This window comes from Mytilus edulis, chromosome 5, assembly GCF_963676685.1.
Source record: "Mytilus edulis chromosome 5, xbMytEdul2.2, whole genome shotgun sequence".
In the NCBI taxonomy this organism is placed as follows: domain Eukaryota; kingdom Metazoa; phylum Mollusca; class Bivalvia; order Mytilida; family Mytilidae; genus Mytilus; species Mytilus edulis.
In genome coordinates this window covers 94,950,261-95,082,928 of record NC_092348.1, presented here as the reverse complement: position 1 = coordinate 95,082,928, position 132,668 = coordinate 94,950,261, and the positions used below count along the sequence as shown (strand labels likewise).

The following is a 132,668-nucleotide window of genomic DNA, read 5'->3' as shown; positions in this document are numbered from 1 at the left end:
ATCTTTGGACTCTTTTTTTAATTCAGTAATGAAGATAGTTGATATACGTATTCAACATTTTACTATTAACAATAACAATAACCACAAAAAACCTATTTCTCGTATCAAACATAAACTAAAAGAACTAGCCAAGAAATTTGTTTTTGTCCCAGCCGATAAAGCTGCTAATAATATTATTATTGTTTGACGTACATTTTACATTGAGGTTCTGAAAAAAAGAAATCACCAATTCACCAACATTCCAACTGACTCCATTTTCAGAAAACGACATCTGTAACAAACATAAACTTTTAGCTACCGCTTTACAAGCAGAGCCAAATACAATGAAAGTCCCAACTATGTACTGGCTTCCGAAGCTACACAAAACACCTTACAAATATAGATTTATTTCGTCTTCAAGCCATTGTTCCACTACTAAATTGTCTATTTTTCTTACCAGCACACTTGGTACAATTAAAAACCTGATAATAAATTGTTCAAATAAGGCCTTCGAAAATAGTGGAATTAATTACTTTTGGAGTGTCAAGAACTCGTTGGAAGTACTTGATAAATTGCATGCTTATATTGGTGATTTTAAATCTGTTCAAAGTTTTGATTTTTCTACCCTGTATACCACATTGCCTCACATTCTCATTAAGAAAAAATTCACACACCTAATTAAATGGGCATTTAAAAAGTCAGAATGTGAATATATATGTTCAAACTCTTTTAGGTCATTTTTTAGTAGCAATAAACAAAAAAACTATGTCAATTGGACATGCTTTGATACTATATATGCCCTTGAATTTTTACTAGATAACATTTTTGTTCGCTTTGGGGATTCCGTATATCGTCAGATTATCGGAATTCCAATGGGGACTAACTGTGCACCACTCATTGCGGACCTGTTTTTGTATTGCTATGAGTTACAATTTATGACAAAAATAAGCAAAGACCCATCGAAACAACGTTTGATAAACAAATTTAATAATACTTTTAGATATTTGGATGATATTTTGGCTCTCAATTATGACGACTTCAGTATGTATATTAAAGAAATTTATCCTGTTGAACTTACTTTAAATAAAGCTAATACTAACAATGACCACTGCCCTTTCCTCGATCTTGATATCTATATCACTAACGGAAAGCTGAATACTAAAATTTATGATAAAAGAGATGATTTTTCATTTCCTATCGTTAATTATCCATTTTTAGATGGTGACGTTCCCTTGTCACCATCTTACGGTGTTTATATATCTCAACTTGTACGATTCGCTCGTGTATGTAACAATGTTTTAGATTTTAACGAGAGAACTTTATGTATTACTGAAAAATTATTACACCAGGGTTTTCGATATCACAAACTAGTCAAAACATTTACTAAATTTTATCATCGGTATAAGGACATCATTCGTAAATATAGCTCAACATGCAGACTTCTTATACGTTCAGGTATTTCACATCCAATTTTTTATCGAAATATTCTTTATAAAGCACACAGGTGTCAGTATTCACCTCAAAAACTATCAAAACCTTTGAATATACTAATTAAGAAGGGATATAGTTACGAGATTATTGTCAGGTCATTAAAGCATATTTTGGCGTTAATATTGATTCACTTATAGGGTCTTTGCATCGGAACTAAACACATTTATTCAAAAACCAGTTGTTGGCATGACACGGGTTATGTTCTTCTCATATATGTTATGATGGTATGATACTAAACCCCTAACGGGAAGGATTGTGCCTGATGTTCATATGATGAAATCATAATCTTTCAGTCAGTTTAATTGAAGTCTGGAGCTGGCATGTCAGTTAACTGCTAGTAGTCTGTTGTTATTTATGTATTATTGTCATTTTGTTTATTTTCTTTGGTTACATCTTCTGACATCAGACTCTGACTTCTCTTGAACTGAATTTTAATATGCGTATTGTTATGCGTTTACTTTTCTACATTGGCTAGAGGTATAGGGGGAGGGTTGAGATCTCAAAAACATGTTTAACCCCGCCGCATTTTTGCGCCTGTCCCAAGTCAGGAGCCTCTGGACTTTGTTAGTCTTGTATTATTTTAATTTTAGTTTCTTGTGTACAATTTGGAAATTAGTATGGCGTTCATTATCACTGAACTAGTATATATTTGTTTAGGGGCCAGTTGAAGGACACCTCCGGGTGCGGGAATTTCTCGCTACATTGAAGACCTGTTGGTGACCTTCTGCTGTTGTTTTTTTCTATGGTAGGGTTGTTCTCTCTTTGGCACAATCCCCATTTCCATTCTCAATTTTAGGTTCTATATGTGTATTACTATTACTAAGTCGATAAATTTGAAAAGTAAACACTACACCGTTGCTGTCTACTACAGTTTCCCCACTTACACCAAACCAGCATGATGGCCCATTCATGAATACAACAGTATGGTACTTTTCATTAGGTAAAAATGTAATTGGTTTTGGAAACAGAATTTTAACAACGTTATACTCGACAGTTTTGCTGTCTGTAGTTTCCGACACTTCAACCAGATATGTTGTGTCATGTTTAACTTATATATTTTGATAAAACATCGCTAAATACATAAGATAAAAATTCGCATAGTTGTATTTCCTTGGATATAGAAAAAGTTATAGCTTCTTTTCTTCAAGAACCGATTAGCCAAACGTTGTATTATGTTTTAAAACGACAGCAACTAAATACGTCTGAGGAGAAAACACTGCCATTCCAATATATGAATTAGTTTTATTCCTTCTCTAATTGCTCTTGTGATTTAGTTATCCTTTCTGAATTTGGAAACAATAATGATCCTCAGCTTTCCTTTGGATCAATTGTTTTTGTTCTACTTCATTTATGTGCTTGTTTTCTTAGTCTTTCAACCTCTATCTTAATCTGAACACTGGATTTTAACGGCTGCATCTATAATCTGCTTTTCATTTCCAATTTCGCTTGGTCTATTATCTTAGCCGTATTTGGCACACCCTTTTGGAATTTTGGATCCTCAATGCTCCTCAACTTTGTACTTGTTTGGCTTTATAAATATTTTGATATGAGCGTCACTGATGAATCTTATGTAGACGAAACGCGCGTCTGGTGTACTAAATTATAATCCTGTACCTTTGATAACTATTGAAAGACTATTTGAGTAATATCTATCGTTTCTTTTGTCTGGTTGTAAATTTTGAAAAGTTCCTCATATCGTCTGATTTTGATATCATTTACATTGGCAACAAGGTCACTTAATATAATATCAAGGTCCTTTTTTTTTATTATTATATTCCGTATGTTTTCCTTTGTAGAAATTCGATCTTTTATCATTGTTTTTACATCCAATCCACATTTTCGAGTTATTTTCTCTTATATTTTATTTTGTCAGATTTCGCATATCATGTAGCAGCATCGTATATGGAAAAAAACTAGTTGACGTTGCCGATGACTGATTTATACACACATCGAACAAGACGGAGTCTGATGATCGACACAAAAAATTGAGTGTTACTACTTTAAGGACCACATTGAATCTACCAGAAAATATACTGAAGATGATATTATCAAAATGCTGGACTTTTTGATCGACAATGTATTTGTTGAGTTTGGAGGATTTATATTTTAAGAGATAGTCGGTATTCAAATGGGTACTCATTGTGTACCCCTACTGGCCGATTTGTTTTTGAACTCGTATGAAGCAGAATTCATTCAGAACCTTCTAAAACACAAAACGAAAAAGCATCTTACGAAATGCTTTAATTTTACCTTCCGATATATTGATGATGTTCTATCATTGAATAATCCACATTTCAACCAATACTTACATCTCATAATTATATCCCAGTGAACTTTAAGGATACTACTGATACTAGAAGGACTGCTTCATACCTTGATCTTTTTCTCAATATTGACACAAATAGACGACTTCACACAAAGATCTATGATAAACAGAACGATTCGTATGGTGTTTACATATCTCAGTTAATAAGTTATGCTCGTGCATGTTCACACTATACGGACTTCAAATACAGAAGTGTGCTCCTAACGCAGAAACTGCTCCAACAAGTTATGAGAAGGACAGATTAAAAATGAAACTCCGCAAATTTTACGGACACCATTACAAATTGGTTGATCCATACGATGTGTCTTTGTCCAAAATAACAAAGGACATTTTTACCACGTGTTAAATTGTGATTTGTCATTACGTAGTCTGATCTCAAATGTGACGTCACTTTGTGCGTTGATCTCTTCGGCTAACTCGACTGTCATTTTTTATCTGCTTGTTTAGATTGTTTTATGTGTACGTTTTTATTCTGTAGTGTGTTATAATGTATATCTATCATATTGTCATTTTATTAAAATAACTGTTTGCAAACGTATGAATTATTCTAAATACTAAGGATGTTCTTTGGCAGATAACCTTAGCCGTATTGGGCACAACTTTTTGAAACTTTTGGTCCTGAATTCTTTTCAACTTTGTTCTTGTTTTGTAATCACTGATTAGTTTTGTGTGGACGAGGCGCACGTCTGGCGTATTTGATTATAAACCTGATACCTTTTGATAGCTATTATGTGTGTGTTTTTCTGTCCTATATGTTCTCCCATTTATTTGTATTGTGGTCCTGTCATGTAATGTTGTCATTTTATTTATATTTAACATTGCTATCAAAGCGGAAGGTTTGGCTAGCCACAAAACCAGGTTCAACCCACCATATTTTTTTTTTAAATGGCTTTTATTTTATTATAGTTCGTTTCTGTGTGTGTTACGTTTTAGAGTTTTGTTTCTGTTGTGTCGTAGTTCTCCTCTTATATTTGATGTGTATCCCTCAATTTTAGTTTGTAACCCGGATTTATTTTTTTCTCAATCGATTGATGAATTTCGAACAGCGGTATACTATTGTATACTTTATTTATTTAGCAAATGCATATATAAAGGTCTTAAAGCAATCAGCGACCGATGAAAGTTCATTTGTTTATCTTATTTCGTGGTCGCATTAGGTTTTGCACGCTTTGTAGTGTTGTTTATTTTCGAAATAATAATCTTAACAATCAACACTAATAAGAAAAAGTCACCGATCTACTGATCACTATAGTGAATGAAAGGGCCAAAGTGTTTTTATTGAATTTAAGAAGTATGTAATTATCAATTGACGGTGCGTAACTTTTTTATGAATTGAATTAGGAATGGGGAAGGGTCACCATACCCAAACTTTGAACCACAGTTGTATACGTTCTATAAGTTTACCAAACTGGATATTTGGGTCTTGACAAACTACTGTTTTGATTCATCCTTTTTCTTGTTAAATCAAACCAGTGCAAGGAAATTGTCTTTTTGAAAAGCTGAAATAATCTTAAATTTTAAAATATTAACGGTTCAATTTGCTAAAATCTTCATATCAGTTAATATAAATAAAACACAATTACATTTGGAATTTGATACATAAATTGAAAGTCTGCGATCAGACCAAAACTGAAGCTGTAGATATGTTTTAGTTTTAACTTCAACTTAAATTTTAATTTACACTTTCGAAAAACGCCTGTTTTCTCTTTTCAACAACACATCAGTACGTGTACTTAATTTTTATCTTTACACTAGTGAAATATGTTTTTTTTTTATATTTGCTTCATTTTAAATTGTATAAAGACAGTCCGTTTGTAATCAAATGTAATCAAAAGGGAGAGAAGTTAAATGAATTTTGAAGAAAAAAAAATAGATGCCCGGCTGTCAAAAATATTTTTTAACTGTATACAAAACTTAGATTTTTTTTAAAACTCAGGCTTTTCTACATCAGGAATAGACTACCTTAGCTGTATTTGGCTTAAACTTTTAGGAATTCTTGGTCCCTTTGCTCTTAACTTCGAACTTTAGTTGGTCTTTTAAACCTTTTTGATTTGACCGTCAGACGAGTCTTATGTACATATAACGCGCGTCTGCCGAAAATACAAAATTTCAATCCAGGTATCTATGAGGAATTATGATAGTTAAAATATACATATAAATGAATAATCAATTTTTGCTTTTGTTAAAATGTAAAGCATTTCGTCTTCCTACATTAGATTTCAAAGGAAGTGGAAGTCTTCGGTTTTTAGGCGTGATCAGTTTGGCACGGATTTATTATTGTTCGCTAGCTCGATACACCTTATTATCGCTGGCATTTTGTTCTCTAGCTGGAGTCTGTTTTTTCACAGTTATTAAGGTTGTATGTGAAAGATTGTTATGTGTGTGTTAGTGATTTTTTACCTTATCGGTGTTGGTGCGTCTTGATATTAATCTTTGGGTTGGTTTTTACAGATCAGTTATAGAAAAAAAATCTAGAATATAAAACAGATAAAAAGTACAATGTCAAAAATACTGAACTCAGTAGAAAATCCAATCGGAAAGTCCATAATCACATGGCAAAATCAAATGACATAACACATCAAAAACGAATGGACAAGAACTGTCATATTCCTGAAATGTAGAAAATTGTGGATTAAACCTGGTTTTATAGCGCTAAACCTCTCACTTTGTTGACAGTCTCATCAAATTCCGTTATTTTTACAATGATGTGTGAACTAAACAGACATAATATATAGATATAGATTATTTAAATTGTGTCCTTTTGACCCGACGACTTGTTGACCTGTTGGGGTTCGTTTTGCCTTGTCTGTAGTTTTCTATGTTCTGTGTACTATTTTTTTTTATTTTTTTTTAGTTTAAACAATATTTTATTCAAACAGTGCATGAAATATAATTATACAATATAAATACAGGGATTCGGAAACAAGAAAAACTTATATAAATCCGTCTCCCTTTAAAACAAAAATGACAAAATTAGGAACATAGTATATAAGAAACTCGTATAATCTAATTTTCAATTTTTTTTTCTATTTCTTTTTTTGCAATGGTGTTGTTAGTTTATTTTTCAATTATGACATTAATTGTCCTTTTGGTATCTTTTGCCTCTCTTGACTCTCCAAACAAATATATATTTATATATATTTTCTCTGATGACCTGATTTAGTGAGTTGGTTTTTTTAACAGCTTTCTGTCTTCGACTTGTTCCTTTTATAACAAATTAGTATATGTTTCCCTTTTAGACAACACCTGAAACATTTTGCTATTAAAACCCTGAAATAACAATAAGATATGTTAACATTGGAATAAAATCAAAGAGTTTCGAGGTATGTTTTTTTATTTGCTTTCATCAATAATTTCTGTTCCCATTAGAGTTCACTCTCAGTATGTTGTAAATAAAAATCCAGGAATTTGGCCACTTCCCGTCTTTGTGCTATTTTTACTTACATTGACTACACAGGAAAAAAATTCCTTTATACCTAAATATAACACAAAGTAATTAACTTGCATTTCCGTAAGGATTGCTACGGATGATTCCGACAACAAATGTAGGCATGTTAAACACCATTGTAAAGATAAATAAATTTAGATTTACGATAAAACAAGTTTTAGTGGGGTTGACAGCCTATAAAGCGGCATATAACGGAATTTCGACACCGACTGACATTTTTTTCTAAAATGCAAGTTAAGTACCTTGTGTTATTTTAATGTATATAGGAAAAAAAATTCTGAAACAAGTGCCTGTGATTGACTACAATGATATCTGCCGTATCGTCTCTTACTGAAACGGTCACTTCACATGTCGATAATCAATCACGACATACATACGATAAAAGTCCGCTTAATATTATTTCCTTTGATACCGAAAAATAAATAGAATCTTTTTTAATACCACTGACTACCCAACCTAAACTACTTACTGATTTAAGAGCATATCCAACAGTTTCAGGCGAGGTTATAACAAACGAAACCGTCGTCTCATGTTTCCCGTAATTAAACGTTGTTTCAAGGACGTCATAACGGGGCCGTCTGGAAAAGAATGTTCTTCCCTCAAAGGAAGGGCACTGCGGGAATCGGCAAAAAACTCGTACAGAATATTAATTCTTAACCAAACTTTCCAAGATTTTGTCATTCAGGATAGAAAACTCAAAGTATGGTTTTACTTGAGGATGAAAAAAAATGGTTTCTTAAGAAAAATAAAATACGGCGTAAAGTAACATTTATCATGCATCTAGCTTCTAGCTTTTCTTTGAAGTGCTATAAATATACAGTAGCTCTTTAAATGAATACGACCTTTAACTGGTAAACAATCATGGTAAAACAAAAGATGACACCGTAATAAAAAAAACCAATTGAAATAGGAAAACATTGTCATATATACACTGACATACAAGTAGAAAATATCTGACGATTTTGTTTGGTGTTTACTTATGTATGAGGAAACAAATATAATTTAACAAAAAAACAATGTAGGTCTTGAAGTAGGTCTTGACTAATAAGAAACACCCTCTTAAAATCAGCGGGTCCATAATAGGATAGGGAAAAAACAGCCATCGATATACCATAATTCTAAAGGGGGGCTAATAGCTTTACTCAAGATTTTTATCGTTATTCAACTTTATTCTAGTACGGCATACTAGGCCGGTGACCAGAGTGATTTTTTTGAAAATTTAATCGTCAAAAATGGTACACGGCTGTATCATATATCATTCGATTCGAAAATATGTGTACTTAATAATAAATTTGGTCGTCAAAACTAAATATGGTGCAGTTTTTCAAAAATCAAGATCAAAGGTCAACCACCATTTTCCATACACAATTGCAATGGATATAAGATAACAACTGAAATACATAATCAAATTTTTTTTTGGCAAAACGGCATCGATTCTGTTTTCTTATTCAATTGTTCATCCAAAAAATAAAAAAAAATCCTATAACAAATTGTATCGATAAAGTGAAGCATTTTTTAAAAAAAGGGGTGATTTTAATCTTTAAATGATGTACTTTTTCGTAATAATTTTTATTTCGAGCATCAAAACCATAAAAAAATGAAACAAAAATACGATAAAAAATGCTTGATATAAGAAAAATATCTTCAATTGCCAAATATAAGTTTTACAACTAAGTTTTGTACACTTAAGGTAGGGTTGGTACACGCCGAAATGACAATAAACTCTATAAACACAGACTGATATTTGGCTTTAAACAAAAAAATAATGTTATAACCTGCATTACAAGGAACATTAGTCAGCATAGAACATACGAACAACTGTAAAAAGTATTTTGGCTTACTAGAACCGGATTTAACTGTGTGAAACTTTTAAATTTTTTATAAGGGTCTTAGTGATACAATATCAGAAATGCACATTCAATTTGCAAATCGCACCAAAAGTCTTACTGACAAATAAGATTTAGTTCTCAAACCTCTTCTGTAAGGGCGTGCGTATGTACGTTCTTGCAGGATTCTGATCCTTGACAGGAACATAAGTCGGTACATGCAAGGTTTTGGGTGACACAAACACACGACCTTTTACATTGTGATTTTCCCTTACACGAACACACGAGATCATGTAGAAAATCTGCTGACATGTTTCCTTCAAAAAAGACAGGATGCAAGGAATCTTTGAATGATTTCCATCCGTATTCCAATGGTGAAGGTAGGGGTGGTTTTGCAAGAAAGGAAGCATGCCAAATTTTGGTCTGAAATGAGGCACGAAGGATATGCTGTCGAAGCGCCGCTTCAGAATGAGGCAATCTGACAAGACTTGAATCCTTGCTCGTAGCAAGCTTAACGCGCAGTTTGTTAATGTCCTGATGGCAGGATGCATAGTTTTTCTTTTGGTCGTAAAGCCTTGCCACAAACCGTCTAGAGCATGATATGGCAGTCTCTGTGTCGGAATCTCCTAAATTGTATAGATCACTGAAATCAAATGCTGCCTCTTTCAACACTTTAAACACTGACTTTTTACCAATTCCAAATAGGGAAGATGTAGTGTCACACCCAGAGAGAGCATGTACGGAAGGAAGAACTCTACAAATGATTTCAGGTAGAGAAGAACACAGTTGGTGAATTGGCAAAAACCTTCGATTATCTTTTATAGTACCAATATTTCCCATTTGGACCCAAAATTCACTCGTGTTGGTCATCTGTTTGAAAAAATGAATACAGAGAACAATGACGTCTGTATCAGATGATTTTATAATGATCCTGCCTTTTTTTCCCTAATTCCTTCAGTCTTTTGTCTGGATGTAAAGCCTGGAGGATCATGCGGGTGTCTGCCTCTTCCTGAGTACTGAACAATTCAGGACATTCAACGACTTCCTGGTCAGAAATGACTTTTGCAATTTCAGGATCTTCAAAGGAACCTGCCATATAATAAGTATGTCCAGGGAGTACTAATAGAGGATTGCTTTTAATGAACTTGACCAGGAAGTCACCAAAAAATCTAATGAGAGCCTGCTTGTTTTCTTTAACAGAAAGAAATTTCTTCCAGTCGGGGACATTTTTTCCTTCAATTACTTGAAACACCTTTGCATGAGCAGTGACTTTGGTACGACGTTCTCTTTCAGCTGACTTAGTGGAGTGTTTTACATCATATCGATCAAAAACATCGGCAACTGTGTGTGCTTTTGTAAAACAACTTGCTAAATAATTGCAATAGGTAAGTGCAAGATCTCCGAAGGTTTTATGTTTCTTTGCATCCATGGACTGAACTATAGCCATACCATCTCTAATGTAAGTTGTCAATGAAGAATCAAATTCTGGCAAAGAAAGAACTGGCGAGACTTCATTTTCAAACTGTTTCACTAAATCTGATTTACAAGATTTTCTCATTGTTCCATCTTCATGGAACAGAGAAACTGGGATAGGCCCAAGTGGAAGTGAGAGAATACTGTCAATAGTAACATCCTCTCTGCTGTTAGCCAAAACAAGAGCACGCCTGAAAACAATTTCTGGATTGATATGGCCGGATATAATTTCGCCAGATTTACACTTGAGGGTTGTCTTAGCGTTCATATGTTCAAATGTTTTCAATTTGGACTTGGTAATAGGGCTATAGAAGCTTCCGATTTGGTCTACAGAAAGCGCACTGTTAACAAATGTTCTGTACATATTTTCTCCTTCATTGACAGCAGAAAGCAAAGAATCTTGAACTTCTCTAGTAGCATGCATGCCTGTAGAGATATTGATGAGACAAGGAGGGTGGGCATCTATATCAAAGGGATCAGTCATAGTTTGGTTCAAATGGGTAACTATTGCTTGTACTTGTTCTTCGTCTCGCTTCAAAGCTGTTTGTTTGATTTCCTCATGCGAATTGTCACTTTTGCATGTAATACCTGCTCTGTCATTCATTGCATGACTAAATGACGCTAATAAATGACGAGTCAGAGTCCATCTTATCAGAGCAGATTTCTGATTTGTAATTCCAACGATACCACCTGAACCCTTTGAATCTTTAATGATCGTTTTTTCAGTGCCCATATCACTCCAAATACCATTGAATGTGCCTATTTTTTGTTTGATAGAAAATTCTCCTAGTTTAAAAGCCGATTCGATCTCTGCTGGTAGTTCGAGCATATCGAGAATATATATAGGCATCCATCTAGAGTAATTTGTACGGTTGGTAATGAAAAAATAGGGCAGCATTTTAGATGAGGACATCAAATGTGACGACCAATTACCTTCTCGTTCTGCTCGTACATTTGACAACATAATTTGGACGGCAACCAGGAACATGTCCCAATATTTGAAAGTAGGTGATGTATCGTGTCCCCATTCTTTGAACATACAGATAAGAGGTTGTACATGGTCTTCAAACAACGTTTCCAGTCTAGTTTTAATTTCTGGGGCTTGGTCCGTTTGATCACATATACTTGTATGGAACTCTAACAACACATTCCAGAACGCAGATGGTATCTGATCGAAGTAATCAAAGGTCCTACACCAGTGTATAAATGCTGAGATAAAAAGAACGTGTAGGGCTTCAAACACAAGCGTGAACCCTCTGACAGCCCTGTTAAACTCTTTGCCATTCAACATAAGTTCAGCTGTATTTCCAGCATACACACCAGAATCCACCAACAAATCGCGAAGACCGCCATCAGCCCAAAGTTTCCCGATAGAGGCTAAGAAACACGACAAGCTGTGGAAACCACCAAGTCTGAGAATATGGCGATTAAAAATGTCCGGTTTGGACCATTTGACTTGTTGAGCAATTGCATAGAGTTGCTGGTCAAATGTTTGAATAGCGAAATCCTGTCCAGCTTCATTAGACATGTCTAGACATTTCTTCATGGCAGTATACACTGTGGACATGTCATTCGGTTTAGAATCTATAATTGGAGGATATGCTACAACTGTAACATCGGCGCCCTTTGTAGACAAAAGACAATTGTACCCTGTCCAAAAAGGAATCTTTTGTTCATTCGTTTTTATTTCGATTGGGAACTCTATGACATCCCTCGACAAAAGTCTGGAGAACACCCATATCTGGTCAACATCATAACTTTTAATATGATCACATAATTGAAGTTTTTCAAAAGCATCCGATCGTCGTGGAGGTTCTGATCTACATTTTGGTTTAAGGTAAAGGAATAGCATCGGTCAATGATGCTGTTGTATCATCTATAGTCAACGATCTCTCAATTCCTCACTTGATTCGTTCTAAACCATAGTCATGAACGCCAGCTGATTTAGTTTGAAATACAGCCCTAGCAAGAGAATGGAAGGTGTTTTTTCCATCTATTGTCTCGGCGTTAATGTCAACATTATCGGAACCCTCTTGAATCAATCGACCTCCTTCTGAAATGGGGCGAATACCTCCTGGGATGTATCGATCGCCACTGATACGACTGATCTCATGGTTTGCAACACTGGTAAGGTATCTCCGCAATTCAGTATATGTAACGCAAAACCCATGCGCGTTCAGAATTTCAATAAGACGCTTCGACCCAAACTCGTGGTAAACTTGAATAGCAAGACCAAGATGAAAAGGTGTCAGGATACTACGACTAGTTGCAACAATACATTCCGTTAAAGCCAAACTTTTCCTCACGCTTTCTGTTTTGATATCAGAAGGAACAGTACACGTGCTAAACGCCTTTTCGTCTGTAATCCAACTTAGTAGTTTGACCAAAGAATCGGGCATTGACTGTAAAGAATTGTCGAATGATACCTCCGTTGAAGTTGGATAGTGCTCTTTACAAAATCTTACTTTGTTAATGTCTCTCCGTATTATACTTGCTACTGAATAAAGGAGTTGTTCATCCGTTTGTTCGTTATTCATACGACTCTTTCGTTTTTCATTTGACCATTTTAACTCTGCTTTCAAATTACTGGCTGCCTTGATTGCATTCCCTAGTGTTATATTGATACTCATAATAATGTTGGACTTACCCTGACCTTGTTGTGATTGAATGACAACAGAATCACCATAATGGTTTTCCAAATATCGCTGCAGTTTCCTTGTTGTAAAGCTTGTACGCATATTTTCGGGTAGGTATAAAACAAACTTCTCAATTAAAGAGGATAATAGAAATGCTTTTTTATTTTTTAATAAATCATCATTTATGCTGGAGATTAATTTGGAAAAAGCAGTTGTATTTATTGATTCATATTCTGAAGTTGAGTTACCAATGACCTCAATATCTTTATTTGAAGACTTTGGATATTTTACAATGCACTGGTTATGGTAAAAAGCTTGTTGTTTAAAATTGTCTTGATTAATTTTATGTAGCAAATTTAAATCACCGTTATGGTTTGCAGCGATGGTAATGCGAGTAACCCTGTCATCTGATTCTATTTTAAAAAGTTTTTTGTCTTGCTTGTAGCTTTTCTTATTGCAAAATATACAAGCACTCCAGTTGGTAGGAGAAGACATAGAACGAGTTAAAATACTCGTGACTGAACTGTCCTGTATTGAACCGCCAGCTAATGCATCATTTTGTCTCTTAGTAAACACTGCAATATTATGTTCACTTGTATACGATCTGTAGCAACTTTTATGATAAACCATTTCAAGACTTTCATTCAGTATATCACTAAATGAATCATACTCACTTATCAAATTCGTGTAAATATCATCTTTACGCTTACCAACTGCAGCAAAAACCCTCGATTTACTGTTATTAGTAAATAAAACAACTGTTTCATTACTGCTTTTCTGGCAAATAATACATTTTTCTAAGACTAAACTTGGTTTCATTCGCTTTGCACAACTAGGGCCAAGTTTCAACGGACTTCCTTGTTGTGCCATCTTTTGGGGTTTTGCCAGATCTCAATTTCTAAAAATAACTTCCAACTAAAAAACAAATATTCCTCTTAAATGAATTAAACCTTATTAACAACCTCAAAATCGAAAACAACAAACAAAACAAACTAAGAAACCAAGAACCTTGAACAAATACAAGTAATATCAAGTGATAATTGCTATTTAGTAATCGAACATATGGTGCGCTTGAAGTTCAAAATCAATAAGGATAACAATAATAGATCTGAGCCGTACCTGACACGACTTTCCGGAAAATTAAGTAAGATTGTAATTCGATAGTGAATATTTTGGATGCTATTTCAAGTCTTTTTGAGAAATTTTATTTGATAAAAAATTATGTCACTGAAAAGAGTATTTTCTGAATTTTCACGTTGTATAAGTTAGTTCATAATTTAAAGATTAATGCGTTCTTGCAAAGTATTGAAATCCGGTGAAGCGACGAAATGTCCAAAGTTTTAGAGCTTTGTATCTTCATATTTTTTTTTACAAAAGACTTATGATGTTAGCTTTACTGCTTAATAAATAACATATTATATGTAATATTTAAATCCTATAAGAAATACATATATTTTGCAACGATTTAAAAAAAAACGGCCAAAATGGCATGCCTCGTAGAGTTCATATTTTATGTCATTTTTGCTAACAAAACGACAAATTAAAAAAAAATGCACCATACGACTTTTTGACGACCAGTCTAAAATTAAATTAAAATCATTTTTCTAGATATATACCAATTTTTAGCCGTGTACCATAAAGTGAAATTAAACTCTGTTAATAATCGACTTTTAACTGTTCCGTCACCGCACTATACGTTTTACCGCTAGCAAACACTTTACTTTAACAATGTATCAATCATATACTTCAGGTCGATCCATTTCCGCCTCGTCGTAAATATTCGTGATATATTTACCACTGGAGTAGTTTCATATAGTGATGCATAATCATTAGTTCTCAACGAATTATTGTCTCACACAGTTTTCCAGTTTTGGTATTTTAGTTTTATTTTATTTTTAAACGAAAATTTTAAAATTTCTTTCCACATCTTTCTCTTTGAATTCATACAAGATATACATGTACTGTCAGACGGGAGAAGTCCAGAGATGTGAATATTTCTATATCCAGTCAATCCTTTTGTTTTGAAAAAGATTATAAAGGTATACATTAATACGACAGCAACCCAACGACACATATAATTCAAAACACTAAGAGTCAATATACAGATTTTTGTTATAGCTAGACGCCTATAAAGAATAAAAAGCCCAAAAGTGAACCATGAATAAATCGTTGCAAAATTTCGCGTGCTCTTTATTAGATATGTGAAATTATAGACGGTGTAATATAAACCAGCATAAGAAAAAACACTTCGTTGTAAAGTAGCGGTAAAATAAATAATGATTATGGAAGACGGAAGTCAAGTGGCATATTAAATGAAATTCGATATTCAGAACAAAAACATCGAATGGAAATACAATATGAAAATTAACCCTGCTTTGTATTTTAGACCGACGCACAGAAACGAATTTCTAACGTGTAATACTGTTGTTTTAAAAGAGGGATGAAAGATACCGGAGGGACTATTTTAATAGTGTTTGTAATTCCACGGTTTGCATCACAGGCACTTGTTTTCTATCCATGGGAAGATCTACTATCCCTATATATTAGTATTTTCTATCCATGGAAGATCTACTATCCCTATATATTTTATTTTTATTTTTATTTTTATTTTAATATATAGGGATAGAAGATCTTCCCATGGATAAAAAACAAGTGCCTGTCACTGGTTTGCATGTTTCACACCCGGGTTTTACAATTTTGACGATCACAATAGTAAAACTAACTGAATTGTTATCTCGTCCTGATACTGGTTCATTATAAATAAGAAGATGCGATATGAGTGCTATCGAGACAACTATCCAACAAAGTCACAGTGCATCAATGCATTTGTCTGCCACACCGTCGCACTACCTTTGAAAAAATAGCGGGGAAATATAACGTTATTTCCCGAAACGTCTTAATTATTGGCGCAATTTGTGAGGCTTACGGGAAGGGATTGAGTAAACAATATTATATTTCTCGATTTTTCTTTAAAAAAAACGAGTACGGTGACAAATATTTTTTAAAACGTTATAACGTTCAATTTTTTTCAAAGAATAACATATCTTACTTATATCCGTTAGAAATATTTTAAAAAGTCAAAATTGTGCATTTTAAATGTTCATTTCTTGCCGTTGTTTGGATCCACCATAACGTTTTTTGCTTTATTTGAGTAAGAATTAATGCTTTAAATGGTAAAGTTAGATTTTTCAAACCATCGTGAATTTTTTTGCTTCAATTTGAGCCCCATTATACAAGTATATGTTGATTAAAAAATCATATTTATTTTTTTTAAATAAAAAAACGTTTTTTACTCCAAAATTGCAAAAATGTTCAATTTTCAGCAGTATTTTTGGCAAAAACGAAATCGAAAATATTTTGATTCTCTGTAAATCGAAGAATGAAATATTTAAAGGGAAAAAATTCTCACCGTCTGTTGGATATGCCCATAAAACGTCAGAAGCTAAATATGTATGAGACATAAGGTGTTATAGTAACGCTGCTCAATTCAATACATATGTTTGTCTTTTTGCATGCAATCTGATACTCATTCTCCATTTGGTCATCTAATTTTGAAATATTTTCTACATTCTTCAGTGAAAGTTCATAATTAACATTTTCTTTAGCCTTTGTTTGAATTATTTGTGTATGTCCTTCCAAGTGTTTCTTCAAATTTTCAACTTCTATCATAACTTGAACATTGATACCCTGTTCACGGCTGCATCAAGAATTGTTTTTCATTTTCTATATTTTTTGTTTATTTTGAAAGATGATTATAGAAGTGTTTATTGGTTTTTTTTTTTGTCTCGTTGTAAATTTTCAAAGTTCTGATTTTCGTCTGATTTTGATATCATTTCCTTGCATGAAAATACGGATTTTTTGTTATTAAAATTTTCTTTTAAAAATGTCAGAAATTATTATAAATTCAGGAATGTATCCCCCGCATGCAAAGCTCTGATTCCTTTCACTGATTTGGCTATACTTTTTGGACCTTTTAGATTATAGCTCTTCGTCTTTTATATGAGCTTTGGATTTCAAATATCTTGGCCACGAGCATCACTGAACAGACATGTATTGTCGAAATGCGCATCTGGTGCAGGATAATTGGTACCGTTAATGTTACTATCTTGGCCACAAGGTCACAGAAAATAATCTCAAGGTCCTTTTTCTTTTGTTTATATTCCGTCTGTATATTTTCCTTAGCAGAAATTCGATCTTTTATGATTGCTTTTACATCATGATCAACTTGGCTAAGTTAGGATCTCAAATCTTTAACTTAGTCAGTTGTCGCATAATCATTTGCAGCATCTTCTATGGAAAGAACATTTTCACATTTCCTATGACTGATTGATACACACATCGAACAACATGGAGTCTGATAGTCGACACAAATCAAACTGATATCGTCCCCTTTGTGTTTAGAACATTTACTTTTAAAAGTTTTTAAACACCCATCTACCGATGAAAACTCATTGGTTTGCCTTCCGTCGTGGTCACATAAGGTTTTGCTTGCTTTATGGTGTTTTTTTACAGTTTGAAAATAATAAATCAGAACAATCAACACACATAAAACTTGCCTCCGATTTTGTTTCCATTCTTTCATATACCATACATTGTTTTTGTGGTCTTTCAACTTTTTCCTTTTCTGAAAGTCCAACGCTGAGGAAATTCAATGGTAACACTTTGGTCCGTTCGTCTGATGTTTTGACCTCCTTTGGTTTAATCACACTGGTCCTACATACCAGACATTCGATATTTTGCGTGTGTTTCTTCTCTAATAAAGCAGTAATATAAGTCTGTAAGCAATTTTCACAAAATGTATGTAAACACGGTAAATACTTTCGTACGTTCAGTTTCTGCAAACAAATCGCACACGTGGTGTTATTTTAACGCCTACTGCACAGGGAAGACATGCTTATCTATTTATACCAATCTGTTGGTAGTGCTTTACAATATTTTAATTTTTAATAAAGATTAAAAGAGGGACGAAAGATATTAGAGGGACAGTCAACCTCATAGATCGAAAATTCACTTACAACACCATAGCTAAACATGAATAAGATGAACAGACAAATAAAAGTACACATGACACAAAATAGAAAACGCGAGACTGAGCAACACGAACCCCACCAAAAACTGGGGTGATCTCATGTGGAAGGGTAGGCAAATCCTGCTACACATATAGCACCCGTCGTGGTGTTCATGTTATTACAAACCTGTAAAAAAGTCAAATCGATATCTATGCGTGTCAATATTTCATACACAAGCTTTGGAATAATCGAAAGAATCTATCATTGTCCTTTAACTTCATGTAATTCGATGATTAACCACATCTATATCGCCGAAATTAAATGAGAGAATACAACAGATATAGGTAAGTCTGTCTCATATCTTGACTTATATCTAAAAGTTGTCAATAAGGGGCAGTTGAAAACAAAGCTTTACGACCTTACGAGATTAATTCAGCTTCCAAGTCGTGAACTTCTCATGTATGTAGAAATATTCCAGAAGCATCTGCATAAGGAATAAATATCTCTCAGTTGTATGATACTGATACTTAAGAGCTTCCATTTTCTATACTGATATTCTTGCTTAGGGGTTGCTGCTTACAAAGAAAGTTGTAAAGTTGAATTCATCCCTTCGAAAATTTGTCGCAGCACGCCGTCACGAGTTGGTTGATTGACCAATATTGAATATCTGTTTCACGGATGACGACATTTATGTTCTGATTGTCGGAACCCAAAACCCATAACTTTTCCTCGAATGTGACACACCGAATTATTCTTATCACCGCGTTTTAATTTACACGAATTAATTTTTTGCCAAGATAGGAGCACTCGAAATCATTCAGGATTTCGTTTGGGGTCGTGTTATATTTTCTATGTTGTGTTTCAAGGACTGAATGTCACATGTCATTGTAAGTTTGTTTTTGTGCTTCGTGTTTGTTTGTTTGTTTTTATAGTGATTGCTGACTGCTGAACCCCCATTTTTTTAATTTTTACCTATTATGACTGTTTGAATGTTCACACATCGTTTTCAATATAATGGAATTTGATGCGACGGAAAATGTACCAAGTCAGGAATTTTTCAGTTGGTATCCATTCATTTGATGTGTTTGGGCTTTTGATTTTGCAATTTGATTAGGGACTTTCCGTTATGAGTTTTCCTCGGAGTTCAGTATTTTTGTGATTCTACTTTTTTCGACTCTGATCAATGACAAAAAACATTGTAATATTTTAATATCCTGTATCCCATACTCCAAATAATATTTAAATTCAAATCTCCTTAAGGATGTACTTAGGTGAGGTAAGGTGAAAATTAAGAAATTAAGAAATTAAAATTGATACTATAAGCTGGTAGAGCATCAATTAAGGATAAAGATAAGCTAAAAATATTGATAGGTCATGGACCTCCTTTTCGAGATATTTGAGATTTAAAATATGGCGGGAAAAGGCTGAATCGGACATTAACCTTATATTTACATTGGTATTATTTGGGTCTCAAAACAAAAGAAAGAAAATCAAGAATCTTCTTAAAATTTGGTAAATGACCTTCCTTTCATGAGCTATTAAGTCTTATATGAAAAAATAAATGGGTATTATGAGGCAAAATATTTTACATTATATTGTATGGAAAAACACCAAGGAGTCCGAACATTTGGCACAAATTCCAAACCCTCACCTAAGTACATCCTTAAAACATAATTCTAGTTACATTTGTAGACGGGTTTTGTTTCGCCTGGCGAAGCAACTGATGATTACTCACTGAAGATTGATTTGTTGTCTGAGATCTGTAATATTGTTAGACGACAATCACTAACGCTAGTTTTGATTTTCAGAATTTTGAAACAGTATTCTTATTCTCGTAACAGTGTTTACAACCGAAATACTTATGTTGGTAATAATACTGTATCATTTACCTTAAACTTGTTTGTCATTAACTATCGATAAAAATATTTTTTTCGAACAGCGGTATACTACTCTTGCCTTTATTTACGCTCACTCAGTCTGTCAGACGGTCTTCCAGTGGGATTTAAATATATGAAGATTTTTTTTTCAAACTTTCATGAAGAAATCATCAATGATTTTTTCTTTATTAGATAAATATACAATAAAAATGCCTTTTTCAAAATTCGTAAAATTCTTATGAAAATAAACTTTTTAACAAATTACACAAATTAACGAACTTCTATTATAAAGAACATATTTCAAATATTTTTACAAACATCAACAACTGTTTATCTTTTCAAGCAAAAAAGTCAGAAATGTTTGTCCACATGATAGTAATGTAAATGAATAGAATTCCGACCCCTTCTTCTCTAAATCTAACAAACAAGATTTTATAGTTTTATTTCATATTTGATTGATTTATAGGTAAAAAAAAATAGATGGTATGCAATTTTTTTGTATAAAACTCTATACTATGTTTCAATAACGCTTTAATAATTAATTATACATTTTGAATAACAATCCAGGAATCTGACCATCGCTGGTATTTGTTCCATTATTACATAATGGGGATTTGGCAAAAGTAAATACTACACCGTGGCTGTCTACTACAGTTTGCCCGTCTATACCAGCATAACAGTCTGGACCTTGCATCACTACACCAACATGGTACTTATTATTAGCTAAAAGTTTAATGGGTTTTTTAAATTCAATTTTAACCATTTTATTTTCAGCTACTTTACAGTCTATAGTGTCCGTCACTACAATAAGATCTGTTGTATTGTGTTTAACTGTAGCGGTCACTTCACATGTCGATAATCCATCAAGACATACATACGATAAAAGTCCGCAAAGTTCTATGCCTTTAGATAGCGAAAAATATATTGCATCAGTTGTCCCAGTGACTGTCCAAGGACCGTTAGAGTTTCCGAAACGACAGCAGCTTAATATTTCTAACACATTAGGCGTTACAGTCACACTGTTCAATTCAATACATTTGTTTGTTTTTTTGCATAAGATATGACACTCATTCTCCATTTGGTCAGGTAATTTAGTAATATTTTCTACATTTTTCAGTAACAGTTCATAATCAAGATGCTCTTTAGCCTTGGTTTGAATCAATTTTTTATGTTCTTCTAAGTGTTTCTTCAACTTTTCAACTTCTATCATAACTTGAACATTGGATGCCATGTTCACGGCTGCATCTAGAATTTGTTTTTCATTTTCTAAATTTTTCTGTTTATTTTGAAAGATAATTATAGAAGTGTCGATAGTTTCTTTTGCCTCATTGTAAGTTTTCAATAGTTCTGCTTCTCGTCTGATTTTGATATCATTTATCTTGGCCACGAGGTCACTGAATATAGTCTCAAGGTCCTTATGTTTTTGTTCATATTGCTTCTCTATATTTTCCTTTGCAGATGCTCGATCTTTTATGATTGCTTTTACATCATCATCAACTTGGCTGAGTTGGGTTCTCAAATCTTTAACTTTGTCAGTTGTCGAATATTCCTTCGCAGCATCTTCTATAGAAAGAACCTTTTCACATCGCCTATGACTGATTGAAACACACATCGAACAACATGGAGTCTGATGGTCGGCACAAAACAATCTGATATCGTCCCCTTTGTGTTCAGAACATTTATTTTTAAAAGTTTTCAAACAACCATCTTCAAATGAAAAGTCATTGATTTGCCTAATTTCGTGGTCACATAAGATTTTGTTGGCTTTGTGGTGTTTTTTGCAATTTGGACATAATAAATCAGAACAATCAACACAAATAAAACTTGCCTCTGATTTTGTTTCCATTCGTTCACATACCATACATTGTTTTTGTTGGCTCTCAACTTTTTCCTTCTCTAAAAGTCCAACGATAAGGAAATTCAATGGTAACACTTTGGCCCATGCATCAGGCGTATTGACCTCCTTTGGTATAGTAACAGTGGTCCTACATACGGGACATTCGATACTTTGTGTGTGGTCTTTCTCAAATATAGCAGTAATATAGGTCTGTACGCAATTTTCACAAAATGTATGCAAGCATGGTAAATACTTCGGAGTGTTAAGTTTCTCTAAACATATTGCACACGTAGTTATGTCAACGACATGACTTTCAATAGAAGTCGCCATTTTCCTTAACGCCCTCTGCACAAGGAAGTAATGCGAATCTATTTATACCAATCTGCTTATAGTGCTTTTATACAAATATCATAAATAACAGGCTGATGCAGTTATCTCAGGTGTGCTTATAGATTCAATAAAAAGAAATTATCATTTATAACATTTACCCAATCTTGAATGAGATACTATATCGAGTGACAAATTTTATAACTTAAAAATGTTAATTTCAGCTATGACTATAATTAAGGTTCACAATTTCATACAGGAGCTTCTCATGAAGAATGAACAGATGCTATCATCATCTTCTAACTTTATGTTCCACTATAGAAAAGATTTCCTCAAACTAAATGGTGGCCATGTTGAACACAACTATCCATAATCGGCATTGAACTTTTGATAAAAACATATCAGTCGTCATCTGTGAAACAAATATTCAATAACGGTCAACATAATAGTAATGACAAAAGTAAAGCTCTGAAATATCATATCAACTGAGAGATATTCACTCCATATGCAGATGCTTCTGGTCCAGGAATATTGTTACATAGAGATAGAAAGTTCATGATTGGGAAACTAATATCTTCTCATCTGTCGTAAAGTTTTGTTATAAACCGACCGGCATGGTTAATTTCTATATGTAAGTCCAGATTAGAGGCAGACTTAACTGTGTATGTTGAATCCTTTATCTCAAGTTCGTTGGGATAGATGCATTCAACTTAGTCACTACATTTTGAATAATTTAGTGATACAACATCTTCTTTGTCTGTCCTGTCCCTATTTGTGGCATTGTTACCTATTGTGTTTTATTTTTTCACATATCGTTGTCAATATATGGAAATTTGAAGCGACTGTCATACAAGTGTGAGGTTTAGCTAGCTATAAAACCAGGTTCAATTCACCATTTTCAACATAAGAAAATGCCTGCACTAAGTCAGAAATATGACAGTTGTTGTCCATTCGTTTGATGTGTTTTATCTTTAATTTGATTTTTTCCCATTTGCTGTTTGAAGTCAGTCTCATATGAATAAAAGAACACGGAGGCAAAAAGATGAGCACTGTTGGTTCCCGTGGGAATGACGATGTTTGTTAGTAATACGTCCTGCAAAAATAACAAATATGTTCTCAATCAATAATTCATGCATCTTAATAATGTAGACATAATAAGTTTCAGAGAATTGTTTTATTAACAAAGAGTGATTTTTATGATTTCTTCCTACCTGAGACAATAAACTTGTATTTACGTTGGTCTCGTTAAAATTAAAGGACTGTTATAGTCATAATGCTTTTTTGTAAACTATCAACTATTAAAAGCACTGGTTTTTTATTGGTTCAATTATTGCAACATTTTTTTTAGAATGAAATTCAAAACAGTGTGGCTGTGGCCATTGATTGACACATTAAATTCATCCATTGACTGGGACAATTTAGTGAACGTTTGTATGTAACAACTACTGCTCACTATGTACTTTTTAAAGACACCTAAACTATGTTGTCACCAAAGGTTCTCAACACCTTAATAAAGTAATTCGAAAAACTAATCAGAAATAACACGATGTTTTGATTTATATCAATTATATAAATCAAAGCATAAAGGTTATTCCTGATTAATTTTATGAATTATTTTATAATTAAAGGCGTTAAGAAACCTTTGGTGATCCCACAGTTTAAATGTCTATCGTAGGTACGTCGTGAACAGTGGTCGTTACAGACAAACGTTCACGTAAATTGTCCCAGTCAATGGATGAATTTAATGTGTCAATCAATGGCCACAGCCACACTGTTTTGAATTTCATTCTATATGTCTCTTGCTCTTTAGGATAAAACACAGTATAATTTATAAATATCAGTTGGTTTTTTAACAAACTTTCGGCTTTCTAATGTTCTTGGTAAATTCAGAGATTGCTTCGAGCAAATTAAGCTCATTATACGTATAACTGGTACATTTTGCTGATAGTTTTGTTTAAGAATGTATGTGTTTTGTTCAACAAACAAGACTGTATATTAACGGACATGTTTCTGAATCCTATACGAAATCAAAATTTTCTTTGTCTGAAGGCATGTTCTAGATGGATTGAACTTCTTCCGGATATTTACTTTTTATTTATTTTTACGGTGTGCATACGTTGCTAATGACCTTTGAGGAGAGACACCCGGATAAACGTTAATTTCCTCTGTTGTTTATTGTTTCCGGACATTTAATTTGTAGCAGATTGACATGATAAATTTCATCTTTGTACAATAAAAAAAAGTTGTGAAACTAATCTGAAAAATACAAACGCATCTGTATACATATGGCACGCCGTTATTATATTTATTCAATTTCGAGATATCTTATTTAGTTAAATAAGATATCTTATAAACTAATTGAGATATCTTAATAACAAAATGAGATATCTTATATATTAATTGAGATATCTGATTTATTAAATAAGATATCTTATATATTAAATAAGATATCTTATATATTAAATAAGATATCTTATTAAAATGTTTATAAAGATATCTTATTAAATATATAAGATATCTTATTTAAAATATAAGATATCTCTATTAATTTATAAGATATCTTATTTACTATATAAGATATCTTTTTTATAGTTTATAATAGAGAAATCTTATTTACTTAATAAGATATCTCCATAAGTTAATAAGATATCTCTATTAGTTTATAAGATATCTCTATTAATTAATAAGATATCTCTATTAGTTTATAAGATATCTCTATTAATTAATAAGATATCTTATAAAGTATGTATTTAAAAGATATCTTTATAAAGAAGTAAGATATCTTATATACTTTATAAGATATCTTATTAATTAATAGAGATATCTTATTAACTTATAGAGATATCTTATAAACTAATAGAGATATCTTATAAACTTTTAGAGATATCTTATTAACTTATAGAGATATCTACGGAAGCCTGGAGCTGCCTTGTGTAATTGTTTATAACTAAACCATATTTGATAATTATTGCGATAATGTTTTGTATATTGCAAGATGACGCCTTATTTATCGCAATAATTCGCTGTATCTAACAACAAGGCACTTTATTTAGCGCAATGATTTGTTAAATTTAACACTAAGAAGACTTAATTATCGCAATATTTGCTATATATATACCACAAGTCGCCTTATTTATGGCAATATTTCGTTATATCTAACAACAAGACGTCTTTGTTATTGCGATGATTTTATTCTGTAAAACAGTACCACTTAATTAACGCGATTTACGATTTTTTTCGCTTTAAATTTCGGAAGTTAAAGCTAAGTCATCATAATTATGGCGATAGCACATTTCAATTTACATATGTAGCGTGAGCAGCCATTAAACGGCCATTTTCGTTATGATCAACACCCGATCAACCAGACCATTTTCTCCCGTATGAATTCTTTTGACTAGAGAAGACTATATTCAAAGGAAGCTACCCCTCATTCTGAACAATGCTTTTGGTAAGTAAATATTTCATGGTATTAACATAATAGCTACTGTCTGTTCTTTTTATACCAGCCACTTGAAACGTGGGGGTCATGATATAGTAATCGTTGCCCCCGTCCGTCTTTCCGTCCGTTATGGTAGTCATGCAGGAGGTACCAATCTTTTATCTGCAACTCCGAGATCATCCTTGTCCATTGAACAAAACTTAATAAAACTTTCACAAATTCTTTATAATATAATGCCTCTGTGCACCTTTTATTTCATATATTGATTGAAATTTATATTTTTGGGGGTTTGCCATAGCAAAACATGGACTTTGCCATCCCTTATCAACGGGTATTCATTTCTTATTCGCAACTGCAAGATCAACCTAAACCACTGAACAAAACGGACGGACAGACGACAATTATATACCATAATAGTTCCGTCAAAATTTTGACAGGCGTATAAAAAACAGTTCAACTACTTTTACAAGGCGAAAAGGAAAATAGAATCGTGAAGCCAGTAAACAATTCTTATTTTAATCTGAACATGCAAATTGAATGTTATGTTATGTTTTTTACATTAGACATATTCACAGAACAACACCATCTATTCTGAGAGTCCGAGAAACTATAATAGTGGACAGTTTTCCTACTAATTCCACGTGTTTCCGAGTCATAGTAAACTCGAAGTAGCCTACAATGCATTGTAGTTTATTGAGTCGATTGGTCAGTATTTTAAGGCCATATCAGCCTTCTGTTTTTGGAAGTTACTACATTTTACTATGCAAAATATTCTCACGTCAGAAAATCTAGAGTTCCCGACCTGTTTATAACAGGCATATATGGTTAACCATATCAAATCATATACAATTTTACATGTGTCATCAAAAAATATTTTTAGTAGTGCTTTCTGATCCAAAGGGAAATAGATTAAATAAATTGTTTGGTTCCGATTCAGCCTGAAAGGAAGAAAGGACAATAATCAACTTTAGTTTTTACAACATGCATGCATATCAAAATGAGCAAAAATACAGTTTCTTTACATTTGAACTACTAAGAGCATGAATTATTTGAAATAGATTTGTATTGCTCATGACTTTCCGTTGTTTAATTTAAAATGTTTTTAATTATTACTTTTATGTCAAAAAACCTACCACAGAGGAAGTTCAAAATAATCAAAAATAAAAAGGGGCGGATGTTAGTCTGGTCAAGAAGGTAACTGTGATTAAGAAACGGTTGAAAGTACAATCCAAATTTTCCACACAAACCTTTCTTTAATCAACATTAACATCGTGATAGATTTTCAATATGATCTGTTCGGTAGAACAAAATTAACCTTAAGTCATTTGCATATTTCAACATTCATTTACATACTCCAACATTAACCTCAAAATAAGACCTATAAAATTGGCATTGAAGAAAAAACAGTTTTTAGAAAGCTCGTACGAGTTCGCTAGCAACCCTTTGCGGGTTTTTAATTTGATAGGTGACTTTTTGTTAAATATTTGTTTGTTTTGAGATTGTGACACAAGTATGACTGCTATACCAATATTGTGACTATTTGATCTATTATGTCTGTTTTGTTCATACATGTACATCGTTTTATATATAATGGAATTTGATACGACTGTCATACAAGTGAAAGGTTTAGCGCTATAAAACCAGGTTCAATCCTACATTTTCTTCATTTGAAAATGCCTGTACCAAGTCAGGAATATGACAGTCGTCCATCCGTTTGATGAGTTTTGTCATTTGATAAGGGACTTTCCGTCTTGAATTTTCATCGGAGTTCAGTATTTTAGTTCCATTTGATAGGATAACGTCATTAATTTTCATGGCATCAATTGACAATTGATGTTATGATAATGTACACACAAGCGCATACGATGCATGGCAGATTTAAAATTTATGATTTGAGTTTTCTCTCAGTTTCATAAGAATGAAGATAACAATATTTATTTTAAGCTTCACGGCATCAATTGGTGATTTGAAGATCGCAAATACCCATTTACTGGCTCTGCCAACGCGTTGCCAGTAAAGTTAATTTGCAATCATCCAATCGCGAATTGCTGCCGTCGCAGCTTAAAATATATTACAGTTATCTACTGATAAATATCTTTGCATACATTCATTTTGATCCAATCTTTTAGGCTATCTGAACATCTTCCCCAAGTTTACTATACATCGGATAAGACCATTTCAGTGGAACAAATGCAATAAAATAGCAGTCTAAAGTTCTAAGTTATACACCTTTATGTTTCAGATGGTACTTGCTCTTCTCCTGTTCTGCAAGGCCAGTGCTATTCCATATTCAGACATAGATGCATCATTAGACGAACTAGTTGTATACTATACAAGTTTTTCATTTACAACAAAAGAAGTAATCGGGTTTTTACTAAACATACATCATATAATGCTGAGCGAAAGATCATTTTATAGAATTAAAAAACGTTTGAGATTGCAAAAAGGAGGAATTGAAAGTGCTATTGCTGATATTGTTACAAAAATTTTACAGTTAAGAAATGCAGGATATACCAATATAGGTTATCGATCTTTATGGAATGTACTTCGCTGCCTAGGCGTAAGAGCTTCACAACACACGGTTAGGATAGTTTTGAAAGCTATTGACGGAGACGGCGTTTTAAGGAGACAAAGACATAGGCTTACAAGAAGACGATACACAAGTAACGGACCGAGCTTTTGCATCCACGTCGTTGGATATGATAAGTTAAAGCCGTTTGGAATATCTGTCCATGGTGGAATCGACGGTTTTTCAAGAAAGATACTTTGGCTGAAAGCTACAAGTTCAAATAAAAATCCCCGTATAGTTGCAGAACATTTTCTTGAGTATTTGAAGACAAGCAAAAGGGTTCCAAGGGTAGTACGCATGGATGCAGGAACTGAAAATGTAATAGTTGAACGTATTCAAATAGCTTTGAGATCATTTCATACTGATAGCATGGCAGGACATAGAAGTGTTTCAATAGGAAGATCAACGGCCAACCAAAAGATCGAAATGCTATGGAGTTTTCTGATGCGAAATTTCACAACATTTTGGAGGAATTTGTTTAAAGATATGGTAGATGAAGGTATACTTAACAATGCCGACCCTGTGCATCTTGAATGCATACGGTTTTGTTTCCTACCGCTTATTCAGAGACATTTAGAAATGTTTCTACAATCATGGAATTCACATAGAATAAGATCTCAAAGAAATGTTGAATGTCCACATGGTATACCTGACGTTATGTACTACCAACCTTTTATTTACGATAAATATGACTGCTCTTATGAATTGCCGTGCGACATAGTTGTATTGGATTACTTAACTGATATATACACGGATGCTGTTATACCTAGAGGCACTAAAGAAGAAGTTAGACAATTAATAAATACTCTCACGTTTTTAGATATCGGAGAATTCGATGTCATTGAAACTCCAACACAGGCCAAAGAATTGTTCAACTTATTATCAGGCGTAATATCACAACATTTGTTAAATCGATAGACATTTACAGATTTAACATTTATTATTCATGATAGTTATCTGTTATGTCACCATGTTGTCGAATATATGGACCCGAATATATACGCGCATAAGATGTTTGATCTGTTGATGCAAAGAACAACATTGGAGTGCATAATGTGTACATACTAATTTTCTTCTTTTTCGTTGATTATGCTTCTTTTTTGTCAGAATCGATGTAAATATTGAATAAAAATGTTCTGTTGTATTTAGTATTATATAAATAGTAAAGAATAAATGCTTACTGTTTCTTTTAACAAGTCTTTCCTATGCCCGAGTCATCATTAAATTGATAACAGTTCGACACATTTAAATATGCCATATTGGTCTATTCCTTCATGATGTAGCTGAGTATCTTTCAGTCATTTTTCATATCTGTTACACAAACCAAACACTTTTCCATAAAAATTACCATCGAGTTTAATGTGTCATACATTAACAAAATATTAAGTACAATCAAATCTTATTTGCTGTCAACTCAACCAATCCGTTTCATTCGTAATGAACTGGACAGAGTGTAGCTAAATTAAAGAGAAACACAATGTATGATATAGTATGTCTGTCGCTCACGTCACTGAGTATAAAAGGGGGCATGGTTTCACATAAACCACGATATTTGGAAGGTATATAACGTCACAGTACCCAAATTGCACCGAGTACCAAAATTGCACCTACTAGTATTCAACAAAAATACTGGGGAAATCTTACTTGTTTTCTTTGAGTCTAAACCCTTAGTATTTTTCGGGGTATTTATATGATTTGATACAATACACGTCATTTAACATTGCTGAACATATAAAAAACCAGTAAAAATCAACAGATTTGTTTTTAACCGACCCTCATTGTCAGTTAAAGATGTAAGTTATGATATAAGACAGACTTAATTGTATATATGTTTTATCCATTTATTTCCTGATCGATGGGATCAATGCGTTCAACGTAACATAGTCACCAAACTTTGACTTATTAAGTGAGATACAAATATCTGTATAGCTGCTTTTCATTCGTCTTTAGAAGCTAATGTAAACAGGTAAATGCATGAACAAGTCGAGAAGAAGAGAAACACGTTTGTTTCTCATTACAATGCCGATTGGTTACTGCAGTATTGAAAAACACATCTTTCGAACGTAACAAAAATTAAGAAACCTTCATAGCATCAATTTAAGATATATAATGTTCATTTGTGATTTGAGTGGGTTTTCATTTTTCTTAAGTACGATTTATCCCTCGTTAATTCAACGTCTTTGAATCTATGTTGTTTTATGTCTGTTGGTAGATCAGTGCAAGACCAATTATAGAAATATTTCCTTAACATTGGAATGGTGAATATTCGTGTCAATTCTTTTATGCTACTGCACAATAAAACATACTTTGGTTGTATGTAGTCTAACAAATCGTTAGATTTTGCCATTATCCACTTTCGATTCCAAGGTATCTAGGGCCTGTTATTGTAGTTTAATACACAGTATATAACAGCTGGTATAGAAATAACCTGGCAAATGAAATGCCTAGAGTCATATTACCTAATGTTGCTATAATGTTACATAGATTTGTCTGTTTAAGCCGTTTTAACTATTTATGTTTTTTCAACCTGCATATTACGTCTTCAAGCAGCCGTCTATAGACTTATTAAAGAAAACATGTCAAGTTTTACTAGGGAAACAAGTGTGGACATGCACAATTCAGAGTGGATAGATTGTTTGAATGTTTACCTATGTTTTCTGAGAAAAAGAGTTCTCTCCTTTATTCAGCATTAAACTGTTCTATGTTCAACTGTAGCAAAGCGACACTCTACCTTTGGCCTTTGTTAGTCGTGTATGATTTTAAATTTTAGTTTCTTGTGTATAATTTGGAGTTTAGTATGGCGTCCATTATCACTGTACTAGTATACATATTTTTAAGGGGCCAGCTGAAGGACGCCTACAGGTGTGGGAGTTTCTCGCTACATTGAAGACCAATTGATGGCCTTCGGCTGGTGTCTGCTCTATGGTCGGGTTGTTAACGCTTTGACACATTCCCCATTCCTTTCTCAATTTTACCTGTACCAAACCCTAAAATGTATTAGTGTGTTTTTGTTTCTAATAGTAAGTTATACTGTTAAAGACTGTCACGTAGGAGACGCTAATGGCATGCATTACCAAATGATTCTTATAAAATACCTGAAATTAAATGTCAGTTAAAACAAAAAAAAAGGAGGAGAGTAACACATTAGGTGCTTTTCAGAATGATATGGTTTAAATTTACGAGATGGTATCTGATAGTATCTCAGAACCTACATGCATGAACTATTTTTGGGAGAAATTTTATTTGCTTATACAGAAAATGAATGAATTATGACCGGAGCGGGCCCCCACTTAGGCATTCATTAGGCCCCCATTTATGAAAATTTCTGGATCTGCCACTGAGTTTGTCAAATTTTGTTTAGAAAAAAATACATTTGCATAATAATGGACTAATTATAAGCTTAAAGTAACGCACTTTACTAATACATTTACAGAAAGAACTCATGATCAATACAGTGATATACTAAGTACTGAAAATACACGACATTCATGTACATTAGTTCTTCCTATTTAAACCACAACTATGATTTAGGTAGCACTCCACAGTTCGGTGTGTAGATTCGCATTTTGGTCACTTTTCAAATATAAGAGGTAGTGTTCAATAAGATTCTTTTTTGGATAGCTGATGATTAAGATGATTAAAAAGGCCTTCATAGTGAGCATCAAGAGTATTTAATGTATGAAATATGGCTGTTTTCTGTATGAAAGTCTGTCTTTGCATATCCAAACCAGGCAATGGTTTGTCAATTATTGTAATATTTTTTACAACTTTTTGTTGCACGAACTTTGTGATTAATTTTGCGACAAAATTGGGGCGAGAGACACTCATTTTTTATTTGATCATTGGGTAGATTATTGTCAATAGTTTCTGAAAAGGTATCACTCAAAGGCATTAAACTTCTAGTTTGATTCAAATTTGGGGGGAATGTGTGACATTTTCAACCTTCTTTTTGCAATTTAATACGTAAATTAATGCAAAATGTTCCCATGGATACACAAAACAGGAATTATATTTCACTCTTTTAACTTTTGAAAATAAAAGCTATGAAAGATACATTTGAACGCGTATAACACAAACAGTTAGGTTGATGTATTTGAAAAATAGGAATAGAGGATGATGAAACATTTTGTGGTTCAATTTTAATTAATGTTTTTTTAACTGTACAGTGCTACCTTGACATAAATGTAAAACTACGTGCATCAGAAGTCCAGCAAAAGACATGCAATTGTCATATTATATGTTCGTACTATGGATAAACATTCGATTCACAGCAAGTAATTGTTCAAAAGGAAAAATACTGGTTAGCCCAATCGTACTAGTTAATGGGACTTGGTATGGTGACCTGTGTCCTTCTGCACGAAAACCTTTCGGAGTATCAAGTTACAATAAAGATCAGTGTTGCTTAGTTTCAGAGCGGGTTTAAATCACATCATGATCATGATTGTGTTCCCTGCCATATCGTATAGACTTGATTGTAAATAATAAACATATGAAAAGCAATAACTTTCCTTTGCATACCTTTAAAACTCAATCCTTGTCACTAAATAATTGAAAACATACATTTACTATTACGTTTACCCTCCTCTTTTCCCCTTATACGATTTCAAAGTTGTAACACTTCATTGTTTTGGTCCCCCTTGAGAGTTTGACTGTGTCATTGGCAATCATACCACATGTTCTACTTGTTTTTGTTATACGTAGACATTATCTAACAACCACATACATCATATACGGAATTCATCTTGCAACCCAAGAAACCAAATACAGAGTGAGACTGTGCCTAATAACCACATGCATCCTATACAGACCGTATCTAACACCACAGACACCATATACAGACTTCATCTAATAACCAAAAACACCATATACAGACTGTAACTAACAAACAGAGACACCTTATATATACAGACTTTATCTTACTACCACAGACACCTTATATATACAGACTTTATCTTACTACCACAGACACCATATAAAGACTACATCTACCTACCACAGACACCATATAAAGACTACATTTAACAACCACAGACACCATATATAAATTCTACATTTAACTTCCAGAGACACCATATAAAGACTACATCTACCTACCACAGACACCTTATAATGACTACATCTAACTACCACGGATACCATATAAAGACTACATTTAACAACCACAGACACCATATAAAGACTACATTTAACTACCACAGATACCATATAAAGACTACATCTACCTACCACAGATACCATATAAAGACTTCATTTAACAACCACAGACACCATATATACACAGACTTTTAACTACCACATATACCATATAAAGACTGTATCTAACTACCACATGCACCATATATATATATATATACAGACTACATCTGCCTACCACAGATACCATATAAAGACTACATTTAACAACCACATACACCATATATACACAGACTTCTAACTACCACAGACACCATATAAAAACTGTATCCAACTACCACAGACACCATATATAGACCACATCTAACAACAACAGATACCATAATTAGACTACATTTAACAACCACAGTTGGATGAAGAGTTGTCTCATTGGCACTCACACCAAATCTTCCTATATCTACATACACAATATATATATATATAGACTTTATCTACATACCACAGACACCATATCAATACAGACTTTATCTAACTACCACAGACACCATTTATAGGCAACAATAGATGTATACCATGTAAAAACTACATCTAACAACCACAGACATCATATAAAAACTAAATCTAACCGCAGACACCATATCTATACAGACTTTATCTAAATAGGACAGACACCATATAAAAACTAAATCTAACAATCACAGACACCATATACAAATGTAAAGACTACATCTAACAACAACAGATACCATGTAAAGACTAAATCTAACAACCGCAGACGTCATATATATATACAGACTTTAACTAACTGTCACAGACATCATTATATATATATATGAAGACTACATATTACAACCACAGACAACATGCATATATAGACTACATCTAACAACCACAGACAACATCTTATAACCACAGACACCATATATACAGACTGCATAAATGTGTTAGTAGAATAGCCTGGTGGTTTAGGCAAACATGTACTTCTAGCGCCCCCCATTGACTTTTATCTTGTTTTTGAGCGAAGGGTGTCACCTAAGGTCACCTCTCATAATCCCCTTAAAACCCGTGTGCATTCATGCGGAACCAATAATTTAATTCTTGAATTCTTGATATTTTTTTCCTTCTTTAGTTCTTTTCGCTGCAAGCAGTTCTTGGAAGACAAATGTCTTCCGCCTCTTCCTTTTTAGCTCACCTGGCCCACAGGGCCAAGTGAGCTTTTCTTATCAGTTGGCGTCGTCCGTCGTCCGAAAACTTTTACAAAAATCTTCTCCTCTGAAACTACTAGGCCAAATTTAACCAAACTAGGTCACAATCATCATAAGGGTATCTTGTTTAAAAAATGTGTCCAATGACCCAGCCAAACAACCAAGATGGCCGCCATGGATAAAAATAGAGCATAGGGGTAAAATGTATATTTTGGCTTATATCTCTGAAACCAGAGAGTTAAATTGTTTATCAGGTGAAGATCTTTCTGCTCTTTATAGTCAATTTTTATCAATTTTCATATTTTTTTGTAAATTTTTACAAAATATCTTCCAATGTTATTACTGGGCCAAGTTCATTATAGATAGAGATAATTGTAGCACACAAATGTTCAATAAAGTAAGATCTACAAAAACATCACCATCAACAAACCAACAATTTTGTCATGCATTTATCTGTGTCCATTGTTTAATATGCACATAGACCAAGGTGAGCGACACAGGCTCTTGAGAGCCTCTAGTTTATTATGTCTATTTTTCAGCTCTTACAAGGCAACCATATATGAAATCTCCTTTCTTCCAACCTAACAAATGAATAAATTTAAAATGGTTTTCCTCTTTATTAACAAAAGTGTAATTTGATTGACTGTTTGTTTCAAAATTTAACCCCCAGTCAAAAATATGTCATGCTTGTTCAGGAAAACAAGACTTTAAAAGTCAGATTTATAATTTAAAAACAAAGAGATGTGATACATGTATATGTTAATTTAAATATAGAGTGGATTCAAACAATAAAAGGAAACTTTCACAATCATTATGGCAAAACACGATACAGTAAAGAGACTAGTCGTCTATAAAAGGCTTGACATGAAAAGTGGGAAACAATTTACACACAAACAACTGGCCAAATTAAACATAAAAAAACATTTACAAAATATTAACTGTGGGTCGAGACATGAACCACCGACAACCACTACAGGTTCCTGGCTTGTGCCAATACATACAGATACATGATACAAGGGATTTATAAAAAAAAAAGAGAGAGAGAGGGAGAAAAAAAATCAATCTAAGGAATGTCTGGTATACGTTGTATACTTGCATATAGATCCATGATATACAATGACAGATTTTATTCAAAGTATTGAAGTACTGAACATCGCATGTCATAGAAGACAATATCTCTATATTTGAAATTGAGGTTAATGTACACAGGAGTTGATAGACAGTCTGAAGTGTGGGAATATATATTATAATCAAAATCTTGCGATAACTAAGTCGTCTTGTTAGATTGTCGATATATAAGGTGTCTAGATCAAATCATTGCGATAACTAAGTTGTCTTGTTGTTAGATATAGCGAAATATTGCGATAAATAAGGCGTCTTGTTATTTATAGCAAATAATAACGATAAGTAAGGCTTCTTCTTTTCAAATATAGCAATGCATTGCTCTAAATATGGTGCCTTGTTGTTAGATATAGCGAAACTATTGCGATAAATAAGTCGTCTTATTACATAAAGCAAATTCTTGCGATAATTAAGTCTTCTTACTGTTAAATATAAACAATCATTGCGCTAAATAAAGTGCCTTGTTGTTAAATATAGCGAAATATTGCGATAAATAAGGCGTCGTATTGCAATATTCAAAACATTATCGCGATGATTATCATATATGGTTTAGTTATAAACAATAATACAAGGCAGCTCCAGGCTTCCGTAGATATCTTATTAACTTATAGAGATATCTTATAAACTAATAGAGATATCTTATAAACTTTTAGAGATATCTTATTAACTTATAGAGATATCTAATTTAATTGGTTATAAAGATATCTTATTTAATATATAAGATATTTCCATAAGTTAATAAGATATCTCTATTAGTTTATAAGATATCTCTATTAATTAATAAGATATCTTATAAAGTATGTATTCAAAAGATATCTTTATAAAGAAGTAAGATATCTTATATACTTTATAAGATATCTTATTAATTAATAGAGATATCTTATTAACTTATAGAGATATCTTATAAACTAATAGAGATATCTTATAAACTAATAGAGATATCTTATTTACTTTCAAATTAAATAAGATATCTTATAAAAATTAAAGATATCTTAATACTTAATAAGATATCTTAATACTTAATAAGATATCTTGTTAAATAAATAAGATATCTTCAAATTTGAATAAATATAAAAACGGCGTGCCATATATACAGACGAAATATTTTGTATTATTCCATATTGATAAAACTTTAGTAGGTTTTTCTATATGAATGGGATTTTGAATAAATAAGCATATTCACCTGCGGAAAAAGGATATTCACCGCGCATAACGTCTCGTGCTTTTACCTGCACTATTTTGGTAAAAAAATGATTGGTTTTGGTTAATAATTGCCATTACATACATTTCTCTCGGAATATGGAATAAAACAATTACTGTCTTTTGTTTCGGTAAATATGTGGTTTAATTGACTTTTGAAAAACTGATATTCACTTCGGCCGTTGGCCTCAGTGAATATCAGTTTTTCAAAAGTCAATAAAGCTACACATTTACCTCATCAAAAGACAGTAATTGTATAATATTAAAATTAGAGCTATTCCTATGGTTGGAGACTACACTTTCTATGTACTTAAGGAATGACTGTAATATTTTTTCTGTCTATGAAAAAATAACATAAAAAATGTGGTGCACACTGAATAACGCACGTAGCGGGTTATTTGGCAGAACCATATATATTAAAACATATTGGCAAGTGAAATTAAATGATATAAGAGGCAGTATTTAATTTATATGACTCTGATGATATCACGCGGTCGTCGTGATTTTATTGATTTTGGAAAAGTATAAATTAAGATCATATTTCTCAAAAGTCACAAAATAATATCCCCAACACCCTATCAAGACAATTTATCATTAAGAATTGGTTTTAAATAAATCATATTAAAATTTCATGCTAACAAAACCAACTAATAAGAAGTATCAGCCTGACTAACAACAGCTTGCCTTCTTTGTCTTCGTTGAATTTCAATATCTTAATGTCTTTTTTACGTCATGAAACTTTTACTTTACAGGATATGTCTTTACAACCTTTTAAACAATTTCCAGGGGAAACTCTGAGTATGAGAATAAAAAAAGAAGAGGAAGTCACTACGCCAAAAGACAAATATTGAGAGAGTCGCATTATATTTCAATATATTAAATGAACATTATTAATGGAGTTATCAGTCTCTTGCATTATATGTCTACGGTGGTTTTTTATCGGTCGATTGCTCTATTGCTTAGTAGCACCCTTTCGTCTTTCTAGAGTAATTATAAGGAGCTGGGTCACTTAAAATTGAACAAACATCATTATGTGCCGACAGCTCGTTTAACACTCCAGCAATCCCCGAAGTACCAAAATCCATAATTATTTGTTTAATCCCCAAACAGTGGGATTTTAACACCAGAACATCAGATTTTAACCCACAGAACACCCTATGTTCGTGCTACAAGCAATTTCCAATAGTTCCTTTATCACGGTTGTTATTTCCAGCTTATTTCCCGGTCTGTGTTTAACGTGTTCGCTAGTAGTATACCCAGACTATTTGCTAGATATTAAAATGAAGAATCAAGTCGGTATAAAGTTTAACAATTTAATAAACGATCCATCAAGAATATAAACGATGTTACAATATTGAGTCCGGTGTTGACGGTTTAAGAACCTATCCAAAACTGAATATAAATTATTTTTAAGAAGTATATAAAACAGAATAATTTAGAAATACATGTAACAACGGATTAGGCAATTATTGTCCATTGTTCAGATAATCTGCTAAAAACTGTCTTTGACACGTAGATACGAAGTCCATTATCGGATTAGTAGAAACATACAGTTTAAACCAAAGATAATTGTGTGGGAATATTTGAGCTAAAAATTACAATTGAAAGATATAGTAATTAAAGTCAGAAAGATGATAGTCCAAATAATTAGCATGCTTTTCGTCCGGTCATAGTAGCAACACATATGTAGTACAAAATGTATGGGTTACGCCTCCGGGTGAGGGATTTTTTCTCGCTGTGTTGAAGACCCATTAGTATAGTGGCCTTCGGCAGTTTTCTACTCTTTGGTCGGGTATTTGTCTCTTTGGCCCATTCCAAATTTCCATTCGCAATTTAACATAGCTGTTTACTTTTTTTTTTAAATCAGTGGGGTTGGAAGTTTCATATTCGATACTGAAGAGACAGTCTGTCAGTATCAAACGCACTTTGCACAAACTTAGATACAAGTTGATACATGCAATGAAAATAAAACTACCAACTACTCTCTTTCCACTGTGTACTTTTAAGAAAGAAACGAAGTTTGAGAAATTAGAAAGATCAGTCTAGACCTGTGTTATATAGTAGTCTAAGTATGAAAAATAACCTTTGCAAAAAATCCGTATATCCAAATTCAGCTAAATATTTAACTAGTGAGTAAACAGTCAAGTTACTTGGAAGTGGTGCACACATATCATAGGTTTAAACGCAGTTTTCAATTTAAACTTGTATATAGATATAGGAAGATGTGGTATGAGTGCTAATGAGACAACTTTCCATCCAAATAACAATTTATAAAAGTAAACCATTATAGGTCAATGTACGGCCTTCAACACGGAGCCTTGGCTCACACCGAACAACAAGCTATAAAGGGCCCCAAAATTACTAGTGTAAAACCATTCAAACGGGAAAACCAACGGTCTAATCTATAAAAAAAAAAAAACGAGAAACGTAGGACTCTAAAGTGCGATGGTACTCTAAAGTGCGATGGGCACGCTAAAGTGCGATGGTCTACGCTAAAGTACGATGGTGTCTCACGCTATAATGCGATGGTTGTTTCTTTGCTAAAGTATGATGGTTGTTTTTGTTGCTAAAGTTCGATATTCTACCCCCTTTTTTTTTCTTACAGTCGTCATTGTAAATTTCAAATACAAAATGTCGGAATAAGTCATATTTATTTGTACAAGCTTTAATCTAAATGCAAGAAAAAATGCAATATTCGCCAAGCTTTCTCCCTCTTCGTAACGAGTACAAATACATATTATATTTTCTTACAGTTTCAAGTAACCGACAATTTATCATCTACGCTTAAATTTCAATAAAATCGACAATTATATTTTAACGGGGACCGTAAAATAAATTGCAACGAATACAATGATATAATTGGATTTGCCCGCTTCCAAAAGAAATAGGACACAGTAAACCTTATTGGTATTATACTAGTATTTTGTATCTATATAGTAAAATACCAGGTCGGGTGCAGGACAATGGATCCTTCTTTCAGAAACACTTGAAAAAAATACAAGAGAGAGCATTTAGATTCGTATATATATATATATATTACGACTATTTATCATCCTCTAAAACTCTTCTTGAGAACGCAAAGGTTCCAACCTTACAAGTGTGTCGCATCAGGACAAAAATTACTTTAAATTAAATTAAACACACTAAATATTCTTTTCAGATACAGTAACATTTTGGAAATACTGCAGGTAAGAACTCGTGACCTCGAATGGACTGAAGAGGCTTTGCTGCTCTTTCAATGAGGAATACTTTACTTCCTTTACCAGACCATTTCATGACTGTTAACAGCCTCACACATTTTGAGGTCTTCTTCAGTCCTGGAGTACTGGAACAGACTGCTTTTGCTCTGACTGCAGGTAATTTGTGTTATGATTATTTATGCTTTGTATGCTGCATTCAAGGATCTATAAACTATACAAATCCTTGGCTGCATTGCAACTGAAATTTTGTTTTTACGTTTTAATGATTACAAGAGTTGAAGTTTTTACTTGAAACCGTTTAATTAAAAAAAAAATAGCTGTAAATTTAAAAACAAATATTCCTGTATTAGTGCTTCACATATATGTTTTACTTATTAGCCTATATATATATTCTAGAGTTATTAAAATGTATGTGGTGCTGTTTTATTACTATTTATTTGTATAGTGCATGCCTTGTTTTGTTTTTTATTGCATACTTTTTTTTATATTCGATGAAAAGCTCATAAGAGCTTATGTTATAGTATCATGTTTGTCAATATGTCGAATCAAAATAATATTGTTACTTTCAGGTTTACATTAGTTCGGATCTTCATCTCCGTACCGACGTGAACAAGCGATTACTTTCTTAATTCCGGAAGTAAAAGGACAAGTGCGTTCACATTTTCAAAGTTAGCCAAAATATTGTCAATGTAACGGTTTGTCAATGGAATCAGAGATAGAAAAAGAATCACAGCAGTATGATAAATTTGGCATATGGCCTGCTATATACCAGGTTTGTGTGAAATACCAATTTAAGCATAAAAGGGCCGACGCGTTCCTCGTCTTGCGACGCTACGTGTTGACTGTTGACATCTGTTTTTGCCTTGAGTGCAGTAGGATGTAGGTCTGATCCAGACTGGGTCAAACCAAAGATAATGAAATTGGTAGTTGTTGCTTTTCTGCTTAGCAAACAGCAAAAATGAGTATGAAATTTAAAATCTGGTCAGCAACCAATGATGAAGTCAAAGAGAAATGTCTTACTGTCAATTGTTGTTGTATGCACACTTTAAAACAAGCTCAGAATGTTTGTCTTATAAAAAATATATAAATATGAAGATGTGGTATGATTGCCACTGGGACAATTATCCACCGATGTTCAAAAGACGTAATCAATTAAAGGCAACCATATACGTTATAGCTTTAAAAGTGAGAAGTAGAAAATACATATACATGTACAAAATGTATGTATCGATCATGTATATTCATTACAAAAGGCGCCAACATAAAAAATGTAAAAACAATCAAAAGAGAAACTAACAGCCAAATTTATAAAAAAAAAATTTTTTTTTTAAAGAAAACAAATATGACGGACATGAACAAATGAGAACCACTGAACTACTGGCTCCTGACTTGGGACAGTCACTTTAAGAATGCAGTAGGGTTAAACATGCAGGGTTCATATTCATATCAGATTAATTCATATCTTCTCTACCTGAAACTGCAGTAATTTGCCATTGGACTTTGAAATGCTGCTCATTTAATATCATTTAATATCATTATTTAGCCATGACAAGTCAATGCTAGTGTAGCCACTTGACATGTTTGAGGGAACAGTTAAAATTTCAAAAATTGTTATTGCACCAATCAAGCATTGTCTGCAGCAAACATTCTATTCTGTCATGTCTTTAAATTTTGTTCGCTATATTTAGATTGCATAAACATGACTTGTTCATCAGGTTTCCTCATTACATGTACATGGTCAATTCCTATCTGCATGTACTATAAAAGTTTCTAAATAAAAGATTTGGTACCTTTATTATTTACTTAAAAAATTGAAAACATACACGTTTAATAATTTTTGGCGTCCGAAGTACTTTACTGGATTAAATTTACCTTCATCAGGAACTCTCAAAATCAAACATTTGAAATTCGAAGATGTATAAGTACCAAAACCATTGAAGAGCTATATGTCAAAAATTCCTAAAATAAATAGCCGAATTCATCTAAAGCCAACTTTGCTTCAATTAAAAAAATGTATATACTCAAACTATTTTTATAGGAAATCAAGGTGGAAGCTGCTGAGATAGCCTTTGAAGAAGAACTGTCAACAAAGGAAGCAAAACAACCGACCAATAAAAACAGGAACCGTTACAGAGATGTTTACCCATGTAATAAGCCATAACATTTTCATGCCTGTGTTTAATATTGGATTCACCATGTTAAAAAATTGTTTAGACGCATAGACAACTCACCATAAAAACTTCCTAGTGATAACCCTGTTTCTGTATAAGCTTGGCAGACTGCATAAAGGATTTGTTACTATAAATATATTTACCTATATATAGATGCATCTGCCTTTCATGTGTAGTGAGTACTAGTGACTACTGCAAAGTATACCTTTATATATACATGATATAAAAAAGAAGATGTGGTATGATTGCCAATGAGACAACTCTCTACAAGAGACCAAATTGACACAGAAATCAACAACTATAGGTCACATTACAGCCTTCAACAATGAGCAAAGCCCATACTGCATAGTTCGATATAAAAGGCCCCAAAATGACAATGTAAAACAATTCAAACAAGAAAACTAACGACCTAATGTATGTACAAAAAATGAATACAAAAACAAATATGTAACACATAAACAAACAACAACTACTGAATTACAGGCTCCTGACTTTGGTGTCCATTGGATTTTTTACGATTAGAAAATACAAAATGTACAAGGTTTCTGAAATATTATAAAGATCCTAGGAAAATCAATTTAATGTTCTGAATGAACAACTTATTATACATGTCAGATGATAGATTTGATATCTTAACTTAAGTGGTTTTATGCATATCAGCCCTGATTCTACATGTATACTTCTGCTCCAACTAAGACTGGAACCTGTAAAAGTATTGGTCACAGCCCTGTTGTTTTTAAGATTTTAAAGTACTGGCACATTTAGTTTTATAGTTTAAAATTAGATATCTTGAAATGAATAATCTCCCTTTACCCATATAATTCGAAACACCTGTAAAATTTAAATAATGTTGTAAGTAATACATGTTAGAATAAGTAGTTGATAATATTTAAATAAGAAGTTATGTATGATTGTTAATGAGACAACTCTCTAAAGAGACCAAATTACACAGAAATTATGTCACCTTTCGGCCATCGGCAATTAGCAAAGCCCATACCTCATAGTCAGATATAAAAAGCCCTGAAATAACAAATGTAAAGCAATGCAAATGAGAAAACTTCAGGCCTAATTAATGTACAAAATATTGAAAGAGATATGAAGATGTTACATAGCAACAAACAACCACTGCTGACCAACAGGTTCCTGACTTTGCACATACAAAATATGGTGGGGTTAAACTCGTTTAAAAACTTACAAGTTTGTTTTAGAAATAATAAAAACTGAAAAAAAAACCTTATGGAACAAATTTAGTGAAAAAAACCCATGAAAAATGATGAACATGTTATCAGGCAGTCAGATTCAGATTTGATAGGCAATTTATTTACTCCTGCAGTCTCTAAACTAATGAAATTGTATGTTACACTATATCTTGTTGTTAGCTGAACTCAATAATATTGAATATTAAAGCTTTTTGTCAATTCTAACAGGATTTCTACAATATTTTGACTGTTGGGATGATATAAAGATGCCATAGTGTAGTTCAGTTATTAATTTAAATGTTTTATGCTTTAGTTTACATTGTACATGTCCATTGACAGTGTTTTGGTGTTAACTGGATGGCATATTTAAGGCCAAGGTTGTGATTAACTTAATAGATATAAGAAGATGTTGTATGCGACAACTCATTCATGGCACAATTTGTAAAAGTAACCCTGTTAAAAGAAAAAACAAAACAACAGAAAACATGTCACAGACACAAGAAAGAATATTTTGCAAACATCATTCAAAGGTCAACTATTGCTAAATAGGGGCCCTTTGTGGTAAATTTCCCAAACACAAAAGTCGTGTATTCTGCCTGTATTAAAATATCCTACAAGATAACTAAAAAAATTGTATAATTGTATATACATGTATTATACGATTTTGCTGTCAGCATGTTTATTTTGTATAATATACTGTATTCTATGTGATGATATAAATACATGTATTTTAGATGACCACAGCCGAGTCAAGTTACAGAAGGGGGAGGAGGATTATATCAATGCCTGTTACTTACCTGTTCCTGAAGCTAATAGAAATTATATACTTGCTCAGGTAATATATATGAATTCATCTATTTATCTGTCAATGGTTGATGAAAGCACAGAAAAACATTTTGCTGCCAACTATCAGGTGTAGCACTTAGGTTGAGAGTTCGAACCAAGCCTGTGAGGGTGCACTTGATTCCAATCTTAATTGACTAGGATTGTCAGTTTTCCTTTCAAGGTTGGTGGTTTTCTCTTGACACTCCAGCTTCCTCCACCAATAAAAACTGGTCGCCATTAGAAAGCCCAAAAGTGGTACCTAAAAGTGGCAATAAAACACCAACAATCAATTTATCTTATTGTATATTTTCAGGGTCCATTAGAACACACATCAGGACATTTCTGGCAGATGGTTTGGGAACAGAAAAGTAAAGCTGTAGTTATGCTCAACAAAGTCATAGAAAGTGGCTCTGTAAGTTTAAATCTCAAGGTCTAATTGACTTGGAGTCACAAAACTATTACTCAGTTATCCATGGGTCTTTGCTGGACTAAATGTCTTTTCAGAAAACATGGGATCCAGTATGTTCCTTTGCTAAAAATATTTATTTCAGCTATTGTCCACTTAAGTTCTGTATCAACCATTGTCCTTTTTCACTATAATAATTGCTGCTCAGTAGATATAAGAAGTTATGGTATGAGTGGCAATGAGACAACTCTCCATCCTAGTCACAATTTGTAAAAGAAAAACCATACTAGGTCAAAGTACAGTCTTCTACAGGGTGCCTTTGCTCACACCGAACAGTAAGCTATAAAGGACCCCCAAAAGGACTAGTGTAAAACTAATCAAACGAGAAGAACCTACATTGGTTCTAATATACTGTGATCATCAATAACTATGTTGCTAAACTAGTCAATGTATCTAATTATGAGAAAAAGGATTTATAAGATGAAAGTTATTTGCAGTGACATATTTTATCAGTTAGATTCAAAATTTTCAAAAGCTAATTACAGTAAATGTGGGGAGAAAGTATTTGCCCCTTTACTGGAGAGGTCAAAACCTCTATAGAGTTAAACTAAAGTAACCCTAAATCCTAAACCTCACCTTAACTTACCATAACTCTATGCCTAACCCTAAATCCTAATCTTAAAGTAAGAGAAACAAAATATTTGTAGCCAAAATATGATTTAACAGGCTACCAGCTAGATAACTAAATGTAGTTGTAATATTGATGGTCAGGTAAAATGTAGACAAGCAAAGTTTAACTTTGACAGGTATTTAGTCAGTAGTTGTATTCAAGATTGATATCTGACAGCTAATGACCTAGCTTTTAACCTTAATTTTACAGAGAAAATGTCATCAATATTGGCCATTAGGTGAGAATTATGGGGATGATGAAGAAATGGTTTACGAAGATGTACAGTTAAAGATAACATTATTAGAGGAACGATCATGTAACTACTATATAGTCAGGACGTTAGAGATTGAAGACATGCAGGTGAGGAGGACATAGGGTCTGACCTGAGCTTATTTCAAGAAATGAATAAAATTTACTGTTCTAATAGTTGACTTTTAACATTCTAAAAATTTGCTGTTTTGAAATTTGATATTAAAGATTTGAACTTGAATATTAACTAAATTTTATTTATAAATTTTAAAAAAATTAAGAAATCTGAATATGAGAAAAAAAAGGTAAAATAATTCTAGAACTTTTGTTCATCATCTGCAAACACTTATTTCTCTGCCTCACAAAAGGCTGTATAATTCATTCATGCTTTAAAAGGTATATGTTTTCTCATGTATTTTTTAGACAAATGAAACAAGAGAAATTTTACATTTTAATTATGTCACATGGCCAGATTTTGGCGTACCTACTTCACCGACAGCATTTCTGAACTTTCTGATGGCTGTACGAGAATCTGGTGGTTTAGAGCCTGATTCAGGACCATGTATCGTACACTGTAGCGCTGGAATTGGTCGATCTGGAACTTTCTGTTTAGTCGATTCTGTACTTGTTATAGTAAGTATAATTATGTCGTAGGCTTTAGCTGATACTAGTCTGTAAAGTTAGAGTCATTAAGTTTGATAAAATCTGTGCTTGTTGTATGCTATAGTACAATGTACATATATGTTGGTGTAAATTTGGTTTTGTAAGGTTGTAAGCTAAGTTTCTGGTTTACGTAAATTGTGAATATTTTTGTGGGCCATACAGCTTGTACAGCATCTCACATTTATAAACGGTCTGTCTGGTACTAAAATGCTTGAAAAGATAGAACAACAACTTTTTTATTTGTTGTTACATTTCATTAATGATAATTTAATAAAAATATGTTTAATTTGGTTGTGCCTTCAAATATTTTTTTTTAAAGTGAGTTAGATATTTGGTTCATTTATCTTGACACAAGATTCTTGATTAATTTGAATACATAAAATCATGTTTTTTCATGGAGTTAGACATGAAATCAACATTTTTGATTTTTTTTATGTTTTCAGATTGAAAATCAAGACCATATGAATGGTATAGATATACGTAAGATAGTTTTAGACATGAGATATTATAGAATGGGACTTATTCAGACGGCTGATCAGTTACGATTTTCTTATCTTGCCATAATAGAAGGAGGGAGGAGGTTATTGAATAAAGAACAGATATCAACAATGGACGTACTGTCAAGTTACTTAGAAGAAGAGGTGAGATTGGAAATAAACATTGTAATCATCACTTAATCTATTTTCTGTAAATTCAGAAATTATTGTGACTAATGGGATTGGGTGAGTATCACAATATTAAGAACCCACGTTCTGATATCTGATGCATATATCTGTATGCAGATTTTCCATAAATATCCATGCACTTTTTCTACATCAAAATTGAAAAAAATAAATGCATGAAATAATTCTGAATTTACAGTAATTAAATTTTAGAAGAACTGTCTATGTTCAGTCTCTGTGTTCAGATGTAAGGGAGATAAGTTTTTCATAAGCTTGTTGCTAACAGATGTTTTATGGTACTCCATGTCCATCTGTCCTTCTGTCTGAGTAAGTCTTGACATTACTTGAATATGCTTTAGCAACTCCTTACCAAATTTTGACACAATGTTAACCCTTGTTGTGCGGGGGCCGTAATATTACGGCCGTACCCAGAATACCGTTATTTTGGCATCAATGGCGCTCCATACATTTAGAGGTCATCGTAATACCATTTATTTCGTAGTGTATGAACGTTTCCTCAATCTGAAACTATTCATGTCATGTTTCTCACTTTAAATATTCATTTTGAGCTCAAATACGAACTTCAAAATTTGATATCGGACAAAATTGGGTTTTTTGGAGGGGTGGGCTTACCTTCAAGGTCTGAATCACGGAGTTCAGAGGATTGAAACCTTGAGAAATACCGTTAACCTAAAGGCACATAACGACTGGTCGTGTCTATTATCAAAATACGCCGAGGAAACGACTACTTCCGGTTGCAAGTCCAGTTAAAGTTCAAAATTGGAAAAATTCCGAAATTTGGTGAATTTTGGTGCAAATGACCTTCTTTACACTGATGAACCCAGATCAGTTTCACTCCGACCTAACAACTGTTGTGATAAAAGTGTTCACTGGTGTCCACGCTACATGTAAACTACAGATGGATGCATCTATTAGCATCTCTCGGACTTACAGGTCGAGAAAAAGAACGAAAAAAGGTCAAAATTGATGCTTTTTGTACCTGAGGACCAACTTTGGGGCAAATTCCCCACAAAAAAATTCTGGCTCCTCACCCCGACCACCCCACCCCGTGATCACCTATTTTAGATTTATTGTAATCAGTATGCATCAGCATCAGGGTACAGCTCATTTGCATATCATTTGCATATTTTTGCAAATACTCGAAATTTAGACAATTTCTGAAAACAACTCAGCATGGTAAGGGTTAATTATATTAAAGTTCCTTGAAGACTAGCTACCTTTCAATTTTGACAAATTTCTGAAAAGTCATTCCAGAATTCAGTCTTATTTTTTTTTGTGGTGCATTCATTTTTCCTTTGAAGCTTAGACTTGAATAGGGATATATAAATTGTTTATTACAAATATTGAATTTTATATCTAATATATATTTGTTAATTTTAATACAGGGACTGAATATCTCTTCAAGGAAGTTTACATGCTATTTTATCAGGTTTATGCTATTTATACAAACACTAATTGAATATAAATACTGCTTCACAAATTTTTAAAATCTTAACATTTTAGCCTAAGCAATACAAATGAAGGTTTTATTTAAAAAGAAATCAGTTCATTCCCTTTATGATTAGATGATGTCCTTATTTTAACTAACATTAAACTGTCCAAATTCCCAGAAAACACAATAGCTGACTTCACAGTATAGGTTTCCCTTATTTATCTGGGTGTGCTTACGATTAGTAATTGCTTATATGTTTGTTATTTGAACTCTTGACGTTGATTTGTTGTACATGTATTTGCAATTATACTCCATCTACTTATTTTAACAAAGAAATATTTGATTTTTAGCTCACCTGGCCCGAAGGGCCAAGTGAGCTTTTCTCATCACTTGGCGTCCGTCGTCCGTCGTCGTCCGTCGTCGTCGTCCGTCGTCGTTAACTTTTACCAAAATCTTCTCCTCTGAAACTACTGGGCCAAATCAAACCAAACTTGGCCACAATCATCATTGGGGTATCTAGTTTAAAAAATGTGTGGCGTGACCCGGTCAACCAACCAAGATGGCCGCCACGGCTAAAAATAGAACATAGGGGTAAAATGCAGTTTTTGGCTTATAACTCAAAAACCAAAGCATTTAGAGCAAATCTGACATGGGGTAAAAATGTTTATCAGGTCAAGATCTATCTGCCCTGAAATTTTCAGATGAATCGGTCAATCGGTTGTTGGGTTGCTGCCCCTGAATTGGTAATTTTGAAGAAATTTTGCTGTTTTTGGTTATTATCTTGAATATTATTATAGTTAGAGATAAACTGTAAACAGCAATAATGTTCAGCAAAGTAAGATCTACAAATAAGTCAACATGACCAAAATGGTCAGTTGACCCGTTTAGGAGTTATTGCCCTTTATAGTCTATTTTTAACCATTTTTCGATAATTAAAGTAATCTTTTACAAAAATCTTCTCCTCTGAAACTGCTTGGCCAAATTAATCCAAACTTGGCCACAATCATCTTTGGGGTATCTAGTTTAAAAAATGTGTGGCGTGACCTGGTCAACCAACCAAGATGGCCGCCACGGCTAAAAATAGAACAAAGGGGTAAAATGCAGTTTTTGGCTTATAACTCAAAAACCAAAGCATTTTGAGGAAATCTGACATGGGATAAAAATGTTTATCAGGTCAAGAACTATCTGCCCTGAAATTTTCAGATGAATCGGTCAATTGGTTGTTGGGTTGCTGCCCCTGAATTGGTAATTTTGAGGAAATTTTGCTGTTTTTGGTTATTATCTTGAATATTATTATAGATAGAGATAAATTGTAAACAGCAATAATGTTCAGCAAAGTAAGATCTACAAATAAGTCAACATGACCAAAATGGTCAGTTGACCCCTTTAGGAGTTATTGCCCTTTATAGTCAATCTTTAACCATTTTTCATAAATCTAAGTAATCTTTTACAAAATCTCCACTGAAACTACTAGGCCACAATCATCTTTGGGGTATCTAGTTTGAAAAATGTGTCCGATGACCTGGCAATTCAACCAAGATGGCCGCCACGGCTAAAAATAGAACATAGGGGTAAAATGCAGTTTTTTGCTTATAACTATGAAACCAAAGCATCTAGAGCAAATCTGACAAGAAGTTAAATTGTTAATCAAGTCAATATCTATCTGCCCTGAATTTTTCAGATGAATTGGACAACTGGTTGTTGGGTTGCTGCCCTCCAATTGGTAATTTTTAAAGAAATTTTGCCGTTTTTGGTTATCTTGAATACTATTATAGATAGCGATAAACTGTAAACAGCAATAATGTTCAGCAAAGTAAGATCTACAAATAAGTCAACATGACCTAAATGGTCAATTGACCCCTTAAGGAGTTATTGCCCTTTATAGTCAATTTTTAACAATTTTCATTAATTTGGTAAATTTATGTAAATTTTTACCAAATATAGTTCTCTGTTACTAATGGGCAAAATTCATGATAGATATAATTGTAAGAAGCAAAATCGTTCAGTAAAGTAATAACTTCAAACACATCACCATCACCAAAATACAATTTTGTCATGAATCCATTTGTGTCCTTTGTTTAATATGCACATAGACCAAGGTGAGCGACACAGGCTCTTTAGAGCCTCTAGTTGATTTTTATTGTTTTAATGCCACTTTTAAAGAGTTCGCTTGTCATTTTTTTTTTTATTTTTGTCAAATTTTCGGAATCCTCTTGTCTTATGCAATGATAAAATGATAATGGCATATGTTGCAGTTTGAATTCTTGTTTGAAAAACACATCTCTATATGGTCCAAGAACAGAATCCAACCCCCTCCCCTTTTTGTTTTAAAATTCTGAAAAATGAAAGGCATTTTGATAAATCTGTATTCAAATGTTGTTTTAACAATTATCATGCATGATACGTTATTAGATTTGTTTTTAAAAGTTTAGAAGATTAAGATGTATATTTGTCTATATTTATAATTTCAGAATAACTTTAACTTAAACAGGAACTTAAAAAAAAGAATTAAAAAAAAAACATACGTTACTAAAGGAAGTCAATTATACAACAGGAACTTGATGTTCACAAAAATAAGCTCAAAAGCATTGGTATGATCTGTGTTTAAAAAATATATGAAAAAATTGTCAATTAGAAAACAAATTGTAAAATTAATAACAAATATGAGAAAAATGTTATAAAAACAAATATGAAAAGTTATATTATCTATCTTCTAGAAATCATCAGATGATGAAGCTCCTCCTAAACCACCGACTAGAGTGGAAAGTTTGCCACATAGAAATGAACCCCCACCGCTTCCTCCAAGAACTGGTTTCCAGAATTCAGTGGATACTATGGAAGGTTTGAACTCAAAAGAATCAGTTAGTGGTACCAGGTATGTACATCAGTTATACAACAAAGCCTCACAAGCTTGCCTTATAAATGGGTTTATTTTTGTACCTTTAAACATTACTGTGAAATAAACTTTCCATTTGTGACACCAGTATTAGGGTTTTTAGTATGATGAAGTGGTTGGGATTGATTCTAGGAAAATTGTACATAAAAGTTCTAATATATAAAAAATGAATATGCCAACTTTTCCATTGAGTCATTCTTTATTCTTATTATCTAATATGTCAGTCACTTATATATATCATAACATGATTTTTGCACTGATCTTTAATGTTATATTACCATGTACTATGAATTACACTTGAAGTTAGACTTATTCTGTTTTAATGATCATAAGTTATGCCCCTTGCATTTTCTCAAAATTGTAAAATAGTATTTTCCAGATGAATTTGTAATGATCTCGGGTCCAATAGGTTGTAATTGTTTTGCTTTCTGGTCAGTGGCCATTAAGAGATCATGTGTTGTCTCGGGTCCAATAGGCTGTAATTGTTTTGCTTTCTGGTCAGTGGCCATTAAGAGATCATGTGTTGTCTCGGGTCCAATAGGCTGTAATTGTTTTGCTTTCTGGTCAGTGGCCATTAAGAGATCATGTGTTGTCTCGGGTCCAATAGGTTGTAATTGTTTTGCTTTCTGGTCAGTGTGCCATTAAGAGATCATGTGTTGTCTCGGGTCCAATAGGCTGTAATTGTTTTTCTTTCTGGTCAGTGTGCCATTAAGAGATCATGTGTTGTCTCGGGTCCAATAGGTTGTAATTGTTTTGCTTTCTGGTCAGTGTGCCATTAAGAGATCATGTGTTGTCTCGGGTCCAATAGGCTGTAATTGTTTTTCTTTCTGGTCAGTGTGCCATTAAGAGATCATGTGTTGTCTCGGGTCCAATAGGCTGTAATTGTTTTGCTTTCTGGTCAGTGTGCCATTAAGAGATCATGTGTTGTCTCGGGTCCAATAGGCTGTAATTGTTTTGCTTTCTTGTCAGTGTGCCATTAAGAGATCATGTGTTGTCTCGGGTCCAATAGGCTGTAATTGTTTTGCTTTCTTGTCAGTGTGCCATTAAGAGATCATGTGTTGTCTCGGGTCCAATAGGCTGTAATTGTTTTGCTTTCTTGTCAGTGTGCCATTAAGAGATCATGTGTTGTCTCGGGTCCAATAGGCTGTAATTGTTTTGCTTTCTGGTCAGTGTGCCATTAAGAGATCATGTGTTGTCTCGGGTCCAATAGGCTGTTATTGTTTTGCTTTCTTGTCAGTGTGCCATTAAGAGATCATGTGTTGTCTCGGGTCCAATAGGCTGTTATTGTTTTGCTTTCTTGTCAGTGTGCCATTAAGAGATCATGTGTTGTCTCGGGTCCAATAGGCTGTAATTGTTTTGCTTTCTTGTCAGTGTGCCATTAAGAGATCATGTGTTGTCTGTGTCATCTTTTTCATTTGTATTAGGACATAATTTAGTATGTGTTTGATGATCTAACAATATTCCATAAAATGTATTCAATGTGAATTTGTTCTTGTCCTGAACATGCATGTGATATTTGCTACAGGAGGCTATGGCCAAATAAAAATATATGTGTGGTTCCAGTAACCCTACCGTCCCTACTTTTGCGCCTTAAAAATACCCTTGACATGTATAAATACCCTAAAGATTTTATTGTCATTTTTCATTAAGCACTGTTAAAGTCTGAATGTTGCTCCCATAGACTCAATGTAAAAAAAAAACATAAAATAAAAAAAAACCCTACCTACCTACCCTAACTTTTTTTCAGATGTAACTGGAACCACACATACTTTTTTATTTGGCCTAAGCTGTTAACCTGTTAACAATCAATCAATAAGTTTCCTTGAAGCTCTTGTAAAGATGTTTTAGCCTGTGTAGTCTTGAAATCTTTAGAACTCTCAAAGTTCTCCAAGAAATCGAATGATTTTCTTAAAAAGCTATTAAGACCAACCATTCATCTTTGTATATTTTTTTTTACTCCATGTTACTCATCCCCTTCTCCCTGCCTTTGGCTTTTAATTAAAATAACTTGACCTTCTGTAAATAACTGTTATTTAAATTGTAGTGAACTCAGGAGAAGAAATCGAGAAGATAGAAAGAAGAAAACAGAAGAACAAGTCAGAAAAATGAAAGATAAATTACGGGACAGTGAACTTTCAAAAAAGCGAAAATCATATTTAAAACCTGTAGCTATAGGTCTGACTGGACTGACTCTTTTGATTGGTGGATTTCTTATTTACACATTTTATTTAGGTCATGATAAGGGATAATAGTATTGTATATCAGGGGTTAATATTTTGGTAATAAATAGTCTGACTAACCTCAAATGGTAGAACTTACAGTTTTATACTCTGACAAACGAGAGTTTTGTCTGCTTTGCGAGCATGTATTTTTTATTATAGATAATATCAAATATTTTTTCTTTTATTACAAGAAATCTCAAAAAGATGTTTTATATATAGATTCACTGGTGCTCATATTAAGATTGCTTTTGACAGTTTTAGTAGTAGATTTCTTAATTTTAATTTATAAGGCATAATGTACTTTGGAATGCACATGTTATTCTGAAATATGGTTTTGAAAGTCGGCAAGTTTCATCAATAGATTTTAAAAAGTAAAGTATTCTGATTTTATTTTTCACTGTTTTTATGATAGGTTCAATATTTACTTGATTATGAAACCAATTAATACATTCTGAAAATAAAGATGTGATAGTAAAAGTAAATAAAATCTTTTGTTTGACTGTTTGCAAACCTTACACTTGATCTGGCTACAACTTCATATTTTTTTTACATTTATATTATTTATGAAAGGTTTAATCTTTATAAGATTTGAAGTTTAAAAAGAAAATATATATATCATTTCAAAAATGTGTTCATACCTAAAGCCAGTAGTTTAATAATCTTCCCTTATTTCAATCTGTAGCAATCACTTTGTAAATCTACCTGTCTATCTACCTGTTAAGTGCTAACTACTTTACCTTTTGTTTTTATTTAATGGATTTTGTTTTAACTTTACAAAGGGAAAGGTACCATGAAAGATCTTATGCTGAAATGATAAGTTAAAGATCATTCAAATTATGAACTTATCAATTCTGTGATTTTAAAACGGAAGGGGTTTGGTATACATGTTCAAAGTGTTACATGTTTGTTAATTATAAAATAATATTATAGAACCACCTTTAAGGAAATAGGTCACTACCTTATTACAAGGACACCACCACAAGAAGAAAAAAAGTTTAATATACACCTTATCCCTATTTGGAAATCTGTACTGCTTGAACTTTTGACGTCATACAACAATCATTTTTCCATTGTGGCATCAGATATTTTTATTATGAAGTCAAAATTGTAGAGGAACTTTTGTGATGTCCAGTTATGGTGGACAAATAGCAATAAGGTGTATTGACAAGGGTTAATTTAATAATATATTTATTGATACTGATATAGAAAATTCAACCAAAATATGCTTGAAATATCTACCACTGGACATTAAACAAACAGCTACCTGTCCATTCTGTCTGAAATATACTCCTCACTTTAAATTTTGTTTTATGTAAACTTCACTATTTAAAGGTATCAATTGATCATCAGTCATTATTCATGTTATGTAAATGAGCTCTTTTTCAGTTATATATAACCTGCATGTTTTATTTATTATTTGTTTTCTTTCTGTCTTGGCTTGTAAATTTTATACCTTGCAGCAGTGACAATTTAAAATTCATATAGGAAAAAGTACTAAATATTTTTTTCTTTAAGTAGACCTTGATGTATTTGGTAGAGTCAAATTGTCTATGAAATGTGTTATTGACTTTAAGTCAGTAGTCAACATCATGAAAAATTAGTTAAAAAAGAAAATAATCTTCTGTACTAATAAGGTTATCTGGAAAATGTAAGAAAACATTTGTTGCATTGTATTATGTTCAATTCTTTAAAAAAAAAAAATAGTACACAAATTAGTTGATTTGATTTGATATTTTTTTTTGGATTGGAAAATAACTGATTCATCATGTTCATTGCTTTTTAAACACAGGGTTTTCATTTAAATTGATTCAATGGAAATTATGTATTTTGGTTGACATTATTTGTTGTTTTGACTAACCACAAAATCAAGGAACTTTATTCTTACAGTAGACAGTCAAGCAGTAAGATCAAGGCAGTTCTTTTCACAAATAATCTTAAAATTTAAAGTACTTTTCACTCATACACATTTTTGTAGAGTTTACGATAAATTTTAATTGTAAGATTTTTTGTGAAATGAGTCCCCGATACTGATATGGAGAAATAGGGCGTATATTACTCAAATGTGATGTTAACTTGTATGTTTACACTTAAAATTTATAAATAAGTATTAAGTTAAACTGTTTGTAGATGTTTCAGTTTCCTATGGAAAATGTCTCTATCAAATCAGTTACCTTTTTTTCCCTTTTTTCCAATTTGTTTTGCCGTTTTTTTAATTTTTTTACTGTTTATACTTCCATGGAGTTTTGAACATATTGTTATTGTCTTTTCCAAGAAGGAAATAAAAAAAACATATATAGATACGTTTTTATATATCATGCATATATAGTCATAATATGAAAGTCATAATTCATGATAAATAAAATTATTTATGGTCTCATGCTTAGTGCTCCTAGACAGGAGGCAACTACGAAAAAAGAAGATGCTATCTGTTCTTTATTATGGTTACTTCATAACAGAAAATATTTTATTTTGGCCATATTGATGGTCATGCTTCAGCTGTACTCTAAACATGTTCAGTATAATGGTCGTTTCAATGATAAAATATTCAGTACATTCAACAACTAAATCGTTTAATAATTATATATCAAAATTAATTTGAGTAAGTTTAATTAACTAAAGATAATAAGGTAAACATCTAATGTTAATTGCACATCAGTAAGGAAAGCTATAGGACATAAGTGGTCATCTTATCAAATTCCGTAAAGACCATGACACAGATTTTATTCTGTATAATTATTATTCTTAAGATCTTAATTGAAATAATTTTCAGATGGTTAAATAGTTATCTCCCTTGGCAGTGTTCACTCTTAGAAAATAAAGAGAAAAAGATATGTGTAGTGTTGATATATTTTTTTTATTGATGTCTTGAACAGGACGTATGGATCCTCAATATATTTTTCATGTAAGCTGCTGATTTATTTTAATGCTTCTTTAAAGCAAATAATGTGGGTCAAACGGAGGAGGTTAAAAATGTGCTATAAATGAAAGGGGTTAAACATGTAAGTTATGGAGATTTAGTGAGAAATATATGGCAGCTAGGAAACAAAAATCATCAAACATCTTTTGTTTTATATTTATTATTTTATTTTAATGCTATTTAAAAATTAGCTGTTAAACTTACAAGAGAATAATGACATGCCTACATCCAGGAAGTAATAAACTGTTCTATAGATAGTGTTCTATGAGTCTTCTGTGTAGTAGTAAAACAGGATGCACGAGTATAGATACAAAAAATAAACAAAATTAAACATACATTTTTCTGATGTATAAGGGTTCAATTGAATTATAATCTGTTATTTCTTTCTGTTGCTTTCACAATAACCTTTAAAGTAATACAGGTTGCATTTTTAGGGGTCGTAAATAAATTTTCTTGAAGGATTTTTCTCTGCCTGTTTGATCCTTCGTAACATATTGTTAATTGGTTACCAGCTGTAAGTTTTAATTGTAAATTTCATAGATATTAAAATATAGGGTCAATAAATTGGATGAGTATTGAGATAGTCTTCTTTTATATAATAGTATTTGATGCTATTTTGTGTTTATATTTTTAGTATACATGCTAGAAGTACTCTATATATTTTGTTTCTGATAATGATAGTTGCTTGATGTTAGTTGAATGAGCTATAAACCAACTATTATTGTAATTATCTTATTGTACTGTTATGCAAAACATATTCTACAGTATGTTGTAAAATAATAATGACAGGAATCACCACAGATTAATTTTCAAGGACACAAGGAGGTCATGAAAAAATCATTTTCAAACTTATAAATTTTGTACTTGTTTGCCATTCTATTAAATATATGCCAATGTATTTGAGACTATGTATCTTTGTTTCATAAACAAAATTTTAAATATAATTTAATCACTTATTAAAAGTTTTTTTTTAATTTTCTCATATTTTCCCAAAATTTAAGGTTGGTGTTGAGAAAGATCATAAGCATGTTTGAAATCCAAGGGTGGTGTTGAAAATAAAATGGTGGAGGACCGCAATCCTTAGATTGTCTGTGGTGATGTCTGTTTATATTTTATAGTTTAGCTTAGACCATAATGATTACCTGCTACACTAAGACTGTTTCCGGTTTAAGAATTTCTGAGTCATACAGTTCATGGTTTTTTTTTCATTTTAAGGCAGATATTGTTATTAAAATCAGGTTTACACTTTGACAAATAAAATCATAATAATATTGTTATAATCTGTATGAAGGAATATACTGTAGATATAATTGAATACCAATTTTCATGAGCTTCATGGTTCCGGGTGAACCTCAAATTTAACTGATCAGCCAACAACAAATTTTCAACGAATGTATCAGACAGTCAAGGTTTCAGTGATAATTTCAGAAAGAAAAAAAAATGGTAAAGAACACTCAAGAATTTCTGTAAATGTAGTCAATGGTGAGTGTCGCGTGAAAATGAGAAGATTTGGTATGATACATTGATTGCCAATGACACAACGTTCTACCAGAGTTGAAAGGAAGTGATAGAAAGCAATTATCAGAGGTTCAACACTGAGAAGAAATGTACTGTATAGGTGGCTATAAATGGCCCTGACATGAAAAAAGAGAAACAATTCAAATGAGAAAATAAGAAGCTTCATTTATAACAAAACCAAATATGACATACATGATTGAACCAATGAAGACCACTGTACTTCCAGCTCTTTCCTGACTTGGTACCGACACATAAAGTCTGCGATGGGGTTAAATATATTTGTGAATGCTTTTCCCTGACCTGTGACAGTGCTGTAACATCACTACATGTCTTTTGGTTTTTTTTCATATGACAATGAAAACTGTCATTGTATTGACCTGCTAAATGGCTGGTAAATAAAATCAAACTCTAGTTGAAAAACAAGTATCTCATTCTGAAAATAAATAAAATTAGTTGAAAAAAAAACAATCAATACAAAGTAGTATGTGTGTAAGGCATCAAAATTATTTCAAAATTTTATAACAAGAAATTTTGATCAAATATCCAGATTTTAATGCCATTACTAAAGGATAAATCAAAAAGAAAATAACAGATTCTCGCTAAAAGTTGGCTATGCTGATTTACTGTACTGCTATTATAAAAATAAGATGTGATTTGATTGCCAACGAGAGGAAATGACATAGAAGTTTACATCTATAGGTCAATGAACGACCTTCAACAATGAGCAAAATCCATACCAAGTCCATTACATTTACTTCCAAGTGCAGGTTTCAGTTACTTGTCGATCTACAATGTAACTTTTGACGGTCCAATCAAGAGGAGTGGAGCTCTCTATTTTCAAAGTGAATCTCTAGAACGTCAGGATATTTTGTGTATTGCTACAGTGGAGATCACTTCTAACCTATCATCAGAACTATCAGAATAATCTGTCATGGAACTGTTATAATCTGTCATAGAACTGTCAGAATCAGTTCTAGGTAGAACCGTCAAAATCAGTACTAGTCGTAGAACTGTCAGCAGAACTGAACAAATCAAAGACATCTCACCATCTTCATAAACTAATGGTTACGGTCCAGACACAGACTGGAGAGAAAGGGACTGGATCGTATTTCCCATGGCTAGGGCAGATGGCATCTCATCAAAATAGTTGACCACTATATATCTCAATCGGCTATGAAAAATTGTGTGCACAAGTTTGTTTCTGTATGTGTGCAGAGTATAACACCAACTTACCAATAGTAGGTCATTTTGATCTCAATTTCTCTTCTCAATCTGAGCACAGACAAGATATGTTAATAAATTTTTAACACAGAAAAAACATCTATTACGAACATAAAATTCATTAAAGGAACGAAATCACAATGATATAATGAAAGATAACTACGCTCTTAGATGCAGTCAAGTTTACATGTTACTGACATTCTTTGTGGGAGGCGTTTTTGATTGCTTTTCTTTTTTTTAAGAAATCAAAAATTAATTACAAACTGTTTATTCTATTAGTATATTTATTCAAGCATTCGAAAAAGGAATTATCGGTTGAACCGATGGTCTGTATTGGACAAATTCATCTTTTACATACATTCAGCGTTTTAACAATTTGAAACTGACCATGCTAGAAATTCAGTGCTTATATTTCTATATCCATATATGATTATACTACGCTTGATTCAAATACAGTTGTCAAGGTCTAGGTCGAATTCTAGAACTATGTCATATTGAAAGCAAATCTTAAGACACATTCAACTTGGAAAATTGAGCTCCATGCTGTGTAACCCAAATATAAGTGTTAAATTCAATTTGATACACCCGATTTTTACAAATATTGTTTCGCATGATTCTTATTGCATTATATATTTATTTAAAATAGAAGTCTGGATGTCAATTAGTTATAATAAGCTTTATGAATAATAAGGCATCATAAGTGTTAAGCACTGCGGGTTAATATACATTTTCTCCATAGAATTATTTGTAAATAGCTTTCACACTGGTTGAGACAAATATTGCTTTTTCACAGACCATTTAATCCATTGATATAATCAGTTTATTAAGACATAGATCATAAAATCAATTATTTTATTAATGTGATACAAAAAATTAGACAGTGTATACAAAAGCGTTGAAGAATAAATTAACTTCAAGAATAAATAGTAGCGTATTAACTCTATGACAATCCTACTTCTGAAAGCATGTCTATTACTCCTTGGTGTTTCTGAAATTTTCATAGGATATTGCAAGGTTGATATTTTTAACAATTTGTCGGGCATTAAAGACCTGAATGTTTCAACTTTGTGCAGAATGACTTTCATCATCTAGTGATCGACGCTTTTACGAGGGTGGTAATGGGAATACTTTCATGACGAATAACGGTAAAAATTCTGACCAAATTACGTTAACGGTAATTTTTGGTGCATGACGAGAAAGTGTACAATTTCTTTTAGACGATAAAAAAATCGACTGATTTTGACGAATCACGTGATTTTTTTTACGATAATTATTTGAGGCCTCTGACGAATCATGATAAGGATATTTTGACGATTCGCGGTAACAAATTTAACCAATTTGACGCTAACGGTATATATCTAAATCGGCTACGAAAAATTGTGTGCACAAGTTTGTTTCTGTTTGTGTGCAGAGTATAACACCAACTTACCAATAGTAAGTCAATTTCTCCTTCCCAATCTGAGCACAGGCAAGATATGTTAATAAATTTCTAACACAGAAAAAATATCTATTACGAACATAGAATTCATTGAAAACAACTGGTTGACTGACGCCTGACGGTAAAGGGCATTAAGTTAGTACTATCCTGACGCTATAATATCGAACTTATTGTAAAAAAAACTGCTGTCGATCTTTTAAAATTTTGAATTGAGCATATTTTTAATCAATGAAAATGTATATTTACTTTAACGTTTTATTTGAAACAAAAAAAATCTGAGACGAGTGCCTGTGGTTTAACCTTGTACTCCTAACCAGTCGATTTAGATTCAATATTGAAGTTCCGCCTCATTTAAAGCTTATTAAATTTTCGACACTTTTTGGACAAAAAGAAAGTAAACAAATATGTTGCAACCCTTTTTAAATGGAGGTTGGATTTCCCAGAAAAATCTTAGACAAAATCAAGCAACAAGACTCACAGTTTTCAAAGATCTACAGCTTTCCTCCAAGATTAATATTTTATTGTTCTGTGCAGTTGTCCAGGACCTGGTTCACTCTTATACCCACGAGTGCTCTCTATATATTCTATGTAACACATACTAAAAAGAGAGCAGTTTGTTAGTCTAAAAATGAAATAAATAGTTAGGGTATCAACAAGAATTTAGTGAACATCAACTAACAATTTGGCCAGAGAAAAGTGTTGTCTTTGATTTGAATTCATTTACTGCCAAGGTTACACCCGTGTTAAAATAATATGAGAAAATACAAAACACATTTAAATAAAGAACTTCATCTATTATAGTTATAAAGGTTTAAGGGATCTTTTAATGTATTAAGCTACATTAATACTTCTTATCATAAAATTGCAATGTTTATAAGCAAAATAGAATTAAATATAAAACCTCAAGTTAATTGCCTATAACAGATTCGTGTGGGTACACTTTGTAATTATATTTATTAAAGCATATTTTTTTGTTGTTGTCTGGTTTTTCAATCGAAAAGAACAATTAACATGATGCATTCTAATAATTTACAAGATAGACTTTGTTCCTACAAGCATAGATGATGGTTAATTAAACACGACCAAAATTACAAAATCAAAGACGCCAAGAGCACGTGTCAGATACCAAAGAACTTGACGCAAACTAACAGAAGTTATCCAAGCATTTAAAACTAATCTTTGTAAGACAGATCACCTTACATATTACCAGGGAATTACATGGATATTATACATGATTGCTGACAGCAGACAACAGTGTATTGGCTGTCGAATTCTTCTTGTTTATGTTTATTGGGTGCATCATATATAACTTATACAAAGTGCAATATAAGAACAAAGAGTAACCTCAATTAGATAGCAATCAAAAGCGCTAAACAAAAAATGCAACAATGTATAATTGTCCAGACAAACTGGCAAACTCTAAACCGTTCTTAAAAATGTATTGTCAGCTTTTTCGACATTTACTTGTATAGTTTTGAAATTGGTTCAAAAAGACATCATACCGCGGTTACAGATTTTCTAGCAGCAATTTTTGTCGAGCCTTCGACTTTAGTTGAAAAAGCGAGACTAAGCGATCCTACATTCCGTCGTCGTCGGCGTCGTCGTCGTCGGCGGCGTCCACAAATATTCACTCTGTGGTTAAAGTTTTTGAAATTTTAATAACTTTCTTAAACTATACTGAATTTCTACCAAACTTGGACAGAAACTTGTTTATGATCATAAGAAAGTATCCAGAAGTAAATTTTGCAAAAATAAAATTCCATTTTTTCAATATTTTACTTATAAATGGACTTAGTTTTTCTGCGAGGAAACATTACATTCACTCTGTGGTTAAAGTTTTTTAAATTTTAACAACTTTCATAAACTCTCCTTGATTTGTACCAAACTTGGACAGAAGCTTGTTTCTGATCATAAGATATTATTCAGAAGTAAATTTTGTAAAAAAAAATTCACTTTTTCCGTATTTTACTTATAAATAGACTTAGTTTTTCTTCCAGTTAACATTACATACAGTCTGCAGTTAAAGTTTATAAAACATTTATTAGATTCATAAACTATCCTGGATTTTTTACCAAACTTGGAAGCTTCTTTCAATCAAAAGACAGTTTTGAGAGGGAAATTTTTATTGATGTTTTTCCTCATTTTTGTTGAGTGCGATTAACAGCAAAAGTAGGCGAGACACTGGGTTCCGTGGAACCCTTACGAATTTTTTAAATACACTGTAAAAAATATAAGAAAAGAAATATTTATGGAAGAAGAAAGAGATTTTAGAGGGTATTATCACATGACATGTAATTGTCATTATTATAACTCATTATAAATAACGGGATACAGAATGTTTCGAAAGTCTTTCAAACACCTCCTTTCACGGTCAATTAATTTTAACGTGAGGATTGAAATAGTCTTATCTTGTCATGAAATACCAAAACATCTCTATCTGAGGCTAGAACATATCCAGTGTATACTATGTCAAGTCATTATCAATACCGTTTCTTGTAACGCTTGTATAATACTCTTTCTAATAGATGTTACACCACCAATCAAAAATCCTTGTAATCATCATCAACCATTCTTCCCCAAATTTTAATAGTTTTCTTAATATCTAATCTTTAGTTTAACATCATGAGAACTGCCATGTCTATCTTCAATTGTCTTGTATCAACATTATATATGTCAATCTTGTACCGATGTATGAAATCTTGTAATGAAACATGACGTTCCAGAAATCGCCAACTACTAAACTAAGCACTTTGGTTTTTCTGAAAAACCTTCAGTACGCATACTATTTCCTTTTGTGATTTCGTGTTAATTGTTGATACAATTTGTAATGCTTTAATGTTTACTTATTTAGTTTTATAGCTCGTCCCTCTCTCAGAGGTCCCTCTATTTTGATAAATACCAGCTTTGATAAGTGTTTGGTATGACTATACATTTTCACTTCTGTTCTCGTACTATAAACAATAAAATTATTTCTTTTGTAAAAAGTATTTACCTTACAAAAAAATTATGTTTATTATACCTAACTACATTATTCTATGTGGTGGCATTTTGTGCAAGGTTATGGTTTGTCTTTCTGAAATTGTTTAACATATCACCCTTATGATCGTCCTTCTAATGTTCAAAAAGTTAAAAATTACATTATTTTTTCTTGCTATATTAGATTTTTTGAAGGGTGTGTTAAAGTTATAAAAATATCTTGGAATGATTCTGTATTACAGAAGAGTACAAAATGTTAAATATTCCCATCTGTCCAATTTGTAAAATAATAAAGTTGAAAATAGTTAATTGCCAATTAGCGGCCGAAAGTAATATTTTGAAATAATTAAAATATGAAAGCATGTGTGAATGATTTAATGTGAAAGGGCTAATTGATGACACGCGAATCAGTTAAGATCATAGAGCGAAATATACTTCTCTCATCGTTCTATTAAAATCAATGTAAGAAGAACACGCTGAATGATTTAGTTTATTCAGTATTAAAAGTAATAACATAATAATAAAATCATGGATACATATCGTTGTTATAAATTTGACATGCAAGCATGCATAGCTTGCTTCCTGTAGACAATCAACGAAACAGTTTTATTTTAATAAACGTGACACAAAGTGCTAGTGAGAAATATAATCCATCAATTCCGTCTGTCGTTCGTTGTTTGTCTTTTGTTAAATTATTTTTTACATGTTCATTATTTCATATGAAGCTACAATCCTACATTATTCTAAACTTTTCAAAACTTTATGGGAGGTCTGTTTCAATGTTTAAAGAACATTTCTTATTTCACTTCTATTTTATAAAAGATAACATGTATCATGAATTAATAATTTGTCAATATTCAATTTTATCCTCAGCTGAAACTAACTGCAAATCATTAGTAAACTTCATTTAATAGTTTTATAGATGCATATTTTTTTATTAGCTGTTAGTGGCTTTGAACTAGCTGTCAGTAACTGCGAGTACTCTCCGATCTGTACTTAATGTATTTTTGTTGTTGGGATGTACAAGTACCCGGCCACGTCCACTCTGTGTTTTTGTTAGATGTATTTCTATTTGTATCCATCCGATGGGTTAATATAAAAAAGAAGATGTGGTATAATTGAAAATAAGACAACTCTCCACAAGAGACCAAAATGACACATAAATTAACAACCTCAGGTCACCGTACGGCCTTCAACAATGAGCAGAGCCAATAGCGCATTGTCAGCTATAAAAGGCCCCGAAATGACAAAGTAAAACAATTCAAACGAGAAAACTAACGGCCTAATTTAAGTACAAAAAAATGAACGAAAAACAAATATGTAACATATAAACAAACGACAACCACTCAATTACAGGCTCCTTGCCAGGGACAGGCACATACATAATAATTGTCTCTTTAGCAATAATACTAATATCCTTATTCTTATATTGGGAAGAACTATAGGATTTGCGTTAAAATACATACGACTGTAATCTGGTCTATATCAACTATGCTTGTTTTTTTTCTGTTTTGATTGCAGAAAAGTTGCACTTTCAGTAGTTTACAAAATGTTACATGTTTTCAACTGATTGTTGTACTGATATTTAAATATTGAATTCAAAATGTTAAAGACATAAAACACGCGATACGTTGCTCTATGTAAATGATCATTTATGTCATTCCATAGGACATAGATTTAGATGTATTTTAATAGGTACCAACCTTTTATGTCAGTATCTTATATCTGATCGCATTCTTTTAAGAAGTCAAAGTCTAAGAACAATATAAAATGATTGCTTGGATGTTTTGTATTTAATTCGGAATAGTACCACATTCACATTTTGGACAAATCTACAAAACAATCATTATATACTCAAACATGATGAACATATTATTGGATTTACTTAGAATGAAATTCAAAACAGTGTGGCTGTGGCCATTGATTGACACATTAAATTCATCCATTGACTGGGGCAATTTACGTGAACGTTTGTCTGTAACGACCACTGTTCACGACGTACCTACGATAGACATTTAAACTGTGGGGTTACAAAAGGTTTCTTAACGCCTTTAATTATAAAATAATTCAAAAAGTTAATCAGGAATAACCTTTATGCTTATATTTATATAATTGATATAAATCAAAACATCGTGTTATTTCTGATTAGTTTTTCGAATAACTTTATTAAGGTGTTGAGAACCTTTGGTGACCCCATAGTTTAGGTGTCTTTAAAAAGTACACAGTGAGCAGTAGTTGTTACATACAAACGTTCACTAAATTGTCCCAGTCAATGGATGAATTTAATGTGTCAATCAATGGCCACAGCCACACTGTTTTGAATTTCATTCTATGGCATACAAAATGAAAATTTTGGGATATTTCAATGACAACTAAATTTTAGAAACTATGGAGAAAAATGACTATAATTTCCACTTTTACGAAGAAAAACTAGACTGGTCCTCTCCCTTGCAACATACAGGTATATCGTATATCAGATTTAAATTGTATCTATCAGAGCCAAACAGATAAATGACAGGGAACCAGTTTATGCCACACCTCTTTCTCTCTTCAATACCTTCTTATATATAAGTGATGTTATATTTTTTGGCAAAAACATCGGTAAAACGTTCTCCAGTTTCAAATATCAATTAGTTAAGAGACAGGACATATTTTTACAGAAAAGTGTTGTTGTCAATAGGGTACTTCCTTTATTTATTCTAACAGTTAAAAGTAAACGTGGAAAAAAATATATCAATTAAAAAATGGTTTATTACTGAAGTTGTTACAGAACGTTAACTTGGTTAATTACTTCATTAATTCACTTATGTATAAAATGTCAAGAATTGCTAGAATCTTTTTGAAAAAGAAAAAGTATTATGTTCAAACACAATAATAAGTCATTTAACAAAAAATATACCTTAAAGCAGATCGAAAATTAATTGACATAGCTGAGTACTTTAAATTAATTCCTCCGTCATATGTTCTTTCTATCATAGACAAGTCTTTTCTTTGCTCATATATCATGGTTCGGTAGCAATGTGTTGCCTTATCACTCAGTAATTGTCCACATCAATTACACCTCACACGTACAGAACACGATAGCCTACCACTATAGACATAAAACCTTCAACTTAGAGAGCTATTAACCAACCATTACACTTAACACGAGAGTACCGTATCTCTATTAAAAGCATAATTTAAGGTGTATTACATTATATATTAATTTATGAATATTGCATCTAGAATTGAGTAATCCATATGCTGTCGATTTATTATTAGGAAAAAACACTTTCAAACCATTTGAAATACATAGCTATCCTGTAGTGACATTTAAAAATTTCTATTTTATAAAGTTATAAAGTTAATACAAAAGTTTATTATCTTAAATCCTTCCAGATTGATTTAGATTGAATCATCACTTTTTTCAGTTATAACTTTGTGCAAATTAAATCGGAGTGATGCATTTTGTATTTTACGTTTCTCTAATTCAAATTTTAATCTGATTCACTAAAATAAGCAAAATAAAGTTTTTAAAGATACTGAAACACAAAGTTATAAGTGACTGCAAATAACATGTTTAAAAGATTGATAAATTAATTTATTTTTTGTTGCTTGCTTAACGTCCAGTGGCAATTATTTGATGTATATTAAGGACGAGAACTAATAAATAAACATAGATTATCTAAGATCTATATATAATACACACCATATACCTCATATGAAAAAAGTAACCGATTAGTATCAAAGTAGCAGTTTCCGTCGCGTTGTCTATTTTCGCAGACTCGGATTTCGACAAAGGCGCCACCCCTCCTTCCTGAAAGAAAATGTTATCTATATTTTAAAGGTAAAACTACAGCCATTTTTTTGTCGAAAAATAGTCCTCTAACTCCTAACTCTCAGGTGCATCTCCCCCTCAACATCAAATCCTGCGCCTGCTTCGAAAACAGACATTATGACAGCTATCCAAATCAAACTTATCCAAGCGGAACAAGGCAAATCTAAAACGAATTTAAGTGTAAAAATCAGGCTGCTTCCTGTTAACAATTTTTATTTTCATTTGAACAAAAACAAAAGAAAACACACACAATGTTACAATCTAAAAAGCAGCAACTACTTGCAAGATGTAAATAGTCGCTACTTTAGATAATGAGCATACCAATATGTATGTTCTAGCTTACATGTTAAAAGTATAAGTCATACAACAATGTTTGTGACGAGAATATGAAGAAAGGGTTTGAAAACTCTGTAAAAGGTGGTATAAAACAGTAGCATTTTCATAAACATATTTTTTATATGGAAGGTTTTTTCCCAGTTTCATCGTCGTTCTTTTATCACTGAAAAAGCCAAGACAGTTGAATTATTATCTATATAAGTCGAAAACGCCGAATGTAACGGTACTTGTTTCTGAAATAACCTTCACTGGGTACGGTCAAGGTCAAAACATTTTGGAATTCAAATACTAGTACATAAAAAGCATGTAAACATCAAATTCAAATTGTTTACGTGGTACATCCTAACTGTTTAAGCTTTCTTTAACCGAAAGAGTGCATATGCTTAAATGTCAGTTTTTGTAGAACGGAACTCTTGGTGGAGTGCAAGTTTGGTTTATCATTTGCTAGCAATGTAAACTTTGAATTGACTTGCATTACTTTCTGGACAAATAGGGATTTCATTAAACATAGAATACTCCGCCGTATTTTTGCGCCTGTCCCAAGTCAGGAGCTTCTGACCTTTGTTAGTCTTGTATTATTTTGAACTTTAGTTTCTTGTGTATAATTTGGAGTTTAGTATGGCGTTCAATATCACTAAACTAGTATATACATTTATTTAGGGGTCAGCTGAAGGACGCCTCCGGTTGCGGGAATTTCTCGCTGCGTTGAAGACCTGTTGGTGACCTTCTGCTGTTGTCTGTTATATAGTCGGGTTGTTGTCTCTTTGACACATTCTCCATTTCCATTTTAATTTTATGTAGTTCAAGTACATGTATGTAGACAATTATCTTCCAATCAGTATTTGTATAATCTTGGGCTTAACCTCTTAATCCGTGTCCGAAGGACGCAATAAAATTAAATCACACACAATTGTACGTCCTTCGATGGCAGTGTTTTGAACCCAAAAAAAACCATATGTTACCTCTTATATATATGTGCGTTTCCCTCGGTTTTAGTTTGTGATCCGGATTTGTTTTCGCTTAATCGTTTTATGACTATTGGAAGGGGTAAACTACTGTTGCCTTCATTTACCCTTAAACAAATCTTTAGACTCCTGTTGCTTTTATGCATCCCATTCACATTTGCCCATTATGTCTGTTTGTATCACGCAACGTCGTCAATCTATTGGAATTTGATGCGACTGTCGTACAAGTGAGATGTTTAGCGCTATAAAACCAAGTTCAATCCACCATTTACTACATAACAAATTGCCTGTACCAAGTCAGGAATATGACAGTTGTTATCCATTCTTTTGATGTGTTTGAGCTTATGATTTTGCCATTTGATTAGGGACTTTCCGTTTTGAATTTTCCTCGGAGTTCAGTATTTTTGTGATTTTACTTTTCACAATATTTATTGGAGGTGAAGTTTCAACATCATATCTGCTAGCATGCATAAAGAAGCTTATTCAGGGATTTGCATCAAGAAACGAAATAGTTATTTGTCTTTGTCTAATCTTTCACACAGAAATAAAAACAAGGATGTGTTTTTTAATTAAACATTGTAAAAATTCTTAAATATAAGTATAAGACATTCTTGTGATTCATAATGACTTTTGATACAAATAATTACCATTGATTTTATGGAACTTTAGCTTGTTAAAATACCTGTAATTCACATTTTATTCCATACTTAAAATGAAGATGTTATGAAGAAGTGAACAGTTGTGTTGAAATGAGAAAAAAATGATATTTTCACTGAATGGCAGTTAAGTCATTAATCTTGGTGTTAATAGAACTAACGATATCAATTTGGCAAACAGTCGTTGAACGGGCACTTCACACATACAGATAACAGGGATCTATTATGATTATAAAGTGTTGAACATTGTATTATTGTATCACAGTAGTCTATATGATGAGGACCTGAACTTATACATAGGATACCAGTAGTCTATTTAAAGAGGACCTCTACTTATACATAGGATATTGTACCACATTAGTCTTTGACGGAGGCCTAAACTTATACATAGGATATCATACAACAGTAGTCTTTGACGGAGGCTTGTACTTATACATTGGATCTTTAGTACTTGCAAGGATTTTAATTATTATTGGATAAATAAAACATTGCAATGTTGTATTCAGGTAAGATGTTTTTATATTATCCAGCTTGTTTATTTTATACAGTATGTTACTACACAAAAACATTAATAATAAAACGTGCAGTTTTAGATTTTTAGTAGGTTAAACATGATAGGACATATTGTTATAAAAATTATTGTCATTATTACGTAATGGATGCAGTCAAATAAAAAAGAGCAGATTTATATCTTATTTATAGTCGAGAGTCAAATGACTTTTTGTTAACGATTATCATTAATGATTATAATATCTCTCTATTATTTGGACTTTGATTTTATGAGAATAGAATTATATACTACTTAGGCTAAAGCAAGTGTCGGTACCAATATGCGTTTTATATAAAAAAAAAAAAGGCCTTGGAAATGGTTGGACTGAATTTATAGGTAGGAGTTCTATAATATGGGTTTCAGTCAATAAATCACCTTTCTTTTAAAACGCGGGAAATATACACGAATGGCATCGATTACGATCACATATTAATGGTATATTTGATGCTGAAAGCTATTAAGTTTCTGTATAAAAGTTGGCTAACAGTAAAAGTTATAATGGAAATATGAACACAATTACATCAATAGTGAATGCTTTATTACGTGTGCTGACAATAAAGAAAGGTTTCTATGGTCGGGTTGTTGTCGCTTTGACACATTCTCCATTTCCTTTCTAAATTTTATTCTTCCTTATAAGTGTAGTTCATGATAAACTGATGAAACTTGAAACACTTTAATATTTGTCATATCATGTATAATGTACCTAACTTGAGTCGTAAGTGTAAAATTACTATTTGTATGCAGTTTTATTGAAATTTGTAGGACAACAATTAACTTTAAATAAGATTATAAATATAAATAAAACTGGAATGCTTCTTCTCCTGCATGTTCAAATTTGTTTTTTGTTTGCAATTTAGTTCAGCTTGGTTATCATTTGAAGACAGTTTTAGGAAATAAAATTTATGACATTGCAGTATTTTAATATACTTGAAAGGTATTTTCGATATTTGTTATCAGCAAAATTATAATGATAATTGTGATGTTCACTGTCAGGCAGACTGAATTCTAACATAAGTGTAAGAGAAAAGAAACTGTTGATCCATGTTTGTCTAACTATCGTTAATAGACCCCCTTAATAGTAGTCTTGGTCTAAACTGTTAAACATTAACAACGGTTTATGTCTAGAGCTATATAACTTTTTGTAATGGTGAAATATACTTATTGTTATCATATCTGCTTTCATCCTATGATTGTTAATGTGTGTATCGAAGGCACATAAAAGCCGTTAAAATGGGGGTGGTTGATTGCATGTAGTGTCTTTACCATTCAGTTGCAAATAGATTTTGAAGTATAAAGTAAAATCACAAAAATACTGAACTCCAACGAAAATTCAAAACGGAAAAAGTCCCCAATCAAATGGCAAAATCAAAACATGAAAGACATGAAACGTATGGACAAAAACTGTCATATTCCTGACTAATAATACATGCATTTATGTCTAGAATATAGCTTAAAACTATAATGTTTCTTTTTTTTTAAATCCATCTGATCGATATACAGACCATGTTCCCAGATTTCAATTACACGGATCTGACAACTAATTTAAAGATCATTGCTGATTATTTGAAAATATTTATTCATTTATTAAATGAACTTGAAATGAAACTGAACAATCAGTGCATCTGTACAATATACAAGTAGTCGTCTAGTTTGTTAAGCTTTCCTCGTGCACATAAATAAAAGTGACTGTTGGGTAAAAGTCAGAGAACAACCATATGACACAACAAACGAAAGGACATGTTAAGTAATTTTCGGGCTTTAATGCTCTTCATCTTCTGATTGCCTCATGTGCAAGTATTCACGAAGATTACTAAGTAAGTAAGTTATAAAATATAAGCCTGGATGGTATCCTTTATGAGTATATATAGTCTTCAATACAATACAAAGTGTCCACATAGTATGCTAAAGCTCTAGATAACCCCGGGCCTGGAAAAGTTGTGGATAAATTTAACAGAAAATTTAAAATTCATCAATATGCAAATTTCCCAAAAATAATATGTTCCTAAAGAAAGCTTCTGACGTGGTATTAATGCTTCAAGCGTTTAGACTTTAATCTGTAGAAGACACGTACACTGCAACTTTACGAGACTTTACGAGACTCAATTAACAAAATGAACAGGTATTGACTACAGCAGTAACTGGGTGGTGTAGATAGTAGTTCGATATAGTGGTAGTGTATATAGTACTGTTAAACATATGTTTTGAAGACTTGGAATTTAATCATGGCGATTAAGCTTTCAGGTTAGTGTTAAAATATATAAATCATTTTAATATTAGGATAAATATTACTTTTAATTTTACACCATTTCGTTAAAATCATTTGACCATTAGCATTTGGTGATTACAATTACTATCCTAAGTTAACGGAATGATTTTTTGAAGAAATTTTCTGTTACATAAAGTTAAAATGAAGAAAATAAACTCATCATAGATACCAGGACTAAATTTAGTATATACGCCATACGCACGTTTCGTCTACAAAAGACTCATCAGTGACGCTCGAATCCAAAAAAGTTAAAAATGGCCAAATAAAGTACTAAGTTGAAGAGCATTGAGAACCAAAATTCCTAAAAGTTTTGCCAAATACAGCTAAGGTAATCTATGCCTGAGGTAGAAAAGCCTTAGTATTCTAAAAATTTCAAAAATTTGTTAACAGTAAATTTATAAATATAATCATATCAATGACAATTCATGTCAGCACAAAAAGTGCTGACTACTGGGCTTGTGTTACCCTCGGGGAAATAAATCTCCACCAGTAGTGGCATCGACCCAGTGGTTGTAAATAAACTCATCATAGATACCAGGACTATATTTAGTATATACGCCATACGCGCGTTTCGTCTACAAAAGACTCATCAGTGACGCTCGAATCCAAAAAAGTTAAAAAGGCCAAATAAAGTACGAAGTTGAAGAGCATATTGAGAACCAAAAATCCTAAAAGTTTTGCCAAATACAGCTAAGGTAATCTATGCCTGCATGAGGTAGAAAAGCCTTAGTATTTATTCCAAAAAATTCAAAAATTTGTTAACAGTAAATTTATAAATATAACCATTTCAATGACAATTCATGTCAGCACAACAAGTGCTGACTACTGGGCGTGTGATACCCTCGGTAATGCTTGTTTTATTCTTTACATAGCTAGATAAACTATTTTTTGATAAACGTCAAATATTTCATGCATACATGATTACTAAATTCGATACTTGAAAATAGTGAACAATAATGACAAAAATAGATAAACAAATAAATCTAGATATGTTTATGATTTAAAAAGAATGTACGTCTTATAACTGACTATGCGGTATGGGCATTGTTGAAGACCGTACAGTGACCTATAGTTGTTAATTTCTGTGTCATTTGGTCTCTTGTGAAGAGTTGTCGCATTCCACATCTTCTTCTTTAATATAATAACAAAAAACGTGGTATGAAAACTTTATTCTGAAGTATGTGAATTTTATATCCACAACTTACAGATATCGACAAGTGTAGCACGAACTCTCTACTGGAAAGTACCGTTTTACGTCATACTGTGCTTAATATATCGCATGTTTGTTTTGCTTTTAAATATTTTTTTTATGGAGTTTGATCCGTACTGGATAATTGGTCAACTCTGGGAACAATTAGTTCCATATTTGATTTTGGCCTTAAGAAATCTGAGTCCTGATCGATGTTAACATTAATCAAACATTTCCTGTTACACTATAATCTAACTGAAGTTTATGGAATTGTCAATACTATTTTGGTAAAATTTTATGATGTAATAAAGTTTCTCTGTAAATAATTGATATCTCATTTGTCTTAATTCTGCTCAAAAGTACAGTTATGAAGAAAAAATACTATTGTATCAATAAACAAGCGCAATCTTAACGACTCTGGAAGGGTTCCGGGAAAAAGAAGAGGCCGGAAACTTTTGAAAGAATTACAGTTGATACCACGTCATCAGTCCCCTGAATATTTTGTTGTTTAAATCTACGGCAATTAAAAGCATCAGCTGTTTGTTAAGTAACATGAATCTCCTTTACAAAAAGATTGTATAGATTATAAATATGTCTTTCCTTAGGTCTATTCAAGTTTTTCTCTCAGATTTTTATTGACTTACTCTATTGAAAAGTATACATTTATAACATGGAACCATCAGAAGTATTGAAAAAAGGAAATGGTGTGATATTACGCCACAATACCACTGACGCAATCCCATCTAAGATGTTTAATAAATATTATCCTGATCAACTTTAAACACCTCATTATTGATCATATGGTAGTCATTAACCGTTTATGCATTGAAGCATATTGATGCAAAGGCGGTATTAAAGGGATTGTGACAAAATCATATTTAAAAGGGAACCTCTAACGATTTTTACTGAACAATACATTGAAATATGATATTATTCTTAAAGCCAAGGTTTTGTCAAGAAGATACGTTCGGTTATAATTTTGCGTCTATGTGTCTGTAGTAATCACGTCAAAGGCCACCTCAAGGCCTGGAAATATTAGGAACGTAAGAAGTATCGACAGCAAAAATATACCCGTCTTTATTCGCCTTTTCTTAAGAGAGTCGGTAAATTAGTATTCATTTTAATTGATAAAAATTCTAATACTCAATTCGTGTTGCTTAGTCTTTAGTTTTCTATGTTGTGGCTTGTGTACTATTATTTGTCTGTTTGTCTTTTTCTTTTTTCACCATGAGTTTGAATGCCCCTCTTGTATCTTTCGTCCCTCTTGTATCTTTTGCCCCTCTATTAATCCACCGACGAAGCGCTAACGATTAAATGGACAATACATGCAAAAGTATTAAAATATATCAGGTCGGGGCCAATAGTTTGAAAGCTAATGCACATAAGCAAAATCATCAATAATCTTGTTTATAATTGATAACTGTAGCCACATTTATTGAAGTATTTTGATGAACAAAATAAGAGTAATTAAAAAATAATATCATCAAAACACGATTAATAATGAAAGATGGTGAGATCGATTGGTAGAAACTGATCACATCTATAGATATCAAGAAAAACATCGATGCTGAAGATTTATATCACTTTAATTAAAGGCCAAAATGTCGCTTATGTTTTATACGCCTACAGATTTGAAGAAACCTGAAGGTCGTCTTGATTGGATATTTTCTAAAATCCGAATTAAAACGGAAATATGTACTAAGAAGTACTGTTTACGGTTACTAGTAGCGTTTATATTTTTTTAGTTCCATATATCAGTAACCAATTTTTTTTTTATTGATGGGAGAATCTAAATAAATTGGATGAAAATAACTAGTATACAAATTTTATCTGATCAACCACATAGGATATACACAATGTAAGAGCAGTCCAATTAGTAGCTTATGAGCGATTTTTGTAGGAGAACATCTCCTATACCATGCAATTTTCGTTTAAACACCAAAAAAATGTATGATAAACAAACCTTTGGTATCGATAATCCTTACTGTTTGGCATACTAGCTATTAATCACTCATCGGTACTTAATATCTTGTTTATTTATGAATTGCCCGAGATATATTGTGTTCTGTCCAGATAATATTTGTTCATAAAATATTAACATGTTTTTAAAGGATAACAAGATATATCTTCATCGGGTTATCGTCTTCACATCACAAATATTTACTTCTCCTACATATCCTGAGTCTTGACATATGGTATCATGGAGAATATGACTAAGCAAAAAGTTCTGTTTTCCTGAGAATTATCAACAAAAATATTTTCTTAGCAGGTAAAACAAAATTATATATCACTTTACGAAGATTAAGTCAATAATTTCGCACCAAGCTTAATACTGAAGTTCGGCTGAAATTCGTGGTCATTATTATTATTGATTGATTGATGGCGATTTGAAACCTCAATCCTTGACATAGATTGATATGAGAGATATACAACCCATCAATTCAAAATCCAAGTAATACAAATCTAAATAAGCGTATATGAATAAATTCTTTATGCCAGATAGTTGTAAACGAACCTTTATATGCTAAATGCGAATACGTTGACACATTTTTAAGCTATATCATATAACATGAATATAAAAAGAAGATGTGGTATGATTGCCAATGAGACCACTGTCCACAAGAGACCAAACTGATGAGCAAAGCACATACCGCATAGTCAGCTATAAAAGGCACCGAAATGACAATTCAAACGAGAAAACTAACGGCCTTATTTATCACATCAGCACGTTTAATTTGTAGAGACATAAATGTCAAATAAAAACAATATTTTTCAAAAGCATGAATTTTGTGTGATTTGTGCTTATTCATTTATTGATTTCAGTTATTTTTCTTATAATTGAGAAACTTCGTTGTTTTTTAATTCTAACTTAGACTGTTTTTATTTGAGTTTTACTACCGTGTTAATAATTTCCATTGAGCGTTTTTATTTTCCTTTTTTAATATTCATATTCATTCAGCGACAATTTTATTACTTTAAAGTGTTCACGTCACCAAATGTACATGCATTAGGCGTAGAGTTTAATCGTTCAATAGTCCAGCATATTATTTAATTTTTTTTTTAAATCAACTTTCAAAAAGCATTGAATCAAAAGCTTGACTAAATTGTGTCGCCAATAAAAAATCAACAATACATATAAAAAAAAGTAGATGTGGTATGATTGCCAATGAGACAACTGTCCATAAGAGACCAAAATAACACAGACATTAACAACTATAGGTCACCGTACGGCCTTCAAAAATGAGCAAAGCCCATACCGCATAGTCAGTTATAAAAGGCCCCGATATGACCATGAAAAACAATTCAAACGAGAAAACTAACGGCCTTATTTATATAAAAAAATGAAAGAAAAAAATGTATATGTTCATTTTTCTTATGTGGAATTCAAGTTTATCTTGTTGGCAACTGGTAAAACTTGTATCTTATCCTATTTGAGTCATAGATCAACTAAAATAATTATTAAACTTAAATTCATGAGCTACTTTCTGTAATGACATTTCTTTTTTTCTCTGCAAATTTTAAGTTCTGTGATTTAAGTTGTCTGGCAGCAATGCTGTTCTTTTTCTTAAAAGGTTTCTACCAATTACATATTTAACACGTTATTTGGACTCTCTTTGATGGTTGTCTCATTGGCAATCGTACCACATCTCCTTATTTTATAGTAACACATCATCGTTACTCAGATGTTTATAACTATTATCAAGAGCAGAATAGGCTATTGTGATATCTACATTTAACACATTACTTTAATGCTTAAAAAATGAAAGCCAGATAAAAGTGATACAAAATGCACGTTGTTCTGTTCGTCGCTAAATGTATGTAACTAATGTACTGGAAAAATGGAGGACTTTCATGTTTTCTCTTTTAGCGCGATGCCTAATTAATAAGAACAATTCATTTGATGTCATTTACCTGAGACCTCATTTACACTGAATGACAGAATATCCTAAAACATAAATTACAATATCTTCAAAGAAAAGACCTTTAGGAGAGTGAAAAATGGAATTGTGCATTGATGATCAATGTTCGGGGAATGGTTTGTGTAAAATAATAAATGAAAGTTACGAGACACCGATTTATTATTTTCATTCAATACTGACAGATTACTGAATTTCTAAATTAAAATACGATGGATATTCACATAAAGGTTTATAGGAAGATAAAACCAGTTGCATTCTTAAAAAAAACATTATGTGAAGCCGACACCACTGATAGGTCACACAACAAAAATATTGCGACAGAAACAACTTCAAATGCTTGTGAATTGAAAACCGGGCAACAGTTGATTTTCTATAAAATTATTTGAAGAATAATAGAAATCAACTCTACTTTCGCTATTTTTCATCATAATTAAAAATTCTTTAGTATTTTTACATACATTAGCCGCTCCTAACTTTTTACAGGATTTTTTTTTTTCAAAACGTATGTCACAAAATAGGTTTTCCATTCTCAATTGTATTAAGATATAAAAAGTACAAATATATTATACAAGTCTATTCAAATAATAAACAATAGTTAATCTTTTTCCGATGATAGCTACTAATACATTTTCATGCCAATTGTGTAACCTCTTTTTCGTGCACCTGAGCTGTTTATCAGCTCGGGGTGACGGTAATTTGTCTCAAATACTTACTGAAACAGCATGTCAGGCGAATAATTCATCATTTTTCATACAGATATGAATTGTTCTAGGGATAGAAAAGTTAACCTGACTTATTATTTGACCTGATAACACAGTAATAAAGAAGTGCATTTCTTTACACAATAAAAGCCAAACAAAAAATATCCAACCTGTGATTTCTCAATAAAATGTTTACAGTGTAGTGGACTACCGTTTGGATAAACAATATCAACATTATAGAAAAGATTGCCAGCTTTAACTCAATATATGCACAATGTTATGTTGAACTATATGATCAAAACTTTGAAAGACTATAAAAAATAACAAAGCTGAGGTCATTTGACTGACATTCTTGTTTTTTTCCCCAATTTTCGCTTCGTTGAAGACCAATTGCTTTCCTTGGGCTATTTTCTGATCTTTGGTCGGATTGTTGTCTCTTTGACACAATCCTTTGACACAATCCCGTTCCCATTCTCTTATAAAAAAAAATCAATTATATTGGACTGTGTTAATGTGTATAGTATTGTACTTCCGGTTTACTGTCCAGAATTATCTTTGTAATATCTATTGTATGATGAATATTACAGTTCTGTGATCCTATTGTCAGTTTTATCATCTGTAGATGGCATTCAATGACACGTAATTGGTTTGATGTTTAATGATTAAGGAATCTAATTATCTATGTAATGATTTTACAAGATCCTTTGGTATAATATCTTAAGGAACATTGTAGACCATCCGTGTGATACCGTACTGTTTTCATTCTGAAGCGTTTAAATTAACTGTGAGGGTAATTTAGTGATAAGCTGTTAACACGTATATCATATATCAATTTCATTGCATCTTATCGGATTTAACAAATAATAAATTATTTGAAGCAATAACAGATAAACAGATGTCATGTTATTCTGACAAGAACTAGCTGTTGCTCCTTTCACTCGAGGAATACTTCTTGAAGTTGTTTAGATCATTCATAAAACAATGGAAACAACAATTTGAAATGCTCATGCGCCCAAAGCATGTTTTTTAATTTACAAGGAACGATCAAATCCGAATCTTTGAAAGCTTATGATGTCATTATAACTTGATATGTTGCTATTTGAAAGTTACATAATTTAAACGAAAAGTAACCCATCAATTGGCAAAATCAAAAAGCTCAAACCACAGGCAATTGTCTCAGATTTTTTCCCCTTATATAGCTTAATATAACACAAGGTATATAACTTGCATTTTAGTAAAATGTCAGGCGGTGACGAAATTCCGTTATATGTCGCTTTATAGGCTGTCAACCCCACTAAAACTTGTTATATCGTAAATCTAAGTTGATTTATCTTTACAATGGTATATAACATGCCTACATTTGTTGTCGGAATCATCCGAAGTGTTATATTAAGGTATACAGGAAAAAAATTCTGCGACAAGTGCCTGTGGCTCAAACTCCTGACTTGGCATAGGCATTTTCTTATGTAGAAAAAAGTATAAAAGTAGATTAATCCTGTTTGTAAAGCTAGACCAACTCTCACTTATATGACAGTTGCATACAATTCCATTATATTGACAGTTATGTGTGAACAAAACAAACAGACATAATAGGTAAAAGTGTCAAAAATAGGTGTTATAATCTTAATAGTTATAAAACATGCAAATATGTCAACAAAGAAAAACAAAATGACATATAAACAAAGAACACAAATAAAAAAAATGAAAAATAGGAATACAAAAATTGACAATAGAATAATTATACAACGACGAGATGTATAAGTACCGAGCCACGTCAAAATGGATATTACCAAAAAAACAACAACACTAAAGGTTAAACATTTACGAAGACAAATAAAAAAAAAACCACCACTTTAACATGTTAAACAACGACAGTACCTAGAATCTATACTTTAAACCATGATGTATTATTAGTGCAAGTGATACGGAGTATTTATCTACATGGTCTTGGTGTTTTCTGACAATTTTTTTTACGAAAACAAAGGACAAAACGTTCTTTGACATCACCCTGGTGCATCAACTTTCTGCTTAGACACTCGAACGTTTTTTTATAAAGTGTGAGTAGCAGCTGCAAGTTCTTTAATACCAAATAAGTTGGGGAAATGTCCATCCCATATGCAAGTGAAGTTGGTATATTGTTGGGGGAACTTGATAATTACAAAATAAAAATCGTCTCATTTGTCATAGTTCTGGTTAAAGATTATCGATTATGTCAAATTCGAGATATAATTCTAAAAATGAGACAGAAGAAGCCGTGTATGTTTTTTCTTCAATCTTTAATTAAGGATGATATGGAACCCAAATCAGAGAAATTTTGATTGATGAAAAGAACATTATCAATATATCTGAATGTAATATTAAATGATCTGGCTTTTTTGCTGTTCACTTTTAATAAAATATGCCGTATATTTGGCCAAAGTTATAATTTTGTAGCGTACCCTACCATTTCTTTATTGAAAGCATTGTGGATGATTTCTCTTGAGCGATTTTTGATTTCACAATAAGGAATGATGGTATACAGTGTTGAAAAATTGAAAGTTTTGGTGAATTCATTTCTTCTCTGTCTTTTTTCGACATTATATGAATATCATATATTAAAGAATTAGTCTTTTCTTCTTGTTCTTTTATTTTGTTATTAACTACATGAGAATTTAACAAAATGTGTATAAAATCATGTTAGTAAGCACTGACTACTTGACGGCTGGTATTTTGGGGGAGCACCAAGACTTCTTAGCATTTGTATCCACTAAGTATTAGCAGATGAAAATAGCATATAAACTGAAAATAGTAAAATAATTTTTTTTTACTAAACTTCGAGGAAAATTCAAAACGGAAAGTCCCTAATCAAATGGCAAAATCAAAAGCTCAAACATATCAAACGAAAGGTTAACAGCTGTCATATTCCTGACTTGGTACAGCTATTTTCTTATGTTGAAAATGGCGGATTAAACCTGACTTAATAGCTAGCTAAATCTCTCACTTATATGACAGTCGCATGAAATTTCATTATATTGATAACGATGTGTGAAGTCACTCCGCTCTAAACTTACAAAAAAACATAACTTGTTAAAACTGCTATCGTTACTTTACTGGTCATTTTATATTTCATAATTGTTAGATTGGGTACAATGACCATCATTTAGGTGTAAGTTTTCAATTAATGATAGAGTGTTTCTACCCTTAAATGACAGATTCAATTAATGACATCATTATTTCAGCAGGGTTCATATTGTTTTAATTGATTATAATTTATTTACAGGACTATCCATTATTCCGATTGTGGTAGTAATCCTGACGTCAACAAGATGTCTTGAGACTGGTTATGACAGAGGTAATAATACAATCATTTTAAAATAAAATACAAAAAAATAGCTAAGATATGGTAGTTGTTATGTAATAGTTCGTTTCTATGTATGTTGAATTGTCGATTGTTTTTTGTTGCACTTCAGTGTTTTGTTGTTTGGTGGTTCCCCTCTTATAGTTAATGTGGTTTTACTTTGTAACCCGGATTTGTTTTCTCTCAATCGCTTAACGACTTTTGAACAGCGGTATACTACTGTTGCCTTTATATAGACATGTATTAGTAATGCACGATATATAGAATTCTAATGCAATTTGTATGTAACAATTTTTTTCATTGGCTAAAAGTTGCCGTCAAATCCACAGTTGACCAGTCGTAACTAAGGATGGACCCGCCATTTTGAATTGTTGAATCAACAAATGTTCGATTACTACTATATAATCGAAAATAAAACAACACCTACCTCGAATTCGCCGTTTTAATGTAATTTTATCCGAATTTGAATCGTACAGGTAACGTAAAAATCTCCAGTTAGTAAGTTTTCATTTGTATGACGTCACGTTTAGCCATGACGTCTTTGCGCCAAAATCATACATGAAGTTTCGCGCATTTTTTTTGTATGTCAAATTTAGACTTTTTTTCAAGTTTTATCGTATTATTTGTTTTTGTAATGCATTAGAATCGGAAAAACAGTACTGTAGTTGAAGAGTTGCCACCGTCAATTGTAGATTTGACGGTCGCAAATCTCCGTTTTACTGTCTCCGCTACGCGTCGCCAGTAAAACTGCATTTGCGACCGTCAAATCTACAATTGACGGTGGCAACTCTTCAACTACAGTACTGTTATTCCTTAAATCTGTTGCCTTTATTTACACACGTATTAGTAATGCACGCGATATATAGAAATAACAAAAAGAAATATATAAGGTAAAATAATGTGTACTGTTTTGTTTGGCGATAAATTAAAAAAAAAACCAGTTTTTTCTTTTCTTCTTTATTGTTTATTAAGTAAGGTGGCATACTATTTTAATAGACAGTTGGTGCTATAACGATTGCTAATAATGCGCCCTGTCAGCCGACGTGTTCATGCTCTTTCATTAATAATCAAACCTATGAAAAAAGGAGAAGGAAACATCTCGCAATTTTTTAAGCTACACTTCTAAATTCTTAATGTTAACCTTCTCACAGAACTTGAAATCAGGATAAAATGGCAAGATCAGAATATCTGCTCCATATTCCTATGTACTTTTCTTCAAAAATACCGACTAGGACTAATATAAAGTAAACTGTCTTTCATTGAGGACAGCATACTTGATAACTGTAAATATGAAAACGGGCCGATGAAAACTAATTGAAAATCTGAACTGGTAAACGCAAATAGGTTTTTTTGCCCAAGGCCGACACAAATGTTTACCTTGTGAAATGTAACATTAAAGTCATCGTATTTGTCATAGACCCGTGTCTCCGTAGTTATTTTTGATTTTTGTAACTAAATCTAAATCTTTATTTTTAGTCTTTGATAAATATTACACTTTATATGTATTAATATCGTTGTTGTTGCAATAATTATGTCTGGTATTCTAGTATAGTTAAACACGATATGTCAATTTATATTTTGAAGCATCTTTTAGACTAAAATGGTTCTGTTATTGTTTTGACATGATCATCATATCACAAGTACTTGATTCAAGGCGATATCGTGTCTTCCTGTTCAATGAAATGCAGATAAGTATCATTTCTTATCAGCAGGTTAAAGGGACATTATCTACGAGATATTAAAGAATTATTACGATTAATTTTGTTCAATCATTAGTGAAATTCGTTAAAAAGGCTAAAATAAACAATAAACGATGCATGAACACCATAATATGTATGAGAATTTCGTGTGTACTTTAGTCTAGACGTCATCTTATAAACCGAAGAGGTGACCACTGAAAATTCCGACGTCCATTTAACCCTATAAAACATAAATTTAGATATAAATTGATGGCAAGCAAGTGCAATCGGATCTTGCAAGTGAATAATTCACCAGTAAAGTTCCTTAACCTATTTGGAGAAAATTAAACCAAACTGGCTGCTAAAAGCTAATTATTTTTCTCTATGTCACTTTTATAAAAGATTAAAGAAAACATAAGAATTTTTGTGATATATCATAGCTAATGCCCCTTTGACATACATGACATTGATTTAAGTTAAGTTGAATGAGTTCATTTCCTTCTGTATCAATACAAATTCTGTCTGGTCGTATCCAGACTTATACATTTGAAATAACATTAGCGGTACTGATATTACTATACCAGATGAACATTCGACAATAAATGTCTCTTCAATGATGCTTGAAGCCATGGTATTTGAAAATCTAAAAATACAGGTTGAAAAGCTTACAAAACCAAAAAGGAAAATAAGAATGAAAAAGGAAAATATTTTTACTTAAATTTTAAATCGTTTACAAGATTTTGATATAAAAGTATTCGTTATATTTTAATGTCATTACCGAAGCATTGGCCGTTTACAAGATTTTATAACAGAAAAATTTCGATATGAAAGTATTTGTTATATTTTAATGTCATTACCGAAGCATTGGCTATTAAATATTTGAATTGGCATCTGAACAATACATTTATTTTCAAATATTAGCAGCAAAGTTTGACTAACTAAAGTTTATACCAAAACCTATGATAATCATAAAGATGCTTTGTACTTTATCCTCTTCTTTAAATTATTTGAATTATTTAGATTGATCGCCTGACAGTTTTCAGAAAAGTTTCATATCATAAATTGGCGACGGGATCCGTAATAACTATTTTAAATGATGTTGCATGCACATTATCGAAAAATGTCTGTAAAAGCCAATTGTGTTAAATTTATATCTTTTGAATTCCTGTTTTCGTTTACTAATGTGAAATCTAATTATATAAAAACAGATAAATTAGAGTATTTATGATGAGGAAATGTGTCAAACTCTACTTTTAGTATCATGCTGCATTTGAATGCCAAACTTTACATACGTTTTAGCTAAACTTCTATCGATTAATCCGAAGACAACAATTTGTAAAATGTTTTATCTGTGATTTTAAATACTTTTTCTGTTATTAAATCTGAGAATGTCATTAGCCGTTATTTTCGTTGCTATGCACGGTCGTTTTTATACCAGTGTAGAAATGAAAGGCGTTTTCATGGTTTTACTGAACAAATAGTTGTAGACTACACTTCAGTGAGCTTGACTTACTGAAACAACCATACAACACATTAAATAGCTTCTTTATTGAGCTTTGAAGGACACAGTGTCTATGAAAGTTGTTATAAACTGAAATTTTTACGTGAACAAAATCATCAGACGTAAGTGCAGTAAACAAATTTCATGAAACAGTAAATTTCAAAACAAATAAAGCTAGCATGCAATAAAGCATTGGTTTCAAACATTGACTTTTGCGGATTACTTTTACCTTTCGTCACTATTGTTGTTGTTGTTTGTGCGGTTGTTTCCATGGATATAAACACAGACTTAGGATCAGTAAAATAAAAAAAAATATCGAGCTCCAAGGAATATTCAAAACGGGAAGTCCCTTCTCAAATGGCAAACTCAAAAGCTCAAACACATCGTACGAATGGTAAACAACAATCATATTCCTGCATTGGTACCTATAAATAAAGGCAACAGTAGTATACCGCTGTTCGAAATTCATAAATCGATTGAGAAAAAACACAAATCCGGGTTACGAACTAAAACTGAGGGAAACGAATCAAATATAAGAGGAGAACAACGACACAACAAAAACACAACACAAAAATAACACACACAAAAATGTACTATAATATTCTAGCTAAACCTCTCTCTTGTATGACAGTCGTATAAAACTCAATCATATTGAAAAATTATCATTCACAAGGAGATTGGACCTTTATCCCAATGAATTTTAATATAGGCCGTTTATATTACCATTGCATTGACACTTCGCTTAATTTTATTTTGTTGTACTATTTTTTAGATATTTGACTAAACTCTGTACTTATTTTTTGGACTTTAGAAGATTTTGTGTCACAAATGATCGATGTCCTGTTTGTTTCCTCATCATTATTTTCTGTCATCTTTAAATTATACCAGGCATTGAAAATATAAAGATAAAGAGATGTGATGTTTTGGAAAATGAGATACCTGCACATCCGAGTTCAAATGACGAAAATAAAGGAATTATAATTCAGCTTAAAATGCTTTATCGTCATGCTACTTTGCAATGTCCTGGCTAAACATGTCTGAATGATGTGTAATGCAGGAAGAGTTCAAAGAACGGATTGCACAAAATGCATAATGTATGTGCCTGTCCCAAGTCAGGAGCCTGTAATTCAGTGGTTGTCGCTTGTTAATGTGTTACATATTTGTTTTTCGTTCATTTGTTTTTTACATAAATAAGGCCTTTAGTTTTCTCGTTTGAATTGTTTTACATTGTCTTATCGGGGCCTTTTATAGCTGACTATGCGGTATGGGCTTTGCTCATTGTTAAAGGCCGTACGGTGACCTATAGTTGTTTATGTCTGTGTCATTTTGGTCTTTTGTGGATAGTTGTCTCATTGGCAATCATACCACATTTTCTTTTTTATATTAAACATTTTAACATAAAATTATTTACAATATTTACCTGTCTCCTTCCTTCAAATAAGGCAACCGTAGTATACCGCTGTTCGAAAGTCACAAATCGACTTAGAGAAAACAAATCTGGGAACACCCTAAAACCGAGGGAAACACATCAACTATAAGAGGAAAACAACGAAACAACAGAAACACTGAAGTGAACAAAACCAAACGACAATGCAACACACACAGAAACGAACTATAAGATAACATGTGCCAATTGTAAAATCAGGTTCGTTTTCTTTTCGTAGCAATTCGTATACTGTCCAGAACAGGAAAGGTGTCATGATTTCAAACTTTCCTATTCGATCATTTATTACTGATATAGTTAATAAAAGAATACTTAAGTGGCCAAGCTTCTTATCGAATGCTTTAATGTCTTTAATAGAAATATTCCGATTTTATGTTCATAGACTTTTGTTTTATACTTGTAGTATGTTTTTAACTGGACCCTTATTGCTGTTTGTATATGCGTTATGCGTGCATGAATGTCATTATATATATAAATGATTTCATTGTTCTTTCGGTCTACAGTTTTATGCGTTTATGCATTTTAATCAAATGTTGTCATTTGAACAAATTTTTATTTTGTATTTTATTTATATAATTGATATTTTAAAAAGAACCTATCTATCTTTTTTTATGTAATACGTGATGGTTTGACCTATAGTTTCTGACATCCGCGTCATTTAGACATTAGTAGATAGTTGTCATACCAGATCTTATTTTTATATTGATTAGGAATGACAAATGCTTAATAATACAGTAAGTGCAGATTTTATTCGGTTACAATTAATATTTTGACACTAATTTCATCTTAGAAATGTTTATACTGTTTCAATATCTGCATATAATTGCTTATTACTAATAACTTGATTACCATCTGAATTCATCATAAATGTTGATTGTTAATCTGTATAACAATGTCACAGCATGTATCGGTATACCAGACTTAAGTGCCTCGTTACTTCCTTTATCTAATTGTCGTTGCACGAAAATGCAAACATAATTTACTATAATCTACAGAATTACAATAATAGATCATCTTAATATTGCAAAAAAACACAATGTTTGACTCTCTGTTTGAGGGTCTTGAAAAGGAGATGGGGCGTAAAATATTCCTCAATTTTTATTCACTTTCTTTTTTATTATCTACTTTTGGTCTATTCATATAAATTTTTAAGTTTAGTAATTCATTATTTTATAATCTTTATTTTTGAAAGTTTTTCTCCTTTCTTTTTTCTTCCTTTCTTGTGTTTCCCCTCATTTATTCATAGTTTTAACCCAGTCCATATCCTTGTATTACACAATTGCATTCATGTGTATCATTGACACTCATACCACATCTTCTTATATCTGTTACAAAACACTGTTGCTGTATATTTTTGAGCATCATGTAATTTTATTATCAGTATAATAATTGTAGTTATTGTCATTTCCAGCCCTTTAGATCTTAGAACATTGGTGCCAACTCAATGTCGATGACACCAACATGACGCCTAGATGTTCATTTTCGATACTGTCTTAACGTTAATTATCCCAACTATCTTTTATTTGTCACAGGAGAAGCCGATTGTGTAGAAAACCGTCAGAGTATAAAGTCTCACATGGAGAAAGGAGACTATGGTTATATCACGTCCGCCTCGTTCCCAGATAACTACACAGCAGAAGACGGACATTCATGTAGTGTTGTCATTAAGTCATGCAGTACATGTTATGTAAAAATAACTTTGGAAAATGTGACATTTCCTCGATGCATCTTTAAACATTCCAAACAGAGACAAGTGTGTATAGCAGGGTATGTTACTAAAATTACACAGATACGTTTGTATAGCAGGGTATGTTACTAGAATTACACAGATACGTTTGTATAGCAGAGTATGCTACTAAAATTACACAGATACGTTTGTATAGTAGAGTATGTTACTAAAATTACACAGATACGTTTGTATAGCAGAGTATGCTACTAAAATTACAGAGATACGTTTGTATAGCAGAGTATGCTACTAAAATTACACAGATACGTTTGTATAATATATCAGGATCCTCATTCGGTTACCATATTAAAAGTTTTCAATTGTTGAATTGTACCTGTAGATCTACTTGTATAAACTTACAGGTTTATCTTCCAAATTTTACAAGGTTAGGAATGTTTGGGTCGTTGTACATGATCAAATTACGATACAGAGGGAAAATTCGAACTTTTAAAACAAATAGCCCTCTTATTGCTGTTATTAATAATGAGCTTACTTTATGTTATTTGCAAGCTGATATCAATGATCAAAGCTTCATATTTGTGTAACTATTACTTAGAGAAGTACTGAAGTAAAAGTCAAATCGCAGGTAAAAAAATGCCTAATTCAAAAAGACAAACGTCAGAAAGCAATGTCTTTATCTAAACAGCAGACACTGAAAACTTAATCTTTAGTCACTAGCATACCTGCTTAGATTTCCATCATAACAGCAGTACAAAAAAATGCTTTCATAGTATCTCAACACAGGTGCGTTCTACCCTATCTAAATTGACAATCATTGTCAGTTTCCCGCTGAAGCACTCCAGCTTCTCCACTTATAAAATCTGATTGTCACGATATTGCTGATATTGCTTAAAGTGTCGTTAAAACACCAACTCAATCAAGCAGTATGAAATGTACACGTTAACCAAACATTCTAAACATTGCGATAAATCTACCAATGCTTATATTAATCTCTTTGTTTAATTAGAAAAAATACAATCATAGATCACACTCAAGCTCTGTAACATAATTAAATTATTGAAAATATCAATTCCGTTTCATGATAAACTGTTAAAAAAATGAAAATGCAACTATAAAGATTAAATTGATAACAGGTATATTATGAGAAACACTGGTTTGCAAAAAAAATATTTGTACCATACGCAATCGGGTTTGAGCCGTTTGATTATAATTCAGCGACCATCAGTACAATTCTATCTAGTTCTCTATAACTATAAAAACTCTTATACATAGGGGGTGTGGCCATGGATGTTCTTCAAACTTCAAAAACTTACTAAACTTGATGACAAAAAACAAAAACAAAATATATTAATGGTTGCTTCGCACATTGATTGTCATGCACCTATGGCAACCAATGGCTTGGTCTTTGGTTTTCTATGTTTTGTTATGTGTACTATTATTTGTTTGTTTGTCTTTTTTCATTTTAAGCCATGGGGTTGTCAGTTTATTTTCGATCTTTGAGTATGACTGTCCCTCTGGTATCTTTCGCCCTTCTTCTATGACCGTTTTAAGCCTACTGGTTATCCATGATTTTTAGCTGAAAATGCTTTTTTCATATAAATTTGCAACATAAAAACAAATATTTTTTTTATATATGCATTTTGATAACGTAGTTTAACAAGTGATATTTTTATATCAATTTTTAACCAAAATCCCACATACCCCCCTTTTCGATGGTTCACGTAATTAAAAAAAAACCAGGTAAAGAAATTTTTGAAAGCTCACTTTAATTTTTGCGGACACATAACTTAATGTTAACCATGAATTCATAAATACCATAGTTTAATCTTATAAACCACGCAAAAACATAATGTGGAATTATGAAATTCTAAATATTCAAATGACATTTTCATTTTTTTTTGTCGTACCCTTTCATATAATAGGCCACACCTGTTTCTTTAGGTGTCCTGTACTAACTAGGAATATGGCAGTTGATATCAAATAGTTCGTTTCTATGTATGCATGTTGGCGTATGTTTGTGTAGCAGTTTAGTTTATTTATTTTTTTATAAATGTTAAAGTATTTGTAATCTTTTTAGTTATTTAAAAGTGCTTACCGATAACCATAATAGCAATATATTTTAGAAATACAGTGATACGATAGTAGTTGTCATTCTATTGCTATCACCGTCAAATAACCTTTTGTATTTTTCATTTAAATGAACAACTTGTAACAAGAACTTTCTTAATCAGTATTTTGACGTACAGTTAATTTAAGCATTAATGAAAATGTATTGTATTTTCTAAATAATTCTTTCTCCATTTCACCTACATATTGTAAAGAAATTAATATTTGCTATTATTATTATCTCGCGTATAAGTTATAGAAAGTTCAAATCGTGATTAAACCGTTGCAATAACTTGACGGTTACATCACTTTCTGATAATTATCATTAAAACTGTACGTAGATAAGACTTTGGTTAAATACATGAAGGGCAGATATGCTAAATAAATATTTGTTATGTAAACTTACGATTCCCTCTAAAGTGCGCGGTGCACGTGTTTTTGAAATTAATAGTTCATTTTAGGGTCTTCAATTATACTAAACCGACAACACAAGCTCAGATATAAGTCTTTCAGAGTCTAGAAAACTTTTTTTAATTTCTTAACCGATTAATATTTTTCCTGGACAATCTATTGTTTATTTTTTAAAGCTTCGTCTTATTTTTTCATTGGTGAAAACGATTCTGACGTCAAATTTTCTTGCTGCCTCTGATTTCAATTTTGTGACCTCTCAGAGAAAATGTGACCCTGTCTGAGGACGTCAGAAGGGAAAAAATGTTTTCTATTGATCATTGAAAAATATTGATACATTATGTCTATATACCCCCACCCCCATCCGCCAGAAATTGTCGAACTCCATTTTTGGCATGTAAAATGTGTATTGATGATAGTATGATACTAAACCCCTAACGGGAGGGATTGTACCTGATATTCATATGATGAAGACATAATCTTTCAATCAGTTTAATTGAGGTCTGGAGCTGGCATGTCAGTTAACTGCTAGTAGTCTGTTGTTATTTATGTATTATTGTAATTTTATTTATTTTCTTTTGTTACATCTTTTGACATCAGACTCGGACTTCTCTTGAACTGAATTTTAATGTGCGTATTGTTATTCTTTTACTTTTCTACATTGGCTAGAGGTATAGGGGGAGGGTTGAGATCTCATAAACATGTTTAACCCCGCCGCAATTTTGCGCCTGTCCCAAGTCAGGAGCCTCTGGCCTTTGTTAGTCTTGTATGATTTTAAATTTTAGTTTCTTGTGTATAATTCGGAGTTTAGTATGACGTCCATTATCACTGTACTATTATGCATATTTTAGGGGCCAGCTGAAGGACACCTACGGGTGCGGGAATTCTCGCTACATTGAAGACCCATTGGTTGCCTTCGGCTGTTGTTTGCTCTATGGTCGGGTGGTTGTCGCTTTGACATATTCACCATTTCCTTTCTCAATTTTATTGATGAGCTTTAGACAAAACCGGATTTCGTGCGATCCCATTCATTCTAATCCATTCTAACATTACGTTTCTTTTGTCTTAATTTTCATTTTCCCAATAGTCCTACTGGTGGGTTTTAAGGTCAAATATATACTTAAATATCATTTGAATCATTAGTAGCATGTTAAAAACTAATCTCTTAACCTAAAATAACTTTAATTATTTTTCAGCTGTGATCATTTGCAAATCCACGAGGTCGACCCACCTTACATCAGTGTCACAAGGAGGAATTACTTTGGTTCTGATGAAGGACAGATCTATATTTCCCTCTCGTCTAATGTACAGATCAGACATTGCATGTCAAATAAAACCAGTGATCATGGTAAAAGGTTTCGTGTCATTTACGAAATTATGGGTAAGTTAATCAAACACAGAGATTTAAATTGTGAATTTATTTGTCAAGAGTTAAAAAAAAAAAACCATCAAAAGTGCATAAATACATAAGATGAATTTAAAAGAGAACATTCTCTGTTTTAATGATCTTTAATACAGTAACTGTGGATCGTTTACACTAGAAATATAATTCTTTCGTAGTGTTTTTGTTCTAAATAATCTTCAACTTCGCACCTAATTTGGCTGGGTTTTTTTTTACTTTTTGGTTCGAGCGTTACTGGCGAGTCTTTTGTGGACGAAACCTGCTTCTAAGCCTGGTAACTATGACAAGTTTTTTTTTCTTTTCACGCATCGGTAGCATATACCTTCGGTTTTGTCTAAAGCTCGTCAATGCCAATTTTGCATGCAAAACATGCTAAAAAATTGAAATTGAAAAAAAACCTCTTTTATTAATCATTGTCTGTATTATTTTCCGTTGGTTGTTCTCTAATTCAACTTATTCAATTTATCGCAGACAAAATATATATAGTTCAAGGTATTCCATTAATCTCCGTCATCGACACATGTGTTCGATTTTGTCTAAATCATACTGAACATTAATTCTATTCAATAAGACCTATACAGAGTTGATAGGAAATAAAAAATCGAAATTTCATGTTTAGCAGCAAGTTCAAAAAGTTAATACAAGAAGTGTTACTTTGTTATGAAAGGTTTATTGCCATCTGTTTGTTTTATTCTCAAGTTATGAAATAAACCATAATTCAGTAGTATAGCATTTGTTATGTTGTGTATTCAGGCACTGAACTCTTTTGTAATTTGCTACTGTTACTGTTCAACAGGTAAAAGGTTACCCAATGCGTAAAAATAACTCAATAATATTCAGTTATTACAACACACCATATAGTATACTCAGCTGTGTTAATATCTAAAGGACGAAAAAATTCGTTTCTTCATTCTTTTTTCAATCTTTTTTTAACTTATGTAAGTTCTATAGATAAAACAAGGGTTGACAACTCAGATGAGAATTAATAAAATATTTAAATATCTGATTCAAAACCTTATATCACAATTCTTTCAATTTTACAGCAACATCAAAACTTTATTTTTACACTATCTACACTTCTATATATTTCCATGCTTATTTTGGACGATTTTCTTATAAAACAGGTATATTTCTACAAAAATGGTAATTACCAATACATGTTTCTTTTTAAAGGGCATTAAAATAATAAATTTTCAAACAAATACACCCGTTTCAAAAAAAAAATATAAGGAAGATTGTATTATCAAAATATTACAGTTTTCATTTATCGAAAACTATTGTTCGAGGTTAATGAATTTAAGTTCAACAAACAGTCGGTTTCCCTGTGCACATCTACTTTCCCAAATGTTTGTGTACTCACACAGAGTACAAATCATATAAAACATTCACATAGATCATTTAGAAAAATCTTCTTTCAATAAAATCGAGAACACTCAAAACTATTTTGTTGACAACATTATCCATCTTTTCAGAGAAGCTGGAAACTAAGCAAGGCATGGTAACATCACCTTTTCCAACAAAGGAACCGAGCGGATACATCACGTCACCTAACTTTCCAGATGGATATGCTCTAAATGGCGAAACATTTACATATACCTTACAAAATCTTGATCCTTATGGACATATACGATTAGTGTTTGATGATTGGGAAATAGCAAGGGAAAGTGAGATACAGGTAAAAAAATAATTAAGGAGGTAGACCTATGTTAAGAGAAATAACTCTTAAAATCATCAGTACGTTTGTGTTAACTAATTTGGTAAAATATATTCTAAGCTTCTAGGTTACATAGATTATGTCCAATCTGTTTCAGGTAAATGCCTAAAATGTATTGTAGAAACTTGACTTTTACAAACGCATAACTGAATAAAAGACTTATATCCCTGAACCAAGGTCTTCCCCCTTACATATAAAAAGGGAACCTACTGGTGATAAGATACATTTAGGCAAACAACATATAGATGATAGAAAAAAAAATTCAATCACCACAGCAAGATGACCTTTAACGGTGAATGTTTCATCTATATAATATTTTGTAAATTGTGCATGATACGTCAATGTAATGTTAACAGAGATAGATTTCAGAAGCTATAAATGTATTTTTAAAATTGAGAAGAATGGAAATGGAAAACGTGCCAAAGAGACAACAACCCGACCATAGAACAGACAACAGCAGAAGGTCACCAACAGGTCTTTTGTATGTTTTTGAACAAGCGAAATGACCAAAATGCAAATAGAAAAGATTCTTTGTCATGAACAATCTTAGACACTTGGCATTTGTATATTTTGAAAGGAATTATCGCTTTGAGATCTCAATTGAACTCAGTGACAGCATACAGACATGTGTTTTGATATATTATATAGAAAACTCGGTGTTTATGTAAGTGATAAAGTCATTAACAGCAGCGACAAAAAATAAAAGAAATGCGTATGCGTCTGTTAGTTTTATCCAAGATATTATCAATGTAGAATAATATATCTAGGTGTTTTGCATATATGTGCACATCAATAATTGATTTCTAATGATATAGTACTAGTACTTCATTCAAGTTTTCGGATATATATCAATTCCAGTGCAATGAGACACACTATTATTTTTATAAGTAAGTGATACTTTCCATATTGCGGTGAAAGAAAAGTTCTCGAAATAAATATTTAATATCAAAATTGTTTGTCTAGTTGTGAAAAGATATACAAATGTATATAGTATTTATGTTGTATTATATCATGATTTTTTTAATATGTTATAATCCCTATATATGGTTTTAGTTAAGAGCTTTTTCCCATTTTGTTGTTTAGCTATGCGCAACATGAATTGTAAAAGATAGGCGATTGAACTATATCAGTAAAATAAAAAAAATAATAAAAATAATCATTAAAGGGTGACTGATATACAACACATCACAATTTCGAGTAGTTCACCATTTACATCAACATGGTAAATATTTGTCACCAGATTCGCAATTACATACTTCTTCAGCACTAAAACAATGATGAATGTCTACTCAACGGCATAGTGGCCCTAATCCAAATTAGACGAAACGTGTTTTTTTTTATGTTTTTTGTCGAGCCTTCGACTTTAGTCGAAAAAGCGAGACTAAGCGATCCTACATTCCGTCGGCGTCGGCGTCGTCGGCGGCGTCAACAAATATTCACTCTGTGGTTAAAGTTTTTGAAAATTTAATAACTTTCTTAAACTGTACTGGATTTCTACCAAACTTTGACAGAAGCTTGTTTATGATCATAAGATAGTATCCAGAAGTAAATTTTGTAAAAATAAAATTCCATTTTTTCCATATTTTACTATAAATGGACTTAGTTTTTTCTGCGGGGAAACAGAACATTCACTCTGTGGTTAAAGTTTTTAGAATTTTAATAACTTTCTCCAACTATCCTGGGTTTGTACCAAACTTGGACAGAAGCTTGTTTATGATCATAAGATGATATCCAGAAGTAAATTTTGTAAAAACAAAATTTCATTTTTTCTGTATTTTACTTATAAATGGACTTAGTTTTTCTGCGGGGAACCATTACATTCACTCTGTGGTTAAAGTTTTTAGAATTTTAATAACTTTCTTAAACTATCCTGGGTTTGTACCAAACTTGGACAGAAGCTTGTTTATGATCATAAGATAGTATCCAGAAGTAAATTTTGTAAATAAATAAATCCATTTTTTCCATATTTTACTTTTAAATGGACTTAGTTTTTCTGCAGGGAACCATTACATTCACTCTGTGGTTAAAGTTTTTAAAATTTTAATAACCTTCTTAAACTATCCTGGGTTTGTACCAAACTTGGACAAAAGCTTATTTATGATCATAAGATTGTATCCAGAAGTAAAGTTTGTAAAAAGATTACTCCGTTTTTTCTGTAATTTACTTTTAAATGGACTTAGATTTTCTTACAATCATATAATAGTAACAAAAGGAATATTTTATTGATTTTTTTCTCATTGTTGTTGAGCCTGAGATTTACAGCAAAAATAGGCGAGACACTGGGTTCCGCGGAACCCTTACAAATTTTTTTCATGTTTTTTTCTTCTTGTTTCAATGCTCTGAGATACTGCTTTCATTCACATGCCACTGATGAGTATTATGTAGATGAAACGAACGTGTGGCGTACCATGTTATAAGCCTGGTATCTTAGATACGTTTTTTTGTTTATGGAAGAATTAATGATATGGGTGATTAGTATATTCAAATTTTTAAAAGATTGTTTAAAATCTTTCTAAAAGAGGGACGAAAGATACCAGAGGGACAGTCAAACTCATAAATCGAAAATAAACTGACAACTCCATGGCTAAAAATGAAAAGGACAAACAGACAAACAAAAGTACACATGACACAACATCGAAAACTTAAGAATGGTGAAATTGAAAGTGCATGTGTTACTTAGCAATTCAATTACCATATACTAATAGATGCAAATTTCGATTAATCACGAGGTATTTAATTTACAATTTAGATGTATGATGGCCTGTATGCCCCCAAACCGGCTGGTGTTTATAGACGGAACAGCCGTCCGGTTATAGTATCACATTCCAGTACCATTATAGTCGTGTTCGTCACAGGCAAAAGTAACCATAGATGTTGTCAACCAATCGGATTCAAAGCCTCATATTTCTTTGTATCAGGTAAATATACAGTATTGAAAACATTCAGACTCCCATTTTGGGATCTGTGTTTTAGAAACACGGATTTAGATGAACAAATACCACATCATGTTACTGTATGTAACGTATAAGGTCTTGTGCTGAGCAATTCAACAAAAGAAATGTATTTATTTTCAATACTTGTATTTTATTTTACATTTCTAGTCGTAAAGCACCCACAAAGGTTATCAAAATCGAAGGGTGCGGTTTACAAAATTTTTAAGAATGTACTACAAAAGTTTTCATATTTCAAATTGGATATAGTTTCCAACTATTTAAGATGGGGTGGATTTGACACCGTTATAAATTTAAGAAAGTTTGAATTAAAAAATACCTAGTATTGGGTATGTGATTTTGTACGTTTAAGACAATTGCACATTGAGTGTAACCTTTATTACTTATATGGAGAGTTATGTTTATAACTTATTATCTTACAAATCTTTGGAATTTTAGTGTTAAAACCTGAATCTCACTGTTTATAAAGTATGAAACACTGAGTACGTCTCTGTGTATGTAAAGTGGTTTTGTTAAGAGATATTGACCATTCCCCTAGTATGTGATACCTCATAGTCATATTAGACCGCAACATATATTAATAAGGGTAATATTGCATATATCACTAGAGAAGCTGGAATTATAACCTTTCCGAGCACCTGTATTAGCTCCTGCTTTTTTTTCAGGGAATCGTGTTGACAGATCTTGTGTTTTCTGTGTATTGTTTTGTTATTGTTTTTATATTCTGTTGTTTTTTTTCATGGCGTTGTCTGTTTATATTGCACTTATGTTTTTACTGCCAAACGATATCTTCCTTTATCTTTTCATCAGTGTTCAATTTTTATCAGACTCAGACGATTAAAAGATTGACATCCTGTTGATGAAGATTGTATGTTGACATGTTTATTTATTTAGTTTTGTTGTTGTTTAATTGACTGAATATTTATTTGCAAAAGCATATATGACAAACTATGGCAATACATAATATATACACAATGTGATAACAGACTGATAACAGAGAACAATATAATGATAACATAGATAACCAATAATATTAGATCTAGCTTTCCATGCATTCTTCAAATAGTTACAGAGCTTAATTTTAAGTGATCTAGAAATAGCTTTCAACAAACAAGATAGTTTAAAAATATTAGGCCATGAACATTTTAAATAGCGTGGCAGAAAAAATATTCTTATTGCCCAATATGCTAGACATGCCAATACAAAATGTAATTAATTATCCATCGTTTTTTACAGAAAAATCTTCATATCTAATTAAAAAATTACCATAATTAATTGTAAAATGTGCTGTATTTGTGTCACATATTTTTGTCCTTTCAGCGATATTTTTAACATTGTCATTAAACGGGAGGTTTGACTAGCCATTGAACCTGGTTCAACACACCATTTTTGTTTGGTAAAATGTCTTGTTCAAAGTCAGGAATATGGCAGTTGTTACCAAATAGTTAGTTTTTATGTATGTTGGAGTTTGTTTTTGTCGCACTTCAGTGTTCCGATATACTATTGTAGCCTTTATTCATAAAACGTCTTACAAAAAAATTTATAGCCTTAATTTAAAAACAATATGTTTAAAGCCTCGGTCACACCTTACCGGATAGCTCGAACGGACGCCTAACGGATAACTTTTTTTCAATCCGTTAGACGTCCGTCCATATCCGTTGCATGTCCGTTAAGCGTCCGTTTTATCCGTTGCATGTCCGTTAAGCGTCCGTTTTATCCGTCGACGTCCGTTCTGTCCGGTGGAAAATTTTGAGCATGTTCAAAACTTTGAACGGACGTCTAACGGATAAAATGTCCGTTGAACGTCCGTTAGACGTCCGTTAGGCGTCCGTTTTGTACGGTACTCGTCCGTTTCGTTTCCGTTTTGTATCCGTTACGTGTCCGTTATACATCCGTTGGAGGTCTGGCAGATAAATTCACCAACGGACTTCTAACGGACGTCTAACGGACGTCTAACGGATAAAACGGATGAGAAACGGACTTCTAACGGACGTATAACGGACATAACGGATGATGAACGGATCTGAAACGGATAAAATTGATGCCAATTGAAAATTTCTCGTCAGAAATGCCAAAAATATTTCTTAAGGTTCATGAATTCTTATTATTCATAATCGATCTTAGAGTAAGGGCACATCTTCACAATCAATCAGCTGTTAAACTTATTCAGGTCAGACACTACCCTTTAGCGGCATTTTGAAGAACAAACAAAAACCAGTTACACAGAACTTTGACAAATAGATTTGCTTTCATTATATTGCATATTTTTTCAGTTTTGTTTGGTAGGATTTGCATGATTTTTTATGTGATAGTCGGTTAAAAAGTTCATCAGAGCTCATGTTTTGTCTGTTATTATGTATATATATGCCGACTCGAAATAAAATCAACTTACTTAATTACTTAACTAGAACATTTTCAATATTAATGCGATTGACATGTATTATTATTGTCGCCTTTAATTTTTTCGTATATCTTGTTTATCCGTTTTATCCGGTACGCTTCCGTTAGGTGTCCGTTTTATGCGGTACTCGTCCGTTGAATGTACGTTCGACATCCGTTCTGTCCGTTACGTCTCCGTTTCTCGTCCGTTGCATATCCGTTGCATGTCCGTTATGCATTCGTTAGGCGTCCGTTTTAGTTGGTCAGTACATCAACGGACGCCCAACGGATAACAATTTTGTCAACGGACAACTTTTATTTTCATCCGTTAGGCGTCCGTTCGTCTTATCCGGTAAGGTGTGACCGAGGCTTTAGGAATTATCGTTTGATATCGTGTAGACTTTTCCTCAACAAACTTTCATAATTTTATTTCTTGAATATGTATTTCATATGCTATTTCATCATATATTATAAGATATGTTATTGTATGGTCGTAAGAGTTGATTCAAAGTTTCTTTGATGAGTTTTTTGTTTACTTAGGAATAGATTACCTAAGATGAATTTGGCAAAACTTTTAGGAAATCTTGGTCCTCAATGCTCTTCAACTTCGTACTTTATTTGGCATTTTGACATTTTTTGATTCGAGCGTCACTGATGAGTCTTTTGTAGACGGAACGCGCGTCTGGCGTAAATATAAAATTGTAATCCTGGTATCTATGATGGGTTTATTTACAACCACTGGGTGTATGCCACTGCTGGTGGAGATTTATTTCCCCGAGGGTATCACCAGCTCAGTAATCAGCACGTGTGTGTTGACTTGAGTTATCATTGATATGTTCTTAATTATAAATTAACTGTTAACAAAATTTTTAATTTTTGAAATACTAAGGCTTTTCTACCTCAGGAATAGATAACCTTAGATGTATTTGGCAAAACTTTTAAGGAAATTTTATTTCTCAATGCTCTTCAAGTTCGTACTTTATTTGGCCTTTTAGCATTTTTTTATTCGACCGTAACTGATGAGTCTTTTGTAGACGAAACGCGCGTCTGGCGTAAATATAAAATTGTAATCCTGGTATCTATGATGATATAAAAAAGAAGATGTGGTATGATTGCTAATGAGACAACTATCCACAAAAGACCAAAATAACATAGACATTAACAACTATAGGTCACCGTACGGCCTTCAACAATGAGCAAAGCCCATACCACATAGTCAGCTATAAAAGGCCCCGATAAGACAATGTAAAACAATTCAAACGAGAAAACTGACGGCCTTATTTATGTAAATTATGTTAAAAAAAATGAACTAAAAACAAATAGGTAACACATAAACAAACGACAACCACTGAATTACAGGCTCCTGACTTGGGACAGGCACATACATAAATAATGTGGCGGGGTTAAACATGTGAGCGGGATCCCAATCCTCCCCCTAACCTGGGACAGTGGTATAACAGTACAACATAAGAACGAACTATAAAAATCAGTTGAAAAAGGCTTAACTCATCAGATGGACAAAAATACAAGTGGAAATGAGTTTATTTACATAGTTTAAAATTTTACACATTTGATAAGTGACTTGATGACTGTAATAAATTACTCACCATTTTATGAAATTATTTGTCAAGCCATGAGGCCAACCATGCTTGGTCATTCTTGATCATTCTACTTTCGGTTTTAAACTATTTTTTTTATATCAAAACAAGTGTGGACACAGATGAGTGTGGATAGTATGTTTGGATGTTTGACAGTGTCTTATGACAATAAAGTTTTATGTTTTTCCTATATGGTGTTAATAACTGTGTTGCACGGTGACAACCGATCTGAGCATTAGGAGTGTTATTTATTTGATATTTTTTTATGTTCAATACAGACATGGGGAGACAGTAATTACATTAGTTACCAAATGATTATGATAGAACATGTTCTACATCTTTGGTTTTGGATACATTTTGTAGCTGGGAGAGCAATTGTTAATTTCTGTGTCGATTTGGTCTCTTGTGGAGAATTGTCTCATTGGCAATCATACCTCATCTTTTTTATATGTATTTGCTTACTATTGGTATGGTTCTATTTACATTACTTTGTGGTGGATCGTCAGTATCATTAGTAAATTTTTTTGTTAAAATGTCGAATTTCTTCCTCATATTAGAATACATTTATTGGTTTTAAGTAATGACAATGGCTTATGTCTGACATGATTATTGGGGCTTATATAAAATAAGATAGGAAGTAAACCTCTGTGCTGATTTATATCAATTCTTTATATCTCCTCCAAAGCTGGTAGAAGCAAAGACAAATTTTGACCAATATAAAAATGATTTCACCAAAATAACCTTTGTGAGCATGTTTCAAAGACTCATAACTGCTCCAAAAGTAATCTGATTGAATTTGAAGCATGTCAAGCAGATATCATCAACATCTACTTAATAAGTCTTAATATGTCTAAATACCTAAAAAGCTATTTAGTACTCAAAAGGTATTGCAAAATTATTCCTTTTCATTTTTTGTTTTGTTATATGGATACAAATATAAGTGATACATGTACCAATACATTATTTGTTGTGGTATGCAAGTGTAGTAATTAACATTTACTGTAACAATGTTAATTCACACAAATTACGAAATAACAAATGAATGGAACAGATACTCCGCAGGGTGCTGCTTTATACGACTGCAGAGGTGGAAACCTGAACGGTTGGGGCTAGTATGGACACAACATTCAAGCTGGATACAGCTCTGAATTTGGATTGTGGTTAAATAGTTGACACAACATAGGTTTCTGACACGGATTGAATGTGGTCTTTAAGGGCATACGATACAGTTACAGGGAAGGTAATGACGTTGCTAACGTAATTTGTTATTTTCGCGACGTCAAACTGTGACATATCGGGAAAAGATGCATTTCGACTGATTTTTATCATTCAAACTTATTTAATTTGAAAACGAGTTCATGGACCCCTATCTTTCAAAACGGCATTTGGTTTCATTTTGCAGGGAGATTATGAGACCCAAATTTAATAAAACTGTAAATAGAGGATTTTTTTTAATTGTGATAAACATGCAGTAAAAAATTACGTTTTTTCCTCAATTCATGAACATTTGATAAATATGAGTAATTTCTGATTAAAAAAATGCATATTTTTTAAAGATATTTATAAAATACAGAAATTACCGATTATTTAACAAAAAAACAAATTGTTTTTATCTTTTATAACAAAAAAGTTATGCCTTTCTTTCGGAAAAGAAATTACGGCCACAAATCAAAATTTCGAGCAAATATACAAAATTTCGACCTCATTTTACTCAAAAAGTAGCACATGAAGGTATATTTTTTATTACATATTTGATTTAATAAGGTAAAAAATAGCCTATATGCAAATTTTCACGAACTTGTAAATACAGGATCAAAACTGTATCGTATGCCCTTAAAGAACTTCAACTTAAAAATTTATTAAATTGGACATTTACCTATTTTGGTCCAATATCCAAAATCTAAATACATGGTTAAATTCAGAATATCATAGAACCCGAATAATTCAATTTTTGATGAAATCAAATAATGTTTAATTTTTGACCCTTTAGACCTCCATGTGGACCAATTTGATAACCGGGCCCAAATATTAAAAATCTAAATACACGGTTAGATTCGGCATATTGAAGAACCCCATATATTCAATTTTTGTTGAAATGAAACAATGAAAGTTCAATTTTTGACCCTTTGAATCTTAATGTAGACCAATTTGAAAACGGGACAATACTGTGCAATTGAATATTCCTGGCTATTGGCAATACTGTGCAATTGAAAATTTCTTGCTATTGTGCAATTAGATATTTCTTGCTATTGTGCAATACAGTGCAATTAAAAATTTCTTGCTATTGCACAAAGATCAATTTAAAAACAGGACCAAAAATTAAGAATCTTAACATTGTTAGATTTGGCATATCAAAGAAGCACGATAATTCATTTTTTGATGAAAGCAAACAAAGTTTAATTTTGGCCCCTTAATCCTTGGGACCAAAACTCCCAAAAATAATCCAAACCTTCCTTTTGTGGTTATAAACCTTTATAGATTTCTATTAACTTATATGCTAAAGGTATTGTTCAAAAAACCAAGAAAAATGCTTATTTGGGACCTGTTTTTGGTTCCTAAATCCTACACTGTTGGTACTAAAACTACCAAAATATATTCCAACCCTCCTTGTGTGGCCATAGACCTTATGTTTAAATATCATAGATTTCTGTTTACTAATACTTGAGTTATAGAGCAAAAACCAAGAACAATGCTAATTTGGACCCTTATTCCTAAACTGTTGAGACCAAAATACCCAAAATCAATCCCAGCCTTCTTTTCATGGTAATAAACCTTGTGTCTAAATTTCATATATTTCTATTTACTTTTACTTAAGTTAGAGTTCGAAAACCAAATGTCTTTGGATGAAGACGATGACGCCAACGTGATACCAATGTACAACCAAAATTTTTTGCGGTCGTATAAAAATGATCTCGAATCAAATTTCTAATGAGGTTTGCAACAATAATTATTCAACTACTCATTTTAATAAAACAAAGTATTAAAATATAAATGTCATACAGTCATGGTGATGATGCCCCCTCTAGCATATAACGTTAAAAAGGTACATAAAGTGAAGCTGCCAAAAATTGAACTTAAACTGAGTTTAGAGGTAATAAGCATTATATACACATTTCACTAAATTTAGTTGTGACAAAGTTCGAGAAATTTTTCCATTTGTGAAAGGGCATAACCCTAGAATGATAATCAAAGTGCTTGTAATCACTGAATGGCTATTAAAAACTGCTTAAATTTATCAGTTGGTAGTAAAGTGAATTTTGCATTGTATATTGTATATACATGTATAGCATTATTTTAAGTTGATTCAACTACTATTCTGGACAGAGAAAACTAAACTCCAATTTTTAAAGAAGATTTCATAAAGCATTGGTTTTAGGTAATTCAAAAACCATTCTGGACAAAGAAATAACTCCAATATATTGTCTGGAATCTACAAAAATGTTTGTTTATGGCCCTTAATTCCTAGACTGTTTGCCCCATAACCCACAAAATAGACCTCAACCTTCTACTTATGGTATTCAATATTATGGTACAATTTCAGAACAATTGAAATACTTATACACGACTTTTTGTAAAAATTAAAGATTAATGCTTGTTTTGGTCACCTTTGGAACCTTTATTCCTAAACCTTAGGGACTATATATATAACCCCCCCCCCCCCAAAAAAAAACAATCCCAAGCTTCCTTTTATGATTATAAATATTACTGTGGATTCATTCTTATTCTTTGGATACCAATTTTTGTGGCTTTCGTGGGTAGAGTCTAACCACGAAATTAAATGTTCAACGATTAACAAATTTTCTATAGGCTTGTATGCAGACTTCGGCAAAACCACAAAATTAAATATCCACGAAAATGCAAATTTTCTTTTATCCACGAAAATTGGTACCCACGAAAATAAATGAATCCATTATGAATATGTTATAATTTTAAGGCTTCCTTTTTACTTATACTGAAGTTATTATCTGGAAACCATCCATCTTGGGAAGACGACGACAGGATACCTACATGTATTTCAACTGCAAAAATTTCTGTGGTTGTTTAAAAATTTCAAACATGTACAATGAAATATTGTTTTAGAAATTGATAAGCCTAGATATGCCTTAAAATTTTCCCCCGCATAGTTGAAGGACAATTTACACTCAGAACCAAGTCATCAGTAGGCAGCTAGTACAGATGTATTAAAACAACCTAGCATCATATTGCTAGTAGTGGTAGTAGCATTCTCGGGTAAATTTGTTCCTTTTTTGATATTATGTTTGGTTCAAATCAAAATAGAATGCTTTTATCTCCCTAATACTTACATTGTAAATAGAGGTGATACTACTTTGACAAATCCTTGTACATGAGAGTTTTCTGTCAAATCTTTATTTCACAAAGAATGATTTGCATAACAATGAACTGAGCTCAAAGCAAAGTATTCAATAATACACTTAGACAAAGAGCTAAATTCAGTGATATACTTTGTACTACAGGTCCTTCATTAACATCCATCGACCAAAACCACATCTCAAAAACATTCCATACTACATGGTTGGATTCAGAAGTCCTGAAAAAGACATGATTTTTTTTATCATATTTTTTTTAAGTATAGATACACAGGTTAAAACTTTCTTGTGGTACAATCATTCCGTATCTAGCAACTATCAATTTGCTTCATGCACATATTGATATGTGTTGAGTTTATTACCTCTGTTGGAAATAACAACACACAAACCATCACCTAATTTTAGTCAACGGACAAAAGATTCAAAAATATAAAATATTATCCAAGACTTGTCAGTGTCTATTTACCATTGTCACTGAATATATGTACACATAATTATATACTTGCAAGACTAAAATTATAAAGTACATATATAAGACTAAAACTGACATTCAGTCTTTACGATATCTTCATTCCCAAAGTCATTTTCAAATTTGACTTCATGGTAAAATAAGATTCCATATCTACAACCAATGAAAAGGAAATATCCCTCTAATAGACTAGCATTTAAATCAGTTTTCGAAAATGGAAGCTAGGTCACCGTGGAACCTAGAACTAAAAAAATCAAAACAATATATCTTAAATATTTCAAATGCATGTACATTGTACATGAAATAATATTAATCTCTAAAATTCACCATATTGTTCCCTTTTTTATCTTCTGTTCGATACTGTATATCCAGTGGCAGATCCAGAAATTTTCTTAAGTGGGGGTCCACTGACTGACCTAAGAGGGGGCTCGCTCCAGTCACGATTCAGTGATTCCCTATATAAGCAACCAAATTTTTTCTCAAAAAGCAGGGCCCCCCCCCCCTAAATCCGCCTCTGATATCAACCTCTAGATGTCTTTCAATTACATTCAGTTTAGTGTGGGTTGATGTTTGATTGTTTGTTGTACATGTTACAATGAGCAAAGCCCATACCGCAGTCAGCTATAAAAGGCCCTGTCAGATAAGACAATGTAAAACAATTCAAACGAGAAAACTTACATGTACATGTCTGTTTAAGGTTACATCATCAAAATATGTAGGGTAGGTAGGTAGGTCGGTATTTTCTTTTTATTATTTTGTCCATTTTATTTTTTGCGCCATGATTTTGAATTGTGTGGTCCGTCTTGCATGGTCCGAGTAATGTCCATGGGGCGAGAGTTCCCCTATTTATAATGATTGGATTATTTCTTACGACGGCAATAAAATGGCTTAGGGTGGGTGCTCAAAATAGGATCGGTCAGGTACCCGTAAACAAACATAATTTTTTGGCCTTACCGAGAGCACCATTGAAATATATACAAATCACGGATGGGATACGCATCAACTATGTAAGACCTAATTTCAACACCCCTAAACAGTGAATATTTTTTTATTTCAAACAGTAGAATTTCATTACATAATCTGAAAGATGAAACCTTGAACTTCAAAGGAAAAATACTCCCATTGCTGGGAAAAATCATTTAAAAAAGTATCAGTTCAATATGTAAAGCCATTATTATAGCATTTTTCAACTATAATAGAATTTTCAGCTAAATGATACATGTACATGTACTAAATAAAAGATATCATTTAAATCTATTTGTTTTAAGTTTTGAAAAACTACAAAATCCCAATTTGTGACTAAACCTTGCAAATTGAATTTTCTACTAAAAAAAGTGATTTAAAAATCACTTATTTCAGTAAGTCCCCTGCATGACTGAACATACAAAAAACTTATGATAATGTCATGTTTCTGTATACCAATTTATCTGTTTCCTTCAACATATATTTAGAAATTATGTATATCGTTTTCATTAAGATACCAGATACGACTAAACATGTAAACAACCCCTGTTCTACAATGTTATATGGAATCGTCCATAATGTAAACCCCAATATACAATGTTGTACGGAATCGTACATAGCAGGCGAAAGACAGAATTCGCGAATACACGGTTTCCGCTGTAAATGCCCGTGTTATCATGACTGACATTAGGGGATGAAATGCATATAGATGTCTATAAACAGCTGATAAAGTCTATTCAATAGTAACTTTTTTGTTCGTTGAAATGTGTACATGTGGGGTTGTGCAGCACGTGTCATCATAACATGTGTCCCTTCGCGGCCTTCAGTTTAGATTATAGACTAGAGAAGAGACTAAATGCGTACAAACCTGATGTAAAATGAAGATATACGGAATTTAAATAACGTTGATCCTTTAAATGTACGAAACACAAACGCATATGACAATTGTTCATATAAAATAATAGAATTTTTTTTCAAATGAACGTCCATTAAAATTAAGTCTCTGATGAATATTTCCCGCGCAAATGTCATGGAATAGACCAAAACGAATTGTAGGTGTGTGTTGTCATTGAAACATTCGGGTCAATGAACACAGTTAGATTAAATATATAAATATGTTAACTATATTTATATTGATTTTTCAGAAAAGTGACTTTACCAGATTTTTTTTTGTGGCAAACAACGGTAAATAGCCTATATCATATTGACATGACATATGAAAACCCCTTAAGCATAATGGTGTGTGTATGGAATAGTCCATGGAATTGTCCAAACCGATACAGGTGAAATACGTAGAATAATATTGCTGTGTCTATTGTGGACACAGCAATAAAATCAGATTTAAGATCCTCATGAGCCCATAGTAAAGTAAAAAAACCTGTAAAAAGCCTTATTTAATAAAATTTGCTCGATTAACCTTGAAGTGAAGACTAATAAAAATTTGCGTGTATAGTGAACCCCCTAAATAAAATAATACTGTGTTCTAGACCACTTCCCCTTTCGGTGATCTACAGAAATGATAGTCTCGATTACCCAGACGCATATTTAAATATAGCGTCTGGGGTGATTAACCGGACTGGTCAAAAATTTATAGGGGGCGTAACAAATAATTAAATATAGAACATATCTATAAATAGCACTTCCGTTATCCCCAATATAATTTAAAAAAAACAACAGTAAACAGTGTAGTAGTAAATGTATATGACATTCTTGTAGCGCACTCTATGTTGGCCAACTTGCTGATGGGAAATTTTAAAAAACAATTTCACACGTATTTCTGTTCTCAGAGTTCCGTTGTCTGAAACTGAGTGATGTATAAACTAGAGTCAAAAGTAAGCTTTAATTGGCCGTGTACTTTATATTCAGATTTCGGATATTTTTTTCGTTGATCAAAAGTACTTTATATAAGTTTTTCTCTTTTTTTTTGTCATGGTTTTTATCCAAGACTTGATCATTAACTACTTCTCTAGTTATCGGCCGGTTGTGTCACCCGTGATTCCCCCCATTACCTGGGTACCGCAGACGGCGGTACCCAAACGCCTGCCTCGTTTTATTCTGAGGCCTAGTTACGGCCCTGTGTAAATAGTATAGCACTCGTCATAGGCGGATCCACCATACACCCCATTTTTTCGTAGGAAAAATGTAGTTGATTATGTAGGGAAACTCTGTAGCATGAGTGACCGTAGTTCCCCTCCCTAATAACAGGTTCTGAACCAGCCACGTGTATAGAGGATACCACGCTCTCTGCACGCTTAAGTAGGTGTCCGTAGGTGGACCGTTATACGGCTTAAATCTATATTTCTGCTTCTATACAATATTTTTTAGTGAGTCATAATTTCTCCAACCTGTATCCCAAACAGGCTATAAATTAGGACCTCCTTTTTATAATTATTGTTAATTTCTATTCGTCCTGAACATTACTATTATTTACCACAAGACGATGAAAAAGCAACTCAAGATCAAATTATTCTTATATTATTGCACACCTGTCCACTTTATTCTCTTATCTTCATACTATAAAATACCACTATTTTCTATTCTTTGTATTGTATCACATCGTCCTAAACATGCATGAAATGTTTGTCACTGGACGTTAATCAACCAACCATCAGGGCCCGGTTGTTCAAAAGGCTGGATAAAGTTATCCACTGGATAAGCTTGTCCATTGGATAAATGTTTATCCAGTGGATTGCTATCCAGAGGTTAAATTGTGTTGTTCAAAAACTGGTTAAGGATTGTCCAGCTATCCACTGGACAAAATGCTATCCGGAGGACAACTCCCATAACCAGAGAACTCTTAATGATATTATTCAAGCTCTGTTTCAGAAAGTACATCAAGATTCGCGAAAAGTCAGAAAATGGCATTTTCCATTAATGTACCTTTTTCTGTATATTAAACTATGAGCGTACCTACGGCCCACGATGATACCAGAAATTCATTGAATGATATTATATATGTTGATGCAGTTCAAATATTTAAGTGTGACATAGGTACGCTCAGAGTCAAACATTTAAATAACAGTTAAAAAAATTCGTCCTACTAGGATCTACTTGTAGTTTTCATTGAGTGATCGAAATTTTAAACGAACTGCAGACCGGAGAGGATTTCCGGTATTCACTGGGATCCTTCGACAGACTTATCTTCATGCTAGCACTAAAATTAAACATATTTCAGGATATTCTCGTTTCTAATATTCATGGATTAAAAGTGACATTTTAGCAGACCGTCGAATTTGGACCAAAATCAGAAGGAGCTGTGACAAACTTCAAAGAAATTTAGGAATGTGAATGAAGTTGTTCATACTAAAACAGTTCCTTTTCTTTTTTTACTAAATTTCAATATTAAGAACCCTGTGACACAGACGTTAATAATGTCAAAGCATGAACATGTCTTTTGTAGCGTAAAAACTGCAAAACTTTGTTTAGAATGTGATCTCCGAGGAATGGTGGTTTCTTAACAGGACCACATTTTGCATAAATATTCTTTACTCAAAAGATGGATATTGAGTGATGTTAATTTTAGTACATCTTTACCTTCAGAAACATGTATTTTGTTTTATAAATGACAAGGTCTTCGCCCTTGAATGTAAACTAGGCGATTCATCCCCGGATTCATCTTCATTGACGCTTTTAAGAAAGGTGCTTTCTTTCACGTCCGCATTTCTATCAAGTATGGCATGCCAAATTAACATTTATGGCAACGATTATCATTGATGGCGAAAATGATTTACAAAACTGTATATTAATGAGGGCCTGGACAGGGTATTGGGAGCATGGGAGAGAAGGGGGCGGGAGAAAGGAGAAAAGGGGGTAAAAAGGAGACAAAAATGTATATTAAAATTATTAAAATTTAGCAAGAAAACAATTATCTAATAAATGAGTTAATCAAAAGATTCAAGAAAGTGCTAATAAAAAGTAAAAAAAAAACAAACAAAAAAACGACCCCGAGGAAATAGTGAAACGGAAAGTCCTTAATTTAACTGCAAAATCAAACAAATGAATAACAACTGTTATATTACGAATTGGTACAGGCATTTTCTTATGTAGAAAATGTTGGATTGGACCTGGTTTTATGGCTAGTCAAACCTTTCACTTCTATGACAGTTGCAGAAAATTCCCCGAAATGGCATACTAACGAAAAAAATATTACGAACCTCGTCACTAATTCATTACGATCTCTTATATATGGAGAAAGACTAAAAACTAACAATTTCAAGGTTTTTTTTTGTGAGCCCGTGAATGTATAGAGACACATGTCACCATCCTTGTTTTTTTTATAGATAAATTGCTTCAAAGTTAACCGATATGCATACAATTTGGCAGAAAAAGGATGACATTACTTAATATAGAGTAACAAGCTTTTATCTGAGAGGTATTGAAAAAACATGTAACGGGATCTGAATGGTGTTTGTTATTTTTTGTTTTCCCTGTCTGGTTTCGTAAATTTCCTATTAATTTTACTGATTTAGTTTTATTTCCAACTAACAGGGTGCACATTCTACTTCAAAATGTTATTGAGTGATCAGTGATTTTCAAGTACAATTTGAATTGATTGATTTGATTTGAGGTTGCAAATGTCCAGTGGCAAATATTTCAGGCATGTTCAGGACGATACAATACAATTTGAAACTGTTGTGTCTAAAAGACGCATTTCTAATGCAGCCATCAAAAAAGGTTACTAATAAAAACATTCCATCAGTTGTGAAAGTGAAAGATAAATAATACATGTTTTTAATATAGTATATTCTCTGCATGATGTAAACGTTTGGGTAGTGTGCATAGTTGCAGACAAACCTTGCAAACTGTATTAAATGTAAGTTCAACATTTTGTCATTCGTGAAAAAAATCTGAGAACATACATGCATCCTCTAAGTTAAACACTCGGTACATTATAAAATGTCCACCTTGAAATTGTACACTGTAGGAGGAAGTCGGACTATGTGCTCTGCGTGTCTTTATATATTTTCAAAATGCCAAATTTAGCAAACTGTCATTTAAAAAAAGTCTTGTTTATAAAAGGTACTGTTATACCACTGTCCCAGGTTAGGGGGAGGGTTGGGATCCCGCTAACATGTTTAACCCCATTACATTATTTATGTATGTGCCTATCCCAAGTCAGGCTGTAATTCAGTGGTTGTCGTTTGTTTATGTGTTACATATTTGTTTTTCGTTCATTTTTTTTACATAAATAAGGCCGTTAGTTTTCTCGTTTGAATTGTTTTACATTGTCTCATCGGGGCCTTTTATAGCTGACTATGCGGTATGGGCTTTGCTCATTGTTGAAGACCTATAGTTGTTAATGTCTGTGTCATTTTGGTCTTTTGTTGATAGTTGTCTCATTGGCAATCATACCACATCTTCTTTTTTATATTGATTGAAAATGCGCACTTTTGGTATATATATATTTTTTTTAAGTTGACATAAAGAAAATGTAGCACTTCGAAATAAGTTGTATAAACCCAAAGCTACATCCTATATACCGATTACGTGAGGGACAGGTGGTCAAATGGACACGGGTAAAACAGTACGTTCGCGGCATTTTGTCGAGGGACCAAAATATATAATAAGCGTTTATGATTGTGTTCTATTTTACAAAGCATTTGGTGACAACATTTATTTTTGAATAAGCAGTTCATAGTGGAATATAGTTGGGAAATATCAACTGTACATCATGTCCAACTCAACAACAAAACACACCCATTCCTGTACACCCAAGTGTAAATTAACGTGTACCAAAATGATATTTAAATGTAAGTGTTTTCTGTTTGATTCTGCGTTTGAAGAAATATAAGCAAACAAACATATCTCTTCATATTTTATTGGCGTTTTGAGCGCTTTTCTGGGTTTACCTTAATCAAAATTCCGATTATTCCTTTATTCTTGAACACTGGGTTTTATTTAATGAATCGTGTGATTGTAAATTTCAAGAAATAATTTTTAAAATACGGAATTGAAAGAAAAATTATGTAACAGGGTCTGAATGATCTAATTTTAGTTTGTCCCAACGGGTGCGCATTAAGTGTTGACATCCCAAAATGACAGGCCTTTGTAAACTTTTTCCTCATTCTGATGTTGCTGTCCTGTCTAAACTGCGCTTATATGTTAACAGTATTGGCAATCTATTCTTACAAGCTTCCGCGACCATATTTTCTGTACAGTCCAATCATGCCAATAATATATTTCCAAAACTTGTTACACTTGGGACATATAGGGAAAGTTGTGCGCCAAAATAACCAAGTTCAAGGACAATTTTTATACTTCTTCGTTGTTATTTCCATTCCAAAAATCATTTACTGCCTGATTTTCGACGACTGCTTGTATTCGATAAATTCTATCCTGTATTATTTTCCAAAAGAATTTTATTTTTATTTTTTGCAAGCAGCGTTTTTCGGCATACATTTTAAAACGAATTTGTTTCTTGCGAAATTGCACTGAAAGTGTCACAAAAATTCCCCGTATTTTTACACATTATGCTGCGTTTATAGTAAAAAAATCATCGGGAAACGGCGTGCATCAGAGTTAAGCTGGGGTCACACATTCACGAGTCCTTGACAGGACTATTCCCGATTAAAATTTGTCAAAATTCGAAAATATGGGAGGTTACTTTGAAATGTCCCTCCTAGATGGGAATGTGTATGCGTTTGATCACGTTGCAGGCATATATATTGCACCCTATCTGTCTATCAATGTATTTCTGTTAAGCGCATCTCCTCCTGAACAACTGGATGGATATTGAAGAAATATTTACACGAGAAAGTTCTAAATGTTACAGGGGAGATACTCTTTACTTTAATATATGGCATTACTAATCTTCTAAGCGAAACTCTTCCTGAATGTTTAATGGATTTTAATGAAATGTATGTCTGAAAGGGTAATGGATAGAGAAAAGAGAGGGAGAATAGAGGCGGGAGAAAGGAGAAGAGCGGGCGGGAGCAGGGAGAAACTTATATTTATTTTATATCACCTTTTGTCAAAAATATTCATGAAGTATGTGCCACTGGATGGTTAAATCAACATTCAATCAATAATACCTTCTCTTTAATTGCAGTATTAAAATGACTTGTTAAAATATTCAAATAAATAAAAATAAAATTTATTCATTGATCAGATATTATTTTGTCAAAAAAAACAAACGAATATTGCATGTAAAAAGCAAATCAATAATTTTTCAAACAGTAAAAATAAATTTGCGTTGATACGAAAATGTTAGGGCCAGCATGGTTTCAGCTAGCAGAAAATAACAATTTATACAATTAAAAATCTCTATCAATCTTAAAGGTTATCTTTGGATTTTTCTGTGTGAAAGACATATGCTGTGCGTCAATGGATTGCGACTGACTATTCTAAAACACGAAAAAAATGCGTATTTAAAAGTTTTGGTTTACGGTTGTAAAATATGCTTGTCCAGAACTTACCATAGGAAAAATGTGGTGATTATTTTCAAAATATTATCATATCATTGTTTACATTGGGTCTCCATTTGCTAATCAGAGAAATACATGGACTATCCAAATTAAACTTGTTTTTAACCATTTGTAAATATTACTGGGTTGGTTTTTTTACTCTTTTATTTATGCATTTCTTTCTCCTCTTATAGATATAGGAAGATGTGGTGTGAGTGCCAATGAGACAACTCTCCATCCAAATAACAATTTATAAAAGTAAACAATTATAGGTCAATGTACGGCTTTCAACACGGATCATTGGCTCTCACCGAACTATAAGCTATAAAGGGCCCTAAATTAATAGTTTAAAACCATTCAAACGGGAAAACCAACGGTTTAATTTTTATCTCGTACTAAAGAGATAATAAACTACTGATCTCGTAATGACGCGATAGTTTTCTCGTGTATTGCTGTTTTAAAAAAAAAAGTTACAACACTGGTACAAAATTTGTATACCAGTATTGTGGACAATACTGGTATACCAGTATTGCGATCACCAACTACAGGAGATCCCGGCCCACTAAAATATTTGAACTGCATCAACATTTATGTTCAAGAAATGTCTGGTATAAATATGATCGTGGGCCGTAGGTACGCTCATAGTTTAAAATGCAGAAAAAGGTTTTGAAACTGCAATTTTTCTGCCTTTCGCGAATATTGAGGTGTTTACAGCAACAGAGCATGAATAATATCAGCAGGAGTTGGAAAATCTATTGATGTTTACAAAAATACAGGATTTTTAATCTTTTTTTTAAATATTAGTTTTATAATAATTGCAATTCACTTTTAATTTGAACGAAATAAGGGGGTCGTTCTCTGATGCTTATCCTACATTGTCCTTTAATTTAAGAGAACTGACCAGTATTTCTGATTATTCTAATGTGCTTTCCGAATCGCAGTTAGAAAATGTATGCGATATGAAAAACACCTTGTATCGTATTGTTCATCAACAGGTGCGTTGGCCGAGCATCTCTTACGTCAGAACTTTTGTGACGTCATGTAATAATAAGTAAAAGGCGTTCTTAAAATTTGTCCGAACTGATTTTTTTTCACTTCAATATTAAATACACAATAACAAGCAATGCAACTGTAAAAAAAACATCCAAGAGTAATTTCAATCTGTGTGGCAACTGTCCAGAATGGCATAATTTCTCTGGGTAGGTCTTTTCAAATCATCATAAAGAAAAATTGTTTAAACTTCTATTCAGAAAATCTTTACCTGTTTACCTAGCCTGAAATTCTATATGGTTCACCGTGAAATTCACTATTTATGCGTGGTTTATATGTCTACTACACATCATACAACACATGGGCAGCCATATTTAGCCACTGGATAAGAACTTATCCGAACCCCCAGACACTGGACAAATTTTGTCCGTGGTTAAGCTATTTTATCCACTGGACAATTTTTGAACAACCGGATTTGTCCAGCGGACAAAAGTTATCCAGTGGATACAGACTTTATCCTGTGGATAACTTTATCCAGCCTTTTGAACAACCGGGCCCAGTATATTGTGTCACCGTTAGTCTCTATTCTTTAATTTTTTTATCCAATTTTCCTTGTTTTGTCTCATTATTCTCATTTCTATAAATTCCTGTAATAATTTATGCCGTCTTATTTTTTTTATATATCTGATGCACTTACCTTACAAAAAAGCACACATCAAATTACGTCTATGTAAAGAAAAACATCTCATACAAATACTAAGATTGCATATGTAGAAAAGTTCCTTAACAAGTATAACTGGCAGTTTAGCGAGATCACACAATGAGCCAACTCAATTTTCATTTACAAAATTAACTGATCTTAAAACTGCAAACGACAGAAGTCTGAATGTTTCTTAGCTGTTACACCAATAATCGCCTAATCCTTTTGGGAAGAAAATTTTTAGGAACCAACCTTTACACAAAACCACTTTGACAATGTAGCCCGTGTCCATGGAGAAAGATAGAAACTACCCGTCAGTCATGAAACTCAATACTCTTTGAATGCATGTTTGAATCATGCACTTGGAAAAGATGGAATGGGATTTATCCCATACTGCATAGTAACTTGTGAAAAACATAAAAACTCAAAAGAGTATTTTAATTCTCCAACTCTTATAAATTCCATCATGTATTAGCATGCAATAAAGGACAGCTTCGCAAGAACAATAACTTCTCCTGTGAACCTTTATTATAAAAGTAAGGAAATTGGTATGATTGCTACATGTTGTAACGAGGCAACAACACAGCAGAGTTCAAATGACATGGATATTATACGCAAATGTGATCACTGCATGGCCTTCAATATTAAGAAACTTCCTACCATATACAATGTAGTCAACTATAAGATGGCCCGACATGAAAATGAGATGCAATTCAACAATAAAAACTAACTGTTTAATTGTTCATACGTTTTTTAGTTTGTTAATACAAATCTAATTTCATTAACATATCTGATAACAATGTGTTTCTTGATATTTGTTTCATTTAATCAATATACGTCTGTGTATTTTTTTCTCTCGCTTTGTGGCGGCTGTCAAAATAATCCCAACATTTTTGGTTCTGTGATCTATTTATAATGATTGATGCATCAGTAATTAAAAAAAAATCTTTCAGTTTGAATCTTGTTCTAATAAAATTGAAGCATTGTTTATGATACAATCAAAATCCTTAATATTACATTTTTGTTTTAATTCGTCACATTTTACACATAAAATCTGTGTCCATAAATCATTTTTGGTTTGTCTACAAAAGAAAGTAAATATTAAAATCATATCAATTTTTAGTCACCAGCATAGCATATATATGAAAAACAAATTGTTTAAAAAACCCATCATAGAAATATATTTTATAAATTATTGTCCTGGTGCAAGTTAAATCCCACTTCAGGGTGCAAGATTATCTTGCTTTGTTGAAGACCCGACCCATTGGTGGCATTGGGCTGTTTACTGTTGTTTGGTCGGGTTACCCAGTGTCTCTTTGACACATTCCCTGTTTGTATTCTCTATCCAAACCATGCATGGATGTTTTTATTGTTGAAGGCCATACAGTTGCCTATAATTGCTCACATCCAATTCATTTGAACTTGGGTGGATAGTTCTCATTGGTATTCATACCACATCTCTTAATTTGTGAAATGTTGAGCTTTTGGCAATTTTATCTTCACTTTTTGTTTTAGTCTAGATGATAATCTCTTAATCATGATGATGTCTACATTTGGTAATTTATGTCATTCCGTTCACTGGTTGCTGTCGCAGTCATTGACACCTCTTTTCATTGATGCTGAAAATATTGTTCCACTGTCTTTTGTTTTGCAGAAAATCGAATGTATAAATCATTTTGACCTTTTAGTGTACTATGTAAAAAATGGCATCTTCTTTGAATGTGTACAACATTGTGTATCTCTCCACCTCCCCCCCCTTTTTTTTTACACATATCAAGATGCAGGCTCCCTTATTTAGATATATACAACAAACTTATCTTGGATGAAGGTGCTATGTCGGCGTAATAGAAGTTTTACATCAAGTATTTATAAAGTTAACGATACTACACATCAACCCAAAATGTATTTATAACGTATACGACTGTTCGAGTTGTCCCAGTCAACTTAATTGTATAATTATAAACTCGTTATCGTTGCACGGACATGCATGAAAGAATATAACTACTCGGTGTATCAGGTTGCATATGCAATTTATGTTACAGTGTGTGTTGTTATGACATCTTTATGATCTTACCAAGGTTGGATGTGCTGGTTTTTCCTTCGCGTCCATGCCCATGTAAGCCATGCTGTATGGTGTTTTCCATGAATTGTATGTCGTCACAAAAATATATAAATAGCTTTAAACAACAATCGGTTCACTCGGGCTTTTCAATAATATTATCGTAATGTCATTTCTTCCGAAGTCAATAACCAACTTCTTGGTTATTCGTCTTGGACATTATCTTTGACAACAGGCTAAAAAAGCCGATACTATTCCGAAGGTCATAAATTACCATTTTTATATCACTTGTCATCCAGACGCTCTACTTTGAAAAATAAAGCGGCTGGATGATCGAGACTACAGAAATGATTTTTTACTATATAGTATGTTAACAAATGACGGACAAAAATCTAAGGGACATTGGTTATAACCAGTAGTGAAATAAAATATTCCAAGTTGAAAAAAAAGAACTTATCTACATTCGGTTTTTATACTCTCCCTTTAAGAGAAATCCCAGAAATTAAATACACGAAAGATAGCATATTCTATTCGTCTAAATAACAGCCCAACAATGTTAGATCTGTTAGTTTGTAGCAATGTTTTTTTGTTCTTCCCTAGCCAGGGTTCGAGCTGATGCTACTGAGATATCATGACACCAAATCGCCTTGCACTATAACCGACACACTAGACCACTCGAAAACAAAGAATCTACATATATATATGTATATAATAAAACCATTTAATTATTACGAGTACTTTAAGTGTTTAATGGTACTGATCATTTCCTTGAGACTGTTTTAATCGTAGCTGTACGAAAAGAGTTTTGTTTTTGTTAAAAGTACATTTAAAATTGTAAGAAGTTGTGTCATATGATAAATAAGACGTAATACTTGTCGTCTCCAGTGTATTAATTTGTGGAGATTATTTAACTATTTACTGAGTATTTACTTAATGGATGCAGAAAAGGTCAGCATTTTGCTACACGACGAAAAACAATCAGTACATAAATATGCAGTAATACTTGACAACAAAGATGATGATTTATTTTTAATGGGACACCTCATCGGCAATTCTTGTTATTAATGTCGTTTCATTGTGATGTGTATAAAGGGCACAATCGAACATCATGTTCAGGCGATATTATAATTGTATCATTAAAATAAAACACTTTTGAAAATGTGTGCTAATCTTTTATTAATGAATGAAATTATTGCACGTAACATGCCTCAATTTTCAGAAAACTGATAAACTTTAACAGGTCAGGACCACTACCTTATATAGAAATGCATAAATTAGCATACTTATGTTCTCGCACATGTAATTATTTATTTACATGTGACGCAATTTATTTTTACCTAGGTTTTTGACCAATCCACTAAATGAGTCACAATGCATGATGGACTACTACGTGTTTACAATCAACCAAGAGCACGTGTTATTTACTGAAATACAACACATTTTTCGTGCAATGCGGGATTCACAATTTCGCTTAGTTTTTCATTTTGTGTATCCTCATTTATAGTTCGTGATATAAAGTATTACTTCCATGCTCAGATTAACGAAGAGTTGTTTCTATGCGAAGAAAAAAGGGTTTGAATTACCCGATATATAGCCATTAACATGTTTGATGATGGCACAGAGATTCCATGTATTTGTCCACCAGAAGCAACGAAACAACAGCGAAAAAACACAATTACCCATGAGACAAACTTACTGGTGTAAAGTAAGCCGTCGATAAAATGCAGCCGGTGCTGATATTCAAGAGTACAGCAATGTTCGTATAGATAATTAAAGGCAAATGTGGGATCCTTGAATTTTGTGTTCGTAAAAAAGGCGAATAAATATTTACATACATGGCAGTGTTAACAAAATCTATAAGTATTTTTGTTGGTCACATTTCAGTATATGGGACTTCTAAACTGTTCCCTTTTTGTTTTAAGGTAGTGAAATCAGCAACTGTAGTTTCAGTTTGTTCTTTTTTTAACGGGCTCGGACATTTGCCAAACTGGATAAAATCATTACAGCTGATTTCTTAAACCTGCAAAGTAAAACTTTGGTTGGCTTGCTTGCTTTGTTTGTATAGTTGTTTATACAAGCTTTGAAAATAAGATTGACATCTTTAAACAATATATATATATAGGCATAGTTTAACTTGTATATTTTATATTTTGAACAATATACAAACAAAGCAAGCAAGCTAACCAAAGTTTTGCTCCACATGCATTAGGAAATAAGCTGTAATGATTTTATCCATATGTATGTGCGACAAGGTGGAAAATTTGATATGTTTTGTGAAAATTGCAGCGTTGGATCTATAATAAAAAAGAAGATGTGGGAAGATTGCCAATGAGACAGCTGTCCACAAGAGACCAAAATGACACAGAAATTAACATTTATAGATCACCGTACGGCCTCCAACAATGAGCAAAGCCCATACCGCATAGTCAGCTATAAAAGTCCCCGATATGACAATGTAAAACCATTCAAACAAGAAAACTAACGGCCTTAATTATATATAAAAAAAAATGAACGAAAAACAAATATGTAACACATAAACAAACGACAACCACTGAAATACAGGCTCCTATACAATATTTTTTTTTTATGGGATAGATTTCTTGTCCTTTTATATATTTAATTGGGCCTTTTTTTTTTCTTTTTTTCTTTTTTTTTTTGGATTGTTTTACACAAGTAATTTTTGGGTCATTAATAGCTTACTTTTCAGCATTGGACCTATGACTGCTTACTTTACTAAATTATGTCTTTGTTGGAAAGATGTCTCATTTGGCACTCATACCTCATCTTCTTATTTCTATATACAAAGCACGTTTTAGAAAAAAAATATGGTAATATGGCACCCACTATGATCCAGAGACTTTTAATATTGGAGATATTTTACATATGTCAACAGGACAGCAGCCGAACGATAAAAAAAACCTCTGAGGTATCTTTTGTGATAAAATTAGCAACAAACGGATATTATCGATGGATGAAACTATAAAAAATGTATTGAGCTATATACCGTACCCGCTCAGTGGCGGATCCAGGGGGCGGGGGTTCCGGGGGATGGACTCCCTTTTTTTGGACGATCAGTGCATTTGGATGGGGGACATGTAGTTGGAACCCCCTCCCCTTTTGTCCAGGGTTGTGACCCCCTTTTAAAATGGCTGGACCCGCCCCTGCCGCTTTCATAACACTTCTTTTTAGAATACTGAATATTATGATGTTCTTACTATTAGTTCAAGTCCTGATAAAAAATAAATACACATTCAGTACAGAAAGAAGTGTTTCAATGAAAGTTTCGTGTTTATCTAGGCAGAAATGATTTTGCAATGACATTATACAGGTTTAAAAGAGCTTAAATGATTTTCTTACTGGACAGTAGTCACTTCATTGGATATTTCACTGTGTCATGTCGTGAAATTAATGCAGGTTCAATTCATAACAATGCACAAAACCGGTTCAACTACTTTTGCAAGGCGAAAAAGAAAGTCGAATCGTGAAGCCAATAAACAATATTTTTTTAATCTGAGCATGCAAATTGAAGATTACGTTATACATTTTACATTAAATATATTTGCAGAATAAAAACTATGGTAATGAGAGTCCCAGACAATATATTAATTGACTGTTTTCCCACTAATTCCACGTGTTTTAAGTAGTAGTTTACTCGTAGTAGCCCACAATGCATTGTAGTTCATTGAGTCGATTGGTCAGTTTTTCAAGGCCATATTGGCCTTGTGTTTTGGAAATTACTATGCAAATATATTCTGACGTCAGAAAATCTAGAGTTCTCGACCTGTTTAATAAGCATGAAATGTTTGTGTAGAATTTCCAACAGTACTTTTGAATAAATTAAAGTTTGATAAATTATCGTTTCCAAGGAGTTGATAATTAAATATGAGTTAATTCATAGCTTATTGTAAAGCAAATGACCCAAAATAAAACGGAGTAGTATTCGCCCAATAAAAGTTGTTATGGACTCAAAAAAATACCAAAAAACAACTGTTCAAAAACATTAAGTGCACCTGAAGATCGGGTATATCCTGTGGCACAAGTTGTAATCCACAAAAGTGTAAATCTTTGCTGCTAGTCACTCAATTATATTAATTAGCTTTCTAACTTTCCTTATTCATTGTGCATATATAGAGAATTGTAATGGATATAGGAAGATGTGGTATGAGTGTCAATGAGATAACTCAAATCCAAGTCACAATTGATAAAAGTAAACCATTATAGTTCAAGGTACGGTCTTAAACACGGAGCCTTTGCTGACATCCAACAGCAAACTAAAAAGGGACCAAATAAATACTAATGTAAATAAAGGCAACAGTAGTATACCGCAGTTCAAAATTTATAAATCGATTGAGAAAAAAACAAATCCGGGTTACAAACTAAAACTGAGGGAAACGCATCAAATCTAAGAGGAAAACTACGACAAAATCATTCAGACGGGAAAACCAACGGTCTAATCTACATAGAAAAAAAGAAAACAACGAGAAACACTTATGAACCACATCAACAAACGACAACTACTGAATGTTTACTCAGTTGTGTTGTACAATGTTGTGTAGACGATGTATCTTTACAAAGTATTTGCTGCTGGATCACGATAATTTTGGATATTCGGATTTTTTCTGTTGATTAGTATATTCAAGCGTTTTATTTTGTACGGTTTTACTACATTACTATAAGACGTGTCACGGTACTTTTCTATCCCAAATTCATGTATTTGGTTTTGATATTATATTGATTATTCTCATCGGATGTTGTCTAATGCTTAGTCCGTTGCTGTGTGTGTTACATTTTAATGTTGTGTCGTTGTTCTCCTCTAATATTTAATGCGTTTCCCTCAGTTTTAGTTTGTTACCCCGATTTTGTTTTTTGTCCATAGATTTATGAGTTTTGAACAGCGGTATACTACTGTTGCCTTTATTTATGGACCTCTGCCTTTTTTTATTTAAGTTGGAGGTCGGTGTTTTTGTTTATATTACGAATATCTCTCAATTGTTGCAGAAAAGACAATGTTTTTTTGCCTGAAGAAATATAATCAGAAGACAAGTGCATATTTTGACAATACAACGTGAATGCTTCTTTAGAGTAATGACAAAAATCAACAGCAATGTGTTCCAAATCTGATCTCTGTCATACCATTTAGATACATATAATAATGTCATAGCGGAGACAGTTTTCATGCGCGACATTCAAAAAACATAACTTCTTGAAATGTGTGCTAAACTTTCTTTAATGAAATGAATTGCAAGTACTGTTAATAGCCATCAAAGATACCGGGATTGTAATTTAGACACGCGTTTCGTCCACATTAGACTCACCAGTGACGCTCAGATCAAAATAGTTATTAAGCCAAACAAGTACAAAGTTGAAGAGCATTGAGGACCCGAAATTCCAAAAAGTTGTGCCAAATATGGCTAATGTAATCTATTCCTGGGATAAGAAAATCCTTAGTTTTTTTTTCAAAAAAATCGAAGTTTTGTCAACAGGATATTTATAAAAAGACCACATAACACCGAAGTGCTGACTACTGGGCTTGTGATACCCTCAGGGACGAAACGTACACCATCAGTGGCATCGACCCAGTAGTGTAAATATTTATCAAAGGTAACATTATTTTAATTTAATATGCCTGACGCGTAACACTTTAACAAATGACATTTATCTATTTCAGAAAAGTTTTGGGCAGATAAACCAAATAACAGTAAGTTTTTTGCATTATTTTAAGGGAAAGAGAGAGTGAAAAGAAATGTTTGCGCTACTTTTAGTATTACATATTAGACTATTTCTGTCGGAACAAGTAACTATCTTAAGTCACTGCGGTCGGACGGACCTAATTTACCCAAATTTCAGAACGCTCTAAATTTATATAAGAATTGAAAGTATGAATAAGCATTGATAAAACATACACAAAGCTAATACGTATATTTTATTATGATTACTGTTTATTTGGCGTTGGGGTTTGGGCTTGTTCGATTGTGTCTACATTTTGTGTTGCAAATGTCTGGTTATGTAATGTATTTCAGTTGTTTCCTGTAATTAGTTAATATTTCAATTCTATCATGTACAGCTTCTGTTTAATAATTTTATAAATTTACTGTTTGCAAAAGTATAAATTATTCTAAATAATAAGGATGTTCTGGTAACTAACAGAAAACCCTGGCCGTTTTTGGCACAACTTTTTTGATCTTTTGGTCCTCGATGCTGTTCGACTTTGTGCTTGTTTCGGCTTTCAAACTTTTGTATCTCGGCGTCACTGGTGGATCTCGTGTGGATAAAATGCACTTCTGACGTATTAAAATTTTCAACTTGTTGCCTCTTGTTGGCTGTTGTTCGTGTGTTTCTTTGTCAATTGTATTCTCCAATTTATTTATATTGTAGTCCTGTGGTGTTGAGTTGTCATTTTAATGTTATATTTCACATGGCTATGAAAGGGGAGGTTTGGCATGCCACAAAACCAGGTTCAACCCGCCATTTTTTTCTTTAAAAATGTCCTGTACCAAGTCAGGAATATGGCCATTGTTATATTATAGTTCGTTTCTGTGTGTGTTACATTTTAACGTTGCGTCGTATGTTTTCTCTTAATTTTGAGTGTAAATTCACATTGCGATAAGACGTGTCACGGTACTTCATGTATTTGGTTTTGATGTTATATTTGTTTTTCTCGTGGGATTTTATCTGATGATTGATCCGTTTCTGTGTGTGTTACATTGTAGTGTTGTGTCGTTGTTCTTCTCTTATATTTAATGCGTTTCCCTCAGTTTTAGTTTGTTACCCCGATTTTGTTTTTTGTCTATGGATTTATGAGTTTGAACAGCGGTATACTACTGTTGCCTTTATTATTCATATAATAATTGTTCACATGCTTGTTCTAAACAATATGAAATGCATTGCCTTGTCGTTATTTTATACCATTCTTTCGTTGTTATCCTACATGACACAAAATTAGTACATGCACAGCAAAAAAAAAATAAGATTCCTGTTGTTTATTTTCTAGATTGTAGTATAAAACTTGACAAGAAATCAGGAGGTGTTCTTGAATTAAATCAAGTAATGGAAATAAAGCCGGCAATATATGACTGTATATGGATAATAAAGCGACCTCAAGGACGAACTTCAGATGGTATTTTATTACGATTGGTCGAGATCGTTATGGGTCAAGGTAAGATTTAGTTTAACTATACGATAACTTTGGCATTTAACTGCGTCTACGAAACGTTTTCCAGTAGTCTGTACGTCTGTGTTGACATTGAATTATCATTTAAATGGTCATGATTATACATGAACTGTTTAGAAAACTTTGAAAATAACGAAATACTAATTTTCTATCCGTGCAATATATAATCTTTGAGAATCTACATAAGAAAACGCTTGTAACAAGTCAGGAATATGACAGTTGTTGTCTATTCGTTTAATGTTTTTAATCTTTTGAATTTGCCATTTGATGAGTGACTTTCCGTTTTGAATTTTCCTCGGAGTTCAGTATTTTTGTAATTTAACTTAGCTGTATTTGGTAAAAATGTTCGGTATATTTTGTTTTCAATGTTTACCTTAATTGGTTTTATAATTTTCTTGAATCAAGCTGAGACTACTTTTACACAGTAGGAAGTGACCAATCTCTGTGTTACAGTAGTCTCAGAATCAAGCAATTATTTTGGTTTCTGTTGCAGGATGGATAAAGTATGGTAACAACAGTTTGGAAATAAGAAATGGAGCTACTTCACTGGGAAAACTTATTGTCTCTTTCACATCCAGTAACATCAGTTATGGAATGTGGTTGAGTTCTACTGACACGGTTTATATTAGACTGCGAGGGGCGTTGGAACCAGAGGACAAACTTAAATTTATATATTCAGTGGTTGACAATGCAACAGATGGTATTTTTTTGCATTATTTTTACCGAACAACATGTATTGTAAGACAGTAATACGAAAAGTTTAGAATTATGATATATCTGTAGAATAAAGGATAGAGAGGACAAATAGGAAACTTGCATGTTCAAAAAACTTACATTAAAATCTTCATATTTAGAAAATCTGTAGATGTGTTATTATTGTCAATGAGATAATTATCCATCAAAGACAACAGATAAACGTAAGGGCGCTAACGGTTCGTTAGATCAGTTCTAAATATACAAAACCATAAAGCTCAGTTTATTGGGACTGAAAAATGTGACGCATGGGTTGCCCTCTTGTTTAGTTTCTAAAATAGCATTACAAAAGAATGGCGAATAATACCAGCGGGACAATCAAACTTACAGATCGAAATTAAACTGACAACGTCATAGATAAAAAAAAATATAAAGACAAATAGACAAATAAAAGTACACAAGACACAACATAGAAAACTAAGACTAAACAATGAGTATAACTGTTAATTATACAATTATAACAATTCATGGTAAAAAAAAATCTATTTATACGATAACATGTCTGGAGAGTAAGTTTATTACAAATGTAATGGTACAATTTCCTGTAATTGTGATCGCAGACTTGAAATAAATGTCTCTGGTGTAAATTTAATTTTTGCATAATATATCTTTTCAATCGAAACGTAGACTACAGCAGTCAGGGTTCTTATATTGATGTTGTCTTGAGTTGTTTATATTTACAATAGATAAATAAATGAAACATTGTTTTTTGTTTATTTCTATTATTATATTTGATAGCTGGATGTCCCAAGCCTTCAGATTATTTATGTGGAAACCTGTGGTGTATTGACAAGAACTTAATGTGCGACTCAGTTGACCATTGTGGTGACAAAACAGATGAAACACCACATCTGTTGTGCTCTATGTCAGGTAGGTAGGTAGAACTTAATTCGACGTTTAGTATGACGTCCATTATATCTGAACTAGTAACATATTTGTTTAGGGGGCAGCTAACGGGACTCCTCCGGGTGCGGGAGGTTCTCGCTGCATTGAAGACCCATTGGTGGCCTTTGGCTGTTGTCTGCTCTATGGTCGGGTTGTTGTTTCTTTGACACATTCATACTTTGAACGACAAAATTATTTCATGTCTACCTGTGCGAATTTCAAGCGCGCAATTTTACACCAGTACTCAAAACCCTCCTTCCTTAATGGGTACATTTTACATAGACAAATAATATCGTATAATATAATCAAAATGAGGATGTTAATTTGATGTATGCCTTTTTGTGCTTCTTCGTTACATTTGTTGTTTTTATATTGATTAAGATGATAACACAATGGTGACTGCTGTACCCCTATTTTTGACATTTTTAACTATTGTGTCTGTTTGTTTTGTTCACGCATTGGTGACAATATAATGGAATGTGATACGACTGTCATACAAGTGAGAGGTTTAGCTAGCTATAAAACCAGGTTCAATCCACCATTTTCTACATTTGAAAATCAGTCAGGAATATGATAGTTCTTGTCCATTCGTTTTTTATGCGTTTTGATTTTTGATTTTGCCATGTGATTATGGACTTTCCGAATTGATTTTCCTCTGAGTTCAGTATTTTTGTGATTTTACTTTTTTCCCAATTTCCATTCTCAATTTCACTTAATGCAGACATACTTACTAAGGATAAAGAACAGGGGAAAAGATACCAGAGGGACATTCAAACTCATAAATCGTAAATGAACTGACATTGACATTGCTAAAAAACAAAAAGACAATCAGACAAACGGTATTACACAAAACACAACATAGAAAAATAAATATAATACACAACACGAACCCCACAAAATTCTGTGGGTGATCTCGGATGCTTTGGAAGGGTGAGGACATCCTGCTCTACATGTTGCACTCGTTGTGTTGTTAATGTGCAAGTCAAGCTAGTACACATTCTTTCAGAATAACTGGGCTTGGTTAAAATTAATTTGTCACAAAAAAATAGGAACATAAAAATAAAAAGATATGGATGACTGCCAATAAGAAAATTCTAACCATATAGTCATTTAAAAAAGTCACCGAAATGACAAATGTTAATCAATAGCAAACTTTCGAGTTCGATGAATTTCAGTCAAAAACTTTGGTTTTAGTAACCATCATTCTTGCGTTTAGGGTCGTCACTTCCGTTCCAATATTGACCCAGTGGTTGGACACTATAAAGCTATATTGCACGAATTATTAGGCAAATTGAATTCTCAGAATAGTCTTTCAGCACTGCTGTCATTATGGAATTGTGATTAAGTACCTACAGAAAAAATATTATTTCTAGTTCATCCTGCACACTGAAGATCACTAAGACGTTTGATGAACGTTTATAGTGCAGGGATACATGCGATCCCCTCTATCTGGTAAATGACGTCATAAAGGCGCGAATACTTGAAGAGTTTTTTCTGGTGACGGATAACCTCGTAAGTTGTCTATTCATACGGTATAACGTGGCCTAGTTGTGTATATAACAATAAGCGATAAACAAATTTGGTATACAGCAACTATGATATACAGCAACGAACGACACCATCTGACGTTTATCGCCAATAACTTGTAAAAACGAAACCTGAAATTGTATTGAACATGAAAACCATACATCATTATTAAATATCGACTGCTTTGCTCTTACTTTTCTTTCAAAGTGATACCAAAGCAGTTTATTTTGTAACTTATTGCTCAGAACACTCATATGTTACTGATAGCTTTATGTTGTCTCTTTTGAAGATTTATGGAACAGATGGACTATAAAAAAGGACGACAAAGGTACGATTTTTTTTCGATCTCTTGAGACGCTTAGTAAAACTTTCATAATAGCGTAGTTGTTGTCTAAAAAGGGTGTTTAATTTGTGCCTATATTTTCTCCAAAACTTGATGAGTGTGCATGTTCGATATAACATTTATAATATTTGATGGTTTTATGTATAGTTAAGATCATTGTTAAGTGTTATAGTTGAAAATTCTTGATATCTGACATACTTTAAGAATATACACTACGTATCAGTCAGGAATCTACTTCGTCAGAATTATCTCCCCATTACGCCAGTTCATTTTCACAATCGTAGAAATGAAAGCCATTGAAGGGATGACGCGCTACCAATTTTGCTCATGGAAACCGATAAAATTATCCACATTGCACCATTACGATCCTTATATGTCAGTTGTATTTTAAAAGACAAATGTATCAACCAGCTAATGAGCATCAGTCCAGCATTGATTCAACTTAAAACTATTGTCTAATCGGTTGTCAGGTGAAATTTTCGAAAATTCATAAACATTTAAAAAAAATTATAATTAAAAATTTCGTGGAAGGGCAGACTAGATTTTTGTAGTATATAAAGACTATAAACCCTAGTTTTCACACACAAAAAAATATATTTGTTCAAAGATATGCATTTTCATCATCCAACTTGAAAGACTGTCGTCAAGTACTTTCAGTAAAAAAATAGTTGTTCGAACACACATTCTCTGTTTTTGTGACTCATTAGATAGGTATTTCACTTGACCTATATATTTCATCTTTTAGTACTGTTATTTTTTTGTGTTATAAAGTAAATCTGTAGCTTTGATATATAAAAATAATAGAATCTGAAGCGAGACGATGTATGAAATAATCTTACTTTGTACGATATCAAGACAAAAATATTCAACTCAAACACGCCCTAACATAAAAAGGTGCACTCGATTTTCTCTTTTCGATACAATTGTTACCCATTTTTTGGAATTTTTTCTTGAGTCACATAATGGAAGGGCAGACACGAAAATTACTGAACTAATAGATTGATATGTTTTCCGTCCGTGGTAATTTTTTTCAAAAAAATCGGAGGTTATGCATTTTCTTCATCCAACTTGAAAGATACCCATGTCGTCGACTTGAAATCTAATTGTTCTGCTCAACTATGTACTAGATAAATTGAAAGCTTATGCAAATTGTGTTTTTAAAATAAAACACCTCGTAATTGAGAAGAAAATTGTAATTTTGTTTGTTTCTATTAACTTTTAAAATTTTTGTCACTATAGTAAACAATACAATACACATTTATCGCCTTCTCTAACAAAGAGCTTCGATTCTTTTGTTCTATTTCAACCGGGTTTCCGACTGGTATATGTTCTGGACCATATGAGTGTCTGGACCATACACGTATGGTCATGACCATATGGGTATATACTCATATTGTCCGACCATACGCGTATGGTCGGGGTAATTAACAATCTGTTACAGTTTACTTTTAATACTTCTAAACTCTTCATATGGTATGACCGTTCATTTAAAAGACGCTATTATATAGGTAATTTTATTATTATATTATAATAAAAAGATTAGCTAAATGAAAACGTAGTTAATTTGACTTACTTGTCAAAACTATAATAAATACATTTTATATCGATGGTCATTACCTATGGTCATTACCTATGGTCATTACCTATTTGTTATTACAAGTGAATGGCAATATTTGGACTTAAACAATCAATTCTAAAACATTCTCAATGAGCTGTTACACAAGAGTTACTGGAAAGTAACACAGCTTAATTAAGTTGTCTTGTGAATATGGTGTACTGCAGTCATGTTACGATATTTGAGATCTAGAGCTTCTTAAAAACATCGTACATATATCGGAATGGCCCAAGACTCGGTATCACTCAGGCGCGGATCCAGGGGTGTGGGGTTTCGGGGGTTGGAACGCCCTCTTTTTTGAACGATCAATGCATTTGAATGGAAACATGTAGTTGGAACCCCCCCCCCCCCCCCCCCACCACCACCTTGTCCTGGGTTAGGACCACCCTTTTTTTAAATTGGCTGGATCCGCCCCTGTCACTGTAAGCAGCTGCAAAAAGGCTAGCTTTTCACTCTCAAACAAAAGTTGTAGATAAAAGGAGCGTGGACAACCGCACAACCACAACCAAGACTTGCAAATGCGAAAAAGCTATGATATCGTGAGGAAGTAAAGGCAACACAAGCCTACATGCAAGAATGTAATTAGCAATGAAAACTAACTATGGCGTCAATATTTAATATTTACGTAGTATTTGAATTATAAAAATAATACAAACCATCATAGTTTTTTTATATCATTTTTTTGTATTATATCACTAAAGTACTGCTACCGTAATATATGGTAATAAAAGTCATTTTGAAGAATTTTATTGTTATTGTAAACACGTAAAAGACCTTGTTCACATCAACAAACTCTACTGAATTTAACTTACTGCTTTAAAGTTGTTTTTTTTTAATATTTTAAAATGACGTACAGTTCAAATGCTTTATGAGCACTTACAGGTGTTGAAATTCATACTATTGAAATCAAGAAAGGGGTTTTATAGGTGACACGGTAGTATTTCCTAGCCCATAAGGGATAATGATAGCCTTTTTAGAATTTTCACCACTTTCTAACACTGCAAAAAATTCTACATTCACAGTTAACTGAAGTACTTTCATTTTACTATTCAGAAATGAATTTGAATATGTATCATGACCGTTTACTTTTTTTGCTATTTTTAAAAACCTATAAGGCCACTAGTACTTTTAGGTCTTTTATGGTGCAGTGAATACAAAATTTAAAAAAATTCTCAAAAATTCATTTTCATCTGTATGTAAAATTATTTCATATTTTCTACACCTGATTTATCCCTCAGTTTGGGAAAGTATGTTCAGTTGATACTGTATTTTTTGTCCAATCACACTGTTTAGATACATTTACCTAAGTAGGGTACACAAAAGAGCAACCTAAATTCTGGAATGCAAATACTACCGTGCCACCTATATGCATAACCTGTTTAGAGTTAAGTGATTAGTTTGTAACCCGGATTTGTTTTTACTCAATCGATTTATGAATTTTGAACACCTGTATACTACTGTTTCCTTTTTTAGAGTCATGACGCTCACTTGGTTTAATCAGCATAGCCTTCTATCTAATACTTGTGTTCAGTGTTGATAGCATAGCCTTCTATCCAATACTTTTGTTCAGTGTTGAGCAGTTAGGCTGAACTAATGTCATTTAAAACGAACACCAATATGACCATTAGTCTTATATTTATATTTATATTTTATATTGCAGGTGGTGATGTCAGTAACCCAAGTAAAGCAGTTTTAATCAACCCTTGTCTCGACGGATTTGAATGTCAAAATTATGATCAGTGCATACCTCGTTCTAATGTTTGTGACGGCTACATGGATTGTGAAGACAAATCAGATGAAATATATTGTGGTAAGACCTTGTTTGGGTTACATGTTATTTACATAAGGAGATTTAATACTCAGGGCTTTATGGATAGTTGGCAGATATCATATGATAAACTTTTTAAATCGTAAGCAAAAGTATATATCCTATGGTAAGCCTTTAAAACAGTAGAAAATGGCACATATTATAAGGTAAGCTATTAAAACTTTGGGGAAAAGCAAACATCGTGAGGTAAAACATCAAAACAGTGAAACCCTAGTACAAATTGTAAGGTTATATATTAAAGGGTATTAGTGTCCTCTCTTGCCACATGTGGAGCAGGATCTGCTTACCCTTCCGGAGCACCTGAGATCACCCCTAGTTTTTTGGTGGGGTTCGTGTTGTTTATTCTTTAGTTTTCTATGTTGTGTCATGTGTGCTGTTGTTTGTTTGTCTTTTTCATTTTTAGCCATGGCGTTGTCAGTATGTTTTCGATTTATGAGTTTGACTGTTCCTTTGGTATCTTTCGTCCTTCTTTTACGCATATAGATGAACTATTTTCCGCATTATGAATTGTTTTTCAAAATATAATCGCATGTTAAAAGATTGTTATCAGTTTTGCTCGCAAATACTAGTATCAATTCTATTGCATTGTTGGAATAAATTTACTAATATCTTTCTATCGGAAATGTATTTAATCTTCTTTTTTCCTGTTGTTTCAACTATTTTAAATCATTAAAATTGATCGCATGCACACAGTTTATAATCAATTTATGTTTCATCCATCTATTAGATCAGTACATTAACTATTAATTTATTTGTTTCGTTTCAGAATACTATTTAAACACAGCCCATCCGTTGGCAATTACAAAAGTATACGTTTATGCAGTTATGATAGTTTTATGCATTCTTCCAACTTAGAGACTAATGAACATGAACACGTTAAACTAACAAACCAAATAGGCGAATAGCTACTGTAATATTCGCTCTAAAAGAGTACACCAACTGCTCCGGAACTACAGACCAGAAAAGGGCGAGACGCAGAGTGGAGATTGGCCATTAGTTGGGATAGTAAACTTTGTATGCAACATATAGCTACATCTGTGATATTTTTTTTATTTCTCTTGTTTAGAATCAGTGAGTGAAAAACATCGAGTCGTTCATATGCAAATTTATTTTTATATTTATTAAAATGCGTTTGTTTTCAATTGATATGTTTGTTTAACTATAGTATGTAGAAAGTAAAATCACAAAAAAAAAAACTAAACTTCGAGAAAAATTCAAAACGGAAGTTCTTAATCAATGACAAAACCACATTTAACGAATTTACAATAAATGTCATATTCCTGACTCGGTGTAGTATTCTAATTTGTCTGTTCTTATAACTATGTTTAAACTGCTCATGTTAAAACATTAGCACGTCTATGATAGTATAGTGCACAATGTTTTCCAGTTTTTGGGATAGTCCATTCACCTGTCCTTGCGTATCAAGTACAAATTCTGGTTAATAT

At 32.4% G+C, this 132,668-nt stretch overlaps 3 protein-coding genes across 5 annotated transcripts; 2 read left to right on the top strand and 1 right to left on the bottom strand.

Annotated features, from left to right (window-relative positions):
• Nucleotides 1-20,235: 20,235 nt before the first annotated feature.
• Nucleotides 20,236-22,276, bottom strand: LOC139524854 (E3 ubiquitin-protein ligase TRIM56-like). The gene has a single exon (XM_071319963.1). It carries the CDS (start codon nt 22,230-22,232, stop codon nt 20,604-20,606), a length of 1,629 nt encoding a protein of 542 aa, XP_071176064.1. The 5' UTR covers nt 22,233-22,276; the 3' UTR covers nt 20,236-20,603.
• A 14,892-nt stretch (nt 22,277-37,168) lies between these two features.
• Nucleotides 37,169-57,710, top strand: LOC139524852 (tyrosine-protein phosphatase non-receptor type 1-like). Of its 2 annotated transcripts, none has more exons than XM_071319961.1 (11): nt 37,169-37,326; nt 40,058-40,249; nt 40,667-40,869; nt 42,136-42,244; nt 44,202-44,302; nt 44,606-44,704; nt 45,579-45,728; nt 46,041-46,250; nt 46,724-46,921; nt 51,113-51,270; nt 53,336-57,710. In XM_071319961.1, exons 3-11 carry the CDS (start codon nt 40,801-40,803, stop codon nt 53,538-53,540), a joined length of 1,299 nt encoding a protein of 432 aa, XP_071176062.1. In that variant the 5' UTR covers nt 37,169-37,326; nt 40,058-40,249; nt 40,667-40,800; the 3' UTR covers nt 53,541-57,710. The 2 variants fall into 2 exon arrangements, with proteins under 2 accessions (XP_071176062.1, XP_071176063.1); XM_071319962.1 differs by having other exon boundaries at nt 37,170-37,326; nt 40,058-40,253.
• An 11,182-nt stretch (nt 57,711-68,892) lies between these two features.
• On the top strand, nt 68,893-132,369 carry LOC139524857 (uncharacterized). 2 transcript variants are annotated; one of them, XM_071319968.1, is made up of 13 exons: nt 68,893-69,863; nt 81,243-81,314; nt 87,477-87,711; nt 91,342-91,526; nt 93,020-93,222; nt 96,011-96,179; nt 122,770-122,799; nt 124,093-124,257; nt 124,766-124,972; nt 125,764-125,895; nt 127,727-127,765; nt 131,056-131,205; nt 131,990-132,369. In XM_071319968.1, the coding sequence occupies exons 1-13, from the start codon at nt 69,851-69,853 to the stop codon at nt 132,076-132,078; spliced, it is 1,689 nt and encodes a 562-aa protein (XP_071176069.1). In that variant the 5' UTR covers nt 68,893-69,850; the 3' UTR covers nt 132,079-132,369. The 2 variants fall into 2 exon arrangements, with proteins under 2 accessions (XP_071176069.1, XP_071176068.1); XM_071319967.1 differs by lacking the exon at nt 68,893-69,863 and adding an exon at nt 71,925-72,148.
• The last annotated feature ends 299 nt before the right edge of the window (nt 132,370-132,668 follow it).

Bases quoted from the DNA above. Each gene is read 5' to 3' on its own strand.
- LOC139524854 (XM_071319963.1), bottom strand. From the start codon at position 22,232: ATGGCGACTTCTATTGAAAGTCATGTCGTTGACATAACTACGTGTGCA.
- LOC139524857 (XM_071319967.1), top strand. The intron at 81,315-87,476 runs GTAATAATACAA...TATTTGTCACAG, and splicing joins TGAGACTGGTTATGACAGAG to GAGAAGCCGATTGTGTAGAA. The intron at 91,527-93,019 runs GTAAGTTAATCA...CCATCTTTTCAG, and splicing joins TGTCATTTACGAAATTATGG to AGAAGCTGGAAACTAAGCAA.
- LOC139524852 (XM_071319961.1), top strand. From the start codon at position 40,801: ATGGAATCAGAGATAGAAAAAGAATCACAGCAGTATGATAAATTTGGC. The intron at 46,922-51,112 runs GTGAGATTGGAA...TCTATCTTCTAG, and splicing joins CAAGTTACTTAGAAGAAGAG to AAATCATCAGATGATGAAGC. The intron at 51,271-53,335 runs GTATGTACATCA...TTTAAATTGTAG, and splicing joins GAATCAGTTAGTGGTACCAG to TGAACTCAGGAGAAGAAATC.